The sequence below is a fragment of the Haliotis rufescens genome, unplaced genomic scaffold (genome assembly GCF_023055435.1).
Source record: "Haliotis rufescens isolate VD_foot unplaced genomic scaffold, xgHalRufe1.0.p SCAF_58, whole genome shotgun sequence".
In the NCBI taxonomy this organism is placed as follows: domain Eukaryota; kingdom Metazoa; phylum Mollusca; class Gastropoda; order Lepetellida; family Haliotidae; genus Haliotis; species Haliotis rufescens.
The window spans coordinates 1,480,068-1,624,246 of NW_025964312.1; the positions used below are offsets into that span (position 1 = coordinate 1,480,068).

The 144,179-nt window shown below is 40.3% G+C and overlaps 3 protein-coding genes across 8 annotated transcripts; 2 read left to right on the forward strand and 1 right to left on the reverse strand.

Annotated features, from left to right (window-relative positions):
* The first annotated feature begins 3,142 nt into the window (after positions 1-3,142).
* Positions 3,143-104,709, forward strand: LOC124112809 (high affinity cGMP-specific 3',5'-cyclic phosphodiesterase 9A-like). 6 transcript variants are annotated; one of them, XM_046472959.2, is made up of 14 exons: positions 3,143-3,569; positions 61,740-61,889; positions 75,312-75,369; positions 87,346-87,448; positions 88,846-88,988; positions 89,505-89,646; positions 91,075-91,170; positions 91,439-91,561; positions 92,031-92,191; positions 93,201-93,303; positions 93,981-94,085; positions 97,220-97,324; positions 98,383-98,529; positions 99,984-104,709. In XM_046472959.2, the coding sequence occupies exons 1-14, from the start codon at positions 3,482-3,484 to the stop codon at positions 100,140-100,142; spliced, it is 1,683 nt and encodes a 560-aa protein (XP_046328915.1). In that variant the 5' UTR covers positions 3,143-3,481; the 3' UTR covers positions 100,143-104,709. The 6 variants fall into 6 exon arrangements, with proteins under 6 accessions (XP_046328915.1, XP_046328911.1, XP_046328913.1 ...); XM_046472955.2 differs by lacking the exon at positions 97,220-97,324 and having other exon boundaries at positions 3,144-3,569; XM_046472957.2 differs by lacking the exon at positions 93,981-94,085 and having other exon boundaries at positions 3,146-3,569; positions 75,330-75,369.
* A 5,589-nt stretch (positions 104,710-110,298) lies between these two features.
* Positions 110,299-113,899, forward strand: LOC124140276 (C-type lectin lectoxin-Lio3-like). Its single transcript, XM_046507781.2, has 3 exons — positions 110,299-110,602; positions 112,757-112,933; positions 113,217-113,899. Exons 1-3 carry the CDS (start codon positions 110,371-110,373, stop codon positions 113,471-113,473), a joined length of 666 nt encoding a protein of 221 aa, XP_046363737.2. The 5' UTR covers positions 110,299-110,370; the 3' UTR covers positions 113,474-113,899.
* A 17,557-nt stretch (positions 113,900-131,456) lies between these two features.
* Positions 131,457-132,601, reverse strand: LOC125374520. Its single transcript, XM_048385420.1, has 2 exons — positions 132,460-132,601; positions 131,457-132,217 (listed from the first exon to the last, which is right to left on the reverse strand). Exons 1-2 carry the CDS (start codon positions 132,492-132,494, stop codon positions 131,596-131,598), a joined length of 657 nt encoding a protein of 218 aa, XP_048241377.1. The 5' UTR covers positions 132,495-132,601; the 3' UTR covers positions 131,457-131,595.
* Between the last annotated feature and the right edge of the window lie 11,578 nt (positions 132,602-144,179).

Below are 144,179 nucleotides of genomic sequence, written 5' to 3' on the forward strand. Positions count from 1 at the left end.
GTAACGCAAGGCAACACCTCTTCAAATCACCCTCGCAACAGATATTCTCGAGTATGTCACATTTTATGTTTGTGAGTAAAACAATGACGGTAACCGTGATTACGTTTGTTTGTTGTTTAACGCCGGACTCGTCAATATTCCAGCTATATGCCTGGACAAGACAATCTTGTGACTGACATCATGAACATCGATCTACGCAATTGGGATTCAATGACATGCATCAACCAAGTGAGCGATCCTGACAATCCGATCCCGTTAGTCGCCTCTTACTATAAGCATAGTCGCCCTTTACGGCAAGAATGGGTTGCTGAAGACCTATTCTACCCCAACTCTCGCAACATTCTCATAATGCAAGTGCACACTTTTTGTAAATTAGGGGATGAATTAGAGTCCGGACCAGACAATCCAGTGATTGATATCAAGCAATTAGGCTACGTTGACATGCATCATCTTAGTCAGCGAGCCTGACCACACGATACCGTTAGTCGCCTCTTTCGACAAGCATGGGTTGCTGAAGACAAATTCTAACCCGGAATCTTCACGGAACTGTTCTCTCGTAGCAGTACGGTGGAAAAAAACTCAAATTAAGACAGCTTTGAATACAAAGTTCTGTCTGAACGAACAGACAGCATTACATTCGCTTTGATCTCAGTAGTGGCGTCAATATACTATGAATACGAAATGTCCTAGGATTAGTTGGAAACGAAGATGAAGGCTGTTCAGAAGAAACAAACATTTCATTTCCGAGAACATTAAAATGTTATATTACTTTCAATGATTTATGAATATAATATTATTGTAAATGCTTAAAAAAACATATAACTCCACTCTGAACCCTTTTAGAAACAGCACAGTATAAAACATTCAAAACGCCATGACGACGGCCGAGCCAACATTTTCAAAACACAGTGCTAAAACAAGGACTTGTCGGCTCGGAGTCAGTATACTGTGTCTGAGTGGGATATTCATGTTAAACTGCGGCATGGTATCTCAGTGTGCTAGCACTATAAATCGGCATCAGTCCGGACTAGTACAAGCAGCCACACACACACACACACACACACACACATACACGTGCATGCACGTCGCTATATAAGTGCAATAATCTTGGACGCGACGTTAAACCCCATTTCACCTCACCTCAAAACACAGAGCAGGCGAATTTAAGCCGTATTCCATTACGCTAAAATAAAATCACATTCAAATAGTATGAAGTAAACTACCGGGCAAAAGAAAGTATACCTCGTTTTTGATAGTGGATAAAAGTGAAACAAACAAGAAATGGGTTGTTCGATGGTGATGTCTTTGATGTTTGTTGTTTGTTTGTTGTCGCCGACCTCAACAATATTTCAGCTATATGACGGCGGTCTGTAAATAAACGAGTCTGGACCAGACAATCCAGTGATTAATATCATGAGCATCGATCCACGCAATTTGGATACGATGACATGCATCAACCAAGTCAGCGAGCCTGGCCACCCGATCCCGTTAGTCGCCTCTTACTATAAGCATAGTCGCCTTTTACGGCAAGAATGGGTTGCTGAAGAGCTATTCTAACCCGGATCTTCATGGGTCGATCGTGATGTATTTGATACAGTATCAGGTTAGTGTTTTTTTAACCTTAAGTTTCTTGTGGTGCGGTGACGGTTTTCAGGGTTGTAGCATTTTGATAATGTGTGTATTGTTTTTTTCAAATCCAATTTTCAAATGTATACGTTTTTTGCCCGGCAGTTTATATTTCTAAAGAACGGGAAATATATCTCGAAGGAAAATAACATTATAGCAATTGATTTTTGATTTTTTTTAAAGCTATATTTTAAAGGTTTAAAGAAGTGAAGATCTGGATGCACAATCCTTGGGCAGTTTCTATTTAAACGGATAAACAGCTGGTTCATTGACGGTTACTAGTTTATCGCAATTATCGAGATTTCGGGGTAGAATAGGTCTTCAGCAACCTTTTCTTGCCGTAAAAGGCGACTATGCTTGTCGTAAAAGGCGACTAACGGGATCGGGTGGTCAGGCTCGCTGACTTGGTTGATACATGTCATCGATCCCAAATGCGTGGATCGATGCTCATGATGTCAATTACTGGATTGTCTGGTCCAGACTCGATTATTTACAGACCGCCGTCATATTGCTTGAATATGGCGGAGTGCGGCGTTAAACAACAAACCAACCAACTAACGCAATTATCGAAGGCCCAGACCCCATAGAATTCGTTCGTTTCTTGTGTTAAGCCGTATAGTCCAAATTATTCAGCCGTATAACGGTGGCCTGTAAATAATCGAGGCTGGGCCAGACAAACCAGTGATTCGGGGATAATGAGCAACGCTTCACGGCGTCGGAGTACGATAACACGCTGTCAACCAATTCACTAAACCTGACCGCCCTATCCAATTATAGGTTCTTAAGGACATATTCCATCCCAAAGTGACGGAAACTTGGAAGGACCCGTGAAGATCCGGGGTAGAATGGGTCTTCAGCAGCCCATGTTTGTCGTAAAAGGCGACTATGCTTGTGTAAGAGGCGTCTAACGGGATCGGGTGGTCAGGATCGCTGACTTGGTTGATGAATGTCATCGATGTCAATTGCGTGGATCGATGCTCATGAAGTCAATCACTGGATTGTCTGGTCCAGAGTCGATTATTTACAGACCGCCGTCATATAGGTGGAATATTGGTGAATGCGGCGTTAAAAAACAAACAAACAAAATAAAACAGTTTTTTACAACGGCACAATCGTTTACTTTTTGTGTAAGTATACAGTTTATATAATTATTTTGACTTTTACATGTCGTAGTACATCACTTCAGGCTCTTGATGTGTTTAATTCAGATTTATTGTTATAAATATTGTTTATAGTTCCATAAAGTTCGAACGCAGGAAGAGAAAATTAATTGTTCTAACAGTTACTGAAGATGAAAGCAACTTTCACCGATCACGATACCTTCGTTGCTAAGCGATGCTAAACTGTTAGGCGCTGTTTTAACGTACGTTGACTTATGAATCTCGACTATGAACTAACAATTTCATAATGTTTGCGAGCGGCTCGCGCCTTCGCTATTTGACGCGGAAACTAGGGTAAGTGTGTGGCTTACTGCACGAGATACGTTGAACGCTCGTGGGGTTTCATGCGTGAAGCGAAATACGGCATATCACGTGATACCAGTCGCTCGACCAGGGCAAAAATTCCCTGCTAGCGATAGAATGCTTTAGCGGTCTGTCAGGGCGATTCGCAGTTCACCGCGGACACGTGAATGTTGCTATCAAGCCTGGGTTTCTATACCAATGTGTGGTGGATAGCAGTTCGACGCTGGATATGAAAAGAAGGATATACATCTAAATTATGTCGGTATACTAGCACAAAGGAGACTGACAGAACGCGGAAATCTAGTCCAGCATACACCATGTGCTAGCGATCGGCAGTGGTCTTGTGTCATGTGTGTAACAACATAGGCCGATAAGAGGATTCTGGCTGAAGTATGACGACCAAAATTGTTTATTTTGTGGTTGACGGACGAAATGAACAAACAGAATTCCGCGGGAACGATGACACCGAAGATATGCGAGGTAAGTTGCTGCTGACCACGAAGCTCTCTAACAGTTCCGTCGTTCTCAACCGGCCTGTGAGCGCTGTATGTAACCCACTTACAGACGATGTACACGGCCTGCGTTGCGCTCTCGGTGCTAAAGAAATTTGGCATCCTCCTTCTTTATGACGAACCTTATAGAAACATAACCTGTCAAAATGTCATGTAGCTCTAGAAGGATACACTTGAGAACATGTTTTAACCGAGCAATAGAATGGACCGGTAAAATCCCTATTCGCTTTAAGAAAAGACATTTAAAAAGTTTACTTACTTGTTGTAAGGGGTTTAATAATTGACAGTAGGTAAGTCCCTTTCATTTAGAGCTATGTCATTGCTTATATAGTAGCGTGAATATGAAATAGGTGTTATTTATACCGACAATGTATTTTATTTATTAAACCACGCATATGTTCTATTCGATCGGTTAAACATTGCCATGTGTTGGCGTTATCAAATTGCAAATATAGCTGGTATTATTTTCCATGTATTAACGTCCCTTGAACAAGACTCTGAACTTCATTCCATATGAATACTTCAAAGGGTTATTTTGATGGAATGGCGAGAAATATACGCCCATTTTCGACGCCCTAAACTTGACAGGTCGGTTTCAATGTCGGCATCCCTCTGTCGGTATAGTTGTCAGTTTCACTTGAATGACATGTTATGTAACCAGTTGTCGATTGCATTTGTGAGCCACATTAGTATTAGTGGCGTGGAATGAATGACAGTCGAGTCGCATACACTGTTGTCTGTAGTTTGCGTCAAGGTAGTATCTATGCGAGCTTAAATTGACTGCAGCATTTGGTATTGACACAAAAATGCATAGCGTTGCTCAGAACTTTTTAGGTGCTTCGAAGTTTGAAGCTTTCATGATCAATGTAAAGGATGTGCTGTCCATCTTCTTGTGATTTTTGGCTTTGCTGGAATATATACCATTTGATAGGTAGGTGTGTGGGGGTGGGGGTGGGGGGGTTACTTAACATGGAAAATCAATGCTGATCTCAAACAAAAATCCTCACTCAGGCATACACACCAATAAACAATATACAATATCAATAATTTGAGGAAGTGAATTCTTCAGAAATCTATAATAAATTATCTAGAAGATTTGTCATTTGACTGACGTAATTTCAAATCAAAATTGTTTTCAGGGTGGAGTTTTTAATATATTAAAGATGACAGAATATGTCTCCTGGTATAATCTTTTCTACCATTAGATCTAATTTTGTGTTTTTCCTTGCTTTGACTTGTCCAGCCTCGATTATTTTTTTATTATAAATTATTAAACTATTAAAGTGATTATTTATTTGGGTTATGCATCTTACATTAAACGATTTTATTATTATTATTATTATTATTATGATTATGATTATGTGTTCTGTCATTATTATTTTTATTATTATTATTATTATTATCATTATCATTACTGTGGCATTAATAGCATATATATTATCCTGAACTAAGACAAATGAGTATGGTATTAGTGACATGAGACGTCGACTTAATACTTGTAAGGAATTTGAGTGGGTTTGTGATTGATCAAATTGTACGAGACCAGTCCTCTACTTAAGTTTTTCTTGATAATCTGACAAGAATTTTCATAAATGATGACATAAAAAAAAAGAGACAAGACTTTTATTGAAGTGCATTGCCTGTATCTTCCATCAAGTCATAACACAGTCAGAGCATCAGAGAGGATCTATCATCACCAGATGAGGGAGTCTGACATCGATTGGCCGTCATGACTCACAGAGACAAAGTCTACACTACACATCTTTGTCATGTCACACACTTTGTCTACTTGATCAAGAAAGTACACAATCCCTTATGAAAAAAATTATTTATAGCTCGACCCTAACAAAATGGTAATGGGTTAAAAAGAGAAAATCTTTAATAACCTTTTTTAAACTCGGCGAAAAAAATTATTTATAGCTCGACCCTAACAAAATGGTAATGGGTGAAAAAGAGAAAATCTTTAATAACCTTTTTTAAACTCGGCGAAAAAAATTATTTATAGCTCGACCCTAACAAAATGGTAATGGGTAAAAAAGAGAAAATCTTAAGTAACCTTTTTTTAACTCGGCCAAAAGCAAACTCATGTGTGTGTGTGTTCCCCTTAAACAAATCGTATAACATGTACAGTGCTTTATACTGCCAGACAAACTGGACAGGCTTAACCAACATATAACTCATGGCTAAAATATTTTTTTTGATGAACAAAGAAAAAATGTGATGTGGCTTTTTTCTTCTTTCTTCCCTACCAGGACTTTTCTGATAATAAACCTGTAAATAAAACTCAGGCGTATACCCTTATAAAGTACTGACTTCTTTACGAAATGTCTTTATGCCTGTGCTCGTCATTGTGGGTTTAACGGAAATTGGATGGACAAAATGGCTGATGTGGGTGGACAGAGTTTAAAGCAGGGACGAAATGAACTCTCCGCTGTTGGCAGTCAGATCTTGTGCTCTATCATAGTTTAGTGGTGATTTTATTGGGACAAGTTTGCCATTTTCTTCCTTGTATTTTACAGGCAGATATGGTGTCAGTATGGTACTGCTTACATAACTGAAAGGATTAAGAGGGGCGGTCGGGTAGCCTAGTGGTTAAAGTTTTCGCTCGTCACGCCGAAGACCCGGGTTCGATTCCCGACAGGGGCACAATGTGTGAAGCCCATTTCTGGTGTTCCCCGCCGTGATATTGCTGGAATATTGCTAAAAGCGGCGTAAAACCATACTCACTCACTAAAGGATTAAGTATTTAATACTGTTGTGTCGTGGTTCACTTTGTGTTTTCTACAATACACAGTGGTCTTTAAGCACTATGATACTCAGTGTCAACAGAGCAGGAACTGGGTTGGCGTATTGCCACATAAATCGTATTGCAATATAGCACAATACTGAGAGCTGAATTTCAAAACATATTGCAATACTTATTTGGGCTCAAATTATATATATTTGTTCTTTCAAATGGTACTTCTTCATTCAATAATGCAGACTTCTGATTGCGTGATGGGTAGTATGGATAAACAAGACTTCCTATTATGTCTTCAATATGGAATGGTAATGTAAACAGTCTGAAGCGTGTGCTGTTTACCTGGTATCGATAGAAACCCAGTCAATCCAGATGCCTTAAGATAGTAGAGAAAATTTATATAATTATATATTAATTCTTTTATGACTGTATCGAAAAATATTGGTACACAAGGGTTGTATTGCTGATTGTGTCTCAGATACACAATACATTGCTCACTTGTGCAGTGGTAACTGTCTGCAACCCATGCAGAGTTGTGTCCCTTAGGCATGTCAGAATCCTATGATCATGTGTTTGAATCCCAGATCGGCCAAGATGGTTTGTTAGGACTCTGTGCTTGTGGGTTTCATCAATGTGTATCACTTCCAGCTTTCCTCCAAACATTTGACTTGTGGTTTTTTTGCTGGTACATTTTCACATGGGTTCATAAGGGGCGATCCAGGTAGCCTACTTGTTAATGTCTTCGCTTGTCACGCCGAAGACCCGGGTTCGATTCCCGACATGGGTACAATGTGTGAAGCCCATTTCTGGTGTCCATGCCGTGATATTGCTGGAATATTGCTAAAAGCAGCGTAAAACCATACTCACTCACTCACTCATTGGTTTATACTTTTATATACAGTAAACTACGGTTATTACGAAGTCAAAGGGACCACTAATTCTAGTTCGTAAGAACCGTAGTTCGTTATAAGCATATATACACCATACATACAACAAATGGCCGGGACTAAAAAATAAATTTCTCATATCGGTCAGTTTGTTATAACCATGTTCATTATAAACGTAGTTTACGGTACACCAATTCACAAAATGACATCTTGTTGTTGATAACAACGGGACGATCATTAGGAGGCTAAAAGACAACAGAAACAACTTCCGAATTTGCACTCAGCAATATTACAGCGATATGATGGCGGTCTGTAAATACTCGAGTCTGGGCCAGACAATAGAGTGATTGACACCATGAGCCTCGATCCACGCAATTGAGATCGATGACATGCATCAACCAAGTCAGCAAGTCTGACCACCCGATCCCCTTAGTCGCCTCTTACAACAAGCATAGTCGCCTCTTACAACAAGCATAGTCACCTCTTACAGCAAGCATGGGTTGCTGAAGACCTATTCTATCCCGGATCTTCACGGGTGGTATTCACAAGAAGCAATGCATAATATCAGTTCTGACAAGTCCTCCCCAGATCCCATGTCAAAACATAAAATACTGAAGTCATTTTACGAACCCAAATCTTTAGACCACACTCTTATCATCACTTACACCATCGAATTACAATTTACAATCGAAGAAAGATGAAAATGTCGTCTGCTCGTATATCCATTTTACTTGCAAGTGCAATATAGCCTCAAACCAGATGGTCCTAGGACTAAAACAGCCTGAGTGTATATTAGCCAATAACAACAACCTCTTAATTCAGTGCGGGATGACTATCAGTTTTAAAAAAACATAGAGGAAGTTACTCTCACAGTTTGTAAGGAAAAGATAACAAACATTAAATTTGTGCCTGTGTTGCTATTTCATCACAAGTCATAAAGGAAGTATGCACCTGAAAATTGAATTTGACGAAGACCTTACAAACATTATCAATACGTTAGTAGGCTGAAAAGAGTCGCTGAAACACTGCATACTTAAGGTTTGGTTTGTTTTTGTTTGTTTGTTATTTAACGCTGCACTCAGCAATATTCCAGCTATATGACGGCGGTCTGTAAATAATCGAGTTTGGACCAGACAATCCAGTGATTAATATCATGAGCATCGATCCACGCAATTGAGATCGATGACATGCATGAACCAAGTCAAGCCTTCATACTTAATGTTAAAAACACAGCTATGATACCCTTATCAAAAACATCACCATCAAAGAACCATTTTTTGTTTGTTTCACTTTTGACCACCATCAAACAGGGGTGTGTAAATTATTTAATGTAATCATACATGTATTAAAAAATATTTATGCTGGTCCTAGGGATAAGCAGTGTTTGAAATTAAAGGTCCACGTTGCATATTTATTGGTAAAAAACTGGTCATTACAGCTTGTTTGATAGGCATTACTTAGAAGTTGGCGGATGACAAGATAGACACAATCTTATGGATAACAACTTCTTTAATACTGTAAAAAGCTTTTAACAGTATTAAAGAAGTTGTTATCCATAAAATTGTGTCTATCTTGTCATTACAGGTAAACACAAACACGCAATATGCATTTATTGGAGAAAATATGGTATGATCACTTACAGATTTGGAGTGGTGAGCACTGGATATTAATTGTTACTTCAAGCCATGTCAATGTCCAGGCAAGTCCTCGCCTCCAGCTGGGAGATGTTATCCAGTTGTGACACTTCTGTGGTCATTATAATGGCCATTAGCTGACCATTAACTGACCACTGGCTGTCTTGGCTGGGCTTAATGGCTTGCAGGTTAGAGGAAAGTTGTGAACAGGTGAAGTAACATCTTTTTTGTTTTATCAACAGATAATGTTTATGGTTTAAATACATTTTTTGCCTATTAGCTTGGGTAGATTAAAATGAAAATTTGTGTAGCTCCAAATGTTGGGTTTTTTTCAATTAACTTTTATGGGTTGATTGATTTTAATGTATATTCTTTTCTAGTTTGGTTCGTTTGTTTGTTTGTTGTTTAAGGCCACACTCAGCAATATTCCAGCTATATGACGGCGGTCTGTAAATAGTCGAGTCTGGACCAGACAATCCAGTAATTGACATCATGAGCATCGATCTATGCAATTGGGATACAATGCCTGACCACCCGACCCCGTTAGTCGCCTCTTACGACAAGCAAAGCCGCCTTTTTCGACAAGCATGGGTTGGTGAAGACTTATTTTACCCTGGATCTTCATGGGTCTTATTCTTTTCTAAATGCAGGATGTTGTAGTTTTGTATTTAATTTTTATTATTCATCTAAACATACAAGAAAATGGTTTCAATAGGAAAATTTCGAATTGAATAATTATATTTTAATGTTTTACACAAATTGTCAATCTAGAAGCCCTTACGTCTCTTTCTTTGTAGTGTCATTTTTTAGGAAGAAACCTTTTTGTCTCAATTACCCTGTGATGTATTTAAGACAAGGGAAAACCATTCTCTGAAGTAAAGGAAGGACATGACTTAGTTGGTTAACTCTGATGTCATGTAAGAAGGAAGAGAGCAAAGGGGTCTTGAACTGTCTGTAGAGTTGCCTCCCTTAGCGATGCCAGGCTGTGCTTGCAGTGGGTTGAATCCCAGAGTGGCCATGATTGGGATCCTTGATATGTCAGCATTATTGTATATTAAATTGTCCACCTGTTGGTCTCTACGGATTTTGTCACTTCATTGCCGCTAGGGATTCCAGGTGAGAGTTAGTGAGGCCCCCAGCAGCCTATTCTAGTCGTAGGAGGCCACCAAGTGGATCGGGTGGTCAGGTTTAGTGACTTGGTAGATTGCGTGCCGTTGTACCCTGACGGAGTGAATTGTTGAACACTATAGCAATCACTGGATTTTCTGGTCCAGATTCAATTATTTACAGGATGCCATCATATAGCTGGAATATTGCCAAAAGAGGCGTTAAACAACGTGCAAACAGTCAACACTCCTGGCTTAGCTTCCATGAAAAGCTGCTGCATAATATTACTAAAAAATTATTTTTTTTAAAGTTTTCAAGGTTTTTCAACAAAAAATATTTTGTTACTATTAATACAAAACTTTCCCAAATTTGACCCCCTTCCACTGCCCACCTCCCTTCCAAGTAATTTCTTTTAATTAGAAAAAAAACCTGTCTAAAATGAAACATGATGGCTTACATTGGATTTCTTAACTGAATCAAAAGTCGTAAAATATCTGTTGACAACTCACCTCAATAGGTGTGACTAACATGTACGAGTCTCTGACGTTTTTGTGTCATCACCAGGGTATTCAATGGTACCAGACTTGAAATGTGTTTAATCTGCTACAAACTGAAGAAGCGTCACCTTGTATAATTGATCCTTGACGTCACGTTGCCATGCCAAATGGTATATAAGAATGAATAATTGACTGACAGTTTGTCCACCAGTTGAAATCTTTCATTGACTGGGTAATTGCTTCAGGAACTGTGTCAAACTCTTGAAGCCAAGGAAGCTATAGAAAAATCAAGGATTTTAGGTAAAAACATATTTAGCCTTGTTTAATAGTGAAGTAATCAAACATTTATTTGGCTGTTGCCTGGGCCTAATTACAAAGCGATCTGAACGCTTTGACTGTTGTATTTCCTGGGTGCTGTTGTACTAAGCGATCTGAACGCTTTGACTTGTATTTCCTGGGTGCCGTTGTACAAAGTGATATGAACGGTTTGACTGTCGTATTTCCTGGGTACCGTTGTTCAAAGAGATCCGAAAGCTTTGACTGTCGTATTTCCTGGGTACCGTTGTACAAAGAGATCTGAAAGCTTTGACTGTTGTATTTCCTGGGTACCGTTGTTCAAAGAGATCCGAAAGCTTTGACTGTCGTATTTCCTGGGTGCTGTTGTACAAAGCGATCTGAACGCTTTGACTGTCGGATTCCCTTGGTGCCGTTGTACAAAGAGATCTGAACATTTTGACTGTCATATTTCCTGGGTGCCGTTGTACAAAGAGATCTGAACGCTTTGACTGTCGTATTTCCTGGGTGCTGTTGTACAAAGAGATCTGAACGCTTTGACTGTCATATTTCCTGGGTGCTGTTGTAAAAAGAGATCTGAACGCTTTGACTGTCATATTTCCTGGGTGCCGTTGTACAAAGAGATCTGAACGCTTTGACTGTCGTATTTCCTGGGTGCCGTTGTACAAAGAGATCTGAACGCTTTACTGACATATTTCCTGGGTGCCGTTGTACAAAGCGATCTGAACGCTTTGACTGACATGTTTCCTGGGTGCCGTTGTACAAAGAGATCTGAACGCTTTGACTGACATATTTCCTGGGTGTCGTTGTACAAAGAGATCTGAACGCTTTGACTGACATGTTTCCTGGGTGTCGTTGTACAAAGAGATCTGAACGCTTTGACTGACATATTTCCTGGGTGTCGTTGTAAAAAGGGATCTTAACACCATGACTGTACTTTTTCCTGGGTGTCGTTGTACAAAGAGATCTCAACACTGTGAGTGACTCGTATTTCCTGGGTGCTGTTGTACAAGGCCGTCTTAATGCTTTGACTGTTATTTTTGTGCTCAAACATTGACGGTAGTCTCAGCAGTAAGATCAAGTTGTGGAACGAGGTCTAGATGTGTAGGTTTCTTATTGTTTAGTTCTTATTGTTTGCTTCTCTCAAGAGGATGAGATTTTTGTTTGTGATAAAACAGTTGTTTCATTTCTTCCATACCTTCATCTTCATCAATATGATACAGACAGCTATATATCCAATATTGGGGATTAATCAAGCTGTGAATCAGATGGAAAGTTTACGAGATTTGACCTTCACATTTGTGGCCTAGAATTCTAGACTTCTCTTGAGTTTAATTAAATTTTTATATTCTACATTTCAACCTTTTAATTTAAACAATATTAATAGTATTCCCTAGGTTTATCAAGGTTTCCTTCACAGCCAACTGGGAAAAACTATATTTTATTCAAAATTTGGATTATGGATTAAATTTGGAGCATAAGACCACTATTAGAGGAGGAGGGGGAGACTTTTAGCATCAGTTTCTTCAGTGCAATGTCAAAATACCTTGGAAGTTAAGAAAATACAAATTGTTCATATTTTCTTAATTTCCGAGGTATTTTGACATTGCATTGAATTAATAATGTAAAACTGATGCTAAAAGTCTCTTCCTCTACAGTGGTCTTATCAGTGGAATACAACTCGCCTCTACAGGGACATAACATTAGTAATATCTCGGATCATATGAATTGTATTTTTGTTTTGTTTTTCAATTTGAGGCATTTTCTGACATTCCTGACATTCCATGGGATTGAAAATTGGCCTCAGAGAAGATCTAGATGCACCACTGAATGTAAGAGCATCGCCAATATTTCACACACCGTACACTATACTTCTTGTACACACTTTTTCTCCATCATGAGGGCAGTCAGGTAGCCTAGTGGTTAAAGCGTTCGCTTGTCAAGCCGAAGACCCGGGTTTGATTCCCAACATGGGTACAATGTGTGAAGCCCATTTCTGGTGTCCCCCGCCGTGATATTGCTGGAATAATGCTAAAAGCGGCGTAAAACCATACTCACTCACTCACTCACTCCTCGATCATGTCGATGATATCAGATGCATGATGAGTCAAACTTTGAAATCATTTCATACAAAGATCTTATGTTTAGCCTGTTTATAGGGCTGGCATTAAGTGCTTTAAGTTAAACTCTTTTTAATGTTTATGAGGCTAATAAAATCTGATTTGTATGGCTTAGAATCACAATGACTTAATGTGTAATGGGTTTATGTGTGCACCAGTTAGCAGACTGAAGTCTATTTCAAACTTTGAAATCTCCATTGTTGTATGAGGTCACATGGTCATTGGAGAGTTTTGATGTGTGCGATTCATTGGGTGTGTTATTCAATCTAGGAGATCCGTTCAGCAACAGCCCAAAGAATGTAGGAAGTAGTGTGGATCTCGGCTACAGTGGTGGCCTGGTAAGTCGCCAAGTGCTTTAAGTATCGTACAATGCAAATAGTTACTTCTACTGCGTCTCAGTCATTTTTGTGGCCATTTTAAAAGAACCTTTCATACAGTGAACATGTGAAGTGTAGCGATCATCTCTAAATACCTATCTATTTTGCATGGCGTCTTAGAATGCAAATTGACAATGGTGGCATTTGTATATTTTGTAAGCTAGACATGAACACCTATTTGAATTTATTTTTCATGTATATCAGGTTTTGTTGTTTTATCATCGTCATTGCGTCTGAACCACAAGTACACGATGACCTGTGAAGATCAGGGGTAGAATAGGTCTTCAGCAACCCATGCTTGCCGCAAAGGGCGACTATGCTTGTGGTAAGAGGCGACAGATGGGATCGGGTGGTCAGGCTCACTGACTTGGTTGATGATGTCATCGTATCCCAATTGTGTGGATCGATGCTCATGATGTCAATCACTGGATTGTCTGTCCAGACTCGATTATTTACCGACCGCCGTCATATAGCTGGAATATTGCTGAGTGCGGCGTTAAACAACTAACAAACAAACACAAGTACACGATGTACACACACGAGACTTGTCTGTCATTCAGACCCTGAAACAAATATATCTAATATAGCCCAGGCAAGTCTATAATAGTGGGCAAATCAAGATTACTGTGCTTTCTAAAAGTGAAGAGTCTGGGCTCCTTTTTATTATATTTTATTAAGATAATTTTACAAGTTTCACTTATCTATGGTTTAGATGTCTTCAAAAATTGTAGTGCATATTTTCAGATCAGTAAGATTTTAGAGCATTAAACATTTCTTTTGAAGCTGTGCTGTGGTTAAGATGAATACGGTAGGTGTATGTGTTGTACAAAACCAACACCACTGTTATACATGTCTATAAGCTGCATATTTGTTGAAGTACTTTGAACACTGAACACATTTAAAAACGTTTTTTATGAGAATGAATACGGTAAGTGTCTGTGTTGTACAAAACCAACACCACTGTTATACAATGCTCCTACCAAGTGGGGAAATACTTGAGGCTTCTCCCAAGGCACATAGGCCGTTACTGAGAGCACCCAGCAGGACATCTAGGTTGTATGAAGGCTAGCCACTCAGCTGTGAAGGTTCCCCTGTCATTCATTCATGTTACATTTCAGGGGTTTTATTCTGTATCAATAGGTCATAAAATACGGGATTACGGCCTTAGCAATATTTACACAGCACATGACCAGTGTCATTGAGTTTGTTGAAATAATCTGTCCACATTTGATAAACATCGCACAAGTATGAATAGGTCTTATATGTTGCTGTGTAGCCATGTAAGGCCTACAATCTGTTTAGATGCCCATGAAACGCCATCAATTTGGTTACCATGGTTGACTCTGCTAAAATAAATCTATTACAATTATTTTGCTCAAATAATTCATGAAATCCAAAGATAAGTGTGTAACTTAATGGAGAAATAACTTGATACTGTGGTAGATATATAATATTGAAACACTGGTGTCCGGACTTGAATAGTTTAATAATGCAATTGGATGTGAATTGAGACAATGAAATAAAGGAAGAATGTCTTTTTAATGACACTACACTTGGGTATTACTGAAAGGTATGATCCCTGCCCTATAAAGGCCTAAAAAAGTGTCTCAAGTTTTATGTAAAAACTGTTTTGTTTTGTATGCTATGAATGAAATATTCCTGTTTTATGACAATCATCATGGATAACATGGGATAAGGAAGGTTATTTATATTTTTTAAGAAGCTGACATATTTCATTGCGTATAAAACATTTGTCTTGATTGAAGTGATTTTTTGTGACCCTTCCTTATTGTTTCCACAATCCAGGGGTATTCCTGGGTCTATCCTGGGTATCTATTCCTGGGTATTTTCTTCACTCCCAGGGGGCACGGGTGGCCCAGTCATCTAAGCGCTGCGATTCGCTGTGCAGAGTTGCGTCCCTTGGGCATGCCAGAAACCTATGATTGTGGGTTCGAATCCCGGTTCGCCCCAATTATGTTTCTAGGTTTGTCAGCACCATACCCGTGCTCGTGGGTTTCACCGAAGTGGTAAACGTCTTAGACCTGCATCACTTCGGGCTTTCCTCCCACATTAAGCTGACACGCCGTGATATAACTGGAATACTGTTAAAAGCGGCGTTAAACCCAACTCACTCACTCTTCACTCCCAGGGACTTTGGGGGTCTCAGTCCTGCACATGGTGGAGGTTTGAGGCTAGTGACATCAGGCTTGTTTCACTTGATTTCCAAGATTTGTACTGATGTCATATCATTGCGCATGTTCTTAAGTCTATTATAGATGGGAACTTCTGTGTTAGGTAATGGAGAAATCATGAAAATCTGTTGATTCTACTTATGAAATCAAGAGATTTGAGTGATTTCATAAACTTAAACCATGTTATGGTTGATGTGTAATTTTTCTAACATTTTGCATTATGACCTGTAGTTGCATATGTTTTACTTCTTTAAAATGTACGTTTAGAATGGTCAATGAATTCCTGTGAAAATGCACGTTCAGAATGGTCTGTGAATTCCTGTGAAAATGCACGTTCAGAATGGTCAGTGTATTCCTGTGAAAATGCACGTTCAGAATGGTCAGTGAATTCCTGTGAAAATGCACGTTCAGAATGGTCAGTGAATTCCTGTGAAAATGCACGTTCAGAATGGTCTGTGAATTCCTGTGAAAATGCACGTTCAGAATGGTCAGTGAATTCCTGGCTCAGAATCAGCTGCAAGGACAATGTACATTATCATAATGGTCTAAAGTGAAGAGAATTAACGATTAACTCTCTGATGTATATTTCTGATTGTTTCTTAACAGAAAAGAAATGTCAAAACATTTATCATGTTTATTGCAACCTATCAATCAGAAGAATAATGTGTTCCTGTGATCACCTGTATTCAAACGGGGAAAAAAGTATTCACTTGAAAATTGGATACACACATTACAAAACGTTACAAGCCTTAGAACAGTCACCGCACCACAAGAAACTTTAGGTTCAAAACATTAACCTGATACTGTATCAAATACATCACGACCCGTGAAGATCCGGGTTAGAATAGCTCTCGGCAACCCATTCTTGCCGTAAAAGGTGACTATGCTTATAAGAGGCGACTAACGGGATCGGGTGGTCAGGCTCGCTGACTTGGTTGATGCACGGTCATCTATCCCAATTGCATGGGTTGATGCACATGATAGTAATCACTGGATTTTCTGGTCCAGACTCGATTATTTACAGACCGCCGTCATATGGCTGGAATATTGCTGTGTGCGGCGTTAAACAACAAACCAACCAACTATAGTAAGAGGCGACTAACAGGATCGGATAGCCAGGCTCGCTGACTTGGTTGATGCATGTCATCGTATCCCAACTGGATAGGTTGCTGCTCATGATGTCAATCACTGGATTGTCTGGTCCTGCCTTGATTATTTACAGTCCGCTGTCATATAGCTGGAATTGTGCTGAGTGTGGCGTTAAACAACAAACAAATGAAACAGAACTTAGAGTCTTTGCGATAACGAGAGTTTCAACATGGTGGAGACTGTGTGTCAAGGTCATTGACCAGTGGATCAAGGTCATTGACCAGGGGAGGGTGATAAAACAAGATACAATCAACATGATTTATAGTGTGAAGTTTATGGGAAAAAGGGTAAGCAAAATGATATAGAAACTGGTGTGTGTTTCTTGCCTGAAGGGTATACGTTTGTTTATGGACAAGTTATGATTTTTGTAGTTTGATCATGTTGATAGGACAATTTATGTGTCAAAATAGCTTCTGTTTAGTTTTATAGTCCTGTTTGAGCTTTAACCCACTTTTGACAAATGGTAGTGTGCCAAAACATTTGAGGCTACTATGCTTGTCGTAAGAGGCAACTAACATGATCGGGTGGTCAGACTCGCTGACTTGGCTGATGCATGTCATTGTATCCCAATTGCATGGATAGGTGCTCATGATAGTAATCACTGGATTGTCTGGTCAAAACTTGATTATAAACAGACCGCTGTCATATAGCTGGAATATTGCTGAGTGCAGCATTAAACAACAAACCAACCAAATCAAATTACCCGCCCTTAATTTTGATTAACCAATTTGACTTGCTACGCTACGGACCAATCAGAATGCAAGTTATAAACCAACCTCAATGTTGGGTTGGTGATATCAACAACATGGCGGCCAGTACCATTGATTATGATCACGTTTTGCGAAAAATTCAACATTGAAAAAATGTTTAAGCGAAAGAAAGCCCTCAAAAATGTTTTGATGGAAAGGATGTTGTCATGTTTTCTTATCTCGAAGTTTGATTGGTTGGTAAAATATTAATAAAAATCAAGGGCGGGTAATTTATGATCGCGAGTTCCATGGGAATGGATCGAGGGGTGAGTGTAGGTTTACCATAATGCACGCCCTAGGCCCACTTGCACAAAGCAATATTAGCACTATGACTATCTTAATTCTATCATAGCGCGAAGATAGTTTTGTGCAAGTGGGCCCAGCGATAGAGAGGATGCCTATAGCATCCTCATCCTGGACTAACACCTACCCACACAGCTACTGTTAGCGTGGTGCTATTAATTAATCACTTCAACACAAATCTCTGAAAAATCCATTTATAACCCAAGACTAATGATTGAGTTGCGGAAGGGAGACAACTGCCTACAGTCTGAATCTGATGTCGATGACACCTTTGATAACCAAGTCCACATGTTTAAATGTCACTGTTATTTTTGCTTCAGTAAACGGATTTCTGCTCAGGTAGATTGTCGTGCCATTCTTCGTTTACTAGTGCTGTTGTATGCTGTCAGGAATCAGTTGTTCATTGGTTTGGAAATGTTTTCAGAATGGTCTTAACACCTTTTGGAAATCTTCAGAAAACTTTATTTATAGAATTGTAGAACTTGGTTGAAAAAAAATTTCCGTGGAAAGTTCAGTGTTATGTAATATGTCTATACTCTAAGTTTGAAGTTAAAAATTGATGAAATATTGTTGTTTTCTTGTATTTGTTTATACTCATGTGCAAGGTCAGGACATCTTTTTGGGCGTCTTTATGATTTAGTAGAGAGTTAGCAGTTTGATTGTAAAGAATAAAACTTTTGTCTAAATTTGTTCTTAATAAAGATAAAAAAGATGCATTCATGCACACATGCACACATGCACACGCACACGCACACGCACACACGCACACACACACGTTAAATTCTTGGTTAAATTCAAAACCATCATGAGACCAGTGATAAGAAATTATTTTATTTTTTTAGATGTTTGAATGGTGTAAAGAAGGTCGCCTCAAGACTTATTTCTGAAAGTTTGTCTTCAGCCAGTGGACAGATTTACAGTGCTTGGGAAGTAGAGTAAACATGGTGTGTTTGTATATTTGCAGTCATACCCTTTTAATCCTATCCAAGTTCATTGTGAAGAGCTGTCACTTGTGTTAATACTCTCAAGCCTGTATATCGGGTAGTATATCATGGTGTATATCACTGTGTATATCACGGTGTATATCATGGTGTAAAATCATGGTGTATATCACGTGTATATCATGTGTATATCATGTGTATATCATGGTGTGTATCACAGTGTATATCATGGTGTATATCACGGTGTAGATCATGGTGTATATCATGGTGTAGATCATGGTGTAGATCACGGTGTATCTCACGTGTATATCATGTGTGTATCACAGTGTATATCATGGTGTATATCACGGTGTATATCATGGTGTAGATCACGGTGTATCTCACGTGTATATCATGGTGTATATCACGTTTATATCATGTGTATATGATGGTGTATATCACGTGTATATCATGGTGTATGTCACATGTAGATCATGGTGTAGATCACGGTGTATATCACGTGTAGATCATGGTGTATATCACGGTGTATATCACGTGTATATCATGGTGTATATCACGTGTATATGATGGTGTATATCACGGTGTAGATCATAGTGTATATCACGGTGTATATCACAGTGTATATCACGTGTATATCATGTGTATATGATGGTGTATATCACGTGTAGATCATGGTGTATATCACAGTGTATATCATGGTGTATATCACGGTGTATATCATGTGTAGATCATTGTGTATATCATGGTGTATATCACGGTGTATGTCACGTGTATATCATGGTGTATATAACGTGTATATGATGGTGTATATAACGTGTATATAATGGTGTATATCATGGTGTATATCACGTGTAGATCATGGTGTATATCACATGTATATCATGTGTATATGATGGTGTATATCACAGTGTATAACACGGTGTATATCACGTGTAGATCATGGTGTATATCACGTGAATATCACGGTGTATATCACGTGCAGATCATGGTGTATATCACTGTGTATATCATGGTGTATATCACGGTGTATATCACGTGTATTTCATTGTGTATATCACAGTGTATATCATGTGTATATCACGTGTATATCATGTGTATATCATGGTGTATATCACAGTATATCACGGTGTATGTCATGGTGTACATCACGGTGTATATCACAGTGTATATCACATGTATATCATGGTGTATATCACGGTGTATATCATGGTGTATATCAAGGTGTATATCATGGTATATATCATGGTGTATATCATGTAGATTGGGATATATTGGGAGATGGAGACTGCCAGGGAGGCCATGAATTAAGCATGATAATGAGGATTATGGTTGACAAATATTGATCAATTAGGAATGTGCAAGCATGTTCTGGCATGACAGTCAGTAAGTTTCTTGAGTATAATATTTCTTAAAGGCCGACAGTATCCTGGCCTTGACCTTCATGGATGCTGGTAGTATTTTGCATGCTGTCCATCCATTTCCGAAACACCTGTGTAAGCGGGAAGCTGTAGAGCTTAAACCACCTTGTTGCCGAACCATGCAGATATAACTGAAACACTATGATATATGTAACAATATATATACATGTATATGTTATATTTGGTATACCATGATATAACTGAAACACTATAATACAACTGAAACACCATGATATAACTGAAACACCATGATATAACTGAAACACCATGATATAACTGAAACACTAGGATATAACTGAAACACTGTGATATAACTCAAACACCATGCTATAACTGAAACACCATGATATAACTGAAACACTGATAGATCTGAAATTGTTATATAACTGAAACACCATGATATAACTGAAACACTATGTTATACTGAAACACCATGATATAACTGAAACACTATGTTATACTGAAATACCATGATATAACTGAAACACGATAATATAACTGAAATTATTATATAATTGAAACACCATGATATAACTGAGGTGATCGAGGGAGGGGGGATAAAACTCTCTCACTCAAAGGTGTACTTGCTTGACAGTAAATTCATGGAAGGAGCTTTTAAACACATGACAGTGAACACATTCATTTCCTCTGGGTCTGTTACCCATCTATCTACGTATTTACGTGTTTATCGACAGCTAGCCAAACAATGTGTAACTATGTCGACAAGGATGTTATTTCCCTTGACTTTTGTGTAAACATTAAAAAGTTTTCAATCATTTTTGTATCTCACATGCATGACAAAGCAAACAGTTTTATTGTTGAACTAATCAGTTGTGTCAGCGACCTGAGCGGGACTTGAGAGATCGGATCTCCGATTTAATGGTGGAGGAGTTGCTTGGCTGGTGGGTAGTCTTCATTTGGGCTGTGTAAATATTTCTGTCTGTTGAGGGGTGTCAGTGTGGATTAGGCACAGACAGGGGTACACATGGCACTGGTTTCTGGGAACCTACACAAACACAGATTCCCAATAGAGAGATAAGCTAAAGTTCTTGGAGACCTATTCTAACTCAGAATCCCCCTGGGTAAGGTGAAATGGGATTTTACATCATGTCTAAGACTATTGTTCTTTTAAGCTGTTTTAGTTTGACTTCAAACTGCCGGTTTTATAGTGCTAGCCCACTGAGATACCATGCCTCAATTTGACATTGAGACCAGGGCCCACTTGCACAAAACGATCTTAGCGCTACAACTATTGTAAGCCTATGTTAAAGTATGGGAGTTACGATCATCTTAGCGCTAAGATCGCTTTGTGCAAGTGGGCCCTGGTGACTCAGACACCTAATACTGTGTCTGAGTTAGCTAGTTCTTGTTTTATCTGAATGCCAGGCTGGGTAACAACAAGTGACATTTTTTTAACATCTTTTGGTATGAAGCAGCCAGGGGATCGAACACCAACCTTCCGCTCTCTGGGCAGACACTCTATCCACTGGACCAGGGAGGTGATGGGGAGACAAGCATGGTTTCTGGTCTGGGTACCAATTCTAACCCAGAATTGCCATGGGAGACAACAATGGTAGAGGGATTGTTGTTGTATTTGACATAGCGCATAGTTAATCATTATTCCCAGTGTTGACAAAAATAACACATAGAACACTCCCACATCCCAACCTCCGAACCGTAAGAGGCGACAAACAGGATCAGGTGGTCAGGCTTGCTGACTTGGTTGATGCATGTCATCATATTGCAATTGCGTTTATTGATGCTCATGATGTTAATCACAGGATTTTCTGGTCCGTACTTGATTATACCGCCTCCGTGGTCAAGTGGTAGAGCGGAAGGTCGAGGGTAAGATCCCCTGCCATGTCACCCCAAAACAAGGACTGTTCGGCTTGGAGTATACTGTGTCTGAGTGGGGTATTCATGTTAAACTGTGGCATGGTGTTTCAGGTTGGCTAGCACTACAAATCAGCATCAGTCTTGACTAACAGACACACTAGACTCTGCAGTCTGTCGCAATTAAGTCCTATTCCTGACATAGCACAAACGTCCTTTCAGCCTTCAATTCCATGCATTTCTGATGCCTCTAGCACCTTATCCCTGCCTGAGTTTCACCAAAGTGGTTGGCATCTCTCTCTCTCTCTCTCTCTCTCTCTCTCTCTCTCTCTCCCTCACACTCACCCTCACACTCACCCTCACACTCACACACACACACACACACACACACACACACACACACACACACACACACACCATATAAGTGTGACGTTAAATGCCACCTGACCTCTCCAGATTATTTACAGACCACCTTCATATAGCTGCAATATTGCTGAGAGAGGCATTAAACATCACACAAACAAACAAAACAAACAAAAACCTCCTAACCACCACTAGAGATGAGCACCACTTTCAATGACCTGAAATAATTATGAATGTATATATTGTGGTATCCAAAATCATGCTAGTTCATCTTGTTGGCAAAGTCACAAGTCAAAAGGAAATTATGAATTTCAGAAATTGATTCCTGTGATTGAAAAAGCGAAACTATTCACGCCAAGCTTCCTGTATATAAAGTGTGTATTACACATGCGTTGTGACCATAGAAACACAAAACAAAATGGTGGACAACTATGAATTTGTAAACAGTGTGGGTTGTTTGTATTTAGGTCCGTAACAAATAACGGATGAAAGAGAGCTTGCAACATAGTGCGGTACGTATTGCATTACATGCAGAATTAGGGCAATCAGTTGCAATACAAAGAAAAGTCAATGCACATTATTAACCATGACAATTGGATGGTCGGGTAGCCTAGTGGTTAAAGCATTCGCTCGTCATACTGAAGACCCAGGTTCAATTCCCAACATGGGTACAATGTGTGAAACCAATTTCTGGTGTCCGCTGCCGTGATATTGCCGGAATGTTGCTAAAAGTGGTGTTAAACCATTCTCACTCACTCACTCACTCACTCACTCACTCACTCACTCACTCCTTAATTCTTCTGAAAGAAGGAAAAGAAAAAATGGGATTTGAAGGATAGAGAGATGGAAAGAAAAGAATAATTCTAAAAAAGAACATTTTATGTTAAGATTTTAATGATGCATACACACAGCAGATAAAATCTTAGATGGTGAAATAAGCAAGGTGGTGCAGACTCTCTGCTGTGTGGAACTTGGTGTTCAGTTTCCTTGTAGGCTATTGACTCATTATAACACCTCAAGGTTGCCGGGCGTTACCAGATGTGGGTGGTTCTTCAAGTTCTGTATTACAGGCAGATGTTAAATTAGGTCAGTTATGAGCTAAAAACTCTGAGTTTCAAAACGGGCTTTGTTTTTGTGCCATGACCAGCAACTATATTACCAGCGTGTTGGAGTTTGTTGGCCAGAATGAATGGTTTGTTTGTTTGTTGTTTACCGCCCCACTCAGCAATATTCCAGCTATATGACAATGGACTGTAAATATTCGAGTCTGGACCAGACAATCCAGTGATTGACATCATGAGCATCGATCCACACAAATGGGATACGATGACATGCATCATCACCCAAATCAGATAGCCTTTCCACCCGATCCTGTTAGTTGCCTCTTACGACAAGCATCATCGCCCCTTACAGCAAGCGTAGTCGCCCCTTACGGCAAGCATGGGTTGCTGAAGACTTATTCTACCCCGGGTCTTCACGGGTTCAGAATGAATTGAAATATGTCTCAAAAAGGAGTAAATAATCTCAAACCAGTGAGTGAGTGAGTGAGTTGTTTAACACCACTGGACAGTATTTCAGTTCCACAGTGTGTCAGCTTGATGTGATGCTGGTGTTAGGTATTTACCACCTTGGTTAAACCAATGCTGGCATCATGTTCGAGTCAGAACACTTATTCAGACAGTTCTTCATTGTTTGTACCTAATATGAGGAACCTCAAATATTTTTTACCTATTTAATTATATCAGATAAATCCACTTCATTTATGCTTTTTTCAAGCATATTTGGAAACAATTTTTGTTTTTGTAAAATACACCCACCCCTACTCTCCCCCCACCCCTACTCTACTCCACCCTTATGCTACCCCACCCTACTTTACCCCACCCCTAATCTACCCCACCCCTCCTCTATCTCACCCCTACTCTACCCCAAGCCTACTCTACCCCCACCCATACTCAACCCCAGCCCCTATGCTACCCCAGGCCCTACTCTACCCCACCCCTATGCCACCCAACCCCTACTCTACCCCACCCCTATTCTACCCCAGCCCCTACTCTACCCCTAGTCTACTCTACCCCAGGCCCTACTCTACCCCACCCCTATGCCACCCAACCCCTACTCTACCCCAAGCCTACTCTACCCCCACCCTACTCTACCCCCCCTACTCTACCCCACCCCTATGCCACCCAACCCCTACTCTACCCCAAGCCTACTCTACCCCCACCCTACTCTACCCCCCCTACTCTACCCCATTGTCTAGCGCATCAGTAACGTAAACTTAGACATACTCTTGCTGTAGTCAGTCCCACAGCAACAGAAGAAACATTGCAACAGTTGTATTCGTTACCTGTCGGATGCCAGGCCTGAGTGTAAATTTCAGCTGATCATGGCCCCTGGTCTTCCAGGCTTATTTACGACCATACAGCCATCAGTGCCTCCTGCCATCAACACTCGTCCATTTCACTTCCTTGCATACCCTTGTATATTTACAAAAGCAAGCAAGAAGCTTTGCTATGACGTCAGAGGAGCTTCACATGATAGCATACAGCGTATACACTTATTTATGTAGCTCAAAAAGCTTTCCTTGGCCAGTGACAGGAATTCACTGTGATCCAAATGTGAAGGGTATGATTTGTTTCAAAGTTTGAGGAATTTTGGATGAAGAATAATTTCTATTATCTGAATATGAAGAATTCAATTACACACACACAAATACTAAAAAAATGTCATCTTCTATCAAAATCAGTAAAATTATCTTATTAAAAATATTAAAAGTTATTATTAAAAACATAATTTAGGAAGAAATTGTCATAACAACAAGTAATCGTCTGGCCTAAGAAACATGTTAATCTACACACATGTTGTTAATAACGTGGGTTCAATTCCCGACATGGGTACAATGTGTGAAGCCCATTTCTGGTGTCCCCTGCCGTGATATTGCTTGAATATTGCTAAAAGCGGCGTAAAACCATACTCGCTCACTCACTGATGCATGTCACCCAATCCCAGTGGCGTAGATTGATGCTCATGATATCAATCACTGGATTGTCTGGTCAAGATTTGATTTATTATTGATTGATTACCATATGATGAGGAGAATATTGCTGAGTGTGGAATGAAACAACAAAAAACAAACAACATGACACATGGCATATATAGTTGTCTAATTACGCCTGTCATTAAACAATCTAATGTTGTATTTTAACAGTGTCCTCTGTCTGACCCCAACCCTACCATCAAGTTGACACAAGCTCTCATGGTCTGCTTCATTAGCATATGCAAATCTTGTTTCCGCTTCATTAGCATATGCAAATGTAGTTTCCAAGCAACAGTATAAACATGACACTTTCCAGTGAATGATATCAGACGACCGTCTGGAACTGATCGCATAGGAGGTCATATCGAATAACGCTAACGGAATATACCCAATAGATTGAGTTTATGTCAAGGTTAAGTTACTGAACGATCTGTTCAATATCATTAGAAGTTCCAGAAACCTGTTAACTATCATGTGCCATGCTGTGAGAATCTAATTAGGATGGTGTACAGGTGTACAGGTAATTGGATGCAGATGGACAGTACAGCAGCCAACAGGTTACGTTGTTTGCTGTTCTGGCCTTAGATTTGTTTGTTTGTTTGTTTCTTGTTTAACGCCACACTCAGCAATACTCCAGCTATATGATGGCAGTCTGTAAATAATCAGGTCTGGACCAGACAATCCAGTGATTGACATCACGAGCATCGATCCATGCAATTGGGATACGATGACATGCATCAACCAAGTCAGCGAGCCTGACCCGATCCCGTTAGTCGCCTCTTGCAACAAGCATAGTCGTCTTTTACGTCAAGTATGGATTCGTGAAAACCTATTTTACCCCGGATCTTCACAGGTCTCTCATCTTAGACCTGGTTTTGATTACCATTTGTTCTTACTTGCACGATCCGTCCCTCCCCTTGCTTGCTCTGTGGTTCACTCACTCACTCACTCACTCACTCACTCACTCACTCACCCACCCACCCACCCATGTTTGCCGTAAAAGGTGACTACCGTATTCAACGTAATAAGCGCCCCGCTCTAATAAGCGCCCACGGCGACTAAGATATTGGCTAGTGAACAATCCCAATTAGCACCCCTTCCGATTGATCAATGTACACAAGACTTATTTATTCGCGTATAATACGCACTCGTGTGTTATATGCACCCTTAATTATGGGCATTTAATTCTGGAAAAATATATCTGTCGTACATAAACATTTCAGGCTGTCAGCATAAACCACGAAATTTATCTTTCAACTCTGTTTTTTTCACCAAAATAACATTCTAATAAGAGCCCCCTAATTCTAATTTTGAGAGCGCCCTGGGTGCTTATTACGTTGAATACGGTAATTGGATCGGTTGGTTGATGCATGTCATCGTATCCCAACTGTGGATCGATGCTTATGATGTCAATCACTGGATTGTCTGTTCCAGACTCCATTATTTCCAGACCACTGTCATATAGCTGGAATATTGCTGAGTGGGGCATTAAACAAACAAACAAACAAACAAAACAACCACCTATCCCAACCCAGCATGATTCTTCTTAAAAGAAGCTAACTAAAAAATATCCACTTACCTGTATGTAAGTTGTTCAGGTGTTTTACAAATGAAATAACAGCATTATTTCGTGGGGCCTTAGAATCGAGTTGGAGCTGTGCCAAGAGGGTATTATGTTCCAATCTATGTGGAGTGCAGTGGTCCCACTGGACATTGTGGACAAGTCAGTCTGCATGGTCAAGGGTTGATTCCCCAGTGAGGTGTGGAGGGTCATGATAGGGGGGGCACGATGTTAGAAATGTGTAATTTCATCAATATTATAGCCCCGTGGGGATTGTGGATTATGCTAAAGGAGACTTAGTAAAATGGATTGGATGGGGGGTGTCAATGGATTCATAAGTGGTGTGGGCAGTAGTTTATGACATTGTTCAATCTTTGAAAGCACCAAACTAAAAATAGCTCTTTTAGTCTTTGAGCACACAATTTAAAAAAATATCCCCCAAAAGTATTCATGATCCCTAACTTTTTTTGGTCAGTATATGTGACCATTATTTTTCACTAATTTCTGACATCAGCTACCCATCAGTGTCTTTAGACTTGTTTACTTGATAGAGCTCTCAGCATGACTGAATCTTTGAGTTTAGGAACTTACAGTATTTGCCACAATAAGCACCCCAGGTGTTTGGCATTGACAATTGGAGGTGCTTATTAAAATCATCCATGAGTTACATTTGTTTTCAGAGATGGAGCTCAAACTTTGATGTAACTAAAACGTTTTTGATAACAGTTCCTGGGCAATTATATTCCCTTTCTCAGCTGCTGTTTTCTGTAAAAGTCTGTAATGTATACAAGAACATCTGGGTAGTCATGGCAAGTTTTGGTTTTAATTAGGGGTGGTTATGAAGAATACTTACAGCCTGGTCGAGAAGTTGGTGAGGGGTGTTTAGAGGAGCAGTGTGTTTAGAGGAGCAGGGTGTTTAGAGGAGCAGTGTGTTTAGAGGAGCAGGGTGTTTAGAGGAGCAGGGTGTTTAGAGGAGCAGTGTGTTTAGAGGAGCAGTGTGTTTAGAGGAGCAGGGTGTTTAGAGGAGCAGTGTGTTTAGAGGAGCAATGTGTTTAGAGGAGCAGTGTGTTTAGAGGAGCAGTGTGTTTAGAGGAGCAGGGTGTTTAGAGGAGCAATGTGTTTAGAGGAGCAGGGTGTTTAGAGGAGCAGGGTGTTTAGAGGAGCAGGGTGTTTAATATGGCGATTCTTGTAGTACTTTGTCAGGTAGCATGACTTGTTTCAGAGTTTGTACCATCTTTGAGAAACAGGTTTTAGTTAGGGGTGGTTATGAACAATACTTACAGTCTGGTCGAGAAGTTAGTGAGGGGTGTTTAGAGGAGCAGGGTGTTTAATATGGCGATTCTTGTAGTACTTTGTCAGGTAGCATGACTTGTTTCAGAGTTTGTACCATCTTTGAGAAACAGGTTTTAGTTAGGGGTGGTTATGAACAATACTTACAGTCTGGTCGAGAAGTTAGTGAGGGGTGTTTAGAGGAGCAGGGTGTTTAATATGGTGATTCTTGTAGTACTTTGCCAGGTAGCATGACTTGGTCCAGAGTTTGTACCATCTTTGAGAAACAGGTTTTTGTGAACAATGCTTTTCCAATACATAGTTACATCCCCTTCTAGTTTATTGGGGGGCACGGGTGGCCCAGTCGTCTAAGGTGCCGCGATTCGCTGTGCAGAGTTGCGTCCCTTGGGCACGTCAGAAACCTATGATTGTGGGTTCAAATCCCTGTTCGCCCCGATTATGTTTCTAGGTTTGTCAGCACCATACCCGTGCTCGTGGGTTTCACCGAAGTGGTAAACATCTGAGACCTGCATCACTTTGGGCTTTCCTCCCACAGTAAGCTGACATGCCGCGATATAACTGGAATACTGTTAAAAGCGGCGTTAAACCCAACTCACTCATTCACACTAGTTTATTGAAACAGGTTCTTATTAATGAAACAGCAGATCCATCAAGGAAGCCACAAGTTGCTCAAATTGAAGACATTCACAAGGCATCTAAGAATCAATTTTAGGTGAAAACTTTTTGTAGCTAGTTCAGTTTGAAAAAAACTCTCAAGACCTAAGAAAAACTGTCTCTATCATGGATACTTATTTTTTTTTTTAATTTCTTATTTTGATTCAATCATCCCATATATTCTTGATTGGTTCAATTTATTGTTGGCATCAATAGTTGACAAATTTCATAGTATTAATTCAAAAAGATGCATAAAAGTTTGGGAAAATATAGACGGGGTCGTGTGGAACCAACTTCCAAGTATATTGTCCCTAAAAAAAGGAAGCACCACTATTTCTTGGTCAGTGTCATGGCCATGAACCCATATAATCCCTACCCAGCTGTGAGGAATATAGCTTCTTTTCTGATAGTGATTACCTTGCAACTAATTTGTATAAGGCCAGACGGAGTTTGTCAAGCCTGATTAATGCTCGCTGTTGTCGTACTGGTGCCCTATATGAGTGCCCTGAATTGATGTAGCAGTTTTTGTAATCATAACGATAGTATCATTCAAATCCTTGTTCTTTATGCAACTGGTTGACTTGTTCGCACAGTAGGATTAGTGGTGTGTTAAATAGTATTATGTGTCTGGAATGTTTATTTATTCCGCAGCTATCATAGACCTATTGTGTGCTTGTTATTCTATCTTTATTATGTAAGTGTCTTTGTTGTAATTTGGGTTTATCGTTTCTGAGGTCAAATATCTTATGACCAGTGACATTGAGAATTGGCAAGGTTAGACGACTTCTGAATGATTACATTTTCCGAGTCTTAAATGTACCTGTTTTAGAAAAACACATGATGTGTTGAGTGACTTGACTTTTGTTTCAAGGTCTGGTTGAGACTTTTGTTACAAGATCTATTTCTGACTTTTGTTATAAGAACTTCTTGAGACTTTTCCAATCTACAAACACGGGTTGGTTCTGACAAACCTACAAACACAGGTTGGTTCTGACAAACCTACAAACACGGGTTGGTTCTGACAAACCTACAAACACGGGTTGGTTCTGACAAACCTACAAACACGGGTTGGTTCTGACAAACCTACAAACACGGGTTGGTTCTGACAAACCTACAAACACAGGCTACAAAACCATGAGGGGCGGTCGGGTAGCCTAGTGGTTAAAGCGTTCGCTCGTCACGCCGAAGACCCGGGTGCGATTCCCGACATGGGTACAATGTGTGAGGCCAATTTCTGGTGTCCCCCGCCGTGATATTGCTGGAATATTACTAAAGCGGCGTAAAACCATACTCACTCAATCACTACAAAACCATTTTTTTTTTGGTTAAAGTAATGAAAACCTTGCAACAATGTAAGTTTTGTGCAGGCAATTGTTTTTTTCAGCTGTCTGAAACATAGCTATTGTTTTCAAGAATTCTAAGGGACAATACATTTTTCGATAAAATCTCCCCCCCCCGCCCCCCCCCACCCCCTTCCCTCTCATTCGTCACCACTCGCCCCTTTCCGTAACCTGCAAGAAGACTCGTCCCCCTATCGATGAATGTTATGTGTGAAAATACGACAAACCAATCAGAATGCGCGTATGGTTTCAAGTACTTTGTCAAAGAATCCCTCAGAAATAATTTTTGATTTTACATATGTCTTGCATCTAAAAATATACCCAAGACACAGTAAAATGTGTTCAATCATACTGTATAATTCCGCCCCTCCCGATGTGCTTTAAATTGCATCTGAAATATAAATAATATATTGGGAAATATATGTGAACCATTACGCAACGAATTGACAATTGTTTTAGGTATGCCCGTTTGCGCTAAGACGGAACCCGGTCGCAAAAATGTCCACGAGAGGGGCACGAGTCGCTATTCGGCTTGTCCCGGAATAACACGAGTTGGTCACGAAAGCTTCCCTCTGTGCTCCTTAGGGGGCATTGTAAGTAAGAGAAATGTCGTGGAGCCTAGAATACAATCAACTGTGTGGGTTGTCTGTTGAAACATGTTGATTGCAGTATGTCAAAAACATTTTAAGGATTCCTGTCAACAGCCACTTTGCACATAATTGTCACTGCACAGACTGCCCTACTACCAGCTGTCAATATGCAGTGATAACGATGTCGGCCACTTATATCCTACAGGTTGTGGTCTGGACACAGGCTGTGTGTGGCAGTGTAGTCCCAGCAGGACACGGCTGGGGCTTCCTGCTGTTCTGGTGTGGTTAGCCACAAAGTTTGTAGGATTTCTTCACATGTCATTCATTAAAGATGGCAAATTTGTAGCTTCAGTTAGTGTGTCATGTACATCATATTTTTTTTTTTTAAACCTGTGAAGATCCGGGTTTGAATAGGTCTTCAGCAACCCATGCTTGCTGCAGCAGGAGACTATGCTTGACACTCCCACATCCCAACATCCTAACCATAAGAGGCAACTAACAAGATCGGGTGGTCAAGCTTCCTGACTTGGTTGATGCATGCATCATATCCAAATTACATAGATCCATGCTCATGATGTCAATAACTGGATTGTCTGTTCCAGAGTCGAATAATTACAGACTGCTGTCATATAGCTGGAATATTGCTGAGTGGGGCGTTAAACTACAAACAAACAAACATATTTTTAAGGCTTTTTTTATGTTATGTACATTTACGAGAGGGGCTGATCTGTATGACTTGATTATGAATGCCAAACTTTCCAGATTGTGATCCTTGGTCTGTCAGCGTCATAAACGTGCTTGTGTTTTTCGGTAAATAATAACCATCTAAATACTTTGTTACTTTTGGCTTATCAAGCATACGCTGACTGACCTTGATCAATCTTTGGCAATCAACATGATCAATAACAATGTCTGTTCCAGACAATGCGACCCATTTATATTAAGCTGTTAAGGTTGGGATTTTTTTTGATTATTTTTTTTTTTCACATATAATCCATTAAATGAATACAGACAGACATGCATATGTGCTGATTTTTTTTGATTTTTTATCTTTTGGGGGGTGGGGTGGGGGTGGGTAAGTTGTCAGAAACAATGTCTTTGACCTTCAATACCACTGTTCAGTGTGTAATTCGGGGCGGTCGGGTAGCCTAGTGGTTAAAGCGTTCACTCGTCACGCAGAAGACATGGGTTCGATTCCCGACATGGGTACAATGTGTGAAGCCAATTTCTGGTTCCCCCCTGCGTGATATTGCTGGAATAAACCATACTCACTCACTCACTCACTCACTCACTCACTCACTCACTCAGTGTGTAATTCAACTCATGTCACTGAATTTCAAATAATTTGATAATTAACCCCCCATCTTTTATTGTTATCCTCATTGATGCAGTCTGGACTGGAGGGAGCTAATGAGGGATGTTTCGGGTCAAACTATATATGTAAATGACATGTCATACTTCAAATATTTGGTTATGACATGTTATAATTCATACAGTAATAATTATAATAATACAAATTGTAAGAAAAAAATATTTTTCAAGACTTGGACTTTTAAGCAACTGATAATATTAATTAATATGTTTATTTTAGATGTGCATTTTTTTTACTCTTTGGCTCAAATTTAATTCTGCAACCAAACCTTGCATTTATGTGTATTGGATGCAAAGGGCTGAGTAACACAAAAAACTGTGATAATACGACAAGCTTGGCAAGTGGCATACGGCACCAGATATCCTTGATCAAAACCATAAGTTTCTTCCCAGAGACAATAAACACTGATACATTCATGGACTTGTCGAACCAGGCTACTCGTTATTAGATTGTGTTATTACTTTATCATTCGCCATGTGTTATGGACGACAGTAATCAGTTTTGGTCTTGAAGGACTGTTTATGTCCATAAGAACACCACACACAGGTTTAACTTTCCTTGATCATATACACTGCTTCATTATGACATCAAAGCCTCTGTAATGGCATGGATATAAATATGTAATTGACGACTTTGTCGTTAATATCAAAATTGTGTGACGGGCCCTTTGATGATGTTGATGGTGCGATACATCAGTTCGGCATTACGTAAAGACAATCCGTAAGTATATGTCTTGGCCTTAAGGGATAGAGCCTCCAATTAACTGCTATCAGGCTGGTCGTCTGAAATGAACATGATATTGACGAAATTTGGAAATTAATGGTTGGTGTGGCTGTGAAGGAATTATCTGCCTGAGGCGATGCACATATGCCACTTCCTCGTCCATTCGATTAATTGACCCAAGGTCAGTTACATACCGGTTGCAAATGAGGCTGTTCGCAATATCATGTTCAGACGATTTGGTCATAACGTGTCGCCTTGGGCTTACTTTATGTAATAAATGTACATATTTGTATATAATTACATTATTACGTGTTTAAAACCTGCTTGCTGATATTAATGACTGGGATTTGGAGTATGATGTACATTTTTGCATTAATCATGTCGGTGTTAATGTGTGTTTGGTTTGTCATATATACTGAAGAAAAATGGGTAGTATGTAATTGTGTCACTGAATGAGTGAAATTCTTCGGAAATGATGTGGTAAACTAGGCTAGGCAGACGAGAACATTTTCAACTTTTTAATTGATAAGGCTGAGGCTGAGGCTTTTGTAGCAGAGATTAATATGCACATTCCAGAAATTTATGGACAAGATTTTCTTCTACGTATCTTTAGAGTTCTTAGAGGTGAGGTGAAATTAGGTTTAATGTCACGTCAAAGATTATTGCAGTTAAATGGCGACGTGTGTGTGTGTGTGTGTGCGTGTGCGTGTGCATGTATACGTGTGTGTACGTGTGTGTGTGTTGCTGCTTGTACTTGTCCGGACTGATGCCAATTTATAGTGCTAGCTCACTGAGATACCATGCCGCAGTTTAACATGAATACCCCACTCAGACACAGTATACTGACTCCGAGCCGACCAGTACTTGTTTCAGCCCCTTTATGCCGAACACCAGACAGGGTAACAACAAGTACCCTAACATTTTTTGGAATGACGCTGCTGGGGATTGAACCCCGGACCTTCTGCTCTCCGGGCGGACACTCTACCGCTAGACCACAGAGGCGGTCAAAGGTTCCTAGAAGTCACAGGGGGAACAGTTGGCCCAGGTGTATTAGGCACCACTACTTTGGGGGATTTGCTCAACATTAAGCTGACATGCTGCCATATAACTGGAATACTGTTCAAAGTGGCGTTAAGCCCAACTCACTCACTCACTCACTCACTCACTCTGAAATTCTGTTCAAGGCAGGTGATTCACCAACAACCCAAGGTACATGAGACAGAAGCATACAGAAAGAATTTCTGTTCACTGAAGCATATGTTATTTTATCCCATAATAGTCCGGTCATGTGCACTGAAGTTGTTTTGCAAATTGGCAAACCCTGTCCGATATTTTATGTGCCAAGTTCTAATAATTCAATGGTTAATTTCTTTTATTGCCAGTCTTGAAGACCAATTTTCTAAATTCGTTCATCATGTTTATTGAGAAGAAAGCATACAAGTTAAACCTGCCAAATTGCCATTTTGTAAATGAGAGGTTTGAAATCATTTTCTGGGAATCGTCTACAATCACAGGTCCTTGTCTGGAATTCTGCCACTTAATGGTTCCACTCCCGGCATAGCGGCAAGAAACTCCGTGACACCCACCAGTGGAACCATCCTAAAATTGACGACTGAATCAATGAGCCTCTGTCGTGAACTTTCCCATTTCACATAACAAGACTTCATTCGGTTAAGTACACGAGAAAGAATCGACTTTCCCCCTGTAACAATATCAAACAATTTGTGCACTTGTTGAGAGGGGAAAAGAGCTATTTCTAAGCTTGTACAAATTCTGAGGAAATTCTAAGTAAAAGGGGATCATGTTAATGAATTATTTGTCGAAAGTTTTCAATTCATGCTTGATTTGCTGAACAAACTTTTGGAACTAAGTGAGTGAGTGAGTGAGTGAGTATGGTTTTACGCCGCTTTTAGCAATATTCCAGCCATATCACGGCGGGGGACACCAGAAATGGGCTTCACACATTGTACCCATGTCGAGAATCGAACCCGGGTCTTCGGCGTGACGAGCGAACGCTTTAACCACTAGTCTACCCCACCGCCCCTTTGGAACTAAATATTTTATTGAGATGAGTCAATGTATGTATTTTCAAAATATCCCTTTGTGTTTTTGAAAAATATAGGAAAGAATTGTTACCAATCCTGTGCTAATGCAACCTCACCCAACCTCGTCCAATGCAACCACACCCAACTTCATCCAATGTTTGTTTCTTTGTTGTTTAACGCCACACTCAGCAATATTCCAGTTATATGACGGCGGTCTGTAAATAATCGAGTCTGGACCAGGCAATCCAGTGATTGACATCATGAACATCGATCCATGCAATTGGAATCGGTGACATGCATCAACCAAGTCAGCCAGCCTGACCACTCGATCCCGTTAGTCGCCTTTTACGACAAGCATAGTCAACTTTCACGACAAGCATAGTCGCCTTTTACCGCAAGCATGACGTCAACCACAGCCGAGACTGCTGCTCATTCAAATAAGCGCTTGCCCGTAGGCCCAGGGGAAGTAGATCTTGAGTCTGGCCAGTAGTTTCAAATTTGTTTCAGTCTTTATGACCTGCAGTACTTGTGTATGTGTCGTTGTATTTGACACAATCAGCTGCAGTTTGTTAGATGAAGGCCTGAAGAATTTGGTCAGCACTAACAGGGCGGTCGGGTAGCCTAGTGGTTAAAGCGTTCGCTCGTCACGCTGAAGACCCGGGTTCGATTCCTGACATGGGTACAGTGTGTGAAGACCATTTCTGGTGTCCCCCCGCCGTGATATTAGTGGAATATTGCTAAAAGCGGCGTAAAACCAAACTCACTCACTCACTTGTTGGTACTAAGATGATTTCAGGAATCAGGTGACCAGACATGGCGACTTTTTGGATGTACCGGGACCGTCATTTAAAATAGCAACCAAAGTTCGTCTGGTTCAACATGATCCTTCACAGGCCGTTCTGCCGAGTCATGTTGCTGTCAACAATATTCCCACTTTATCACGATGTAATGACCTCACTGAGTAATCAAGTCTTGACCCACTGAATGGGCAACTTGATCATTCAACTCGCTGGTCACACTGTCAAGGTCACACGTCGCATGCACCTGTAACCCCCTATCAATGCCAAACATTCCTATTTTTGCCAGGCGAAGCAGAAGACATCCACAAATGCATACAGCTTAGATTACCAGATATTGTGAGTCTCTGCATATTCAATCTCTACAACAGGGACCTTGTTTTGAAACAAGCCAATCAATTTTTTACCCGTGTGACACACATGAATCTTTGGAGTTAAATGAGTGGAAAACTGTTGCCTTGTATACAATGGACACTTTTTCATCTTCATGGCGCCGTGATTTTGCTGGATTATTGCTAAAAGCGGCGTAAAACCATACTCACTCACTCATTCATCTACACAGCTGTTTGGGGGTACATAATGAAGATAAAGGGGGACATTGATACAGGTCCATTTCGAGACAGTGAAATGATTCCCCATGGACAACCTGAGACACTGCCACTGTTTAGTTGAGGGTGATCATGTATTGAAGTATTTTACATCACATAAATTGAGTGAGCAGCCAAAGTGATGGTTGAATCACTTAAGTCCTAGTAAACTTGAGGCTAAGGACTGGCAATTTGCCCAGGTCTAGTTCCCATTTGAGACAACGGTTAGCAATATTCCTGATAATAAAGTCATTTTTATTGCGCTATTATTATCGAGTTACACATCTGGTGATTGTGGTTTACTCTGAAAAATATACTTCGGAAGGCATAGTTTTAGGCCCTGACTTGAAAGACATTGGCGTTGATTTTAGTGTAACGGGTAAGAATTCAACCGAGATGCTGCTCTGATGTCTGGAGCCAATATCTGACAGTATTCCAGCTGTGTCACTGTTTCTGGATCTGACAAACCAGTGGCAGTCCTGCAACTTGGGCGCAATGAAACGCAGTCAGCTGCGGATCCTGAAATATTGCATCATCCTCAGATTAGTCGACTCTTATGTGACAAGCATGAGGTGCTGACACTGTTTCTGAGAGACTGGCATACCCTCAGCGGTGATACATGCATAAATATGGTACGAAGAATTTAGGGTTTTGACTAGTCCGAATTTCCTCCCTGGGTACCCGACCCCTGTTATCCGACCCTACCCCAGTACCCGTTCTAGGTCTCAGGAGTTTGGTGCAAAATGTCCACTTAAGAATTGTTTTACCGGAGCTCTGACAAAAACTGTACCAGATACATGTATGAAACAATCTGATCATGCATACACTGAAGTTGAATGAAGCTTTATCTTTACTCAAACATAAAAAGTCAGAAGGAATGTATGCACAGCCTTCTGTAACCATTGAGTTTTATCGTTTGTGTCATTAAACAATACATCATCTGACTAACCACAGTCCTGGGTAGTCCTGTGGGTACTCGGGTCAGAATCAGGATCCACCCGACCTGAGTACCGAGTTATCGAGTACCCGAGTACCCGAGTTACCGAGTTACCAGACCTAGAAGAACTGGAGCAGTACTATCTATCTGCAAGCTGGAATCCCCCCACATGACTGGTCTTTTATTTGGGACTGGATACATTACATGCCCTTGCTATAAATAGCCTGGTATCTGCATTCAAGTTATAAAGGGAACAAAGACTTTGCAGAGGTAAATACGTTTGTGCTACAGTTAAAATACCAAACATCCTTTTCGTGAAGATCTGGGTTAGAATTGGTCTTCAGCAACCTATGCTTGACATATGAGCCGACTAACGGGATCGGGTGGTCAGGCTGGCTGACTTGGTTGATGCATGTCATCGTATCCCAATTTCGTAGATTGATGGTCATGGTGTCAATCACTGGATTGTCTGGTCCAGATTTAATTATTTACAGACCGCCGTCATACAGCTGGAATATTGCTGAGTTAAACAACAACAAACAAACTAAATATCCAGGCACTTGTTCCACAAAGTGATCTTTAAGCACTACGACTATCCTAAGTATTGGAATTTGCAATCATCTAAGATTGCTTTGTGGAACCTGGCCCTGCACTTGAAACAGCTTTTCCTACTAAACCAAACGATCCAAACAACTCCATGCCAGATCATACAAATATATTGAGCTTTTCAGATTTTTTATTTTGACTGGCCAAAACTTATTGGTGAGCATTAATCAGACCATAAATACAGAGAAGTGCCTCTACAATGCATCCAATGCAAGTCCTATTGGAGCAATAACCCATTCTTGTCTTGAAAGATGTGCAATATTTGTCAAATGTAAGACTCATTTGCAATATCCGACAAGGATGAACTTCTTTCAGCAAGCTTTAAGACAAGCTGCAACAGCAATTTGAGGTTGTCAAGGAGCTATTTTGTCAAGTAATAGCTTCTTTTGTAATCAGTAAGGGATGCATCGTGGTGGTGTTGCAACAGGTGCAGATGTCGTTGGAGCAGTTCACGCAGCCTCTGCTGATGCTGTCAACAAAGTGCTTCAAGTCCAAATGTTGGACACCTGATTTTTAGCATTTAACATTGTTTCAGAATCTTAATTAGTAGTGTAACGAGTCACCAAAGTCACTGCTGAAGAATACTTTGTACTCAGTATGAAAGGGATGGTCTTTTGTGAGGCCCCATCGTGGTGAGATATTTAGTCATATGAACATTATTGGGTATTACTTATCATGCTTATACCACTTGATACCTTGTACCTTGATATACTTCCAAGTGTATTGGTGCAAACCTTCCGTTTGGAAACTAAGTTGAGTAATCTCCCTTGGCTGTCAGGATCTGCTGGTCAATACCAAATAATGCAGGTCTTAGTCGTGTACACGTTTGTGACACTTACAAGCATGGGAATGGTGCTGACGAACCTAGACACATAATCGGAGAACTGGAATTCCCACAATCCTAGGTTACTGGTATGCGACTGAATGCGGTGCCTCAGACGACATGGCCGCCATTGCCCCCCTTGTTGGTATGTACCAGTGTTCTGGTATTCAAAGTGGTATTTTTCTACAACTGTGGAGTAACATCTAGTCTCTGAAATGAACTTATTTTACTGAAAAAAACAATTGTTAAATTATCTTAATAAAATATAATAAAAATTAGCCCAGAGACTCTTCATTTTCAGATGAACTTTCTGATATTGTAGTAATCTAGACTTGCCCACTACATAGACTTAGGCTAACAAGCACCTCCTGTACAGTGTATTGACGTAGGCATGGATGTCCTAGATAGGTACACCTCTGCCAATAAGACGGTGGTTCAATGTCCAGGCTAAAGCTGCCAGTGTGTGTATACGTGTATAGGACGGTAGATGGCAGCAATTACGGTGATCCTTAGGCTTACAAGCACCTCCTGTACAGTGTATTGATGTTGGATGTGCTGTGTGGAGTTGCGTCCCTTGGGCGCACCAGAAACCTATGATTGTGGGTTCGAATCCCGGTTTGCCCTGATTATGTTTCTCTGTTTGTCAGCACAATCCCCTTACTCGTAGGTTTCACCAAAGTGATAAACGTCGGGCTTTCTTCTCACATTAAGCTGACACGCCTTGATATATCTTTTAAGAACTTCAACCACAAAGTCACCTTTACATTGTAAGAAATATTTATTTTTTAAAACATTTCTCTCAAAGAAACAATATAGCCTTGTTTACAGATGTTTGTCATAAATTATTCCAGTTTACAGGGTGCAAATTTTTTGTATTTTTTTTAAACTGTCAGCGTTGTTTTCCTAAAAAATATATAAAAATGTTACAAATACAAACACAGATAAGTTCTTACTGAGAATATTTTCAAACCAAAACAGCATTTGAACTGTTTAAAAAAAAACATTTTTCAAAACTGCCTCCGTAAAATAAGAAAAAAATGGTATGGCCTTTATGATAAGCTTTGTAGATTATTGATGTGTTCTAAAACCTCGGACAAATGTCTGTTCTGTACGAGGGTAACAGTCCAGTACCTCATTATCTTTCATCATAAATCTCCCCACGAGTTCAATCAGGGTGTTAAGATCCCCATGTTTACCCCAGCCTTTGTCCCTCACTGTATGGTGGGGCATGCAGATAGCTGTAGCATTGCCACTCTGTTGGCCAAGCAATATGTCACAGGCAGTGTATGTGCTATACGTCTTATATCACACACGGTGAAATGAGATAGCGTTTGATGGGACCGAGTCTGGATGATATATAGTATTTTCTTTATTATAGTGGGTCGTGATTTAATGATGATTGATGAGTCCCGGCGGTATGAGCATAGCTCATGGCAAAGGAAATTAATTCCTTTAGGTTTGAGGGAAAACTGATGTTGATAATTAAGTATTTGTTGATGAGGGGTATGCTGATTATTTTGATGTTTAATTTCAAATTGAATGTTTTTCAAACAGTATTCATTTCATCATTTATATTTGTTACTGAACACAAGAACCAGTTAGCTTTTATCCTACTTTGGCGGGATCAGCTGTGTGTGTGCATTATTTTGTGTGTTTCTGTGTGTCATCAGTGGACCCGTGAAGATCTGGGGTAGAATAGGTCTTCAGCAACCCATGTTTGCCGTTGAGGCGACTATGTTTGTCGTAAGAGGATACTAGCTGTTAAGGACTGGGTGGCTAGGCTCGCAGACTTGGTTGATGCATGTGATTGTATCCCATTTGCGTAGTTCGATGCTCATGATGACAATCTCTGGGTTCTCTAGTCCAGATTTGCAATACCAAGGGGCACTTACAATACCAGGGGACACTTACAATACCATGGGGCGCTTACAATACCAAGGGGCACTTACAATACCTCGGGGCACTTACAATACCATGGGACACTTACAATACCATGGGACACTTACAATACCATGGGATACTTACAATACCAGGGGACACTTACAATACCACGGGACACTTACAATACCACAGGGCACTTCCAATACCACGGGGCACTTACAATACCATTGGGGCACTTACAATACCATGGGATACTTACAATACCTCGGGACACTTACAATACCACGGGACACTTACAATACCACGGGACACTTACAATACCATGGGGCACTTCCAATACCATGGGATACTTACAATACCACGGGGCACTTACAATACCACGGGACACTTACAATACCACGGGGCACTTCCAATACCACGGGGCACTTACAATACCACGGGGCACTTACAATACCATGAGGCACTTACAATACCACGGGGCACTTACAATACCACAGGACACTTACAATACCACAGAATACTTACAATACCATGGGATACTTACAATACCATGGGATACTTACAATACCATGGGACACTTGCAATACCACAGGACACTTACAATACCTCAGGGCACGTACAATACCATAGAACATAAGTCTCTCAGTAAAGGTATCTGTTTCAGATTTTTTTTCTGCTTTGATAGAAAAAATAACATAGACTTCAATAACATCGTAATGCTGAAATGAGGTTTTATCCGTTTCAGCGCTCACCTTTCCTTTCTCCTTATTCACAACTCAAAAAGTATTGACCTCAAATGGATTTTAGATGCTATTACGTCATTGAAACACATTGCATGGCAGTATGTTATTCCTGCAGGAAGACAAATGATAATCTTGGTTCCACACTTCTTAACACTGAAATGAATATCTGCCAACCCACACTAAATGTTTAAAAGTTTAGTCACCTCAACCAGTTTGCATTTATCATTCTTAGCCAGATCATGTGTGTCTGTGCATCTGTCTCTGTGTGCATGTGTGCGCGTGTGTGTAAGAAAACACGATTTTTTTTAAAAATCTGGCCTATCATATTAAATTGGTTTAAAGCTTTAGAAGTGTGGCGGTAGGGTAGCCCACTGGGTGGAATTTGCTTGTCATCCAAATTCACTCAAGAGATGGCTCATCCTTGGAACAAGAAAATAAATGAAACTAGCCTAATGTTCACAAGCCATAGCTATCATATCTGTTCCTTGAGATCTGTGAGTGAACTAAGGACTTGGGGGTATTTAATGAGATAGTCGCAGCAAGAAGGATGAGACATGGCCTCCAGCCATCTGTCATTAATGGACGCCCCAGATGAAAGGGAAGTGTGTTTGATAACACCGATCGCAGTTACATGTATACTGGTGTCATTAAGTGCATTGTTCTATTAAGGACACAGCAACACAATTTGAGGAGTTTCCTGATGAGGTTTTTAATTCGACCTTTTTGTAATTTGAAGTGCAGTTAAATGATTTCGTCATGAGAGCATCTGATTTTGAAGAGGAAGTGTTGTCAGATATTTACTGAATATTTATTTTGTGAGATGAGTTAAAGTATCTTCGGACGTGTCACAAAGACTGGAGTTTGTTCCTTGGGTAGGGTATTCTGTGGGAGAAAAGGTCACAGTAGTTTGTTGAGGAACTTTGGTGGCGGTTGGGTAGCCTAGTGGTTAAAGCGTTCGCTTGTCACGCTGAAGATCCGGGTTCGAATCCCGACATGGGTACAATGTGTGAAGCCCATTTCTGGTGTCCCCCGCCGTGATATTGCTGGAATATTGCTAAAAGCGGCGTAAAACCAAACTCACTCACTCACTCGAGGAACTTACTCCCTCTCATACAGACACTGAAACAGAAATATCAAAAACTCTCAAGAACGTTGTCAATTCTACAATTGATGTAGACATTTATAAAACCTGGGATTCTGTTTGTTTTATACTCAACATCAAAAGAAACATGAATACCATACATGTTGGTTAATATATGAAGACTTATTCATATTCAAGAGACGTAAGTTTGGTTCGATGCACAAATGAACGTACTGGTATGTTGTGTCAACAGATGCTCATGAAGGCATCACATGTGACGTCACAGATCCATGACTCGAGACGCACCATTTGTCTCGTGCAGGATTAGCGGGTAAAGTTTGGAAATCACGTGCAGCATATCGTGATAAGAGTAAAGACACTGTGTGGTAACACTTGACTGATTGTTAGTGTTGTCATGACGTGGTACACATTGGAAACATCTCTTCTTAATGTACGTACTTCTCCATATGTTTCACGTTTCTTTTCGCGGTGAGAATATATGAAAAGACAATTGGAAAAGAACATCATAATTAATTTTTTTAAATTTCAGATACGGAATGTATTTTTTTTTTTTTTAAATAATGCTTGTATTTTCTATTTAACTTTTCCTCAAGATTTGTTTCATTTTTTTTCAGGTTTTTAAAATTTTATTTAGGAGAATGTTACAGTTCAGCATGATTAGACATATTCTATCCCAAACATTTCAGCGCAAGTATGTGACTGTGATGCAGTCAAGCAAAGTAGGTATAATTATGTATTACACAAAATAAAATCATATTTCTTGATATTTGACAAGGCATGTATACATATACGGTAATTGCCTTAGAGATGGAATATATGTCTAACAAAAGTGGGAAACTGTCTTCAGTGATGTAAGTATCCTTCAAATGGTGATTGACAGCATTCAGTTTCACACATGGTTCAGACATAGTAAAAAAACAATCCCAACCACTGATGGAACACGAGAGCATTTAGTGTAGTTGAATGACCAGACCAGTCTATAAATACAGGTTTTTGTCTGGAGAAAATCAGTTTTCCATTAATACAGGGGTAGTACATCAAGCATGGCTTATCTGCCTGATAGCCAAGTGGCCAATGCTCACCGACCTATCACGTCAATATCTGCCATGAGGACACAGAGGGCTATAAATCACAGGGATCTGTGTGGACATTTTGTTACTAATCTAGGTAATACGTCTGTGGGTGATTATAGTCTAAATTAGCCTGCTTAGGCCGCTCAATTTGTATTTTTGGTTCACGGACATCATCATTTTTTTGGTATCCTATAAACAAAAAAAGTTTAATTTTTTACTTGTCTGGCTGTTCCAGAAAAATCATATGTAATATTATAAACTTTTATCTGTTTGGTTGATATAGGATTATTGAGACTGGTGATTATTTGGCGTTGTTATAGTTTGGTTGATATAGGATTATTGAGACTGGTGATTATTTGGCGTTGTTATAGTTTATCTGTCATGTCCTGGACAGGAAACAATACGAAAGTTTAGTTTTTCTACTGAACTGACCATCCCTAACAATGCCAAATACAAGAAAGAATTGACTTTCACTTTGTGTGAATTCATTGGACGAGAAAGGTATGTTAGGAAGTTATTAACCAAAAATACAGATCTGCAGATGTTCTGAAAAATGGTGTGTTGTGGGACAAAAACAGTTGTTTGATTCCTGCTTTCAGTGAAAAAAAATTATGTTTTGAAGCACTGGCATTTAAAAATCTGTCTGAAGCAAAAATCCCAGTAAATGAAATGGTCTGTCTGTAAATATAATGGTTGCATAGTCTGTAAATGAAATGGTTGGTCTGTCTGTAAATGAAATGGTAGGCCCGTAGATGAAATGGTCTGTCTGTAAATGAAATGGTCTGTCTGTAAATGAAATGGTCTGTCTGTAAATGAAATGGTAGGCCCGTAGATGAAATGGTCTGTCTGTAAATGAAATGGTTGGTCTGTAAATGAAATGGTCTCTCCGTAAATGAAATGGTCTGTCTGTAAATGAAATGGTCGGTCTGTAAATGAAATGGTTGGTCCGTAAATGAAATGGTCGGTCCGTAAATGAAATGGTCGGTCCGTAAATGAAATGGTAGGCCTGTAAATGAAATGGTGGAAGAGGAGTACACGCCAGTGGGCAGATTGACTGCCTTTCTTGGCTGCTGTAGTCCAAGTCTTCCCACTCATATTTGTCATTCAACACCAGGCCCCGAGCCATTCACCAGTTATTACAGAGACCGTTTGCCATTGATAATATAACACCCACCTCCCCAGGCTAGTGATGACCAGAGCGTAACTGAACCTTCAGGTTACTTGGCAAACTCCGGGCAATAATGTGGTCAGATTTATGACTTGATTAGGTGTATGTCCCGTGTACTGGGGGCCTATTTGTCCTGTCTTGGGAGCATGGAATGGTGGTGTGTGTTATAGTCTAGGCTGTTGGCCTGGTGGCAGTCGTGATGTCCCGTGTACTGTCATGTCATGGGACCAGGGAATGGGACCAGGGAATGGTGGTGCGTGTTATGGTCTAGGCTGTTGGCCTGGTACAGTCGTGATGTCCCGTGTACTGGGGGCCTATTTGTCCTGTCTTGGGACCAGGGAATGGGTGTGTGTGTTATAGTCTAGGCTGTTGGCCTGGTACAGTCGTGATGTCCCGTGTACTGGGGGCCTATTTGTCCTGTCTTGGGAGCATGGAATGGTGGTGTGTGTTATAGTCTAGGCTGTTGGCCTGGTGGCAGTCGTGATGTCCCTAGTACTGGGGGCCTATTTGTACTGTCTTGGGACCAGGGAATGGTGGTGTGTGTTATAGTCTAGGCTGTTGGCCTGGTGGCAGTCGTGATGTCCCGTGTACTGGGGGCCTATTTGTCCTGTCTTGGGACCCTGGAATGGTGGTGTGTGTTATAGTCTAGGCTGTTGGCCTGGTACAGTCGTGATGTCCCGTGTACTGGGGGCCTATTTGTACTGTCTTGGGACCAGGGAATGGTGGTGTGTGTTATAGTCTAGGCTGTTGGCCTGGTGGCAGTCGTGATGTCCCGTGTACTGGGGGCCTATTTGTACTGTCTTGGGACCAGGGAATGGGTGTGTGTGTTATAGTCTAGGCTGTTGGCCTGGTACAGTCGTGATGTCCCGTGTACTGGGGGCCTATTTGTACTGTCTTGGGACCAGGGAATGGGTGTGTGTGTTATAGTCTAGGCTGTTGGCCTGGTGGCAGTCGTGATGTCCCGTGTACTGGGGGCCTATTTGTACTGTCTTGGGACCAGGGAATGGGTGTGTGTGTTATAGTCTAGGCTGTTGGCCTGGTACAGTCGTGATGTCCCGTGTACTGGGGGCCTATTTGTACTGTCTTGGGACCAGGGAATGGGTGTGTGTGTTATAGTCTAGGCTGTTGGCCTGGTGGCAGTCGTGATGTCCCGTGTACTGGGGGCCTATTTGTACTGTCTTGGGACAATGGAATGGGTGTGTGTGTTATAGTCTAGGCTGTTGGCCTGGTACAGTCGTGATGTCCCGTGTACTGGGGGCCTATTTGTACTGTCTTGGGACCAGGGAATGGGTGTGTGTGTTATAGTCTAGGCTGTTGGCCTGGTACAGTCGTGATGTCCCGTGTACTGGGGGCCTATTTGTACTGTCTTGGGACCATGGAATGGGTGTGTGTGTTATAGTCTAGGCTGTTGGCCTGGTACAGTCGTGATGTCCCGTGTACTGGGGGCCTATTTGTACTGTCTTGGGACCATGGAATGGGTGTGTGTGTTATAGTCTAGGCTGTTGGCCTGGTACAGTCGTGATGTCCCGTGTACTGGGGGCCTATTTGTACTGTCTTGGGACCAGGGAATGGGTGTGTGTGTTATAGTCTAGGCTGTTGGCCTGGTACAGTCGTGATGTCCCGTGTACTGGGGGCCTATTTGTACTGTCTTGGGACCAGGGAATGGGTGTGTGTGTTATAGTCTAGGCTGTTGGCCTGGTGGCAGTCGTGATGTCCCGTGTACTGGGGGCCTATTTGTCCTGTCTTGGGACCAGGGAATGGGTGTGTGTGTTATAGTCTAGGCTGTTGGCCTGGTACAGTCGTGATGTCCCGTGTACTGGGGGCCTATTTGTACTGTCTTGGGACCAGGGAATGGGTGTGTGTGTTATAGTCTAGGCTGTTGGCCTGGTACAGTCGTGATGTCCCGTGTACTGGGGGCCTATTTGTACTGTCTTGGGACCAGGGAATGGGTGTGTGTGTTATAGTCTAGGCTGTTGGCCTGGTACAGTCGTGATGTCCCGTGTACTGGGGGCCTATTTGTACTGTCTTGGGACAATGGAATGGGTGTGTGTGTTATAGTCTAGGCTGTTGGCCTGGTACAGTCGTGATGTCCCGTGTACTGGGGGCCTATTTGTACTGTCTTGGGACCAGGGAATGGTGGTGTGTGTTATAGTCTAGGCTGTTGGCCTGGTACAGTCATGATGTCCCGTGTACTGGGGGCCTATTTGTACTGTCTTGGGACCAGGGAATGGTGGTGTGTGTTATAGTCTAGGCTGTTGGCCTGGTACAGTCGTGATGTCCCTAGTACTGGGGCCCTATTTGTCCTGTCTTGGGACCAGGGAATGGGTGTGTATGTTATAGTCTAGGCCGTTCACCTGGTGGCAGTCGTGATGTACCGTGCTGAATGGGTGATTCTGAAATATTTTTAGATTTAAGAACCAAAAAACATCATTACCAGAATTTGTTATACCTCTGTTAAGAATCTTTTGATGTCATTACTTGATCCATATCATGTGACGAAACAATATATTTCACTGTTGACCCAACAATAGGAAACTCACCCGAAAATGTTTGATCAAATCATGTGACAGGAACTGACCTTGAAATTGACTCATCACATGATCACTATTGACATGTCACATGATTACTGTTGACATGTCACATGATGAATATTGACTAGAAAACATGGTCTGTGAGTGGTAATGAAATTGTTTCGCTGGTCTGGTTGTCTAATGTGCTTAAGTAAGCTGTACAGAGTTGTGTCCCTTAGCCACAATGATCATCTGGTTTAAATCCCAGAGTTATCTTGATTAGAATGTTTCATCTGACAACAGCTTGTAGATATACCACTCAACTGGTGATAGGGATAATCAGATATGTCCTTCTATTTAAAATATTCACTTCACCTTTTCCTTTGGGTAGGTGGGTTTGTAGGAAGCATTAGAGATGCATATTGTTTTCATGAAGGTTGTTGTCATGCTGCATTAACTTGCTTGTCGGGTGGGGCGGTTGGGTAGCCTAGTGGTTAAAGCGTTTGCTCGTCACCCCGAAGACCCGGGTTCGATTCCCGACATGGGTAAAATGTGTGAAGCCCATTTCTGGTGTCCCCTGCCGTGATATTGCTGGAATATTGCTAAAAGCGGCGTAAAACCAAACTCACTCACTCACTGCTTGTCAGGTGTTCAGGCTCACTGACTTGGTTGATGCATGTCATTGTATCCCAATTGCCTAGATTGATGCTCATGATGTCAATCACTGGATAGACTGTCATCCAGACTCAATTATTTACAGACCGCCGTCATATAGCTGGAATAGTGCTGAGTGCAGCGTTAAACAACAAACAAACAATCATAACCAGTTAACAAAGACATGAACATAACAAAACTATCACAGTTTGACATTTACACAGACATAATATGTTTAGGTAGATGGCAGAGTCCATGAATATTTGACCCTAATGTAACTTCAGATGTCATAATGTAGAGAGATGTTGTGCGAAGCATGTCCTGTGAGTGTTAAGTGGTGTTGCCTTACCTCATGGCCTGTGTTGGAGAGGCCGCGAGCCTAGTTCTAATGTAAAGTCACCTGCAAATGTCCCGGCTGTGAATGTACAGGGGATATTTGGTATCTCCACAAAATGTCAAGAAGAGTCTCTACTGCAGTTATCATTTTACAAAGGTCAAAACACAATCACATGTAGGCTATCCTATACCGTATGTGGAGTATTGTCTTTCTGTTATTGCCCTTTGTGTATTGATACTGGCGCTGGTATTTTTTAGTGTGAAAGTAGTGAGGGGAGAAAATAATATTCAAGGCCACTTCCTTCAATTTACCCCCTTTGTGTTGAGCAATATTCCAGCAGCTCCGGGGCGGTCGGGTAGCCTAGTGGTTAAAGCGTTTGCTCGTCATGTCGAAGAGCCGGGTTCAAGTCCCGACATGGGTACAATGTGTGAAGCCCATTTCTGGTGTCCTCCGCCGTGATATTGCTGGAATATTGCTAAAAGCGGCGTAAAACCATACTCACTCACTCACTCACTCACTCACTCACTCACTCACTCACTCACTCAACCCAGCAGCTTCAGCCCTTGGTGTCTACCTTTCTCAACGTTTGAGGTACCATCATGCATGCTCTTTCTAACCAGATTTCAAAGAGAATCATAGGACTCTAAAAGTTGTTGGATTAGGGTTTCAACAGTCGAAAGGGCGGACCGGTAGCCTAGTGGTTAAAGCGTTTGCTCGTCAAGCCAAAGACCTGGGTTCGATTCCCGACATGGGTACAACGTGTGAAGCCCATTTCTGGTGTCCTCCGCCGTGATATTGCTGGAATGTTGCTAAAAGCGCATAAAACCATACTCACTCACTACAACATTCAAAGCCAAAGTAAGGCTTTCAAAATGTTTTATGGTAGACATGTAGAGGATATTTTTAAGTTTGACGCAATTTGCTGTGAAGAGTTCAGTCCCTTAGGCTTGGCAGGATCCTATGACTGAGATTCAAACCTGGTTGCCCTGATTATGTTTGTCACTACTGTACGGATTGTCTTGGGTTTCACCAAAATAGTAACCATCTAAGACCTGCATCACTTCAGGCTTTCCTCCCACATGAAGCTGACAAGCCGTGATATAAATGGAATACTGTTCTAAGTGACGTTAACCCAACTCGCTCATTCCTGGATTTCTGAATCAAATAACCCCAGCTGCTTATTGCATTAGTTAGGTATACAAGTTGTCAGTAGTCGTAATGAAAGCATCCTGTTTGTAATTACTGGAAGTAGTTTTAAGGGCAATAGTACACATAATAACTACTAGACAGATGATACAGTCATATATTGGTCGACAACATGTTATGATTAATCAGAGCTGTAACTACCGAACATTAGCAGAATTATTTCCATTTCCAATGTTGAGATCAGGGATAGTTCATGTGAGTAATATTCTGCTCAGCCATATGATACACTGTGCATTATGAATGAACTGAAGATTGCATACCATTGAATTGTTAGACTTGGCATTGTCTTCCAATAACATATTGATTTGAACATACCTCTCTTCATCAGTTAGCATGAAGAACCCATTACATACTTTCAGGACCAGTGAAGATCGGGGTAGAATAAGTCTTCAGCAACCCATGCTTGCCGTAAAAGGTGACTATGCTTGTCGTAAAAGGCGACTAACGGGATTGGGTGGTCAGGCTCGCTGACTTGGTTGATACATGTCATCGATCCCAATTGCGTGGATCGATGCTCATGATGTCAATCACTGGATTGTCTGGTCCAGACGCAATTATTTTACAGACCGCCGTCATATAGCTTGAATATTGCTGAGTGAGGCGTTAAACAACAAACAAACAAACAAACAAACATACTTTCAGGGTTAGACATGTGTGGTTTTAGTGTGTGCCACAGGAACCTCATGTAGATGTCGGGGTGCCCACTTTGGAATTGAAGTGTGTAAACAGGATACTTTCACCAAGGCTTGCTAACATTTTAGCATGGAGTTGTACCTTCTTTAAAATTAAGTAAAGATTACTACCTCCCTTATTGAGATGGATAATGTCCATTTTAATTTCTGGATTCCAGATGTAGTTTGTGAATAATAGAGTGTCAATCTCTGTGTTTACCATGTTTATTTGAGTAAAAGTCTGTTTATCGCTGGCCTTCGGTCATATAAGCATTGTCACAAGGTATTGAAAAAAAAGCATTTTGAAGTGTACAATTCAGGCACTGGGTGAACTTTTGTCACTGTGATGTGAAAAGTGGAATTGGCACTAAATTACCAGGAACTTGTGATCCTAACTTTATATTATTGGGTGTGTCAGTCCATGCTCATGGGTTTGACCAAAGTGGTAAGTTTCAAGGAACTGCATCGGTTTTGGCCTGTCATGATATAACTGAAACACTGTTCAATGTGATGTTAAGGGATTAAGGGATGCGGAGTGCTGTGGATAGTGTCTGCTTGTCTTGCAGATCATGGCACAGGTTCAATTTCTTGTTTACGTTGCGACGCGTCTATTTTTGAATCTGAGATGGACTGAAAATAGCTCATGTACTTCATTAATTTTGTTACATTACCATTTACAGGGAAGGTTAACACAAGATGAGTACAGTTTTATGCCAATAATTGTGGACAGTGATTGATAACAAAATATGTTGTGTTGAACAAAAATTCAAGGACGCCCCTCTGAGCCTTATGCAACACAACCACACAACCACACAACCACAACCACATACACATACACATACACATACAGACACAGACACAGACAGATAGGCAGACAGACACTGAGATAGACAGACAGACACACACACACACACACACACATATACAGACAAAGATAGACAGACACACACACACAGACAGACACACACACATATATACAGACACAGAGATAGACAGAGACACACACAGAGATAGACACACTCACACACACACACACACACACACACACACACACACACACACACACACACAATAATCTTGAACGTGCTGTTAATTCCTATTCCATCTCCCCTCACCTTAGGATATCAACTGTCAGTTGAGGCATGTTAGAGTCATCTGATTTTGTCTCAGCACCTGTGGCGTGGATTAATAGCTGCCCACATCATGGATCAGCATTCGTCTGGTCTAATTAGCACAACTCTGCAGTCTGTCGCAATTAATTCCTATTCCTGACACAGCACAAACGTCCGTTCAGCCTTCAATTCCATGCATTTCGGATGCCTCTAGCACCTTATCATAGCCTGGGTTTCACCAAAGTGGTTGGCATCGCCTCTGTGGGCTAGCGGATAGAGCATCTGCCCAGCTAGACTAACATCTAGTCTCTGAAATGAACATATCGTACAGAAAAAACAGTTGTTCAGTTATCTTAATAAAAATATAATAGGTGAGGTGAGGTGAAATTGGGTTTAACGTCGCGTCCAAGATTATTGCACTTATATAGCGACGTGCATGCACGTGTATGTGTGTGTGTGGCTGCTTGTACTAGTCCGGACAGATGCCGATTTATAGTGCTAGCTCACTGAGATACCATGCCGCAGTTTAACATGAATACCCCACTCAGACACAGTATACTGACTCCGAGCCGACCAGTCCTTGTTTTAGCCCCTTAATGCCGAGCGCCAGACATGGTAACAACAAGTACAATCTTTAAACGTCTTTTTGTATGACGCGGCCCGGGATCGAACCCTGGACCTTCCGCTCTCCGGGCGGACGCTCTACCACAAGACCACGGAGGCGGTAAAAAATAAAAGGGAGCCCAGTGACTCTCTTCATTTTCAGCCTGATACTGCAGTAATCTAGAATTGCCAAACATTATAGACTTGCATGGGCTGTGTTTGATCTATATTTGTATCAGGGTCTGTACGACAGACTACTGCCCAGCCAGCGGAACATGAGTTTTTTTGTCGCCTGCTTCATCATGCCAAACAAGTTGTTGTTTCCCTGCCTGGTGCTCGCACATTAAGGGGATTATACAAGGATTGGGATGGGATATAAATACTGTGGCAGAGTGTCTCAGGAACTGGAGGATGAACCAGTTCTTGGTTCATGTTTAATCATGTTATGTTAGGTCGGTGGGGTAGACTTGATTATCTTCAGAATGTTGTAGGGCGTAGGGGTAGCCTAGTGGTTAAAGCTTTCGCTTGTCACGCTGAAGACAAGGTGGCGGTTCGATTCCTCATATGGGTACAATGTGTAAATTAAGCCCATTTCCTGGGGTGCCCCGCCGTGATATTGCTGGAATATTGGTAAAAGCGCACTGCAAAAAAAATCCATATATACAAGCTTGTATATCCTTTGGAAAGATGATATTTCCAAAGGATATACAAGATTGGAAAGATGATATATACAAAATATACAAGTTTGTATATATGACATATACAAAATATACAAATTTGTATATATGGTGTATCCAAATTTGTTTTGTTTGTATATATTGGTAAAGGGAGATAATTATTATGTATTTGTGTATAATTATGATATATGTGCAAATTGAAGTGTTTTAAGTTGAGCACTGTGTTTCTTTGTATATGTTGGTAAAGGAGGATAATTGCTATGTATTGCTCTATAAATGTTTTGTATGTGCAAAATAGTATCAGCAAGTTACAAAAAACTGATTTAGTGGCGGGTAACATTACTGGAAGGTTTAATTAGTACTCCACACTGTTAGCGGGAGTACATACTGTCCTTGCAATGATATTGACGGGTGGGCGGTTGAGGCGTCTGGTACTTTTCCTGGCGCGGTGCTTGGTATGTGAGTAGACTTTATGGTCAAATGCACAGAGGGGATTAGCTGTCGGGAGCGATTGCTTTGGCGGTAACTTCTGTATTGAAAGTGTTTGAGCTTGGATTTGTTTTACGGGGAGGCCGCGATGTGTTTTGTAACATGCTCTCGTGCACATGTGCCAACAGAGTGGATTGCACAGAGGATGAAAACTATTTTATCACTACTTAAAAGTGTTGAATTTGGTTTGTTCTGAGCTGTCGGTTTCATTGTAGATATACATTGTTATAATGTGAAATCTCGGCGGAAACGCGGAAAATCGCGTTTTGTAAAACGGTAGTCCTTGGGGAAAATTGTATTATGAGCAAACGGATGCGTAAATAACGTGTGTAATATATTCCCGTATTATATTTTATAATACTTGTTCTTTAAATATTGTTATCAATGCGAGAACGAAGATTACCTTGAAAAAACACAACAGCATGCATATGTTCTAGCAAAAGGAAACTTGATATATATTCATTTGGCTTAATTTCTACTTTGGAAAACTTAGTTGGCGCTCTAAAAGCTTGACGCTGTATAATTTGGCACGCGCATGGTTGGGTGCAAACCATATGTACATCAATAATAATAGTAAAAATAATAATAATAATAATAATAATACATCATGATGGCAGTTTCAATGTAAAGATTAAGTATTTTTAAAGATATGGAAAATAAATCTTGATAACTGCTTTAATCTTTGAGCTTTGGGAAAATAATAATGGAATTGGTTGAGTGACTAACGTATTCTACTTTAAAAGTGACAGGAACGTGATTTACATAATTAAAATATAGAATAATATACAAATTATAAGAGAGGGTTTGTGATTTATTTTGGGATGAAGTCAGTATTTAACTTGCGCTTTCCGACATTATGCGTATTTCGCACACGGTTAAGAAAAAAAATGCAATTCATTTATTTATAAAAAGTACGAATGCATCAATCCTACATCACAGGACCATGTACATAATTTGTTGAATGTTATTTCGTGAATACACAAATTGCATAACACATTCCCTGAGGACAAACCCAAATTGCCCGTCCCTTTGTGACAGGTGTTAATTAGAGAATGTATTGCCACCATATTATGTCCCGGCACTTTTATGACATGTAATGAACCTAGTCAACCCCTGGGTCTGTAACAACAACATGGGTCTAATAAAATCAAAGTAACATAAATGTTACGTCATTCGAATTAAAAAAGAGACTGAAAAAATGTAACATGAATATAATTGCCCTTTTGAGGGTAATATAATTTTGGGAAAATATACGTTTTCTTGTATTTATGGACGACTTCACACAAGCTGAAAAATTAAACATATGATTATATAGCTACATTTACATGCATGGCATTAACATGTAATAATAATATTGATCATGTTTGTTAATTTGTACATTTCGTTGTTATTGGTATCCTGAGTATGTTGTAATAATGCATGTGTTCTGATCTTATTTGACGTAGATTACATGAACTAGTAGAGTGACTTTCTTTCATCAGCGTGGAAGGATTACCCACACATATACCCTTAATCCTTTGTCAAACAGAAAGAAGTCATATAGATATCATATCTAACTGGTACTAAAAGTTCACTATCAATCTCCTCTGATAACAAACTTACATTTAATATCCCCAAGCTACAATACCAAGCATGCTCATGGAGTAATTATGAGAAACCCGAATGATATCCTGTCTACGTGGTCACACCCGGTGATTGTTAAGACATTCAGACAATATGGCAGTCTGTATTCATTTCTTATATCCCAAAAGTCCCCACCAAGCTTCCTTTTATTAACATTGGGATGAGGGGAGATATACATATTGTATTAAATAATACATCAATACATCAAAACAGAACAAAAAAGATAGGTCAACAGTGCGGTTGATGGAAAGGGGTTTCCTAAGAAAAGTTATTTAACTCTTTAATACTTAATACGTGTCTCAAAGTATGTATTAAGTCTTACTACTAGTTATTATATATGTGCAAATCCACCCGAACGTCGGATGTACATGGCCGATTTCAAAATAGCTAAATTAGGCACTGTTCAAATTGTTTCCAATAAACCACTGATTAGAAACTCACTTAACCTTTAGAATAGAATCGTTTCTAAATATATTGTAGTTGGGGCATGTGTAAAAATTAATGCAGTGTACCATTGTGACAGCCACAAGAGCATGCATGATGTGTTATCTGAGATGTGTTTTTTAAGCCGATGGAAGTTAAAAGTGACAAAATCTGGTATCATGGCTTAACTGAATATAACATTGTCTAAGTTTAATAATCCTCTTTTTCCGGTGACTATTCCAATTATTTATGGTATCAGGTAGGAATGACTTGCATTCAGTTCTACAACGTATAGCCTGTGAATTGGTTAGATTTCTTTATATGTAATCACTAACAGCAAAGATGTTTTCCATCTTGTAAAAAGGTGTAATGGCTACGTTGGTCTCACTCTACATTTTCACGTGGCTTGTACCTCTTATTGGCCCACAAATAGTCCGTAATCAGTGAGTGGGCGAGGTAAAAATTAACGTCTCATCGGCATTATTTCAGCGTCCGTAATGAATTAATGTGTAGACATTCTAGGATTAATTCTTTTTCTTTGGTACAATTATCCAAAACATGGGAGCAAAATATTGGCAATATATATATGCTTGTTCATGACTTATGTAAAAGGGGTTATTTATCTGAGTGATTGAGTATGGTTCACGGCGGTGGACACCAGAAAGGTATTTAAGACAATTAATCATAGGGCTTACCTCGTTAACTCGCCAATATCATAATCTGACTAAAATATTAATACCAAAGTCCTTTCATTTTAAGATTAGGTTTTGCACTTGGGCACACTTTGACGTGATATTGAACAGCTTCCTTTTTCCCTGGATTAAGTTTTACTTGCATTCATTCATTTGGTAATTTTCTCCAAATTGGCATTAATATTTTATGCAGTAGTATTTGGAACTGTCCATTTTGGGAATAGGGTTGACCCCACCGCAAGCACAGTAAACTGAAATTCCAAGGTGAATAATATGTACTATAGTTTGTTGGCTCGACATGCAAGACTCCATAATTTTAGCTATAAATTCATAGTAATATTAAATTAATTTTTTTAATAAAGAATTCATTGATGTATTTGACATGAGACGTAGCGACACTCATGTATTTTATAATAATGTACAATTTCAATGCCTTAAATCTGTTGCATTAATCAAATTCTTTGATTTGATGTTGTCATATTGTGACTCAATTTGTGTCTAGTCTTCCAAATGTTCTATTGCGAATACATATAGTGTCAGCGCTCATGATCGCCATATCTATGAATGGATGAAAATATCATCATTAATAAACTTACCTGAGCTCAATATGTGTTCTGAAGACAAATCGCTGTAAAGCATCTTGCACGGCTTCGTTCACGTTCACCCTCAAATGTACGAAAGGAAAATCTGCAACTGTGCGTGTTCAATGTTCGTTTGCATTTTTGTGACAGGCGGTCGTTATTTTCATTAAGATTCCACAAATTCATAAATCACAACTGATGTAGCTGCCTTGGTTAACTTGAGTCAGGATATAACTAATTACAAACTCTGTTCTAATTATGCTAATCGAGGAAGTGCATTATACTGGATGACAAACTTAGTAATCCTTTCACACTAATCCTTGTTTACAATGAACGCATGTCAAATGACTAAATAAACATCCTTTTTTATTTTCTTAAGTAGAAGTATCACAATGGGCGGTGAACACAACTGTTTGTAGAATGATAGTTTCAGAAAGGAATACAAATACAAATATACAGAAAGGGGTTTAAAATGGTTTCTTTCTTTGCATCCACGCATTGTTGTTGTGGATGCGGTTATTTGCTGTCGGAATTGTTTTTGCAATTCAATTAGTTAATTACATGTCACATGACAACTGCATGTCACGGGGGCCTGGACATAAATCACGTGGTGCACTATTAGGCCTATAATAACCCCCAACCTTGATTCTGCATCAATTCAAAAACTCCTGAATCCTCATCGACTCCTGAACACTTAGATTTTGACGTTGTCATCTTGATCATCAGAACCATCAAAGGCGGCAAAATACAGTAAGCAACTTTTCTCCCACTTTTCGATTCAGATGTAGACAAGTACAACACGTTTAGTAATGATTTAAAAAATTGTACGAGTTTCTTAGTGTCAATAATTAGTAGAACAGACGTAAAACAGACATACGAATGGACACGTTATAGACAACAATCCTATATATTTTAGTAACAATGATTAGTTGGAGTGACCAGTATATATTTGCAAAAAATAGATTTATAAAAGTTCAGCTTATTAAGTACAATACCCCCATCAAATAGAGCTGCATGTGTCAGGGACCCAATCTAGATAGCGCCAACATCTAGAACCGCTGCGCCGGAAGTAGGTAACGTTTCTAGCTCTTACGTCGAGTAAAATCAGAAATGATTCGCGTGATACATATATGATGTACATATATGTGAACAGCCTCTCGTTATTAATGCCCTTTAATTGTAGTCATCTTACTATTTGATCGTTTGTGCCACACAAAGCTATAAGTTCCGTAATAAAAATACGGAAAAATGAACAGATTAATCTCATGGACATATATTCAAAAATGGTAGCATAACGAATGAAGTAATGTTTTAATTTCCGTTCCCATAATACTGTTTAGATGAAACACCGTTAGCAACTTGAATGGGAATAAACAGTGGTAGCTGTCACTAGCCAAAGGATACTAGACTATTCAAGAACATTTTTAGCATCTCACACCGTCCCGACAGGCGCCAACCTCTCAAATATTGCACAACATATATTGATGGCGTAGTATGATATTAATATTACATTGTTTCTTGAATACTGTGCGAAGAATATTTTGTACGATGGCAAGATTCAAAACAAGTATCATTATCTTCTTTGCGAGGAATTTAGAAGTTGGAGTATTGAGAGAGGATAAGATCTGTGGATGAACAACATCACTTGCTTGATAATGGTGTTACAACATACACCTAAGCGTCGCTCCTAACTGTAATAAAGACGTTGTTCATCAATATATCTTATCTCTACTCAGTTTTCATTATCGCTAAAATTAGACAAAACTGTAAAAATGGTTTAACATGTGTGGTAGCACAGCTAGTCCCTGTAAAATTTTCATTTAAAAAAAATAAATAAAAAATCACAGCGCACAGGGAAATTGAGCGAGGCTCAATTCGAACGGTGATCCCATGTTATGTTATGTTTTTCTGAAAATGTACATGAAGCGGATTGGTCAAGAAGTTTATATGAAGACCACTCCGGAATACAATGATTCAAAAATGCATACATGATATTGTAAATATATCTAGATTTTTAGACAGGATAATGCATAGATAATATTCCAACAGTCAGATTAACCAGATTAAACAGATTCCTCTACGCTGGGCAAACACTGGTCTATGTAGAATCATATCGTTATCTGGGACTACGGGCTGACGAGCATCTAGATATGTGAAACTGTGAAAGAGTTGTACAATTCTGCCAGCCATGCCTTGTCTTATTCTGTTGGGTGTATGTCTTATGATGTTTTTTATGAAACTGTATGAAAGTCTTGTTGAGCCGGTAATGTTCTATGGCTCTGGTATATGAGGATAAAACATTAATCTAATCCACAATAGAGCCCGTAATTATTTCTTGGTGTTAGTAACGGTACCTCCATGTATAGCCACTAATGGAGACATGGGTCTCTCCTCCCCGTTTGTTACATTACATGCTAATGTTTTTAGACTACCCCAAGATTTAATAACAGTACTTGTAACGCTTTGATGAAGAAAATGGTTACTATGTAAAAGTTCATGGAGTTGTTAAAATTGCCTGTAATCTTAATATTTATGATGTTATGAATATTATGACTGCTCCAATGTCCCGAAAGAAGAAAATTGCCCATATTAAAAACGTTCTCGTAAACAAAGATGAACTGAGCTGGAGAACAGAGCTTTGGAACGATAAACATAACGTTAAGGGCAATACATTAAGAACTTTCATGATCGTAACGTTGTTGCTCCTTATGTTTTAAATACAGGGACCACCGTCGCATTTTAGCTAGTTTTAGATCTGGATCGAAACAGGACGATTTACAACCCCCCAAACCTTTTAGAAAATAGAATTTGCCCGCACTGTTTTAAAATTGTTCATTAAAGTTTGTCGAAAATGAATTTCACTTTATTAAATGTTATGTCCTTTATGATCTTAGAAGTATTTTACTTAGATAATGGTCATCTCTTTTGAAACACGTGACGCATTCATAAAATAACTTCCTCTGTAGGGTTCACACCCAATTGTCAGACATCCCATTTGGCAGGTGACCGAATCATCAGACAGAGCTGTCAAGTGTGACCAGTGTATTCGCCTGGTCTAAACTACTAATTACTGTGCTGCTCTCGACTGATGGGCAGAGTAAGCTATTCACCACTCGTTAAGTGATACAGATTAACCAGATTCCTCTTCGCTGGGCAAACACTGGTCTATGTAGAATCATATCGTTATCTGGGACTACGGGTTGACGAGCATCTAGATATGTGAAACTGTGAAAGAGTTGTACAATTCTGCCAGCCATGCTTTGTCTTATTCTGTTGGGTGTATGTCTTATGATGTTTTTTATGAAACTGTATGAAAGTCTTGTTGAGCCGGTAACGATCTATGGCTCTGGTATATGATGATAAAACGTTAATCTAATCCACAATAGAGCCGGTAAATTATTTCTTGGTGTTAGTAACGGTACCTCCATGTATAGCCACTAATGGAGACATGGGTCTCTCCTCCCCGTTTGTTACATTACATGCTAATGTTTTTAGACTACCCCAAGATTTAATAACAGTACTTGTAACGCTTTGATGAAGAAAATGGTTACTATGTAAAAGTTCATGGAGTACTAAAGTTGTTAAAGTTGCCTGTAATCTTAATATTTATGATGTTATGAATATTATGACTGCTCCAATGACCCGAAAGAAGAAAATTGCCCATATTAAAAACGTTCTCGTAAACAAAGATGAACTGAGCTGGAGAACAGAGCTTTGGAACGATAAACATAACGTTAAGGGCAATACATTAAGAACTTTCATGATCGTAACGTTGTTGCTCCTTATGTTTTAAATACAGGGACCACCGTCGCATTTTAGCTAGTTTTAGATCTGGATCGAAACAGGACGATTTACAACCCCCCAAACCTTTTAGAAAATAGAATTTGCCCGCACTGTTTTAAAATTGTTCATAAAAGTTTGTCGAAAATGAATTTCACTTTATTAAATGTTATGTCCTTTATGATCTTAGAAGTATTTTACTTAGATAATGGTCATCTCTTTTGAAACACGTGACGCATTCATAAAATAACTTCCTCTGTAAGGTTCACACCCAATTGTCAGACATCCCATTTGGCAGGTGACCGAATCATCAGACAGACCAGTCAAGTGTGACCAGTGTATTCGCCTGGTCTAAACTACTAATTACTGTGCTGCTCTCGACTGTGGGCAGAGTAAGCTATTCACCACTCGTTAAGTGATACAGATTAACCAGATTCCTCTACGCTGGGCAAACACTGGTCTATGTAGAATCATATCGTTATCTGGGACTACGGGTTGACGAGCATCTAGATATGTGAAACTGTGAAAGAGTTGTACAATTCTGCCAGCCATGCTTTGTCTTATTCTGTTGGGTGTATGTCTTATGATGTTTTTTATGAAACTGTATGAAAGTCTTGTTGAGCCGGTAATGTTCTATGGCTCTGGTATATGAGGATAAAACGTTAATCTAATCCAAAATAGAGCCGGTAAATTATTTCTTGGTGTTAGTAACGGTACCTCCATGTATAGCCACTAATGGAGACATGGGTCTCTCCTCCCCGTTTGTTACATTACATGCTTATGTTTTTAGACTACCCCAAGATTTAATAACAGTACTTGTAACGCTTTGATGAAGAAAATGGTTACTATGTAAAATTTCATGGAGTACTAAAGTTGTTAAAATTGCCTGTAATCTTAATATTTATGATGTTATGAATATTATGACTGCTCCAATGTCCCGACAGAAGAAAATTGCCCATATTAAAAACGTTCTCGTAAACAAAGACGAACTGAGCTGGAGAACAGAGCTTTGGAACGATAAACTTCAATGTTTAAAACTACTTTCAACTACTTGTTGCTGGCGTACGCATTTTATATTGATCAAACTGTTATTAAGATCTGTAAAACATAACGAAATACAAATTATTTCATAACATCATATAGTTGTCATAATGAAAATAGTATTAAAGCATTATTGTCACATGCAATAATTATACTGTTCGGTATCATTAGTAAACTTTGCAACCACATATTATGTGAAACATTCTATAAGAGGTGAGGAAATTGAATGAAGCAGTGGTAAAATCTAACCATATATACAAAATTGTATATTTTGGAAATACCAACTATACAAAATTGTATATTTTGGAAATATCAAATATACAAAATTGTATATTTTGTATATATGGGTATTTTTTCTTGTGGCGGCGTAAAACCATACTCACTCACTCACTCACTCATGTCGTGGGAGTTGTTCCTATTCCTCTCTCTGACATTCATGTACCTGGTGAGCTACAGTGCCATGGTGCTATTTCCGGTAGAAGTGGTTTTTTTAGCTCACCTGACTGATAGTCAAGTAAGCTTCTGCCATGGCCTCCTGGTCCACCTGTCTTTGTTCTCTGTTCTTGTTCTCTGTCCTATGTTCTTGTTGTCTGATCACCACTGTCACATGGCTGGAATATTGCTGAGTGAAGGTTTATTGTTGTTAGTTTTGATGCAGTAAAAATCGCAGCAAAAGCAGAAACAAGGAATAGGGGAAATTAACATGATCGTTACCAGTAAGGTTGATCCCAAATTTTCTTCAAGAGATTCTTGTCCAATTTTCTTGACCAAAGTCCCAGTACTATCTAATTTCTATCTATCTGTTACAGAAACCTTCCGAGCAGCAGCAGAAGCAGGGCCTAACGACATCCTGAAGTTATATAACACACGTGGAAACCTTATCAACATTTCACCAGGGCTGGCTGAAAATACGTCGGACACGCGATACAAGCTGGAAGTCGTTGCAGCTCATTGTACGGGTAAATGGACTTCTCCTTGTTACACTCCGTTCTTCCTGTACCACAGCATCCGATTCATCTCGTGCATCTTGAACATTTTGAAAAAACTTTTAATTTCCTCATTTAGATGGTCTCTGTTACTGAGGATGCATTGTGAGATATTTAATTAGGTGTTGGGTGTTTGGAGGTGGCTCAAGTTTATTGATGCTGAAGTATTTGCTGTTGTATTTTTTGTTAATCGGTTTAAGGATCTTCCTGCCCTTTAAGTCAGGGATCTGGAAAGAATAGGTTACAAGTTAAATTGTTTTTATAACTGTGAGTGGGATAATCCTGCTGTTATTAAAACCTCACAAATTGTTACCCTGCTTTACCCAAGTTAGTGATGTATACTTAATGATGAGTACATCGTCACTCAAGGCATGAGATGTATACTTAATGATGAGTACATCGTCACTCAAGTTAGTGATGTATACTTAAAGATGAGTACATCGTCACTGAAACCGTGAGATGTATACTTGATGATGAGTACATCGTCACTCAGGGGATGAGATGTATACTTGATGATGAGTACATCGTCACTCAAGGCATGACATGTATACTTAATGATGAGTACATCGTCACTGAGGGCATGAGATGTATACTTAATGATGAGTACATCGTCACTCAGGGGATGAGATGTATACTTGATGATGAGTACATCGTCACTCAGGGCGTGAGATGTATACTTAATGATGAGTACATCGTCACTCAAGGCATGAGATGTACACTTGATGATGAGTACATCGTCACTAGGGGATGAGATGTATACTTGATGATGAGTACATCGTCACTCAAGGCTTGAGATGTATACTTAATGATGAGTACATCGTCACTCAAGGCGTGAGATGTATACTTAATGATGAGTACATCGTCACTAGGGGATGAGATGTATACTTAATGATGAGTACATCGTCACTCAAGGCGTGAGATGTATACTTGATGAAGGGTACATAGTCACTCAGGCCATGACATGTAAACTTAATGATGAGTACATCATCACTCAAGGCATGAGATGTATACTTAATGATGAGTACATCGTCTCTCAAGGCGTAAGATGTATACTTAATGATGAGTACATCGTCACTCAAGGTGTGAGATGTATACTTAATGATGAGTACATCGTCACTCAAGGCGTGAGAAATATACTTGATGATGAGTACATCGTCACTCAAGGCATGAGATGTATACTTAATGATGAGTACATCGTCACTCAAGGCGTAAGATGTATACTTGATGATGAGTACATCGTCACTCAAGGCATGAGATGTATACTTAATGATGAGTACATCGCCACTCAGGGCATTAGATGTATGCTTGATGATGAGTACATCGTCACTCAGGGGATGAGATGTATACTTGATGATGAGTACATCGTCACTCAAGGCATGAGATGTATACTTATTGATGAGTACATCGTCACTCAAGGCTTGAGATGTATACTTAATGATGAGTACATCGTCACTCAAGGCGTGAGATGTATACTTAATGATGAGTACATCGTCACTCATGCTCTGTGCACTATGCTCTTCATAGCTTCCCCTGAACTTCAAGCAGTGTTGCTATTTCATTGTAAATGCCATTAAGATTCACAACATTCCTGACACATTTCACAACAATGCCGACCGCCTCCGTGGTGTTATTGATAGGGCATTCTGACTGGAGAGGGGCGGTTGGGTAGCCTAGTGGTTAAAGCGTTCACTCGTTATGCCAAAGACTCAGGTTTGATTCCCCACATGGGTACAATGTGTGAAGCCCATTTCTGGTGTCCTCCATCATGATATTGCTGGAATATTGCTAAAAGCGGCGTAAAACAATCCTCACTCACTCACTCTGACTGGAGAATGGAAGGTGGTGGTTTGATCCTGGGCTGGTCGCGTCATACCAAGATGATGTTACAAGAAGGTATCTGTTGAGAATGACTGGTCGCCTCAGAGTCAGTATGCTATGTCGGAATAGGGTAGCCATGGTAAACTGCAGTGGTATCTCAGTCGGCTTGCACTATAAGTCTGGACTAGCACAAGCAGCCACAAACAGACATGCATGCATGTTGCTATATGGGTGAAATTATCTGGAACTTAACCCAATTCTATCTCACCTCACCATGCTCACGAAAATACCAAATGTAAAATAGAGAACTTGAAGTACAGGATGTCAAGTATGCATTTATTTCCTGTGTATATGTTTACTTCTGACATGCTTTGTATTCTGCCGTGTGGGGATTCTGAGTTAGAATGACATGCTTTGTATTCTGCCATGTGGGGATTCGGGGTTAGAATGACATGCTTTGTATTCTGCCATGTGGGGATTCTGGGTTAGAATGACATGCTTTGTTTTCTGCCATGTGGGGATTCGGGGTTAGAATGACATGCTTTGTATTCTGCCATGTGGGGATTCTGGGTTAGAATGACATGCTTTGTTTTCCGCCATGTGGGGATTCGGGGTTAGAATGACATGCTTTGTATTCTGCCATGTGGGGATTCTGAGTTAGAATAACATGCTTTGTATTCTGCCGTGTGGCGATTCTGGGTTAGAATGACATGCTTTGTATTCTGCCGTGTGGGGATTCTGGGTTAGAATGACATGCTTTGTATTCTGCCATGTGGGGATTCTTGGTTAGAATGACATGCTTTGTATTCTGCCGTGTGGCGATTCTGGGTTAGAATGGCATGCTTTGTTTTTAGCCGTGTGGGGATTCTGGGTTAGAATGACATGCTTTGTATTCTGCCGTGTGGGGATCCTGGGTTAGAATGACATGCTTTGTAGTCTGCCGTGTGGCGATTCTGGGTTAGAATGGCATGCTTTGTTTTTAGCCGTGTGGGGATTCTGGGTTAGAATGACATGCTTTGTACACTGCCATGTGGGGATTCTGGGTTAGAATGGCATGCTTTGTTTTTAGCCGTGTTGGGATTCTGGGTTAGAATGACATGCTTTGTACTCTGCCGTGTGGCAATTCTGGGTTAGAATGACATGCTTTGTACTCTGCCATGTGGGGATTCGGGGTTAGAATGACATGCTTTGTATTCTGCCATGTGGGGATTCTTGGTTAGAATGACATGCTTTGTACTCTGCCGTGTGGGGATTCTGGGTTAGAATGACATGCTTTGTATTCTGCCATGTGGGGATTCTTGGTTAGAATGACATGCTTTGTATTCTGCTATGTGGGGATCCTGGGTTAGAATGACATGCTTTGTATTCTGCCATGTGGGGATTCTGGGTTAGAATGACATGCTTTGTATTCTGCCTTGTGGGGATCCTGGGTTAGAATAACATGCTTTGTATTCAGCGGTGTGGGGATTCTGGGTTAGAATGACATGCTTTGTATTCAGCGGTGTGGGGATTCTGGGTTAGAATGACATGCTTTGTACTCTGCCGTGTGGGGATTCTGGGTTAGAATGACATGCTTTGTACTCTGCCGTGTGGGGATTCTGGGTTAGAATGACATGCTTTGTATTCTGCCATGTGGGGATTCTGGGTTAGAATGACATGCTTTGTATTCTGCCGTGTGGGGATTCGGGGTTAGAATGACATGCTTTGTATTCTGCCATGTGGGGATTCTGGGTTAGAATGACATGCTTTGTACTCTGCCATGTGGGGATTCTGGGTTAGAATGACATGCTTTGTATTCAGCGGTGTGGGGATTCTGGGTTAGAATGACATGCTTTGTATTCTGCCATGTGGGGATCCTGGGTTAGAATGACATGCTTTGTACTCTGCCGTGTGGGGATTCTTGGTTAGAATGACATGCTTTGTATTCTGCCGTGTGGGGATTCGGGGTTAGAATGACATGCTTTGTACTCTGCCATGTGGGGATTCTGGGTTAGAATGACATGCTTTGTATTCTGCCGTGTGGGGATCCTGGGTTAGAATGACATGCTTTGTATTCAGCGGTGTGGGGATTCTGGGTTAGAATGACATGCTTTGTATTCTGCCGTGTGGGGATTCTGGTTTATAATGACATGCTTTGTATTCTGCCATGTGGGGATTCTGGGTTAGAATGACATGCTTTGTATTCTGCTGTGTGGCGATTCTGGGTTAGAATGACATGCTTTGTTTTTAGCCGTGTGGGGATTCTGGGTTAGAATGACATGCTTTGTACTCTGCCGTGTGGTGATTCTGGGTTAGAAATGCTCCTCATTAACAAAAGAAGCAATGTAATGGATTGGGTGGTCAGGTTTGGTGACTTGGTTGACTCTGTGTCTTGAAGTTGTACCCCAACAGCATGGATCATTGTTGCTCACAATATCGATCACTGGGTTATCTGGTCCAGGGTTGATCATTTACAGGCCACTGTCATATAGCTACATATTGCTCTGGATGAGAGGCATGCATTGGCCAGAATCTACGAGATACGCATTTGAATATTTTTTGTTTGAAAAGTTGAATTAAATGTCCCTTAAATGTTATATGATTTTAAAAATTGTATCTCTCTTTTTTCATCGTTTAAGAATTTTTTGTTACACTGTTATCTTTTAGGTTATGATTGTTGCTTTTCGCTCCAGTCGGTTGAATCTATTGACGAAAATATAAAAAATGTTGCCTTAAGCAGCAATAGTCACACTGAATACTTGTGTTTGAATAAGGCGATGGACACAGTAATTGAGCCCCATATTGGTGCCCACTGTAATGATATTCTGCAACTTATCTTCAAGTAGTGTAAAACCATTCACTCATCTACAACCAGCTGTGAACTGTTGGCGTGAAACCTTGCTTGATCATGTTGATTGTCCAAGTGGTGTCAGTAGTCGAATCTGACTTTCAATATGGCAACCAACACAGCCATCTTGAAATGTCTTTGGGAACAATTTTAACACTGGTGTAATATTACAGCTACACATATAGCTATTGCTGGAATGTTGCTAAAATCGGCGTAAAACCTACTCACTCACTCACTCACTCACTCACTCACTCACTCACTCACTCACTCACTTACTCTAATATTACAGCTACACATACAATATTGCTTGTCATGGTGACCGTATTGAAAGAGGGAACATGTCCCTTTAATATTCCAAAGTTCACTGGACCGCCTCCGTGGTCTAGTGGTAGAGCGTCCACCCGTAGAGCGGAAGGTCCGGTGTTCGATTCCCGGCCACGTCATACCAAAAGACGTTAAAAGATGGTACTTGTTGTTACCCTGTCTGGTGTTCGGCATTAAAGGGCTAAAACAAGGACTGGTCGGCTCGGAGTCAATATACTGTGTCTGAGTGGGGTATTCATGTTAAACTGCGGCATGGTATCTCAGTGTGCTAGCACTATAAATGGGCATCAGTCCGGACTAGTACAAGCAGCCACACACGCACGTGCATGAACGTCGCTATATAAGTGCAATGATCTTGGACGCGACGTTAAACCCAATTTCACCTCACCTCACCTCACCTCACCTCACCTCACCTCACCTCACCTCCAAAGTTCACCAGCCCCTGGTGTCCACATTTCACAACTTTTGAGGTGCCATCGAGCATGCTCTTTCTACCAAGATTTCAAAGCGTCATACGACTTGTTGGATCAAGGTTACAACATTCAAGGCCTCTGAGTAAAACTGTCGAAAGGTTTTATGGTAGACATGTGGAGGACATTTCAAAATTTGGCCCATCAGTGATAAAAATGATGTCCGACTTGTGCCATATGTTCCCTTGTTTTTACAGGTGAACAATTGATTTGCCTTTGCATGTGTTTGTGATGGGTGCCACCGGTTAGGCAGGTACGCTGACCTTTTCGCTAACACCTGTTATCAATATTTGATAGTGATTCATAAACACATGCTCATGATATAGTCGGAATCGTACAGTCGACTCTGTTTTTGGCAGAGATTTCTTATAAATATGGAAAGGGTGTTGCTTGTATTTCTTCTGAATTGGCATTTTTCCCAGGTCAGTGTGCTTTTGAGTTCGAAATTTAAAAAATATTTTTTGGGATCTAAGTTAAAATACAGTTTGTCGAATGATGAGAAACATGTACACAAAAACAGTGCTTTTATCAGCCATCGTGTGCTTTATCATTTTGCACACTTTCAAGCTGCCAAGGCGATGTTGAGGGATGGCTGAAGCTAAGCATTATGGGGCCATTTATCTGCATTTATTTTTCACTAGTTTCTCTGGCTTTTACAAAACGTCATTCAGATGTTTTCATTCAGGATTGGGATCTGGATTTCAAATTCCAAAATTTCCATACTGAGCAGTGGAATAAATCAAGGCTACCATATTGTGACCCAGATAATAGACAGTTATTTTTGTAAGTCGACGTCATAATGAATAAAACATTTTAAAGAGGTATTCCATTTCACTGACATTTAAAAGACTGCTGATCAACGTATTTACATCATCCATCACAGATACAAAATATGTATTTTTAAAAAATAATGAAAGCTTTCGGTCAGAGGGCGCATAGAATAATACAGACTCATCTTCTTCGCTGATGGTCCGTTCAGACATGAAAGGTTATGATGAGTGAGATTATCTGAAACAACAAGATATGTTAAAATACATGTGGCATTTTACAATTTATCGATTGCACCAAAATATTTAAATTTGATGGTAAGGCTATACCAATATAATTACTTTTACCAAAACTTTGCAGAAATAGAAAAATATATTACAATTGCCCAATCAATAATCATATTTTTTTCCTGGGTAAAAAACCCACAACATTCATTTCTCTTTTTAATTGCTATTTTAATTAACCTCAAATCAGTCCAGTGTTCAGGTGGAAAATGAATGTGACTTGTTGTGTGGAAAATAGTACATAGTATTGACTTGGCCGTGGAGCCCGCAAGGTCATCTATTGTATACAGCGCAAAAGAAGTTCAAGAACACTTGATAGGACCATCGTTAGCCCATCATATGAAAACGGGGGCACAGGTGGCCCAGTTGTCTCATGCGCCACGAATTGCTGTGCAGAGTTGTGTCCCTTGGGCATGCCAGGAACCTATGATTGTGGGTTCAAATCCTGGTTCGCCCTGATTATGTTTCTTGGTTTGTCAGCACCATACCCGTGCTTGTGGATTTCACCTGAGACCTGCATCACCTCGGGCTTTCCGCCCACATTAAGCTGACACACTGCGATATAACTGGAATACTGTTAAAAGCGGTGTTAAACCCAACTCATTCACTCACTCATATGAAAACATTGGGTATTCTTTAACTTCTTTTGAGTAGTATATATTAGTCTATGGATCCCCCGAATCTGCAACTTGTGACATATCAGTGTTTTAACAAGGGCCAATGGACTTCTATGATTAATGGAACAGCCTTTAAATTCAAGAGGCTAATTTGTGTATAGATATTATATTATGAAAAACGTAAAATAAAACTGGCCTGCCTAAACTAGGAACAGTAAATGTAGTGTTCAGTAGCCCTACCAAACAGTGAGTAGTATATGGTATAAAAACTGTGTAAAAAATACATCAAGTAGGACTGGCCTAATATAGTACGTGTCCATCCTAGTTTGATCTGTCCAACAAACTTCGAGTGTGAGTGGTCTGTCTACTTTTGATGAGCCCCTAGAGAAGGTGTCCCACCAGTGACGTGATGTGCCTAGATGCAAAAACACAACCTGACAGTTTGGAAATATCTCCGTTAATCCTGTCTGAGCAGGCTGCCGGCTGCAGCCATTAATCTTCCACCACCTTTCAAGGAACAATCCATAAGCAATTCGTGCTATTGAAGCCAGACTCAGGTCTGTAGACCAAGATGGATGTATGTGGTAAGACCCTGTTAAACCAGCGGTACTAATTTCATCACCACTGTCTCGACAGATGAGTTTTTTTACCAACATGGAATATCATTAATAATCATGTTAGGGTTGTAAAAAATGCAAATACCTTGAGTAAGTTTTTTATGGTACATATTTATCATGAGTAAGTACTAGTGATTTACAAATTCCAACTTTCTATTGTACTCTCAACATAACAATGGCTAGATAAAATATGTTGTTTGGTAAACATCATCCCACTGCGTGAAATATGGTTGTGCCAAGTTTTGTTGACATTGTCTACAAATATCAGACCAAATTTGTAAGTAAGACATGCAAGATTGCCTATATATTTATCTTGCATATATTTTTAACCACTATTTTTGTTCATAATTTGCTAATGGGATCAGATAGTGAACTGAATATGTGTTATCTCCAGATAATCCTTGTAGCAATTTCTGACCACATCCATGGTTTGGTGGATGGAACGTCAGCTAGGAGAGTGGAAGGTCAGTGTTCAATCCCTGTCCGAGTCAAACCACAAGACGTCAAAGGATGGTACTTGTTGTTACCCTGCCTGGCGCTCGGCATTTAGGGGCTAAAACAAGGAATGTTAGCTGGAAGTCAGCATACTGTGTCTCAGCGGGGTATTTACGTTAAACTGCGGCATGGTATCTCAATGGGCTCTCACTATAAAACTGACTCATGATATCAATCACTGGATTGTCTGGTCCAGACTATTACTTACAGACTGCCGTCATATAGCTGGAATATTGTTGAGTGCGGCGTTAATCAGCGAAGAAACAAACCTGCAAACTAAACAACATTTCCAGACATATCAAAAATGCCTAGTGGAAAACAAATAAGTTAAGGATCAATAGCGATTATTGTAAATAAAGAACGTTTCTCGTCGCTGATTCTCTTTGAAAGAAAACGTTTGCTCTCTTTAGCAACACTGGAACCTTTCAACTTGTTTCATCAAACAGAGTTGAATTAAGGAGACGATCAGTGTGTGGAAAATAGCACAGATGTAAAAACATCTTTGTGATATGACTTGTTAACGATCAAAGCCGACCTGTGAAGATCCGGGGTAGAATAGGTCTTCAGCAACCCATGCTTGCCGTAAAAGGCGACTATGCTTGTCGTAAAAGGCAACTAATGAGATCGGGTGGTCAGGCTCGCTGACTTGGTTGATGCATGTCATCGATCCCAATTGCGTGGATCGATGCTAGTGATGTCAATCACTGGATTGTCTGGTCCAGACTTTATTATTTACAGACCACTGTCATATAGCTTGAATATTGCTGAGTGCGGCGTTAAACAACAAACCAACCAACCAACCAACGATCAAAGCCTGCTTTAAATGATTAAGCTTCAGTGTGCGAAAGAGGAAGTGTGGATTTGAAAACACTTTTCCTGCTATCATTGACATTGCGTGGTTGTCCAGGTGCATATGCCCTCGAAGTCGCTTATTTCAGGTCGGTGAACATCAGCTCCAGGTGATTTGTTGACAGGTAAACGTTATTTTGCCACACGATCGGGTAGACTTTGTTGTTTTCATGGTATTGAAGTAATTAGCTGCAGTGACAATTGCCCACTTTGTGGTGTTGATGTTCTGTGTTAGTCGGGGAGTATTGCTGATTCAGGGTGAATGGGTTTTAGATTATCATAGCCCAGCTTGTATTGTTCTCATATGACTTGCCAGTGGGTATTCCGGCGCAGAATTGGTCTTCAATATCCTGCGTTGATTGTTGTGAGAGCTCAAGCAAATTGGATTGTGTGTGATAATGTGTGACCTTTAATGCATGTAATTGTACCCAGACTGGGTGGACCTTTGTTCATGCCAGTAACTGGGGGCACGGGTGGCCCAGTCGTCTAAGGCGCCGCTAGTCGCTGTGCAGAGTTGCGTCCCTTGGGCACGCCAGAAACCTATGGTTGATGGTTCGAATCCCGGTTCGCCTCGATTATGTTTCTAGGTTTGTCAGCATCATACCCGTGCTCGTGGGTTTCACCGAAGTTGTAAACGTGCATTACTTCGGGCTTTCCTCCCACATTAAGCTGACACGCCGTGATATAACTGGAACACTGTTAAAAGCGGTGTTCAAAACCCAACTCACTCATGCCAGCAACTGCTGGTTCTGGTCAGACCTTTTTGATAGGATATTTGTCTATTCTCCTCAAATAGGATGTTTATCTCATTGACTAATCTGACAAAGTTGATATTTTCCTGAGAGGCACAGCAATTTGCTTTCTTTGTAATCTGGTAGTAGATGGAGCGTCTGCCCAAAGAGCAGGAAGTTGCAGCTCGATACCTGGCTGCACAATACCAAAAGACGTTACCCAAAATGGTAATGTCTTGTTACCTGACCTGATACTCGGCATTAAGGGGCTAAAGCTCAAACAAGGACTGGTCGGCTTGGAGTCAGTATACTGTGTCTGAGTAGGGTATTTATGTAAAACTGCGGCATGGTACCTCAGTGGGCTAGCACTATAAAACCGGCTTTATTCCGGACTAGTACAAGCCCCTCCCCATACACGCTTGTGCAGATGCACTTTTAGAAGTGCAACAATCTTGTAAAGCAACATTAAACCCCATGTCATCTCCCCTCTTAGTAATTGGCATCTTACTGTAAATATTATTGTGTCATTTAGCCAGACTGAAAGTACTTCTGCATAAAGTGCTGTTTGACAGGAGTTTATTTTTTCATTTTTTTGCCAATGAATACAGTATTTCACCACTACATGATAAAGCTGTCATATTATCATTTTTCTGACTCCCTTTCCCCGAATGTTATCAGCTTGATGGTGTCGTGGATATTCCCCTGCATGTTGTTTCACCAAAGTAGTAAAAGTCTGCATTGTGTGGGCCACTTCAGGCTTACCATCCACATTAAGATGGCATGTTGTTGTGTGATTTAAATACCATTCAGTACTGCACTAAGCTTTGCTCGCTCACTGACTTGCTATCTAGCTCGTTCTCGAACGAACAAACAAACAAATAGCTCACTCACTCATGCACCAACCCACTCACTCACTCACTTAAAAATATCCCATCATGAAAGTGGCATGCCTTTTGTGGTGATGAAAGATGATGATGATTGTGGGAGTGATGATGATGATGCTTAAGTTCATGATGATAATGATGATGATGCTGATGATGAAGCTAAAGATTATGATGAAAGATGATGATGATGAAAGACGATGATGCTGATGATGATGAAAGATGATGATGCTAAAGATGATGATGCTAAAGATGATGATGCTAAAGATGATGATGAAAGATGATGATGATGAAAGACGATGATGCTAAAGATTATGATGAAAGATGATCATGAAAGATGATGATGCTAAAGATGATGTAAGATGATGAAGCTAAAGATGATGAAGCTAAAGATGATGATGAAAGATGATGATGCTAAAGATGATGATGAAAGATGATGATGCTAAAGATGATGATGAAAGATGATGATGCTAAAGATGATGATGAAAGATGATGATGAAAGATGATGATGCTAAAGATGATGATGAAAGATGATGATGCTAAAGATGATGATGAAAGATGATGATGCTAAAGATGATGATGAAAGATGATGATGAAAGATGATTATGAAAGATGATTATGAAAGATGATGATGCTAAAGATGATGATGAAAGATGATGATGAAAGATGATGATGCTAAAGATGATGATGAAAGGTGATGATGCTAAAGATGATGATGCTAAAGATGATGATGAAAGATGATGATGAAAGATGATGATGAAAGATGATGATGCTAAAGATGATGATGAAAGATGATGATGAAAGATGATGCTAAAGATGATGATGCTAAAGATGATGATGAAAGATGATGATGCTAAAGATGATGATGAAAGATGATGATGAAAGATGATGATGAAAGATGATGATGCTAAAGATGATGATGAAAGATGATGATGAAAGATGATGATGCTAAAGATGATGCTAAAGATGATGATGAAAGATGATGATGCTAAAGATGATGATGAAAGATGATGATGCTTAAGATGATGATGAAAGATGATGATGAAAGATGATGATGCTAAAGATGATGATGCTAAAGATGATGATGAAAGATGATGATGCTAAAGATGATGATGAAAGATGATGATGCTAAAGATGATGATGAAAGATGATGATGCTAAAGATGATGATGAAAGATGATGATGAAAGATGATGATGAAAGATGATGATGCTAAAGATGATGATGAAAGATGATGATGAAAGATGATGATGCTAAAGATGATGATGAAAGATGATGATGCTAAAGATGATGATGAAAGATGATGATGAAAGATGATGATGAAAGATGATGATGCTTAAGATGATGATGCTAAAGATGATGATGAAAGGTGATGATGCTAAAGATGATGATGCTAAAGATGATGATGAAAGATGATGATGAAAGATGATGATGAAAGATGATGATGCTAAAGATGATGATGAAAGATGATGATGAAAGATGATGCTAAAGATGATGATGCTAAAGATGATGATGAAAGATGATGATGCTAAAGATGATGATGAAAGATGATGATGAAAGATGATGATGAAAGATGATGATGCTAAAGATGATGATGAAAGATGATGATGAAAGATGATGATGCTAAAGATGATGCTAAAGATGATGATGAAAGATGATGATGCTAAAGATGATGATGAAAGATGATGATGCTTAAGATGATGATGAAAGATGATGATGAAAGATGATGCTAAAGATGATGATGCTAAAGATGATGATGAAAGATGATGATGCTAAAGATGATGATGAAAGATGATGATGAAAGATGATGATGAAAGATGATGATGCTAAAGATGATGATGAAAGATGATGATGAAAGATGATGATGCTAAAGATGATGCTAAAGATGATGATGAAAGATGATGATGCTAAAGATGATGATGAAAGATGATGATGCTTAAGATGATGATGAAAGATGATGATGAAAGATGATGATGCTAAAGATGATGATGCTAAAGATGATGATGAAAGATGATGATGCTAAAGATGATGATGAAAGATGATGATGCTAAAGATGATGATGAAAGATGATGATGCTAAAGATGATGATGAAAGATGATGATGAAAGATGATGATGAAAGATGATGATGCTAAAGATGATGATGAAAGATGATGATGAAAGATGATGATGCTAAAGATGATGATGAAAGATGATGATGCTAAAGATGATGATGAAAGATGATGATGAAAGATGATGATGAAAGATGATGATGCTTAAGATGATGATGAAAGATGATGATGAAAGATGATGATGAAAGATGATGCTGAAGATGATGATGAAAGATGATGATGCTAAAGATGATGATGAAAGGTGATGATGCTTAAGATGATGATGAAAGATGATGCTAAAGATGATGATGAAAGATGATGATGAAAGGTGATGATGAAAGATGATGATGCTAAAGATGATGATGATGAAAGATGATGATGCTAAAGATGATGATGATGAAAGATGATGATGATGATGGATGATGATGATGAAAGATGATGATGATGAAAGATGATGATTGTGGTGATGATGGAAGTGAACTCCTTCCCCTTTCTTCCTTTCTCCCCCTTTCTATCACTCACTCACCCCCTGACTGTCTGCAGCTTAGTTAAATTATTGTTCAGCTCTTTGATATCTTTTGTTTCTTTTTTGTGTTTATCTTGGAACATGATATTTTCATATTTACAGGTAAACCAACAACTTTAGTCTCACACCTTGGTTTTGACATGAACTCGTTAGAGCAAAGGTAAGACAATCTTAATTACTTCTGAACTGCAGGGTAGAAGAGGGTATACACATGAAAATTGGATTTGACCCAAAAATTACAAAAGTTGTTGCTAGGCAACAGGTGCCAAAACACTGTAAACTTGAGGTCCAAAACAGAACTATTATACCTGTGTAACCCATCACCATCAAACAACTATTTCTTGTTTGTTTCATTTTTAGCCACGATCAAACATGAGTGTATACGTTCTTTTGCCTGGCAGTTTATGTACATAAGCGTTCTGTCCTTATGGGCCATGTTTTAATTCTGTACTGTTCATTCCATGACGGACCGCCTCCGTGGTCTTGTGGTAGAGCGTCCGCCCGGAGAGCGGAAGGTCCGGGGTTCGATCCCGGGCCGCGTCATACAAAAAGACGTTAAAAGATTGTACTTGTTGTTACCATGTCTGGCGCTCGGCATTAAGGGGCTAAAACAAGGACTGGTCGGCTCGGAGTCAGTATACTGTGTCTGAGTGGGGTATTCATGTTAAACTGCGGCATGGTATCTCAGTGAGCTAGCACTATAAATCGGCATCAGTCCGGACTAGTACAAGCAGCCAAACACACACATACACGTGCATGCACGTCGCTATATAAGTGCAATAATCTTGGACGCGACGTTAAACCCAATTTCACCTCACCTCACCATTCCATGACGACAACATTGGTTTTAGCCCGTGCACTCATTCGAACGTATCATTGGTGGGGTAGGAATAGTTTATGTTTGTTTCACCTGAAAGCCAGCAAAGGCTTCATCATATATTTAACCAGTTCTCAAGAAACAGCATCGAAACTCCTGTTTAAATATTATACTCACTGAAGGTAAGTTGAGTTGTAGCTTCCAACGCCACCAATGTCTGCATTCATCTTCTCTTCAGAAACTTATGCTTGTCGTAAAAGGCAACTAACAGGATCGGGTGGTCAGGCTCGCTGACTTGGTTGATACATGTCATCGGTCCCAATTGCGTGGATCGATGCTCATGATATTGATCACTGGATTGTCTGGTCCAGACTCAATTATTTACAGACCGCCGTCATATAGCTGGAATATTGCTGAGTGCAGCGTAAAACAACAAACCAACCAACCAACCAACTCTTCAGAAACTGAAATTTCACATGCTTGGTCCAAAATGTTGACACCTAAATTTGCCTCAGTTTTCTTGTGGGTCCTTGCTTGTCCTCTAAAAATTGTTTTCAGGCTGTTGTATTAGAGATGTGTCGTAAAACAACATTCACGATTTCTATAGAATTGGATGAGGGTTGGGACGGGAAGTTCTGGTACTCGGGTCAGGTGGGTACTGAGTGGTACCAAGGTACCCTGTGGTTTGTCAAGTGATGTATTGCTTAATGACAAAAACTCACTATGGGTCAGTGGTTACACTACAAGTCACTGATGTTTGCATTTCTTTCTGCGATGCACACATTCCTTTTGACTTGAATATGTTTAAGAAAAGATAAAGCTTCAGTCAACTTCATTCAGTGTATTCATGATCAGATCGTTTGATAGTTTGATACATGTATCTAAATAGTTTTTGCTGCAGTAAAACAATTCCCAATCAGACATTTTGTTCCCAACTCTTGATGCCTACAGTGGGAACGCGGGTAGGGTCAGGTAATAGAGGGTCGGGTACCCGGATAGTAAATTTGGACTCGTCCCAGCCCTAATAGTATGCCTTGTGTAGTCATATCTTTGTTCATTCTTTCGATCCAGTTAACAATTTATCTCACAAGTACTCATTACAGGGAATGTCAACAACACTCGTAACATCATGGGAATCAATTTGCCGAAGGTGAAAGGCATGCATCAGCTGTCCGTGCAAAGTTCTTTTGAGTCTACTGGCCCAAACTGGTCCTAACCATCATTTTCAGTAATTTTGATACGTGTATCTTAGGAGTTATGGCCAGGGCTGCGGTAAAACAATTCCCAGTCAGACATTTTGTATCTATCTCTTGAAACCTACAATGGGTAATAAATTTGGACTCGTCCCAACCCTAAATTGGACCCCATTTTCACACACTTAACTTCAACTGAATGTCTGAAATTGCACTCAGAAACTACGATGTTGGAAATATCCACCACAATATAGAAGCATGGCTTTATTTGTATTTATTCAGAATATCTTCAGTTATTTTCATTTCGAGCTCCAGACATCAGCCATGCTTGGCTGAATGTTTTGCTCACTCTTTGAAGAAATTTACATATCTTGATGTTGATTGGCTGATTAGGAAGTTCACCTGATGCGACCTCCTATAGATGATCTCAGATCTCCGGGTGGAGCGGCAGCGTATCGGAGTAAAACATCTGATTTTCCCGAGATAATGTTTTCTTCCCCCTCAGTGACTTGCATGCACGGAGTAACCTTGCCGATCTAGTGACAATTCCCATGTTGGATGTATTTCAATAAAACAACAACATCAAAACTAAGGGTTGAGAGGAATGGTGTCATTCACGAGTCTAGTGACTTTCATCAATAGCAATTATTGGTGTAATTATGTATGTCTACTATATCAAGCGTCGTAATGAAACACTGGTATCAGTGATGTGGAGTAGATCTCCAATAATCAGTGTTTCATCCTCTCATGGGGAGCCGTGAAGTGCTGATGGAACTAATGATGGCATTGCATGCACTAAAGTAGTCCTCGTTCAATGACTCTAGAAGTTTTTTGTTAACGTGTGAAAATGTATTTTGACATTGAGATGTTTCTTATTTATCATCGGAGAGGATTTGTGATGATGTTTCAGGCTGTCCTCCAACTTTTAGCTCACATGTGTGTGTGTGTGTGTGTGTGTGTGTGTGTGTGTGTGTGTGTGTGTGTGTGTGTGTGTGTGGTGGGGGGGGGGAAGGGGGGATGTAGCCTTGTGGTTAAGGAGTTCACTCATCATGAAGGCCTGGGTTCGATTCCCCACATGGGTACAATGTGTGAAGCCCATTGAAGCCCAAGTGTGTCCCCCTGCCGTGATATAAGTGGCATAAAACCATACTCACTCACTCACTCATATTCCATGAACTGCGATAATGTGGTATTAAACTCACTAACTAGATTGTCCAGATCCTCAGCCCGTCTGAATGACGAGAACAGCAGGATGGCGGTATGGCATCCAGATCCTCAGCCCGTCTGAATGACGAGAACAGTAGGATGGCGTCCAGAGCCTCAGCCTGTCTGAATGATGAGAACAGTGGGATGGCGGTATGGCGGTATGGCATCCAGATCCTCAGCCTGTCTAAATGACGAGAACAGTAGGATGGCGGTATGGCATCCAGATCCTCAGCCCGTCTGAATGACGAGAACAGTAGGATGGCGGTATGGCGTCCAGATCTTCAGCCTGTCTGAATGATGAGAACAGTAGGATGGCGGTATGGCATCCAGATCCACAGCCCGTCTGAATGACGAGAACAGTAGGATGGCGGTATGGCATCCAGATCCACAGCCCGTCTGAATGACGAGAACAGTAGGATGGCGTCCAGATCCTCAGCCTGTCTGAATGATGAGAACAGTGGGATGGCGGTATGGCGGTATGGCGTCCAGATCCTCAGCCTGTCTGAATGATGAGAACAGTAGGATGGCGGTATGGCGTCCAGATCTTCAGCCTGTCTGAATGATGAGAACAGTAGGATGGCGGTTTGCCTCAAGATCCTCAGCCTGTCTGAATGACGAGAACAGTAGGATGGCGGTATGGCGTCCAGATCCACAGCCCTTCTTAATGACGAGAACAGTAGGATGGCGTCCAGATCCTCAGCCTGTCTGAATGATGAGAACAGTAGGATGGCGGTATGGCGTCCAGATCTTCAGCCTGTTTGAATGATGAGAACAGTAGGATGGCAGCATGGCTGACATAGACAGAAAAGCCTCATGTTGAGGTACAAGATAAATGTAATTTGTTACCCGAAATTAATCAGTGAGGTGATTGATGGTCGTCTTTATCCAATTATTAACGATAGTGGCTGCTTTTCATCAGATAGGGTTACTGTTGTTAGATGACTGGCTTTTGCAGCATGTTCATAAAAGCGATGAATGAAAGGATGGGTGTGAAATGGAAATGATGAGATTATCGTCAGGTTCTGAAAATCCAATATATGCCAGAAATATCATACATAGTTATAAAGACTTTGTAAATTGGATGTGATTATATCATTAAGTCATAACTCGCACGTGTGGTTACGAGATAATTTGCTTCTGGTGTCTAAGGTATTCAATGCCAAAGAAAGTAACTTTTGTCACAGTAGTTTGACTTTTGACATAAGGATTTAGTGTAAATCTAATGATATGTAATTATGGGGAGAAGAAAATATTTTGGGTGTTTATTTATTCCATAATTGAAATAATTTGTGCTCTGGGTGTTGACCCTTGGAGAGGATGAAGATATTTTTTTAGATATTTTTGGTACTGTTGAGGATGGAAACACTTAAGTAAGGAGATTTACATTTTCTTGCAAGTTTTATATTCACTCAAGTTGTCTGATGATTTGTCATGGTGGCTTCAAACAGGTCCTGTACCCAATGCTTGTCTCCCCTTGGAGATTCTATGTGGAATAGACACCTTGTACCCCATGTGTGTCTTCTGTTGGTGGTTTTGATGCTTGTCATGATAGCCAAACAATGTTGAAAAGTTGGATACCATGTCCTCTGTTTCCCCTTGCATAATATTTATGTTGTAAGCTGGTGAAAAGCCATTTTCATGAAGAGAATCCCTAACTAAGTCACGGTTTAATTAACTGCTGCGATATTTTCCACAGAAAAACTATTTTGAGTATTGTGACAGTTCAGCAAAAAGCAACGGCACGGCACAACAACAGGATTTTAATTTTAAGAGGTTATGTTTTAAAATGTCATTACCTTGAACTCCATACATTATATAACGTTTGTTGTTGGCAACTGAGGACTGACCCCTGGGACAGAGTAGGACCCCAGGGACAGAGTAAGACCCCAGGGACAGAGTAGGACCCCAGGGACAGAGTAAGACCCCAGGGACAGATTAGGACCCCAGGGACAGAGTAAGACCTCAGGGACAGAGTAAGACCCCAGGAACAGAGTAGGACCCCAGGGACAGAGTAAGACCCCAGGGACAGAGTAAGACCCCAGGGACAGAGTAGGACCCCAGGGACAGAGTAGGACCCCAGGGACAGAGTAAGACCCCTGGGACAGAGTTGGACCCCAGGCATGCTGATTAAGATGAGGAATGGCTGGTAGCAATGTGTGGCCTAGCACACACATCATACCTGGATAGAATTGATCGATCTTACATCAGCCAGTCTGGCCATGACTTGATTACTTACAGCCATGTGAGGATATGCTGACTGCTGTAAAATAACATTCACTCAGGCAGACCTGCTGTTGAAGAATGTGGTGGTTAGTCTGGGGTTAGATCGAAGTATGTATGAATGGGGTGGGTTAGGGGAGGGAGGGGGTGATCGATTGCTGCGTGAAGAGGTGGGTTATTGCTTATGAAGGTTTATCATTTCTCAGGGCGGTTCACTGTTTCCTGTGGAAGTTGACCTGGTAGACTTTTATTATTGCTTGCAATGGCTGATTGTTGATCGTGGTGGCTGATGGTTGCTCATGGTGGCTGATGGTTGCTCTGAGTGGCCGATGGTTGCTCTCAGTGGCTGATGGTTGCTCGTGGTGGCTGATAGTTGCTCTTGGTGGACGTTGGTTGCTCGTGGTGGCTGATAGTTGCTCTCGGTGGCTGATGGTTGCTCTCGGTGGCTGATGGTTGCTTGTGTTGGTTCATCACTGCTTATGAAAGGTCATCACTTCCCATGGACTTAGAGGTTGGATATTACTTACTGAGGTCAACCATTGCATTACAAAATTGCAGATGGAAGTTTATCATTGAACATGGGGGTTTATCATTGAACTTGAAGTTTATAATTGCACATGGATGATGATCATAGGTCGTGTGGAGTTTCAAGTCTTTATTTGTCAGCAGGGTGGTTGATACTTTTACATTTGTCAAATCTTTCCCAATAGCCATTGAAGGTACCCCTTTGACCTTTGTCTCTGTCAATCACAAACATCAAGTTTTTCACATATTCACAAGACATGTTCCTCTGGTCACTGGCAGCAAACAGCTCCACGTCTCTCTTGGACAACGTGGTGACATCCACACCAGCTTTCAGTGTCAGTATCCCAGTCACAAACACATCGTCTGTATTTATGAATTTTGCATCCCTTGATGTTTCTAAAATTTGAGTAACGATGTCCTGCGTAACAAAATACCCAAACCCCAAACATGACTTCGGCCACCTGTAGAAGGGATACACATGTTCAGGAACATACACTCGTGCATTGGGGCGGCGAAACGGAATTGATAACGACTCTAGTCGATAACAATGAAATAGGTTTTTTGTTGACTTCCCTTTCAGGTAGTCAACTATTTTATAAATATTCACCATCGTGTCATCGTCAATTTTCATAATGAAGTCAACATGTCGGCAGTTTGTATTGATCCAGTGGTAAGCCATTATGTGTTTGTAGGTGAGATTTCTGTACGAGTCAATGAAGTTTCCTTGCACGATGTCCTGAAAATGTTTTGATTCGTTGGCTATTGATTCCTGTTTTGTAGAATTTAGTGACTGTCCTAGCATGAAGACAGTCCTTATTGATTTAGTGTCAATTCTTTTTATGGATCCAAAGGTTTTTCGGATTTCCTGTCTTTGTTCAAAGTGATCTGGAGCTGAATGCACAAAACCAACAAGAAACGGACTTTGTTCACAGATCCGAGAATCCAGACTCCATGAAAATTCATGTAAATTCAAAAATACATCTTTGGCTGAATTTGGCGGAAGGGAAATAAATGTTTTTATTTTTTCATTAAGTTCGTCAGAATCCTCTTCTTTGTTCATGAAATGACTTAAGGTCTTCAGGATCAATTTTGACTCTTCAGTGCTGCTGAGATCTGTGAATTCACTTCGGTTGGAACCAAGAACTTGTACACACTCTTCCTTCACAAATGCTTCTATTTCATCCTTAAATTCAATTTGAGTTTTTCCAGTTGATGCGATTATGTTCATTCTTGATAAACGGTTTATCATTTTCTCAAGCTTGCTCGTAGCTGTAGCCTGGGATGTGTGCGATTTTTTCCAAGGACCAACTGGCCCTGCAAGGGCTATATGTGATTGGTTCCAAGGACCAACTGGCCCTGCATTAACTCTTGCAAGGGTTGTGTTTGATCTTGAAATTGTTGTTTGGTGTGATGTTTCTTTGAAGAGAATCCGGGCATTTCTGTGGTTGGCCAGATTTGGAAGTTTTATCATATAAACTTGAATAAGAATTACACCGAGGCCACTCCCTATGATTAGAAATGCCCGCAGAGTTCCTAGTATTCCAAATCTTGGTAACTTGTTTTTTCTTTTGTTTTTCATTTTTCTTTTGGTTTGAGATCTGAAATAAAGATGTACAACAGAATTATTTAGTGGTTCTTAGTTATTGTGAGTGGGGGCGGTCGGGTAGCCTAGTGGTTGAAGCGTTCGCTCGTCACGCCGAAGACCCGGGTTTGATTCCTGACATGGGTACAATGTGTGAAGCCCATTTCTGGTGTTCCCCGCTGTGATATTGCTGGAATAGTGCTAAAAGCGTCGTGAAACCATACTCAATCAATAAATCAATATTGTGAGTGAGTGTATTTTTTCCACTTTTTAGCAATATTTGAGCCATATGCTGGGGCAAAGCAAAAATGGACTTGACACATTATACCCATGTGGGGAATCAAACCGGGCCGAGGGAAAAATTTGACCATTTTTAACATTTTTAAAAGCCTATATCTAAAAGCCTGTTTTCTAATGAAGCTCCAGATGTTATAACTAGTATTTCAAACATTATTTCACCCACAACACTGATTTTGGATAGAACCACAAGCACATGCAATAGATTCAGAGCTTACATGCCACAAGATTTTCTTCCAACACATTTCTGACCACCGCATAACATGTATCCAGTTTATCTCGGTGTAGTTTCCATATTCAACATCTGTTTAAGCTTTAGCTGTGGTCTACACCTCGTCAATATTAGATACAATAACAAGCTCCATGAATACAGCACTTGTGAGGGAGTGTATCACCAGCATGTGATACGGACTGATAGTTCCCTGTCTGCCCTGTAATATAAATGAAATGTAGCCAACAACATATGTGTGGAGTCTTGTTGCTCGTGTTATTCCAGGACTTTTCCATGTCAGCAGAGCATGTCACGATTTCAGATTTCGGAATGTGTTTTGGTAATCATGTCTGAAGGCATGTTTCATGAAACGTTTCATGAATTTAATTTCATTTTGGACCACCCAGTATCATTTCAGTTTGTCGAAAAAACTAAAGTAGGTTTAAATTAAATTAAATTGTCTGGGTTTTTTATTCATGCATTTATAAAGAAGTTCACCCTGGTATTGGAGGCTTTATTTTGATTGGTCAGTCTGATGGGTTTTTTACATGTATCACCACATACTTCTTTTCTAACATTGCTGGTAATGAATGATTGGACTCAAATGTTTTAAAAGTACTGTGTTGTAGTTTCTTTGGTTATTTAAAAAAAGTGACACTTTTTTAACAGAAAGCCTGACAAACATTGAGTAAAAGAGTGCCTGTAAATTTAAAAAATAGTTGAGATCTGACACACTTACAAATATTTTGTTTTATGTTTATAAGTATGCTGAGAATGTGGTAATTCTTACCATAAAAAAGTTGTGTATTAAGTTGAATTCAATAACTAATAATTGTACAACGTCCTACCTCCTGCCCTTGGCCTGTCTTTCAGTCAATGGATAATTCTTAACTTCAAAAATATTATTTAATTTATGTTCAATAGCTTTTTATTGTACAGCGTCCTACCTCCTGCCCTTGGCCTGTCTTTCGGTCAATGGATAATTCTTAACTTCAAAAACATTATTAAAGTTAGGTTCAATAACTAATAATTGTACAGCGTCCTACCTCCTGCCCTTGGCCTGTCTTTCAGTCAATGTTAATCTACATCTGGTGACGGCTGATTCGGCAGCAGCTGTCTCCTAGCAGTCCCTATCACTCTGATGCAATCTACAGTCTATTAAATTTCATGTGGCATTGACAACTGTGTGCTTGTATTCCTTCATGAAGAGGTGAACTTCAGGTTAACTTTATTAACTCCAGTTTGCTTTTGGACTTGACCCACAAACCTGTTGTTACGATGCGGACAGGGATGGAATCAAATATTGTCAGGTAAACGATCTTGATACGATGTGGACAGGGATGGAATCAAATATTGTCAGGTAAACAATCATGATACGATGCGGACAGGGGTGGAAAAAAATATTGACAGGTTAAACGATCATGATACGATGCGGACAGGGATGGAATCAAATATTGTCAGGTTAAACGATCATGATACGATGGGGACAGGGATGGAATCAAATATTGTCAGGTAAACGATCTTGATATGATGCGGACAGGGATGGAATCAAATTTTGTCAGGTAAACGATCTTGATACGATGCGGACAGGGATGGAATCAAATATGGACAGGTAAACGATCTTGATACGATGCGGACAGGGATGGAATCAAATATGGACAGGTAAACGATCTTGATACGATGCTGACAGGGATGGAATCAAATATGGACAGGTAAACGATCTTGATACAATGGGGACAGGGATGGAATCATATTGTCAGGTTAAACGATCTTGATACAATGCAATATGTGAAACATGGTATGCAAATTGTACAGTTATAAATTTCTTTTAATGATCCAGATGGTGCTGGTCTATTGTAGTTGTATTTTAGGAAGTCAATTGTTCAGTCTGATACCTGCACTTTGGGCTTTTCTCACTCACTCACTCACTCACTCACTCACTCACTCACTCACTCACTCACTCACTCACTCACTCACTGTTTAATAATGTTTTGTTTAGGTTTGAAATACTATGATTTTTTACCTTTTTGATGAGGTCCCATGTTACTAATTCTACATCACAAGGGTGTGTGGGTAGACGGTGGTCCACAAGCGACTACAGCTTGATCACTGTACAGAGTTGTGTCCCTTAGGTGTGCTCGATACCTGTACAGGGTTGTGTCCCTTAGGTGTGCTCGATACCTGTACAGAGTTGTGACCCTTAGGTGTGCTCGATACCTGTACAGAGTTGTGTCCCTTAGGTGTGCTCGATACCTGTACAGAGTTTTGTCCCTTAGGTGTGCTCGATACCTGTACAGGGTTGTGTCCCTTAGGTGTGCTCGATACCTGTACAGAGTTGTGACCCTTAGGTGTGCTCGATACCTGTACAGAGTTGTGTCCCTTAGGTGTGCTCGATACCTGTACAGGGTTGTGTCCCTTAGGTGTGCTAGATACCAAGCTCCTCACAGTGATAGTCCGTTCGAGGAGCTCTCTATACTATCGCTGCCACCAGTCAAACTCCCCACTGTGATAGGTGGCCCCCACCATGCTTGGAGTTGAACTCGCAACCAAATGACCGTTATGTCACAAACATGTCATGTTTGGTAGTGAGGTGGGTGTTTGGTAGTGAGGTGGGGTGTTTGGTAGTGAGGTGGGGTGTTTGGTAGTGAGATGGATGTTTGGTAGTGAGAATGATGTTTGGTAGTGAGGTGGGTGTTTGGTAGTGAGGTGGGTGTTTGGTAGTGAGGTGGATGTTTGGTAGTGAGATGGATGTTTGTTAGTGAGGTGGGTGTTTGGTAGTGAGGTGGAAGTTTGGTAGTGAGAAGGATGTTTGGTAGTGAGGTGGGTGTTTGTTAGTGAGATGGATGTTTGGTAGTGAGGTGTGTGTTTGGTAGTGAAGTGGGGTGTTTGGTAGTGAGGTGGGTGTTTGGTAGTGAGATGGATGTTTGGTAGTGAGGTGGGTGTTTGGTAGTGAGGTGGGTGTTTGGTAGTGAGGTGGATGTTTGGTAGTGAGGTGGGTGTTTGGTAGTGAGGTGGGTGTTTGGTAGTGAGGTGGATGTTTGGTAGTGAGGTGGGTCTTTGATAACAATCATTTACACCAATATTGGCAGTGATAAAGAATTGGGCTTTTTCCTCCTGTCATGCTTCAGGTATGCAGCAGGAATCAAATATCTCCCTACTCTGAACATTACTGAGTAGCCCTAAAGTTCCTCCATAATCTGCCATTCCGGGGTAGAATAGGTCTTCAGCAACCCATGCTTGCCGTAAAAGGCAACTATACTTGTGTAAGAGGCAACAAACGGGATCGGGTGGTCAGGCTCACTGACTTGGTTGATCCATGTCATCGATCCCAATTGCGTGGATCGATGCTCATGATATTAATCACTGGATTGTCTGGTCCAGACTCGATTATTTACAGACCGCCGTCATATAGCTGGAATATTGCTGAGTGCGGCGTAAAACAACAAACCAACCAACTATAATCTGCCCAGGCTGTTGCTCTCAGAACCTCTCCATTGTCAAGGCAGGCTTTTCAAGGTCCCGCCTTCTTGCCTTCCGGACATGATGAGAGGGGGGACTTAGCCAAGTAAACTCTATGGTATTTTAATGTAATAGGGAGAAATGCTGATGTAGTGTCTGTTGCTTTGTAGAGTTGGTTGATAAGACAAACTGATTGTGTGAAGTATTGGTGATTGACATTGGTGATGGACATTGACAGCTCAATACAATGATTTTACAGTCTCTTCAAACACTTTGTTGAATCCTACCCAAACCAAAGAGGATGTGAATGAAACACTTGGGCAAATTGAACAAACAAGAGCAACAAGTTTGAATAAGGTTTGCTGGATCTATCTAAATTTGGTTCTGCAGATTTATACTAGGATGCAGTTGAATGGATGAAAAGGGGGTCGCTGGGGAGTGCAGGGAGAAGAATTATAACAAGCTTCATGTCTTTTAATAATAATTTGATATCTTAACTTTTCAGGGTATTTGTTTGTTTCTGGTTAGTCCCTCATGTGAGGTTGTGTTTGTTTCTGGTTAGTCGCTCAAGTGCAGATGTGTTTGTTTCTAGTTAGTCCCTCAAGTGCAGATGTGTTTGTTTCCAGGTTACAGAAGCTGGAGAAGCGGGTGTTTGTGGACAACGGCGACATCCCCTCCATCGTCCACGACATGAAGGAGAAGGTGGAAGACTTTAAGGAAAAGCTAGAGGTATGTCCAGATCAGAAGTGCCACCAACAGTCAAGGTTGTGTGGTGGCCCTTTGATCGATGTGTTTGCCTCTCAGGGTTAAGGCCAGGTTTAATCCCAACATGGCTGTGAATCACTCTCCCAAGATGTGTTTCTCATGTGACATTGCTGGATGAAATATAACCTTCATTTCTATATGGCAGAAGTGGCCCAGTGGTCAGGCACTACAACTCCATGTGCAGAGTTGTGACCCTTAGCTGCAGATGTCCGCTGGGCATGGGTTCGAATCCCACATTCACTGTGATTATGATCCTTGGTTCATCAGCATCTTACCCGTGGAAGGCCAAGGGTGTCGCAGTCATCTGATATGCTGCAAATCGATGAGTAGAGTTGCATCCCTTACATTTGCCTGGAAATTGTAATTGTGAATCCCGGTTCGCCCCGATTATGTTTCCAGGTTTGTCAGCACCGTACCCGTGCTCATGGATTTCATCAAAGTTATAAACGTTTGAGATCTGCAAAACTTCGGGCTTTCCTCCCACATTAAGCTGACACGTCGCGATATAACTGGAATACTGTTAAAAGCGGCGTTAAACCCAACTCACTCACTATAATATCGGCATTTGTCCACTTAGAGTTACTAAGCAGCCATACACACACACACACACACACACACACACACACACACACACACACACACACACACACACACACACACACATACACACACACACACACACACACATATGTGCATGTACATAGCTATTTAAGTTCAATAATCTTAAATGAAATACTGTTCAAAGCGGCGTTAAACCCAACTGAACTGTGGTCATCATTTTGACCCAAGTAGTCGATATCTACCAACTATGTCCATATGGACCTCACTCCACTGTGATAAACAGCAGAAATACCAAATTCATGCAAAGGATGCAAAGCTAAATAACAAATATAAAAAAGGTAACATTTACATTGACGTTTAAGATTGCGTTGTGGGGCGGGCCCTAGGGATCTTATTACAGTGTATACGGTACAAAGTGATCAGAGGACTGGACAGGGGAAGGCCTGACTTGGTCCTGTGTGGCTTAACATGATTTGGGGGCACAGGTGGCCCAGTCGTCTAAGGCGCCACGATTCACTGTGCAGAGTTGCGTCCCTTGGCCACGCCAGAAACCTATGATTGTGGGTTCGAATCCCGGTTCGCCCCAATTATGTTTCTAGGTTTGTCAGCACCATACCCCTGCTCGTGGGTTTCACCGAATTGGTAAACATCTAAGACCTGCATCACTTCGGGCTTTCCTCCCACATTAAGCTGACATGCCGCGATATAACTGGAATACTGTTAAAAGCGGCGTTAAACCAAACTCACTCACTCACTCACTCACTCACTCACTCACTTAACATGATTTCTCTTTGTTTCAGGGTGTTGAACATTTAAGCTGGTTAGGTCTGTTCAAGGATATCTCAAGTGGGACGTCATTACAGCCATTTTGGGACAAACAGAAATCTCTCAAAAAGAGTGAGCAGCATAACCAACGGGTTTTTGAAAAGTTTATGAAAATGAGGTGAGACTGTTTCTTGAAACCATCATATTAATCATAAATATGTGCTGTGCTTACCTTGGCTGTGGCCAATGATAAAGTTAGGGACCTTGGCGTGATGAGAGAACGATGTACTTTATCGTACTTTCTTGTCAGAATGATGATTTGTTTCCAATGTTATTTGTTCTTCAAAAACAAAGTCATTTTTGTGAATTATTTACATGTGAAATGCACTCAAGATGTAGGCGCAGGGATTCTATAAGGAGATATACATAGTATATTTAAGTGTTGAGCTACTTAACCTGTTGGTTTGATGGTACTTGATTGAATATAGGACCAAATGTAGAGCTGAGACGCAATGGGAATTTGGGAATTTAACTTTTTCAAAGACTTAATGCTAGCTCTTGAAATTCCTGGATAAATGAATGGGAAAATAATATGTTTTTGAAGACTGTTAATTCTGTCGGCTGCAAGATGATGACAAACGATAGCTAAGATGTTAGAAAATCACTAAAACATCTGACTGTGTGTTGTTGGCAGTCAAGTCCAGATGACAGATGAAGTGCGGGACTATTTACGGAAGCCTACGTTCGACAACTGGCAGTGGGACGACTCTGAAATGCTCATTCTTCTCCGGCAAATGTACATAGATCTCGGCTTTGTCACAAAGTTCAATATCGAAGTAAGTCACTGCTATTGCTTCCGACTTCCGTATTAAACCACATTCAGCCAACTGATCAGTGTATGTTACACAATGTAAAGGTATGTTACACAATGTAAAGGTATGTTACACAATGTAAAGGTATGTTACACAATGTAAAGGTATGTTACACAATGTGAAGGTATGTTACACAATGCAATGGTATGTTACACAATGTAAAGGTATGTTACACAATGTAAAGGTATGTCACACAGTGGAGGTATGTTACACAATGTAAAGGTATGTTACACAATGTAAAGGTATGTCACACAGTGGAGGTATGTTACACAATGTAAAGGTATGTTACACAATGCAATGGTATGTTACACAATGTAAAGGTATGTTACACAATGTAAAGGTATGTTACACAATGTAAAGGTATGTTACACAATGTAAAGGTATGTTACACAATGTAAAGGTATGTTACACAATGTAAAGGTATGTTACACAATGTAAAGGTATGTCACACAGTGGAGGTATGTTACACAATGTAAAGGTATGTTACACAATGTAAAGGTATGTTACACAATGTAAAGGTATGTTACACAATGTAAAGGTATGTTACACAATGTAAAGGTATGTTACACAATGTAAAGGTATGTTGTAATTGTATCATGATGTTACATATTGTAGGTTCCTGCATGTTACATGATGTGATGTTACAGGTGCATGTTACATGATGTGATGCTACAGGTGCATGTGACATGATGTGATGCTACAGGTGCATGTGACATGATGTGATGCTACAGGTGCATGTTACATGATGTGATGCTACAGGTGCATGTTACATGATGTGATGTTACAGGTGCATGTTACATGATGTGATGCTACAGGTGCATGTGACATGATGTGATGCTACAGGTGCATGTTACATGATGTGATGCTACAGGTGCATGTTACATGATGTGATGCTACAGGTGCATGTTACATGATGTGATGTTACAGGTGCATGTTACATGATGTGATGTTACAGGTGCATGTTACATGATGTGATGCTACAGGTGCATGTTACATGATGTGATGCTACAGGTGCATGTTACATGATGTGATGTTACAGGTGCATGTTACATGATGTGATGTTACAGGTGCATGTTACATGATGTGATGCTACAGGTGCATGTTACATGATGTGATGCTACAGGTGCATGTAACATGATGTGATGCTACAGGTGCATGTGACATGATGTGATGTTACAGGTGCATGTTACATGATGTGATGCTACAGGTGCATGTAACATGATGTGATGCTACAGGTGCATGTTACATGATGTGATGTTACAGGTGCATGTAACATATGATGTTACATGATGTGATGCTACAGGTGCATGTTACATGATGTGATGCTACAGGTGCATGTTACATGATGTGATGCTACAGGTGCATGTTTCATGGCACTGTTGTCTGTTACAGATGCCGGTGTTACATCAGTGGTTGTATGAGATCTACAAGAACTACAATCAAGTGCCTTTCCATAACTTCAAACATTGTTTCATGGTTGCACAAATGGTAAGTCCATGCTGATAGGGGGTGGTGGGGTAGCCTAGTGGTAAAAGCGGTTGCTTGTCTGAAGACCTGGGTTCAATTCCCCACATGGGTAAATTGTGTGAAGGCATTTCTGGTGTCCCCCTGCCACGATGTTGCTGGAATATTGCTGAAAGTGGCGTAATGGTACTCACTTATTCCCATACTGGCAGCTGCACAGTTTTAGGTGTATCAACTGACATGTTCTGAATTTCAGACGAGTGTATGGCTGACGCACGGTCCTATGTTTCAGATGTATGGCCTCACGTGGCTCATCGATTTGCCGTCCATGTTAGACGATGTCGACATACTCACACTCATCACATCCGCCATCTGTCACGACCTTGACCACCCGGGCTATAACAATGCATATCAGGTAGGTGAAAAACTGCCTTGCATATTTAGCTGGAGCAATGAGATATAGTAGCATCGCATGAAATATGCCCTGCATCTGGTAATTCCAACTAAGTACCTGCCATGAGTCAGTCATATACACTAAAGTTCATCAACCTGATTATTTGTTTGGTTGGAGATTTATAACGGATGAACCATTGTTGGAACACCAAGAAAATGTTCATTATATTCAATCGCAAAATCTGACAAAATCACTTCACATGGAGTTGTAGGGTGTGTTTTTTCCTGTAGGGATCAAATTTTGAAATTGTGTTTTCTTATGTATCTATATTACCTTAAGGATTTTAGTTTCAAATAACATGCTTTACATTCAGGGGAGTAAAGAGCTCTGTTTGAAGGTGTTGAGCTGTAAATATGGCCACATAAAAGTGTATTGGATAGATTTAGCAACAAATCATGCTCTTTCATGATCGGTGATGTTTTGTTTGCAGATAAATGCTCGCACGGAGCTGGCGCTGCGGTATAATGACATCTCTCCCCTAGAGAACCACCATTGTGCAGAAGCATTTAAAATACTGGAGAAGAAGCAGTGTAACATCCTACGTAATCTTCCCCGGGATGAGTACCGCCGGGTTCGGGAGGGCATGATCAAGTACGTATAGCCACAGTTGTCTCCGGGGGCACGGGTGGCCCAGTCGTCTAAGGCGCCGCAATTCACTGTGCAGAGTTGCAGCCCTTGGGCACGCCAGAAACCTATGATTGTGGGTTCCAATCCCGGTTCGCCCTGATTATGTTTCTAGGTTTGTCAGCACCATACCCGTGCTCGTGGGTTTCACCGAAGTTGTAAAGGTCTGAGACCTGCATCACTTCGGGCTTTCCTCCCACATTAAGCTGACACGCCATGATATTACTGCAATATTGTTCAAAGCGGCGTTAAACCCAACTCACTCACAGTTGTCTCCCTTGTCATGCACCTCGTAAAGACAGAAGATTTTGTTATTTGTCTAGGACTGGTACTGAAGGACTGATGCATGGTCGGAATAAAATCCGAACCTCATAGACTTGTAGCGTGACCATGAACTTCTAGATCATTCTTGTCATTAGACAATATATCACGTGACTCATTGAACCATGGGTCCGGGTAGTCCTGTGGGTGCCCGAGTCCTACTCAGTCGCCAACCTACCCAAGTATCTGACTTTCCCACCCCAGCCCTAATGTACGTATGTAACAAACTCTAAACTGCAAACTAATGTATACAGTAAACTGATGATTGATCGACAACCCAAATACTTCTAATTAGTAAGTGTTGAGCAAATTGAGAAATGTCACTCAATGTAATTCGTGTCACTGACAATTTGTTTAACTCAGTCAGTGATGAATCAACACAATACGCGGAGACGATTGAACCTTGTTAAACTTGCATTATGTTTATCTTCCCTGTCCTTGGACTAAGCTTGTTTGGTAATCATATGAATGCTGCAATTATTGTGTTTTCTTTCATCCATGTTTCCGAGAGAAAACCTACAGAATGTCATGTTTTTGACAATTCAGATTTAAACAAGATAGTGAAATACATTTTTAAATAATCTTTTTTTTTCTTTTTTTTTTAATTATGTGGATGAAGGATGTTTCCGGCTCAAATGAACATTTCATGTTTCAGGTGTATATTAGCAACAGACATGGCAAAGCACAATGAGATTCTACACTCATTCAAATCGATCGTATCTACGTTTGACTTTACCGACAAAGAACATAGATCTGTGGTATGTATGAAGCAAAAATATAATATTTTTACATAAATCAAAAATATAAGAACACAATGTGTAAACATTTTTAGTTGGATTTTTTTAGTTTTTGTATTAATCATCTTTATTTGAAACGCCATGTTTTTCTAGTTTTCTTAAAAATAGGTTAATTGAAACTAAAAGAGGTAAGGTTCTCTCGATATTTGTTTTTGGAATGTACACAATGCTTTGTGATCAGTGCAGTACCAGATTTTAAGAATTATTCAATCTCTTCTAAGACTTTCTTGAAAGAATGTTTTGTGACTTAATAAATTACATGCTGTTGCCATGGTTACACTGACCTTGTATTCTCAGGCTATGTTGATGGAGAAGATGCCCTGATTATTTATCTGCAGAACAACAATATATCTTCACATATATCTTCACCACAGCAGCTATTATTGCTGTGGCTAAAAAACTGGCTCCTCAGACAGGGGTCCATATACACAAAAAATCTGAAGAAAACATTTTTTTCTGTATATGAATTTAAAAATATTTTACATTTCCCTCAACACTTCATTTCCAACTTTGCCAAATACAAAAAGAAATTTCCCACTGAAGTTATTACCTGCCTGAGTGTCATTGTTTTTTACCCTCATCAAATGAATTTTAAGACCAATAATGTTTTGTATACTTTTCCCAAATGCTACTCTCAGCTGATGATGATACTGATGAAAGTATCGGATATTTCTAACGAAGCTCGGCCGCTAGATGTCGCTGCACCATGGGTGGATTGTTTACTGCAAGAATTCTTTAATCAGGTTTGCAGACCGTGATGGACCCAATGTTTCTGTTTTGTCAACTTTCAGCTTCCACCGTGGTGCCTGCTGGTTTCTGATTATTTCCATGCATGACTTTTGTATCCATCTGCATAGGGGCTTGTGATAGCAGAAATAATTGTCAAGTGGAACCTTTTGACATAAGAATATTATTTTGTGGTATTTATTTTAGTGATAACTGAGCACATAATTTCATAAAATATCTCAAAAATTTTCATGATCCCTAACTTCATTGTTCAGCATAGCTGGAATAATGCTGATTGTGGTGAAAAAAAATCACCCACTCTAAGACTTTTTCCAAATTCTTTTTCCTGAAATGAAATTTGTGGAAAAGTAAGCTGTCAAGCATCCTGTGCAGAATTTTGATGGTGTCTTTTTCTGTCATCAGTATTCACTATTCACGATGTGGTTACATGTATTCAGATGTGAAATATTGTTTTGTCATTTAGTACATCTAACATTTCCTGGAAGGGATTTGACCTTTTTTTTATGTAAAACAGGTTAAGGGAGCGTTGCCTCCTATACCATAAGTTCCCAATTATTGATGACCCGTGAAGCTCCGGGATAGAATAGATCTTCAGCAACCCATGCTTGCCGTAAAAGGCGACTATGCTTGTCGTAAAAGGCGACTAACGGGATCAGGTGGTCAGGCTCGCTGACTTGGTTGATGCATGACATCGGTCCCAATTGTATGGATCGATGCTCATGATATCAATCACTGGATTGTCTGGTCCAGTCTCGATTATTTACAGACCACCGTCATATAGCTGGAATATTGCTGAGTGCAGTGTTAAACAACAAACCAACTAACCAACAAACCAACAAACCAATCATTGACAGATTCTGACTGTCTTCCTCACAGGTCTTTTAAGAGATTCTGAATTTATTTCAAGAATTGAGGTTACATTGGTTTGTTTGTTTGTTGTTTAACTTCGCATACAGCAATTTTACAGCTATTTGACAGCAGTCTGAAAATAATTAAATATGGACCAAACAATCCAGTGACTGACATCATGAGCATCAATCTATGCAATTGAGATACAATGACATGCATCCACCAAGTCAGAGTCTGACCACCTGATCCCATTAGTCACCTCTTACGACAGACATGGGTTGCTGAAGATGAATTCTAATCTCCATCTTCACAGGGGGGCTAGAGTTAGAGGTCATGATAGTTGTGAAGATTAAAACAGCCCCAAAACACTATTGTAATTGTAAATAGGGTTTAGATTTTCTTTCAGAAGTTTAACATCATAAAACGATCTTAAAATATTGCCGGGTGTAAAATAGACGTTAACTGTTTATCATTAAAGTTGAGAAAAATCAATCAACCGACTAATCCTAGTCCAAATTTCCAAATTAAATATTTCAACATTATGACAAAATAACGAACCTCATTCAAAAAACATTTACATTTGTAAATATTCATTTTTCACTTTGGAAATTTAATAATTTTTTCTGGAATACATATAGAAATATTCATGTTCTGTTTCAAATTACATTAAGTTAATCATTAAGGTTGACATGTGGTTAAAAATTTAAAAGACGAAGACAGAAATAAGTAATAAATGTGTTTAGGCCAAGTGCTTCCCTTTTTCTGTGGAATGTTCAGGGACCGTGACAGACAATTAAAGGCCAGGGGAGAGGTGGACTGGTATTACAATTGAAGGTCTATCAGTGAGTGAGTGAGTGTGGTTTTACGCCGCTTTTAGCAATATTCAAGCAATATCACGGCGGGGGACACCAGAAATGGGCTTCACACATTGTACCCATGTCGGGAATCGAACCCGGGTAATCGGCGTGACGAGCGAACGCTTTAACCACTAGGCTACCCGACTGCCCCTAAAGGTCTATCAGACAAAACTGATTACTTGTTATAAGACACAATTATTCAAAGGAACATTATTTATTAAGTGTTTATTCGTAGTGAGAACATAATACAGGATTTCCTCACATGACTTCTTTGTTAGTGCCGACCAATTTAATTTCTTGTTTTATGAACTTTCTTTGTCAGTATGCTGAAAATTAAAAACTTTTTTCATTAAAGTATATTTTCTGAAACAGCATTTAAACTTTTTTTTACTTTCAAATTTAAGAGTAGGTTTGTGAGTAAAATAAGAATTTAGATTTGTCTGGCCTTGTTTTTCTTTTTCAATTCTATTTTACAGTACAGCATGCTTGTTATTCCCATGTGTTCAAAAGTGTTCTCTCATTTCTATTTTATGCTTGCACTGAATGTATTTCTACATCTGTTGTATTACATTTGCCAAAAGGGCCATTAAATTTTGAGTTCAAGAACATTTTTGAGGTCGTATAAGAGTAGGTTTTGGCCTATTTTGCAGAATTGCAGGAATATGACTGGGAGTCTGGGACACAAAGAATTGGCTTCACAAATTGTGCCAGTCCAATTTTGCAGGTTCTACCGGGTACCCATCTGCAGCTTAGTAAACTGACATTGTTTACCTGTTAAAGGTCTTCACATGATAGTTGAATCAAACCCAGGTCCTTCCTATTCTAGACCGCCTCCGTGGTCTAGTGGTAGAGTGTCCGCCCGGAGAGCGGAAGGTCCGGGGTTTCGATCCCCGACCGCGTCATACCAAACGACGTTAAAAGATGGTACTTGTTGTTACCCTGTCTGGCACTCGGCATAAAGGGGCTAAAACAAGGACTGGTCGGCTCGGAGTCAGTATACTGTGTCTGAGTGGGGTATTCATGTTAAACTGTGGCATGGTATCTCAGTGAGCTAGCACTATAAATCGGCATCAGTCTGGATTAGTACAAGCAGCCACATAAACACACACACGTACATGCACGTCGCTATATAAGTGCAATAATCTTGGACGCGACGTTACCTCACCTTCCCATTCTACAGCATTGTAGATTGACATACTTAAGTATTGTCGACTATGAAAATTCCACTCTCTTGCTCCTCAATTAACAGGAAAAAAAGTACAGACATACAGAAGTGTTTTTCATACTTGAGTAAAGAGAACTTTGAACTCAAGAATTAATGGCTCTTTGGGCAATATTGGTGTCCGTATGTTTCCATTCTTTGTGTGTTCTGTTTTCACTTTTGAGTTTTATTTATTTTTCTGTTTTTTGTCCTTACCTCTCAGCTGTTGATGATTTTAATAAAAGTGGCTGACATTTCCAATGAAGTAAGACCCATGGAAGTTGCTGAACCATGGTTGGATTGTTTGTTACAAGAATTTTTCAATCAGGTAAATTCAGTAATCTTAAGAATATAAAATGATTTTTATTATGCTCTATTAATTATCAATGTCATAGAGAAGATAGATTTGTGTACAAAAATATATGATTCAGAATATATAAATTGATTCTTTTTCTTCATTCCCTCAGCAAATGTTAAGGACGCGGTTCAAAAGTGTGGTGTCGGATAAGGAACCTGTTAATTCTTAGTGTATTTAGACCCCCCGCCTAAAAGAATTTTGTTATTCATTTTTGAAAATCTAGCACAACAAAAGTTGTGAATCAACAAAGGTGTTTGATCTGGCACAAGCTTACTTGTATTTCTTATTGTTTCACCTGTGATGGTGATGCTGTTAGTTCCCAGACCGCCTCCGTGGTCTAGTGGTGGAGCATCCACCCGGAGAGCGGAAGGTCCGAAGGTCTGCGGCATGCTATCTCAGCAGGCTAACTCTATAATTTTGAGGGGCATGGATGGCCTAGTCATCTAGAAACCTATGATTGTGGGTTCAAATCCTGGTTCGCCCCGATTATGTTTCTAGGTTTGTCAGCACCATACCATTCATCGAAGTGGTAAACGTCTGAGATCTGCAAAACTTAAGGCTTTCCTCCCACATTAAGCTGACACGCCGCGATATAACTGGAATACTGTTAAAAGCGGCATTAAACCCAACTCACTCACTATAATATTGGCATTTGTCCGAACTAGTACAAGCAGCCACACACATACACGCACACGCACACGCACACACACACACACACACACACACACACACACACATACGTAGCTATTAAAGTGCAATAATCTTAGATGCGACATCAAACCCCATTTCACATAATCTAACCCGTTATTTCCCGAGTAAATATGTAATTGGAGCTGTCATTTATTGACTTGAACAGTAAAAAAAACAGGAATCTCTGACAGAATTTACAATTGAATCTGACATCCAACTTTTGAGATGCTCTCTTGTGGTCCTGAAAGTGAGGTGAGTTTTATTCCGATTGGTGAAACCTATGATAATTAGTCAATATTCTTGTTCTTATTTTCATGGTTGAAATGGATTCTTTTCAGAGTGACCTCGAGAAGTTAGAGGGCTTACCTGTTGCACCGTTCATGGACCGTGACAAGGTCACAAAGCCATCGTCTCAAGTTGGTTTTATCAAGTTTGTGTTGCTGCCGTTGTTTGAAGCTCTTGGGAGCCTCTTCCCCAAAGTGGAGGTAACAGTTTTTTTATTTACAAAAAGTTTAGGGTCAGTTTTTGTTCATGGTAAATATTTGACAAGGAAGGAAAATAGTGATTTTGTTTTTCTCAACACATAGCCTATGCAATTTATGATCATTTGGCTATGATACCAACTATTTAATATTTCAATTATTTTTGTGGCTGCGGTTGGGGAGGGAAGGAAGGAGAAAGGATGTTTGTTTTTCGGTCACTGCTTGGAGATTTACAAGTTTTTATTTGAAAGGTTGAGCGAAACATTTTTTTTATTGGGATGTCGCGCAAACAACAAACCTGAGGCTTCAATTCTTATTCCCAGTCTTTTCTGCAATAAGTTTATTTTTCCAAGAAATCCCAGCCAACCTTCCATAGTTCCACCATGACTTTGGAAGGTCCTTGATTCTGATTGGTCAGTCAGAGGTTTGAAATCAACATATCCACCTCTGATTGAAACAGTTCAAAGTACTTCTGTCTGTATCATTATCAGTAGGCATTTTGAAATAATGATATGTCTCATTGTTGCTTACAAAGAGTTGTAGTTCCAACAAAATTCAAAGGATGTGTGGCAATATGTATTTGTACAGAAAATACGATAGAATTGTCCAGGAGACTGTAGGTCAAATCTTAAGGAAAATTTTGAACATTAATTCAATTTAACATTGTCAGATGTGATAGCTCTTCATTGAAAACACAGTATGCTTTTCTTCTAAGTCACTCCTTGCGGCTTTCCTCCTACATCAAGGTGACACACCGTGATATAACTGGAATAGTGTTTAAAGTGGTGTTGAATCCATCTCACTCACTCCAAACTAACTGGTTTAAATTAAAGCCAGTTCTTGATCCTGCCTGGTACTGGTTCAATCTCATTAAAATCAGACCTTAGTTCTCGCTCCCGCTAAACAAAGATCTGAAGACATCCCATTAGGGCTCATGTCAGAACGACCTTTCATCTGACCAATGAGAGCGTCGCTTACCAGATCATGAAAGTGACAGTCGGAATGTGATTTCTAATCATACAACCTCGAAAACTTTAACACAGGGTATTCCGAACGATAGTTACAGGTTTAACGACTGAATCCATACAATCTAGACCATCTATTAGCCATTCCAGAATGTTCTTTTGTTTAGGTTTCAAATTTGTAATCGAGAATTTGTCAAAATATGTTTCGAAGCGTAGACGCTAACTTGAAATTAGTGCCGTAAAGCACGAGAAAGCTGCCTTCTGATTGGTCATTCTATTGGTCGGTCAAAGTTTGCGCAAGGTCGGTCTGACGTGACCCGTAATGGGATGTCCTCAGATCTTTGTTTAGCCATAGCGAGAACCAATGTCTGATTTTAATGAGATTGGGTACTGGTTTCAAAATACAGCTTAAGGTGACAACCAACCTCACTCTATGATTATCACTTTGCTTAGGTTTCATCCCTTTGAAAATTGTTGTCAATACACTTGCAGCCCGAAATCATCGAGCCAGTACGGAAAGCCCTGGAGTACTACACAGACATGCAGAAAGCCTTGGAAGAAGAAAAGAAGAAAAAGGAAGGCACACATGGACTCACAAAACAAAATGGCATCACACCTGCTCAAGTCAGTAAAGGGAAGCTGCAAACATAGTACAAGCTGGAAATAGGACTAACCACTCAAGACCGGAAGCAGATGGTAGAGGAAGGGAGGTAACTCCCATTTCAATAATTCAAGGGACATAACTCCACACTTCTGAGGTGCTGCATATATTGGACCCAGTGTTGAAATGGAAATGATTCCAGGCATTGAAGAATTGCAATGGGAGGAACCAGACTGTTTCCTTCCTTCGAGGTTTCTAAGATTGCCAATTGGCCATTTTAGTGATCCGACTTTAAGAAAAGATTGTGCTGGCTGCAATTCTCAGATTTCGACCATATCAAGACTTCCAACGAAAAACATATTCTGAGGATGAAAAATAGCTCCTTTGTTGATTAGGTTAAAGTTCAAATGAGTTATTTTTGACACTTGAGTTAAGGTCCCTGACAGACCAAGGTATATATATATATATGTTTTACAGATCCTAAAGATCTATCTTGTTATGAATATCAAAACTGGTGCAAACTGTTGAAAGTGATTTGAGATCAGTTTGATGATGTCTCTGTGCTGAAAACAGAAAATTCTTCTGTAGGATTTTGACAGCAACTTCTGGACGATTCTGACTGCAAACCTGCCTACTTCTGTTGAAATGTGGAGTCAATATCAAGAAGTACAACAGGGTTATGTTCTAATCTGTGTTCACAGGGGACTAAAGCTGCCATGAGTTGATTCAGTGTGTCCACCTTCATCGTCACACGTCGGCGTGTGATAGTGACAAGTTTGTGATAGAAATTGTCATACATATATATGTGCATGTTTCCTGGAAACAAGTTCTGATTCATCGTTAATGATAATTGCTTCGGTGAAGCAAAGTTAGTGTTATCATTCAACAAAGATTCAGAGTGACACTCTGGCATTTTAAAGTTTCTTCTTCTCCATATTCAGGGATTTTGGTTACTGTGACAATGAATTTTGTATATTTTATCATTTGGAAAGGTACCTCATAGTCTCATGTTATTTTTCTTTACAATAAACTATGATATTAGCGTGGAAATAAAAGTGGAGTTAATCGTAATGCATGTCGAACAAACCAAGAAGCAGCCCTTGAAGTAATCAGTCTAAATAAATACCTTGCAAATGTTGAATAGCAGTCCTCATGAACATGAAGCACTCCGGCAGATTGACTGCCACGAAAATTATTGGTTGATTTTTAGAATTTAGTTTGAGAAAATTACAAAATGATTATAAAATTTTGTTTCGCATCAATTAGTTTGTGTTTTGTTCAGAACTATATTTTGGTGCTTTTACAGAAAATTAACATCAATCCAAACATTTTCTTAAATTATGTTACCTTCTGTTGTTTGACTCCAGAAAAGAAATGAATGTGATGTAGCCTTATAAGATGAAATTGGCAAGATGTTTCTTTTTGCACTTAGTTTTCAAAATTTGCTTAACAAATCGTAAGGACGAAATACAAATTAAAATTTCATTTTTTTCGGATTGGGCATTTAAAAAAATATTTATAAAAGAAATGAAAAGCGGTATAATAATTATTCGAGAGGTTACTTTCCTGTCTGGTTTGACCAACTTTATTGGATTATTTTTTCATATTCCAAAACAAATTTACACACTAGGTGAAAAGGCACATTTCATTTTTTAGATATTTGAGGCTGTGGATCCGTAGATTAGGTATTTGAAAACAATCTGCCCAAGTAATAACCACATCCAGGATAATAGTATTTGCAAAGCATTCTGCAATACTTGGTGTAAAAATATTAAGTATTGGTATTTTAAACATCATTTTCTGCAATATTTTTTACCTGTCAACACTAGGATACATCGGTTTCATCAACTATGATATTAGAACGTACCTTCTCACATTGAGCAATTTTGTTTTGTTCCTTTTCTTTTTTCTATGTTACATTTCTATTATTATTTTATTGTTAGTTTAGTTTAGTTTACAATCAGTTTGAGGAATTGACATCAGCTTCCTTTTATTTAGGAGTTGAAACAAGACTGCCAATACATTTTTTTACCATCAAAGTAACATTAGATTTGTGTTTATGTAAATGTTTCATTGCCCTGATCTGTTCAGTGGCATCTGTTCCCAACCAGAAATTATCATGTGATTGTTTCATTATTTTATTTCTTTTGATCTTTATAGTTAATATTCCATGCTTAATTTCTGCAGTATCGGTAATATAAATCAAGAATCATTTTATGCAATTTTACTACTCATGTAATTTTACTATTAGAATTAAGTGTCGAAAGTCTCTTCAATTTTACTTTTAGAAGCATCAAAAATTGTTTTACTCTATCTTAGAAATGTTTATAAGTGACACATTTTAATGGCAATGTTTATAATTTATTTCTTTTCTTGGAAGTACATTTTTACTCTTTAGTTTATATTCTTTTAATTTAAATGTTATTGTAAAAATTCCAAACGTGCTGGTGTCTATTGAGCTACATGACAAATATTTACTTTCAAAAACTGCATCATGGCTCACATGTCAAATTTGTTCAAGAATTATTTTATTGGCTGATTTAGTTAAGAATTCAATACTTTTATTCACATGAACAATTCATCTCCTTTGACCAAATAATTGATTTAAGAAAATCATATTAAAATCAGATCCTTTACTCGGGTGTGATAGTCTCCAGAGGAGGTCATGTCAGGTGAACCTTCTGATCAGCCAGACAGCATCCAGGCTTCTGAGTTCTTGGTACGAGGGAAAGAAGCATCCAGCCTCCTAAGTTCTTGGAGGTGCGGTCGGGTAGCCTAGTGGTAAAGCGTTCGCTCGTCACGCTGAAGACCCGGGTTCGATTCCCGACATAGGTACAATGTGTGAAGCCAATTTCTGGTGCCCCCCGCCGTGATATTGCTGGAATATTGCTAATAGCGGCGTAAAACTCACTCACTCACTCTAAGTTCTTGGTACGAGGGAGAGAAGCATTCAGGCCAGAATATCTGAGTTCTGTATCTTAAAAACTAAAACGATAAAATTGGATGGTAGTTAAAAAAGGCAGTGCCATATTATTGCTGTGGACATTGTATTCACCCGGCCATTTCTAAGTGCCATGGCATCTACCCTTACAAGGGAGTACCATCGCAGGGATATTTGTCTTCTCTTTGAGTTTTTGTTTGTACAAATCAAAATTTCCAAAAGTGCATGCAGGCCGCTATGTTAGTGCAACAATATTGAACGCGACGTTAAACCCCATTTCACTTCACCTCATTTAGGTTGGGTGATCAAAGTTCAATAAAGGTTCATCTGACGCAACCTCTTATGGAGGCGTATTCAGATCTTTAAGCAGAGGAATTGTGTCCGAGTAAAATATCTGATTTTAATAGCATTGGATTTTATTAGGATACAGTCTGTTCTGTAAGTGCCATAAATGTTTTATGTGACAATGTCCAGACCTACTGGCACCAGTGGAACGCAAGTCTCTCGTTTGATGGCTATGTTATTTTGAACTTGGGAGTCTATCTCTAAGAACATAGATTTATGTATTTGTACAAACAAGAAGAAATAGAATTAAAAACTAGATGGTCCTGGTTATGAAAGAAGTTGGTGCATTGGACTAAGTATTTCAAGTGTATATGTGTGGAAGTGCGAACATGTGTAAAGTTTCTGTGACAACGGGTAAGTGTGATCCCACAGTTTGTCTGCCCAAACATTATGTATTATATAGTTCAGTGTGTACACGGGCACTGAGCCATTGTAAATTTTAATATCCTAAATATACATATCCATCTTTCAGCTGCTCTGAGGTTTCAAATTGTATAAATACCTTTTCTAGATTTGCTTTCAGTACGAGAACATATAATTTGTAGGATTGTGGAGAGGTTCTGATTAAAGATAGATAGAAAATTTTATATTGAACAAAAATAATTGGGATGCACCTCCATTAAAAAATTAAGGCAGGTGAACCAAAATGTATCACAACTATATGGAGGGGTGTAAAATATGATGCAGTCCAAAGACCAATCTCTGACCCCCATGTCCCTTTTAATATTAAAAATGACCATTTCCTAAACATGATATGAAGTAAAAAAAATAATACAAAATTGTAAAGTCCTGGGAAGAAAAATATGTTGTGTTCTCAAAATTAGGCTCCTCTCTGAAAAGGTACTGAAAGGTTTGAGAGAAAAAAATTAAATTGGTCTCAGAACAAAAATGCTGGCAACACTTCACCTCCCCAGAACAAAATGCCAGCAACCCTCCACCCCCAGAAAGAAATGGTCAATCTCAAAGTGAACAATCCCTACACAATGTTTTAATTTTCTTATTGAGATTTTTGTTATATCATCATTGTTCTTTCATATTGTTAAATATATATTTATTAGTTTCATCTGAAACATTTTCCATCATTTGAAGCGCAGAACTAGACATCATTATTGAAAAGGACAAAAATGTAATACCTTTTTATATTTACAGACAGATTTTTGTACCGCTGATCTGATATATGTCAATAGAAGAGAACCTGGTTTATGATAGATTTTATCATCTACAAACTTCATTAACAAGAAAGAAATACAGACATGCTGACTGATCAGTCTTGTAAGGTCAGGGTGACCTGATTGGTGCATAGTGAAATAAATGGGAACTGTCAATAAGTATGTTTTTTTATGTTTTTGTGTGTGTGCCAGTTGTGTGCTCACCTGCTCCTAGATGACCTGATTTTCACAAAAATTCAACATTTCTTGGTCCAGTTATTATTGCATCACACTTCCATGCTGTTGTTCCTACACTGACACCAGACCACACATAACAGTGAAGGATGCAGGACACTTCCATGCTGTTGTTCCTACACTAACACCAGAACACACATAACAGTGAAGGATGCAGGACACTTCCATGCTGTTGTTCATACACCGACACCAGACCACACATAACAGTGAAGGATGCAGGACACTTCCATGGTGTTGTTCCTACACCGACACCAGACCACACATAACAGTGAAGGATGCAGGACACTTCCATGCTGTTGTTCCCTTACTGACAGGGGTTACGGGTGGCCCAGTCGTCTAAGGTGCGGCTATTCGCTGTGCAGAATTGCCTACCTTGGGCACGCCAGAAACCTATGATTGTGGGTTCGCCCCGATTATGTTTCTATGTTTGTCAGCACCATACCCGTGCTCATAGGTTTCAGCATAAACGTCTGAGACCTGCATCACTTCGGGCTTCCTCCCACATTAAGCTGACAAGCCGCGATATAACTGGAATACTGTTAAGAGCGGTGTTAAACCCAACTCGCTCACTTTATACAATTACATCTCCACTGTCAATTTATCACGTCAAACATGAGTAACAGATAATTTCAGCGCTGACAGACCCATGGCATCAGCTGTTTGAGAATATCAAAGAAGTAAGGCGATCGGGGCATCGGGCACTTTAAATCCTGCGTACAGTCATTTGCATTGACAATAAAAATATGTTTCAAATTTCCAGTGTCTAGTGAAGCAGACTTATCCCTGCTTGACAGCTGACATTGTATTAAGGATTAAGTACCAAGGCCAGAGTGTATCTGGCTGTGTTGCTGGTGTGCTTGGTGGGGACAAAATACAAAATGTTACTCCCTCATCACTTATGTTTTCTATAACAAATAAAAGTTTACTTGCCCTTGCATGTGTTCTTGATGGACTCCACCGGTGGGCAGGGCACACTCACCTTTCCGCGAACACCTGGTTTCATAACTTTTGATAGTGATATATATGGGGAGGTGGGGTAGCCTAGTGGTTAAAACGTTCGCTCGTCACGCTGAACGGGTTCGATTCCTCACATGGGTACAATGTGTGAAGCCCATTTCTGGTGTCCCCTGCCGTGATATTGCTGGAATATTGCTAAAAGAGACGTAAAACCTTACCCACTCACTCACTCACTCATAAAAACTTGCTCGTGATATAGTCGGAATCGTACATTCGAGTGAATATGTAAAGGGTTTTGTCCCATTTTAAAAATTATTATTCTTATTTACAGATTAAAATATAAAATGCAGCAAAGAGGGTTTGGGTTATTCTGACACAGTCAGGCAGGTTAGGCTCATCATCAGCTCAGGCCCTTGCCCTCAAACCCTCCGAGAACTTTTCCGAGAATGTGAAGACTCCCAAACACTGCTTCCTTCTGCATTACACAGATTGTCAGAAGGGCTGTATTCCTGGTAGCAAACACGGGTACTCTCCCGATGTCAGTCAACAGATTGGGAGGTACCAAACCTATGGCACCGAGAACAACGGGGAGTCGGACAACTTGCTACTTGGGATGCAAGCGTGACATTTCGAAAGTGTGGTCATCATGTTTGCCATGATTTTCCTGCATCTAGTCAGTCAATCACATTAGTGTCAAAAGGGACAGAATATTCAATAATATAAATGATTTCATTGGATTTATCAAAAGGGACTTGATCGGGTTTGTTTGCCTGCATAGGTCCTAGGCTGTATACGGGCCTATTCCAAAGAACATTGTATTTATCATTTTCCCTGACGCTCTCTTCATATTCTGAGTCATACTATGGATGGACCTCTGTGCCAACCCCACAAACATGGCGAAGACGGTAATAAAAGGATCGAGCCTCTCCATCATGTCGCTTAAGATACTGTGTTTGTGCCAAAGCTGGCACGAATACAAGGATAACACTCATCATATCGTCTTGTCCATGCAAGTAACACTCTCAAACCCTGAGACCCGTGAAGATCCGGGGTAGAATAGGTCTTCAGCAACACACGCTTGCCGTAAAAGGCGACTATGCATGTCGTGAAAGGCGACTAACGGGATCGAAACTCAAACCCCCAAGGAGCGTCTATGTCTGATTCACAGAGTGCGCCAAGAAAATTAACGCGAGGGAACGCAATAGCATTATGAACATTATGGCGAGGAACGCGATAGCACACGAGACATCGCTATACATACTTTCACCATGGCAGAAAGAAAGGTTCCATACAAAAGGGAGTAATGAGGTTGCGCCTGTGTTCTGTGACGGTTTCTTTTGTTCAAATCGAAACTTCCGAATTGAGGTGGTAAAGAATGAAGCTGAATCGTTTCAGAGACCTCACATCTGATTGGCTATTAAGTACCCATGCATCCTTGGAGATGGCGAGAGTGGTGGTGTATCGGATTTCAACTAATATTTTCTCTTTATGTGACGTTTGTGTACATGTGTTGGTACCTTTATAAAACAGGTTTGACAACCTCAAGGTACCAGCACATGCCCCCAACCGTCGCCTTGACAAAAAAGAAGTTGAAATCCATAGATTAACTCTGCCTTATTGATTAAACAGTTTCAGTAACGCCACTTATAGGGTTTGCCTTTAAACCGAATAACCCACTCACAAACAGCATTTCAATTAGTATAAATACGTTATCAAGCTCTGTTGACTTGGTTTGTGTTTCATTTTTTGTGTTTCATAGGCATCAACGCATCTTCGGGTTTAACGTCGCATGGCCCTGAGTGATCAAATTGTATCGGTGTTTCGAGAGAATGATCTCTTGGAGTGGGGAGGGACGAAGGACAAGCTTCATTCCTTGATTCATGGGGTGAAGTTCAACGTTCCAAATATCAGCTTTATCTTTAGGCCGAGCATTATTCCAACAGCTCCAGATCCTCGAAGACCCGGGGTAGAAAAAGTCTTCAGCAACCCATGCTTGCCGTAAAAGGCGACTAACGGAATTCGGTGGCCAGGTTCGCTGACTTGGTTGATGCATGTCATCGATCCCAATTGCGTGGATCGATGTTCATGATGTAAATCACTGGAATGTGTGGCCCAGACTCGATTATTTACAGACCGCCGTCATCATATAGTTGGAATATTGCTGAGTGCGGCGTAAAACAACAAACCAAACCAAAAACACCAACAGCTCCATCCATGTTTGCAGTTTACAACTCTTCTGGAACTACCGAGCATGTGTTTTCTGTGAAGATTTCAAAGACGGTCAAACGATTTAAAGGTTGTTTGATCAGGGTTACAACATTCAAGGCCTTAGTAACATTATATATTAGACACGTGGAGGACATTTCCAAATATCGGTGACAAAAATTGTGTCCCGATGACATTCCCTACTTTCACTTGTACCATATGTTCCCGTGCTTTTTAGTTGAACTGACTTGACTTTGCATGTGTTTGTGATGGGTCCACCTATGATACGCCTAACCTTTCCCGAACACCCGATATCATCACTATGTGATAATAGATTCATAAACACATGCATACTATATAGTCGGATTCGGACAGTGATAAACACACACACGAGAGACAGTGAGAAGTGTGCATGCGAAGTGTTTGTGTGTTTGTTTGTTTGTTCTTTAACGCCACACTCAGCAATATTCCAGCTATATGATGGCGGTCTGTAAAATAACCGAGTCTGGACCAGACAATCCAGTGATAGACATCATGAGCATCGATCCACGCAATAGGGATCGATGACATGTATCAACCAAGTCAGCGAGCCTGACCACCCGATCCCGTTAGACGCCTTTTACGACAAGCAAAGTCGCCTTTTACGGCAAGCATGGGTTGCTTAAGACCTATTCTACCCCGGAATCTTCACGGGTCACATGCGAAGTGACCCAAATGAATGTCAATTAGTGATCTGGTCCAAATGGACACCCCTGTTGATATGTTGGCTGGTTTGTTTGTTGTTTAACGCCGCACTCACCAGTATTACAGCTATATGACGTCGGTCTGTAAATAGTCGAGTCTGGACCAGACAATCCAGTGATATGTAATAACCTGAAGTTGTGGAAGATAAACAACTGAATCAATACAGTTAATATAATTATCTTTAACGTCTATTGGTATGACGCGGCAGGGGATCGAACAACCTACCTTCTGCTCTCTGGGCAGACGCACTATCCACGACACCACAGAGGCGGTACATCCAGGTTAGGGAAAGATGAAAGTAGTAACAATGGACCAATGGACCCTGTTCTGCTTATTACAAACGTCACTGCATAATTCACTGTCAAACGATGTCAGATGATGGGAACATCAAAGAGGGCATTTTTCTTCCAGTTTGTTGAACATAGAGCTATATATCTCTATTCATCTATTTCATGGCGCAAATACTGATGGAAGTAATGATGAAAGGAACAGAATTCAAATGCCTTCATTGAAACTTTTAAAAAGATGCTCTTTGTTCTTCTCGTCCTTAAACCACTTTTTAACGTTTAAATATTCGCCTAATTATATATGCGTGTGTTGTTGTAGCAACAACAAAACCATAGCACCTTGTTCAAAGAACTATGACAGTGAATATTATCGTTGGGTTAGGCATATGGCAGCCCGATGTTTTGTGATAACACCAGTCCTCCATCTGGTGTAGTCGACTTTATAGAATGTCAGTCAATACACAGAATTACATCAATATATAATTGCTGACAACCGGTTTGTATGTAAAGGAAACATTGTGCAATACGGAGGGAAAATAAAAAATCTAGTTTCAACATGAGATTAATTCTGCCTACTGCAGACCAAACTGTTCTCCCCATTTGTCAGGTTGCAATGGGGATTCAAACCTCATCGGTAGATATGGCTCTTTGAACGAAATCAGAACTGTTTCACCGAACAAATTTCAATCTGCAAATTTATGAATTGATGAACACTTGCGCACACACGCAAACAAAAGCGACACATCCCTTTCCATAATCATATTACTCTTCCTCAATAGTTGTTTGAATCGGGATACAACATTCAAGGCCTTAGAAAAGCTTTCAAATTGTTTTATGGTAGACATCTGGAGGACATTTCCAAATATACATCAGTGACCATAATGATATCTACTGCAATTCACTAGTTTGACCTGTGCTATATGTTTCTGTGTTTTTTCAGGTGACGATGAACTTGCCTCTACAAGTTCTTATGACGGGTGCCACAAGTGGAGCAGGATACGCCCACCTGATCTGTTCATAATATGATAGTGATTCACAAACACCTGCTTATGATGTTGTATGCATCTGCAATGGTTATGTCGCCTTTGATTACTATACACCTCTGGCATCGGTGAAGCATTTATTTTGATACCATTGACTGTGATCGAACAGTATCCATTGATGCATACTTGTTCTGTGCGTCAGAATGAAAGAACATATTTTTTCCGCAAACGTCTCTCATTTGCTTTTACAAAAAGAAAATCATCCTAATTGGTATCAATAATTCCTTTTCATTTATACAAACCGTCTGTGTGAGTCGCTGAGTTGTTTTGCTACACGAGAATGCTTAAAATACGACGACTGAAGTCGCTGAGACTCCATACCGCTTTCAGCCTTGAAGAGAAACACTTTGAAAATGGGGTTAGCAATAGTCGTTGTGCTCCATGGGATGTTTCTGGCCTCCCTACCACCCGGCGTCCCCGTCTCGTCAAGAGGGGAATGTGTGTACAGATGTTACTATCAGAAGGACTGTTCCTCCCTCTTCTACGATGTTAGCACCAACCTGTGCCAGCTGTCTACTGAAGTGTACCTTGAACGCGACTTGACGAACACACCAACCAACATGCAGTACCTTGTATGGAGAAGAGGTATGTTCACGACTTTCTTAGTTCTTATTTTGGAAGCCTGCTTCTATTAGGACATGTTCACAAGTTAAGGTTTCAAATTAAGAGAGGGGGGTTCAAATATGGGTGGGTCAACTGCAGCTAATGATTTCTGCCAATACATAATATTATATTACTCATTTAGTAAATACTCAATTCTGATTGGTAGCCCAGCAGTTTCAAATATCAAAAAACGTATCTCTGACTAAATATTTCTATGGTTACCGAATTGCAAGTTTCATTTTTGTTTCATTCCAAAACCCTTTCCATACGCCAAAGAATACCTTCCAAACGCAGAGTCAATTGTACGATCCCGACTCAATATGTGTTTATGAATTACTATTCGCGAATAGTCGAGAGTGTCTTGCCCCACCGGGAATTGCCTCGGACATAATTTTTGTCACTGATGCGTCAAATTAGGAAATGTCCTCCACATCTCCACCATGAATCTTTTATAAAGCTTTACTGAGACCTTGAATGTTGTTGCCTTGATCAAACAACTTCTGAGCAGGAGCCTTGTGACATTCACCATAACAAACCACACCATAGAAGCTGAAGTGGTTGTTTTGTTCCTTTCTTCTACGGGCGTTAATATTTCAAAGCATTAAGAACTCACACTGTGAGTGTACATGTGCAGCGGGCCGTTGCAATGAAGTCGTCGTCATGGTTATATCAGCACAAGTCTTTTTGTGATCTCCGGTTCCAGCGGGCCGTTGCAATGATGCGTCGTCATGGTTATATCAGCACAAGTCTTTTTGTGATCTCCGGTTCCAGCGGGCCGTTGCAATGATGCGTCGTCATGGTTATATCAGCACAAATCTTTTGTGATCTCCGGTTCTTATAACATTCTGTGTAAGAGAAGATAATGAACAGTCGATCAGCTGTATCGAGGTACGCTGACAAATTGTAGTTTAATTAATGCAGGCAAACTCGCGACTTCCTTGCTGAAACTAAGCTGTATTTCATCAACAAATCTCTGAAATACAAAGGCGTTAAACCCTTGCAGAAGAAAAGATGTATGTGATATATTCATTACAGCGAGAGGGCATGGGTGGCCCAGTCGTCTAAGGCGCCGCGACTCGCTGTGCAGAGTTGCGTCCCTTGGGCACGCCAGAAACCTATGATTGTGGGTTCGAATCCCTGTTCGCCCCGATTATGTTTCCAGGTTTGTCAGCACCATACCCATGCTCGTGGGTCACACCAAAGTGGTAAACGTCTGGGACCTGCATCACTTCGGGCTTTCCTCCCACATTAAGCTGATACGCCGCGATATAACTGGAATACTGTTAAAAGCGGCGTTAAACCCAACTCACTCACTCACTCACTCATGACAGCGAACATGTATCGGAAACGTGTACGTCATAGTGTTTCTATTTAACTGATTTCGTCTGTTGTTTATTCTCCGCAAGAAAAGTTAAGAGCCCCTGTTTGATGTTTTTTCATAAAGGGAAAATGATAGCATATGTTAAACTATCTGTTATATTATATTTATTGCAGACATTTACATGCATTTGCAACCTTTGATAGAGAATAGCACAATTCTCGTGCATGTTTGTGTATTTTTGTGAAAGCTGACTACAGTAAGCAGGCACAACCTTGTCGTCTCTCAAGATATATTTGGAGCCGAGTCACTTTTGGTTTAAGGAGGAATAGGATTGAGGAGAATGGAACTTTGGTTGGCGTTACATATTGTGATATGATCCTTCATCCCACGTTTTCCAACAGAGTTTTGCTGATCCACTGTAGGTCGGCTGCTCGAGCCATGTTGCATGCCTAATCAGGAAAATTATATTCATTGGGATTCAGTGTGTTATCTGGTTGTAGTATTGTTATCGACAGTAGATTTCATTATAAGTGACAGCCATTTGACTGAAGTGCTCGTACAATATCGAGTTGTGATGTTGTCCTTGACAGGTATTGATTCAGAGTGGTCGCGCTCAGTTGGGATTGTTTTAGTGAAATATGATACCTTCGTTACCTTTCCGGTGTAGAGAGTCCCCCTCCCCTCGTGACATAACTGGAATACTGTTCAAAGCGGCGTTAAGCAAAACCTAATTTCTAATCAACGCAAGTCTCGTTACCTCTTCTCTATGTAGGAATTCATTTTTGTAATCATGACAGTACATTATTCTCCTTTAGATGACTGTGGCAATGACTACACGTGGTACCGTACTCTTGGCCTCTGCTACAAGATCTACACCTCCATAAAAACCTGGTTCAAAGTCAACACTACATGTCATCAAGACGGCGGATACCCTGTCAAAGTGGACAGTGCTGGCATCAACGCACTTGTGAACAAGATATCTGATTCTTATTGTAAGTTGTAATGGGCCAAGCGCTCACCATCTTAACACATCATTCAAACACATATATCTCAAGTTCGTAAAGAAAATGAAGAAACTGTAGATCAATTGGTTTGACCATTGGTTACAAAAGCAAATTTTCTTTAAAATTTGAAACAAAAAATAATTCATTTTGATATATTCAACTATATTTATGATATGAATATAAAACAGCGAGTGTAAATGTATTTTGTACTTGTCTTTTCTCCTTTAGTTTCAAGCTGTACATACAAATGTATCTACGTTTGTGTTTACAGCTGCCAGAATATGGCTGGGTGGTTTTCAAGTTGAAAAGCTCAGTGGAATTTGGACATGGCCTGATGGAAGTGTAATCACTCCCGCCTTCTGGGACGAAACCAGTAACCAGCCAGACCGAGGTATATCAGATCAGTGTATTCTGGTACAATCAGGTTCTGGGACATCCAGGAGGTGGCATGATGCCCCATGTACATGGGCCGCTCTGATGTTCGTGTGTCAGCGTCCTCTGAAGGAAGAGCTTTACTGCTGGCAATAGGTGAAAAGAAGACTCATATGAAACAGATATGAACAAACTACAGTTACATGCACGAGTGAAACCGGTTTGAATTTGTAAAATGTGTTTGCAATGATGAGTGTCTATTGTTTTGCAAGTAATGTTACTGTATATTCCTGTTTGGGTGTCAGTCAGTGCACAAGTTACACTGAATGCAACAAGGATATGTACATGTACATATGAACATTTAATACACGATTTCTAAATTCTCTTAACATGGAGATTTGAATTTTTTTCATTCTATAATCTTGTGTGGAATGTGTCGTGCAGCTCCAAGACGTTTACTGCTTTGTTCAATTCAAATCAATTCTTTATTGTATGAAAGGCCACAGGCCAATATACAACAGAGTTACTTAACATATTTTATAAAATACAAAGTCAAGGTAACCATTCACTTCGTAACAAAAAAAGCATTATGTATGTACAAAGCCAGTTGATATTGTGTTATTGTGTTGTTGTGCTTTGTTGGAACAAAAATAAAGTTTGAAATAAATTGATGTTTGAGACTTTTACTTTTCTCTCATATTTTGCAAAGATTGCGTCTGGATTTGAGCTAAACCAATTTAGTCTTCATTATCTATATCCACATCAACGAAGCATAGCAACAGTCTTCTTAAGCTGATGTGCCCATCAGCCGCACACGCCAAACAAATTATCATTTAACTGTTAGGAGCGTGGGGTATTTTCCGAAATAGTGGCTTTATACAGATAAAGATCATTCTGTGAAGAGTGAGTTGACTAAGCATAATCTATAAAAACTGCTGAGGTTATGAAGAAACTTCAGCCCACCAGCAGAAACACCGACCCAGTAAATATAAAACGTCAAGGCCAGAGAATTAAAAAAAAAGTGGTGAAAAATAAATGAATGGATTGCTGAAAATCTGTGGTGACACCAGAGTAGGTATGTCAGACATCAGACACCATTTTGGGCACTGAGAACTGTCCTCCGCGTGTCTACCATAAAACATTTGGAAAGCTTTAAAAGGACCTTGAATGTTGTAACCCTGATCGAAGAACTTTTGAGCAAGAGCGACAAGATCAAAAGTTGTGAAATGTAGTCACCAAAGGATGTACGAAATCTTAATGTTTGGTACTCGCCATCCACCTTCATAGTGATAATAATAGGTTATCCACTTCATCGGGGTGAGTGAGTTGGGTTTTACGACGCTTTTAACAGTATTCTAGTTATAGCACGGCGTGTCAGCTTAATGTGGGAGGAAAGCCCGAAGTGATGCAGGTCTCAGACCTTTACCACTTCGGTGAAAGCCACGAGCACGGGTATGGTGCTGACAAACCTGGAAACATAATCGGGGCAAACTGGATGGGATGGATTCCGTCCACGTGAATCATGGTCGGCGTCATCAACCTCTTCTGGAAATGTATTCCGTCCATGGAAGTCATGGTCAGCGTCATCAACCTCTTCTCCATCTATGACAGAAATATCGTCTCCCAAGTCTGGTGCCTGTTCTGTCTCATCTTCAGCTGGCCTGTCAGCTGCATCGTCAGCAGACACTGAAGTACGTCGTGAAGGATATTCATAGATGACCGACTCATCTCAATTTTCATCCTCATCAGATGTAACAGGATCCGGTTCAAGTTTAGGTGAAGTTTTCCTCTGTTTAATAGGCTTTGGAACTGGTATAGGTTTTTCAGTGGCTGGCCCTGGTTCAGGTGAAGTTATCCTAGGTTTTCTATGCTTTGGAACAGGTATTTCTTGAAGTGGAAGGGACCCAACTGGCAGCAGGAGATTCCGATGTAGTGTCTTCTTCTTCCCCTCCCCATTCTCCTTACCAACAACATACACTGGTATGGAAGGGGTAGGTGGATCGAAAACGACATAGACATCTTCTTCCCATTTATCCGCCAGTTTGTGTCTTCCATCGAAAGCAACGATCTTCACCAGAACTCTGTCCCCAGGCTCTACTGTTGCAGCTCTGGATCTATGATCATAATAGGTCTTCTGTTTAGACTGTGCCTTTCTTGCTGATGATGAAGCTACGTCGTAGGCGCGTTTTAGACGTTCCTTTTGAGATCTGGTATAATCCAACCTTGTTCCAGGATCGATATCAAGTCCGAATGCGAGGTCAACTGGCAACTGAGGAGGTCTCCCAAACATCAAGAAGAATGGAGATAGTGATGTTGTCTCACGGCGGGTACAGTTGTACGCATGGACTAATGGACCTACATATGCCTTCCAATTCTTCTTGCTGTCTGGATCCAAAGTACCAAGCATGTTGCAAAGTGTGCGATTAAACCGTTCACACATTCCGTTGCCCATAGGATGGTAAGGGGTGGTACATGACTTGTCGATTTTTAACATTTGGCATCACTCTGACATCAGCTTCCCAACAAAGTTGGCACCTTGGTCTGAATGAATCCTCCTTGGTAATCTGTAGTGCACAACAAAATTGTTGAAGAAAGCTTCAGCTGTGGTCTTTGCTGTCATATTCTTGGTTGGATATGCCTGAGCGTAGCGTGTGAAATGATCAGTGATTACCAGAACATATTGTTGTCCACCTTTGGAAGGTTCCAAACTAAGATAATCCATACACACTAACTCGAGTGGCTGTGATGTCTGAACGTTTACTAGTGGAGCACGGCTTGTAGTAGCTGTCTTTCGTCACAGACATCGTGCACACTTCTGCAAATGGAGTTCGACGTCCTTGGTCATTCCTGGCCAGGAGAACCTATGCCGTAATAGGTAAATTGTTCTGTCTCTGCCAGGTTGGCCAATGTTGTCATGTAGACTATGCAGAGCTGCTGCCCGACATCTAGACGGAAGAATCAGTGGCTCCTGCTCAGCCCCATCCACACTGATCACTCTGTATAGCACTCCTCTCTTCAGCCTGAAATGATTGAAATTCTTCAGTAATGCAATCATCTCCTTGAAGCGAGATTGATCTGGTCTAGTTCTGTTTGTGAGATGTTGAATGATTTCAACTAGGGCAGAGTCCTTGGCTTGATATTTCCTCCAGTCCCTTGCGTTCATATCACATCTGTCCTCTGTCTCCTCTTCATCTCCAACTATAGAAGCTGCGAGACACAAACTCTCCACTAAGCTGGTAGTATGAATGGCTCTACAAATGGCATTAACAGAGTCGGAAGGAATATGTTTCATCTGTTTTGATCCATTCCAACCGGGTAAACGAGACAGCGTTTCTGCATCAGTATTGGCTGAACCTGGTCTATACCTTATGCTGAAGTTGTAACTTGCAAGGGCTGCAAGCCATCAATGTCCTGTTGCATCTAGACGAGCAGTAGTCAGGACATAGGTGAGAGGATTGTTATCTGTCACTACTTCAAAGTGATGTCCGTACAGGTAGTAATGGATTTCTCAGAGACTGACCATTTGAGACATAGAAACTCAAGTTTATGCGCCAAATAGTTTCTTTCAGAAGGAGTTAAACTCCGGCTTGCATACACAATGACACGCAGATGGTCCTCTTGTCGTTGATATAAAACAGCTCCTTAACCCTGTGTGGAAGCATCAGTGTGCAATTCAAAAGGCTTTGAATAATAGGCATAACCAAGCACCGGTGGTGTAGTAAGTCTTGTCTTCAGGGTCTTAAAAGAATCCTCTTGGACAGGTCCACAATTCCAATCAACCTTCTTAGTTTGTTGACGTGACTTCTTGGATCCAGTCCATAAGCTCTGACAATGGTCTTGCAATTTTTTAGAAATCTTTGACAAACTTTCTGTAGTAGCCAGCGAATCCCAAGAAGCGTCGGACATCCTCTGGAGTTGTTGGTGTTGGCCAGTCTTTAATCTTTTCTACTCTCTCTGGGTCAGCCTCAATACCATCCTCAGAGACAATATATCCAACATATCGGACTTTGCGCTTAAAGAACTTGCACTTCTTCGGAGCAAGTTTAAGTCCACACTGCTCAAGTCTCCGGAAGACCAATTCCAACCGTTCTACATGCTATTCATATGTCCTTGAGAATATGATGAGGTCGTCCACGTAAATTAAACAGATCTTGAGATGTAGGCCTTCTAGACACTGTTCCTTTAATCTTTGATTGGCTGGTGCATCCGGTTATATTCGAAAAATCCGAGTGGACCGACGGTAAATGTTGTCCTCTGTTTGTGTGCCTCCTCAAGTTCAACCTGATGATATCCACTTTTCATACCCAGCACAGAGAAGTATTTCATCCCACCCAAACAGTCTAACAGTTCTTCAATGCGTGGTAAAGCATAGGAATCCTTAATTGTCCGATTATTAAGCTGGCGAAAATCGATGCACATCCTCAGGCGGCCATCCGTCCTCCTTGCTAAAACAACATTAGATGCCCAAGGACTATGCGAAGGTCTGATGACTCCTGCTGATAGAAGTTCCTGTCGATGTGTTCTGACTTCCTCGTACATGCCTCTGCTTGAAAGGAGTGGAATTCTCAAGATCTATTCGATGATGAACTAAGTCAGAGTGTCCAAGATCTTCATCATGCTTAGATCCTATCAATCCTCCAGGTACCCGCTTATCCTTAGGGCTCCTAAGTAAACCTATAGGTGGCCCTTCCCCATAGGCCTGGGCAAGTTTAAAGGGTGTCGTAGGTGATCTAGTCTTACTCGACATCACGTGTGATATAGCCAAGATATCCACACCTGTAGCAACTAGGTGGACCTTGCACTTGTGTGCATCTGCTTGGATATGAACCAGGTTCATAAGTGACATCTCGTCTTGGCTGCTGTTGATCACCTTCAACCTGTGTAAAAGGTCCAAAAGCAGACTGAGGTGGAAAGTACCTGTCCTGTGGTGAAGGGCTATAACTTGGATGGGCATCTTTCCGCTGTGGCTTGGTCATGTTTCCTTGATGTCTATCTGGCTGACTATGAAGTCTCTGAGGTATGGAAGGGTTGTTGTAAACTTGTTGGTTTACTTGTGCTTGAGCCTGACTCTGCTCCTTCAACTCGGATATCTCTTTCCGGATCTCCTCCATCATGACTTTGAGATCTGTGACTTCCTCCCTAGTTGCTGCAGCACCAGATGAGTTCGAAGTGTTAACCATCTTAATAATCTGTGGCTGACTGCTTCTTTGTTGGTATTCCAGACTTGTCTCTCTTTAAGTCAAACTCTATCTCTCTCAAACAAAGTCGTAGGGCATCGAAGTTGTTGATGGCATCAAACCTATGAGCAGCAACACCCTTCAGTCCAGACTTCAGTCCATCCCACATACGAGTCCTCAACATCTCACCCTGTTCTTCCTCTGGAATAGGGTTGTGCTCCGTTATCTGGTATAACATATTCTCAAGCCTACAACCCCATGTGGTGACATCTTCATCCTCTCTTTGAACACAACTATAAAAGTCAGACATGAGAGTAGCTCTCCTCCGTAATGTTCCAAAGGCACTCTTCATCATGGATAACAGGTTGTCAACTGTAGCATTCCTTCCAAGTTTCATGGCAATAAGAGCTGCTTCACCTTTTAAAGATTTCCTAATAGCCTGCAAAATGACATCATGGGAGTGGGTCTTAGACTGGAGTAGACAGTCAACTTCAAATCGCCATAAGTCACAGGGAGTATCTGTGCCTGCTTCTCCACTGAAGAAGGGTATCCTGGGAAAATAATGAAATGAAGCAGTGGGATTTTGTCCTTCCTTGACTAATGCTGATGGAAGAGGTGGCTTGACATCTGGTCCAATGAGTAAACCTTCCTGTTTGGACGTATCCTTGAGCCAAGTCTTGAATTCTTCAGTGTTGTCAATCTTTGGTGCCATTCCCATCTTCTCAAAGATGATTAGCATACTCTTAAGTTCCTCCTGATTGAGTTCCATCGTGCAGGTTGGTAGGCAAGGTTAATATAATAGTTGGAAGCAAATGCTCACGGAAAGCACACAATTACTCCAAAGTAACTCACTGTTACCAAAACCCAAAGCTTGAAATGGCAAGCAAAATGATGCTATGTACTGGTCCATTCAATGATGAACTGTAGCCACAGGGCTACGTGCCCTTTGGTAATGTGACAACACCCACATACAGGTACGAAGGTTTCAGGTAAGGTTAGGTAAGTGTATTGCTAACTACCAGTAAACACGTAAAACAACTAGTGACACTATGGTAACAGCAAGACAGAAGCTGAAAGAAAACAAGTAGCATTAATGTTGCCCATCGGAGTCACACCTGGAATGAAAAAAAATAATAAATTCATCAGTTGCCAACCTTGATGCAGGAAGGAAGGAAGCAGACTGGACCCAGCGAAATCAAAACCCCAAAACTTGACTGTAGCAGACTAAGTGAACACCTAGCTCATGGCAATAATCAACTGATGTATATTATCTCGCCAAGACAAACAAAGTTAAACAGAACTAAATATCACAGCATATACTACACCAATGTTGAGCCTAAATGAATCCCCAACCAATACACACAACCCAAAGCGGCAATATATGAATAGGGTAAGTATGGGTATACCAGTGCAAAGTCAAGTGCTGTGTTATAGGAGTGTTATTTGCTTATATAATATGGTGGCTATATAAATCTTTCCTAAAAATAGTTTACTATGGTTTAATGTTTATTTATTTGCTATATTTGATAGATATATAGATATAGATATATAAATATATGTTGTTATAGTTGTTGTTGTTGTTGTTGTTGTTGTTGTTTTTATTATTATTTTAAGTGGGCAAGGTATAAGGTGTAAAGAAGAATCAAGTTAAATCACTTACTCACAATCAACCACACAAAGAAATAAACTATGATGGATGTAGATGACCTATGTCTAAATTAAACATATGATGTGAAGTAAACAACTAAATAACAGATATAATTACATCTTTATTGCTTGGCTTGGGTAGGTAGTTAGAAATAAACTTAAGTCCAAAATCTATTCTAATATGGTGAAAGCTATCTAATATCTAATAACTAAGTGTTGGTACCAACATAAACATGACTTGTTAAGCCGGCAATGCAAACTTACAATACAAACAAAAGCTGCAGCAATGAATTATTTCAACAAAGGTATACCCAGGGTACAAAAGCATAATGGCAGTGTTACATAGCTAGCATGTCCTTGTCTCTTGAATGTCAACAACACAATTAACATGCACCAGTCACATGGTGTCAAGAATATTCCTCACAGTACCGATTATCTCTGTGGATGAACAATCACTCGACTGGAATCAATACTGGCTTGGCTGGCTGTACTGGCTGTGCTTTTCTATAGAATGCTGGTCCTCACTTGGGGCTCCATTTTGTAACCCATTTTAGTGTGGAGGCAACATCAAAGGTCCAAGACACTGGTTAAGGGGTGAGAACGTTTTATTCCGGTCAATTAACACACCCTGAAACAATATATCATTCAATATATACAGCGTCATACAATATACTTGAGGTTTAAAAACAGTCCATTACACAAATTAGGTGAAACGTGAATGACAGATCGTATGACAATACAACAAGGGGAGAGAAAACTCCTTGATTTACTCATATCTTCAAATTAAATATACATGACAGACGTCTTAATGCAATAAGAATGGAATAGATGTGATACTCAGTATCACATAAACATACGAGAATGCAAAATAACATAGTTCCTACCCAGTGTATGGCCCCAGGGTGCACACGACGTTCACTGAGCTCCACCAAGCCAGATATGCCAAACGTACCTAAAATCCGTGTAAACAATATACAACATTAATTCTACAGTTACTACAAATCAACATATCTATTATCATTACAAGCGCATGGAACACATCAAAACAACTTAGGCTAAAATCACATTTGTACTTGCATTCACATATACACTATTCTTCCTCTCATGTATGAAATCAGTCAATCAAACACTCAAACATGCAACAATTCACTCATAGGGAAAATATAATTACCTGAATGAATTATATGAGTTATTTGATAGTTTTTGTATTAATTCTATACTCCGAAATGCACTAAACCCTGACTAAAGTGTTATTTACATTAAGGTTAGATTTACCATTGTTAAGGTTGAATTTACTGGTTTTTATATACCCACACAATACAAATATAACATATAAAGTGTACACACTCATAAACCAATGTAAAAGATTAAACTAACCTGTGAGGTATTTGTATCTGTTTATGACTCCATTACAATCCTGATGGTGCAAAGGGTGAATGTGAAGTGCAGATTTGAATTAAAAAAGAGGGCAAGAGTTTGAATGATCTAATTGGTGTTCATTAAATCAGGCCACGTAATAATGTGGTAGCCCTACCTTTCTACCCTTAATCATATTAGAATGAAACTAGCTATAGAGCTAATAATAGACCCAACCTTCTGTGTCCTTATTATTATAGTCTGTATCAAAAATGACCAAACCTGTTGATGGAAAAAATACATTCATTGGTTAGAATCGGAAATAATATACCTGCAATTCTTAAAGCAATTGTCATTATACAAATATCAATGCAACGCTTAAATGACTTAAAACTAAAATTTACATAACTATATAATACAATAATATGTATCTGCCACAATGATATGAAGTAAAAAAAAAATAATACAAAATTGTAAAGTCCTGGACAGACAAATATGCTGTGTTCCCAAACTTGGGCTCCTCTCTGAGAAGGTACTGAAAGAATTGAGAGAATTTATTTCTAAGTGGTCTCGAACCAAAACACTTCACCTCCCCCAAACAAAATGCCAGCAACCCTCCAACCCCCGAAAGAAATGGTCAATCTCAAAGTGAACAATACCTACAACATCTTTTAATTTTCTTATTGAGATTTTTGTTATATCATCATTGTTCTTTCATATTGTTAAATATCTATTTATTAGCTTCATCTGAAACATTTTCCATCATTTGAACCGCAGAACTAGACATCATTATTGAAAAGAAGAAAAATATTATACCTTTTTATATTGACAGACAGATTTTGTACCGCTGATCTGATATATGTCAATAGAAGAGAACCTGGTTTATGATAGACCTACAAACTTTATTACCAAGAAACAAATGCGGACATGCTAACTGATCAGTCCATGCTGTTGTTCCTAAACTGATACCAGAACACACATAACAGTGAAGGATGCAGGAAACTTCCATGCTGTTGTTACTACACTGACACCAGACCACACATAACAGTGAAATATGCATCAATCGTCCATGCTGTTGTTCCTACACTGACACCAGAACACACATAACAGTGAAGGATGCATCAATCGTCCATGCTGTTGTTCCACCACTGACATCAGAACACACATAACAGTGAAGGATGCATCAGTCGTCCATGCTGTTGTTCCTAAACTGATACCAGAACAGTGAAGGATGCAGGAAACTTCCATGCTGTTGTTACTACACTGACACCAGACCACACATAACAGTGAAATATGCATCAATCGTCCATGCTGTTGTTCCTACACTGACACCAGAACACACATAACAGTGAAGGATGCAAGACACTTCCATGCTGTTGTTGCGGGTGGCCCAGTCGTCTAAGGCGCGGCTATTCGCTGTGCAGAATTGCCTACCTTGGGCACGCCAGAAACCTATGATTGTGGGTTCGCCCCGATTATGTTTCTAGGTTTGTCAGCAACATACCCGTGCTCATAGGTTTCATCATAAACGTCTGAGACCTGCAACACTTTGGGCTTTCCTCCCACATTAAGCTGACACGCAGCGATATAACTGGAATACCAAAAGACTTTAAAAGATGGTACTTGTTGTTACCCTGTCTGGCGCTCAGCATTAAGGGGCTAAAACAAGGACTGGTCGGCTCGGAGTCAGTATACTGTGTCTGAGTCGGGTATTCATGTTAAACTGCGGCATGGTATATCTCAGTGAGCTAGCACTATAAATCGGCATCATTCCCGACTAGTACAAGCCGACACATACACACGTGCATGCACGTCGCTATATAAGTGCAATATTCTAGGACGCGACGTTAAACCCCTTTTCACCTCACCTCAAACATGAGTAACAGATAATTTCAGAGCTGACGGACCCGTGACATCAGCTGTTTGAGAATATCAAAGAAGTAAGGCGATAAACAGGATGTTTCAGAGGCATCGCGCACTTTAAATCCAGCGCATCAGTCATTTGCATTGCCAATATAAATATGTTTCAAATTTCCAGTGTCTAGTGAAGCAGACTGTTATCCCTGCTTGACAGCTGACATTGTATTAAGGATTAAGGAATGAGGCCAGAGTGTATCTGGCTGTGTTGCTGGTGTGCTTGGTGGGGACAAAATACAAAATGTTACTCCCTCATCACGTATGTTTTCAAAAACAAATAATAGTTTACTTGCCTTTGCATGTTATTGTTATGGATGCCACAGGTGGGGCAGGGCACACTCACCTTTGCGCGAACACCTGGTTTCAACACTTTTTGATAGTGATATATAAACACATGGGGAGGTGGGGTAGCCTAGTGGTTAAAAAGTTCGTTTACGCTGAATACCGGTTCGATTCCTCTCATGGGTACAATGTGTGAAGCCCATTTCTGGTGTCCCCTGCCGTGATATTCCTGGAATATTGCTAAAGCGGCGTAAAACCTTACTCACTCACTCACTCACTCACTCACTCTTAAACACTTGCTCGGGTTGTAGTCGGAATCGTACATTCGATTGAATATGTAAAGGGTAGTAGAGGAAAAGTTAGTAGTTCATGACAACAATAGCGTTTGCCTCCCAATTTCAAAGGAAAGCGATGAAGCGCGAGCGAGTGGACAATGGAGGGGGGTACTTGAATGTGCGTTAGACCGTTGAATCCTCCCTAAAGATGTGGTAACAATGGGGACAAAGGATGGTATTGATACAAGCGGAGTGAAGGTGTTGACACAGGTGCTCGTCGTCTGCTAGCGGTCCCCCCCGTCTTCAACGGGGTAGATGCGAATAAGAAAAAAGTTCGTCTGCTTTAATAGTCGTCTGCTGGTTTGTTAGTGACAGTTGTACGCAACGAACATGTCTTAATTAGTCTATGATATCATTTTCCAAAATTAGATGGTATATAAAACGTTAGTCCTCGCATAACTAATCATTCGTAGCACAGACCGTCTTCAGCGTCGCATCCATCTACATCAGGCATCGTGAGAAAGTAACATTGTGTAAAAATGACGAGTGAAAAAACGGTTTTTTACTCCTGGAAGTACGTGCACCGCAAACCCGAACAGCTACAGGAAAACACAATAATTCAATCACCGGACTGGTTTCAAAATCGGAAAGAGTGTGTGAAAGATGCTGACAATATGTTTCAGCCAGACAATGATGATACAGCCAAAAGAATAATCATCAAGAAGATCAGAACATTCCCCTTATGTGTCGACGAACTAGATGCGCACCACACGCGCAAGCACGCTGAGGAACTGCTGTCGCTCTGTTACTGCTTGGAAGTGACTAAGCTCATATGTCAACTATCCCGAGAATTGTGTTTTGGCTGTATGTTTGAAGCAGATGGTCATCAATCCCATACCTGTCGCTTGACGGAAGAGGAACAGGTGGACAAATACTTTACAATGTCAATGAATGATCTCAAGGATGTACGTGTGTTAGATCGATGGATGAGCATTTTAGCTGATGACTCATCATTGAAAGATTCCTTTAATTTTGTACCTTATCAGTGTAAAGATTATCGCAACACGTATTTCAAAACCCCAGAATGGTTTGAACAATTGAAGCGACGTGCTGTAAAAATGTTAATATTTGAAAAAAATTACTCCTCGTAGTTGAAAATCCTTGACTTGTGTTAATAGCTATTCGTATGGTAGTTGAATTCACATGACTTATTCTATACAATAAAGCATGATAGTATTGAACAATGCATGTGTTTGTTAACATTGCTGTGTATATAAAGAGAGTGTGCGCAGATGGGCGGTCGCAGTTGAGTTTACCTCACGAGACAGAAACATGTCTAGTAAGTCACATGTAACACCGTCGTCGTCTCGTCAGAAAGAGTTAGAGAGCTATTACTTTAATCCCAAGTCCCCGGGTGCGTATTACGGTGCCTCCAAATTTCAACAAAGTTTAAAAAGACGTGGTAAAACGTTGGGTGTGTCTAAGGTAAAAGCCGAATTGAGCAAGCACGATGCTTACACGCTTCATAAGTCGGTGAATCGCAAATTTCAACGTCTCAAAGTACTCGTCAACCGAGTAGATGAACAGTGGGATGTAGACCTGATGGACATGAGTCGCTATGCTAAAGCGAACGGTGGTGTACGTTACGTCGGTGAGAATCGTCGTTTCTTACAGCCTCATCCCCACAACCATTATTTGAGAATGTTGCGACGTATCGCTCGTCCCGACACGACGAATAGAAGCATTAAGCGAACCCTGTTAAACCATACTCCCTTGATACAGTTTATATTCGAGTACGAACACGTCAGACAGGTCAGAGACGAAGCCCAAAGAGCTCTCCAAAGACTGGCTAGACGTCAACAACGGCCACTCGTACCGAGGGCTGCATAAATAAGCCCGCACCGGTGACAGAATGTATCAGTTCGCACAGATACTCCGTGAAATATGTCCACGAAATGTTTGCTCCCTTTCATCACACCTACCACCTTGTCCGTGATCGGGGGCACGTGTAGCGGCAAGACCTATTGGACGAAACGCCTGTTAGAGAATGCCAGTACAGTGTTTGATAAGCCACCCGACCTCATCGTGTACTGTTACGGGGTGTGGCAGGATCTGTACGCCGACGTGCAGCAATCTATTGCTAACATTCAGTTTCACGAATCTTTACCCAGCGAAAGCCAACTGCGTTTGTGGTCCGAACAGTCGAGCAAAAACATGATTCTCGTGTTAGACGATCTCATGATGGACATATGTACCAGTAAACTCATGTTAAACGTATACACCACCTTGTCGCATCATCTGGGCATTACCGTGATCAATCTGCTACAGTCCGTCTACCCTAAAGGTCCCTGTTCACGGACGGTCAGCGTGAATACGCATATGTTCGTCTTGATGAGCAATCCCCGTTCCGCTCACGAATACAAGATTTTGGCCTCGCAAATATTTCCAGGTCAAAGCAAGTATTTTTCGGAATCTTACAAGGATGCCGTGGAAGGGAGGAAATACGGCTATTTAGTCGTGGACGCCTCGCCGTACAGTGACCCGGAATACGGACGCTTACGCACCGGCATCTTACCCAGCGAACTTTGCACCCTCTATTTTCCCAAATAAAAAGCGATAAACACGCTTCAATCGAGTCAGTCTTACAGCAGCCGCGCTATGAGCAAGGTCTACTTTTGGATGATCGTGTGTAACCCGCCACCCTCTACCTTGTCCGTAAGAGCTACCCCGGACCAGACCGAAGAGATCACCTTAAAAGAGAGCCCTATGTGGTTTTCATCGAAGGAAGCGTGCATCACATCTCTTAAAGAAGCTTGGCGGATTGGAGTGGACCAACCCGATTCATACGGCGGGCCTGTAGGTTATACGTACAAAAAGGTTCGCTTCACACCATGAGCGAGTGTATTCGAGTTAACGTGGATTTTCTCCACGTACTGAGTCGGTCTAAGCCTGTACAGCGTAAAACATTACTGTCTCATCTGTCCAAAAACCAGTTTAAGGCCATCATCACGTTGTTACATAACATTATCATCGGACACATTACCGTGACGGATCGCGAGAAAAAGACCTTGTACCGGTACAGAAAGATCATTCGGTTACTAGCCAGCAAACGGGAAGGATACAGAGCTAAAAGGGAGTTGCTGGTTTCTTTTCACTTTATATTACCACCTTGTGTGAGAGCGCTCGACAGGTATTTCGCACCCGAACATGACGAAACCCATGATCCTGTTATCTCGCGAGACGTACCATCGCCTGATCCAACCTCCTCCGAAGATGGAAGCCAACCCCCCTCCAGTCCTGAAACCCCCACCAGCCCCTATGCCGCAACAGCAGCAGACTCCAGACAACACTACAACTGATGAACCACCGGCTGAGCGGGATACGTCCATCCACGATAATATCACCTCGCCACACAACAAACTAACAGGAGGGTGTACATCAACGATGACAGCAGTGGACACGCCTGCACACCCACCTAGTGTTTTAAATCAACTGTTACAAGATGTTCGGTCGGATAAGCTTAAGGGGAAATTGGTGTCCCTGTGGCAATATCTCAACCAACAAAAAGCTCTCGGTCGCATCAATTGGAATACTAATCTCGAATTGATAAACAAACATGGACATACTATCAACCATTCCAATGTCATCGAGTTCATTCGACAGTTAGTGTTACAGAAAACTCATTACAATCTTGATGATGAATTTCAAACTTTCCTTCGACTACTAAAACTACTGCCTGCATCACAGACCTTTTTCACACAAGTAGGAAAAGGTCAGCAAAAGCGAAAATTAGCTACTATGAACAAAACAAAAAACATGTTTGTTCAAAGCAAAGTGAAATATGGTGTTCCTGGAACGAGGAAAGCAAAGCTTTTGGAAACCTTTTAGTAACAATGTTACTGAAGTTGTTGGAATGTAAATATATGTAATATTGGTTAGGTATTATGAGATGTTACTGTAAAGCAACAACTTTCTGAATAAAAGTTAAGGAATTATTCATTTGTATGTTATATATGTATGTATGTTATATGTATGTATGTTATATGTATGTATGTATGTATGTATGTATGTATGTATGTATGTATGTATGTATGTATGTATGTATGTATGTATGTATGTATGTATGTATGTATGTCGGATGATCTTGTACGAGTCGTTGTATTATCATTTACGAATTATCTCCCTTGGACCATACCTTCAAGATGATGTTCAGTACAAACTAGGAAAATTCAAGTCATTTTCCTGCAAGTTCAGTTTTTACACCTGTCCAAGCTGAACAACATCATGATGATATGAAACATCAGAAATTTAAACATTTAGAAAAAATAGGACATAATACTGACAGAACATTAAAGAATTTTTATTCGAATCACAGTTCCTTTTATACAAAAGTATTTCTTAAAAATCACCTTTGAGGAAAACAAAAACAAATTATCACATCCCTGATGAGTTCAAAAACTTGTTCATATCACATAATATATATGGAAAAAAAAAGAGAAGGTTTTCAATCGTAGCTCTAGGACTTGAACGGTCAGCAGCATCTCGATTGTACATAAATATAAAATCACATCCATGATCATGAAAAAAACCAACAACAAATTATCACATCCCTGATGAGTTCAAAAACTTGTTCATATCACATAATATATATATATATATATATATATATATATATATATATATATATGGAAAAAAAAAAGAAGGTTTTCAATCGTAGCTCTAGGACTTGAACGGTCAGCAGCATCTCGATTGTACATAAATATAAAATCACATCCATGATCATGAAAAAAAACAACAACAAATTATCACATCCCTGATGAGTTCAAAAACTTGTTCATATCACATGATATATATATATGGAAAAAAAAAGAAGGTTTTCAACCGTAGCTCTAGGACTTGAACGGTCAGCAGCATCTCGATTGTACATAAATATAAAATCACATCCATGATCATGAAAAAAAAACAACAACAAATTATCACATCCCTGATGAGTTCAAAAACTTGTTCATATCACATGATATATATATATATATGGAAAAAAAAGAAGGTTTTCAACAGTAGCTCTAGGACTTGAATGGTCAGCAGCATCTCGATTGTACATAAATATAAAATCACATCCATGATCATGAAAAAAACAAAACAACAAATTATCACATCCCTGATGAGTTCAAAAACTTGTTCATATCACATGATATATATATGGAAAAAACAAAAAGGTTTTCAATCGTAGCACCACAACATCAATGGTCAGCACCATCTCCATTATACTAGTAAGTAGTATCAATAAAGTTCTTTTAGTTATCAAGTGAACTTGTTCATATCACATGATATATATGGAAAAACAAAAAGGTTTTCAATCGTAGCACCACAACATCAATGGTCAGCACCATCTCAATTATACTAGTAGTATCAATAAAGTTCTTTTAGTTATCAAGTGAAATTCTCCTTGTCTGATATCTTGTCAGATATCTCAGTGGGGTACGTACTGGGAGAGTTGTGGTTTCCTTGATTGGAGTTGCGGGTTCGTTCATTGGAGTTGTTGTCAAGCATTGTGCTGTAGGGACTGGAGAAGCAGTTGCAGGTAACTGGGTAACAGGTGTCCGCTGAGGTGATGAGGGAGGTGATGGTGATGGTGATGGTGGTGTTGGTGGTGGTGGCATATGCGGAGATAGTGGTGGTGATGGGATTTCGAAAGGTGATGGGGGTGCAGATCATCATCAACATCATCATCATCATCATCAACAACAGTAGTGTTAAGCGAAGGTGTGCGGGATCCGTTTACACATCTCAACAGTCGTGTACTACAGTGTCGTATTATCAGTTTAAGCACTTGCAGCAGGAAAACTAATGTCATCATGATCAACACACCAACTAATTCCTGTTGAATGACTGAAAAACCAACAGACAAAACAAAAATCTTACTTTAAGGAATGTGCTAAAGGCTTATGATGATTAATGATAAATAATACATTACATATCTGTCAGTGGTATAGAACAATCTTTATATATTTTATTTTCAAATTGACTATGAAAGTTTCTATGATTAGTAACACAAATGTTACCTTTTCTTGATTTGAAGAAACAAAATAGAGCAAACAATATGGAAATTATGATTACAAAGATGAAAATAGGGAGTAGGACTTTTAGTAACATACTGGAATTGGAAGATGAGATAAGATCATCCTTTGCAGTAGCTGCTGGTGTCACAGTAGTCCGTGGCATTGACGATGTCATGATGGTGGTGGTGGTGGTGGTGAGTGTCTCGGTACTAGACCACAATGTCATTGATGATGTGAGCTCAGCATCCGTGGCGGTAGTGGCGTCAGCAGTGGTGGGGGTTGTCATTGACGATGTTAGCGCAGCATCCGTGATGGAAGTGGTGACAGCAGTGGTGGGGGTTGTCATTGTCGTCGTCCTCAATGATGGCGATGGAGTGATGTCTGTTCAATAAGATAAACAATTCTAAGTATACCTTTTGTTTTCATTGTTGTATCGCAAGAACACACACACACACACACACACACACACACACACACACACACACACACAGAGAGAGAGAGTTACCTACACGGTACTACCTTTAGATTAGTTTGAGAAAATCGTTTCAATCTTCAAGTGAGAAGGCTTTCATTAATAAAATTATTATAATCATGTGTTGCACATCCATTTATAATATAAAATTTAGTTCGATCGTGAAAAATTGGTTACTTACCGCATCTGACTCCGTTCACGTCGATGACATTCATGGGACATATGATGTCGGAACATTCGACATCGCCCCCTCTGATTGTCATCAGATCCGGGAACAGGTTTCCTCGAATCGCCAGTTCATCGCCCCTCCCCAGCTCAATGCGGACGATACCTACGAAAGGCTTTCCGTTCATGTGTATGTACTTGACATTTGTCCTCTTGCATGATACGATCAATCCGGCACCGTTTGTTTTACATGTACGTATATCCAATTCGGGTTTCTCTGTAAGTACAGAGCCGAGGGAGAACCAAACTATTAACAAACACTTAAGCATCATGACCATCTCCCTGTCGCATCCCGCGCTCGCTCACATGTGACTGATCGGCTTAAGATAAGCATGCGCAGAAGAGGCTTGCAGAACTCCGCATACAACTTTTTCATGATATTTACCCTAAGCGAACCCTATGCGGAGATGCTGACAATTAGTTTTCAACTGCTAATATGAGACAATTTTCATCTGTTCCGTTCGAATGTGATGACATTGTCTGGAAATATGTAATGAAATCGATGATTGATGATTTTTACATGAATATGATTCGCTTCAGTTCGATGCAATAATTACTACAAGGTTAAGAAATTCAAAACAATTTTTATTACACATCTAACTATGAAATATCACATGCGTTTCATTACAGAAGATACTATGTACAACTGCATAATAATATATTATATATCTATCCACCTCAGAAGAATCTATGTACAACTGTATAATAATATATTATATATCTCTCCATCATAGAAATCTAATCATTCATGTCTATCAAGGTTACCATAATTATGTGAATGATATGATAAATATAGCCACTGACCCTATCCAATTTCTTCCGTGATAATACATTGATCAATTATCTTTGCTTTGAGGATAATGTGATATCAGTCCATTATTATTTGTAAAGTGACAGTCCATTTCTTTTGTCTCTCGTCAGTTAAATAATTTTGACGAACCCACGTTTCGTCCTCGTGGAAAGGTGACGGATCATAGCCGGCATGAACGATTCCATATTCAACCATATGTTGCTTTGCTTTTCGAAAAAGATCCTCGTGTGTCAGAGTTTTCATGACCTCATCGAAGTACCACGTGACCTCGGAGCTGTAGCTCTTAGGATATAGACACGTGTGTTGTCGCTGCGAGGGATGGCTGATTTCACATCCGGGACATGGACAGTTAGTTTCTTTAATTCTTATCTCTATACCATCGCGCAGTGCCGCGACATAGTAACCATCGAGGATATGTTCAAACTCCAGCCTCTGTTTCTCAATCTTCATTTGCTTGGGGAGCGGCGACACAAAGTTGTAACTCCCGAGCTGTATGCGATACGGTCCCTCTGAGACCTGGAACTGCGTCGATTTAACTAACTCCAAAGCAATTGACAGAGCCAACATTTCATCGCTATAATATCGCTCATCCTCATGGACTGTGCGTCCTCGTCGATCCGTGATGATGAAATGATATTTCATCGATGACATCGTTGAGCTGTTGCAGTTCATGGCGGTGCTGTTGATAATAACCAAAAACAAAAAACAAACAAAAATATATAAAAATAAATAAATAAAAATAACAAAACAATACGCATTACATATTCATTCCTATATGTGTTTAAAATGTACTGTTATAAACGACATTTGCCTTTATTTCAATTCACTGTTTCCATAGCGATATGTTATTCTATTAATTCATTCATTACTTTCCTTTATCTATCAGTTGTTTTGTTAACGAAACGAGTATAATCGGTTAACCTGATATAGGTAAGATGTGCATCCATCGAATACATGTATACACGTGTCTTCGTGTAGGCATGCTTCTTGCAGTTCTTGACTAGTAGTCATCCGCCTGTCTGCGACTCTTCATACAGGGGATAGTGTGCGTGCTTTAAACACGATAAACCATTGACAAGGAGAGATTTGGATCGTCTCTACTCGGGAGCAATGTAACCATAGGGCAAGGATGTTACCCTGTCATCGAGTATGTACCTTTTATTGTCTAAAGGAGACAACGCCACTTTCCTAACCTTCACTGTGTACAATGTGTTGTGAAAAGACCTGATTTGTTGAAAAGTAGCCCAAAACTGTTTTCTATCAAACACACATTGTTTTAACATCTCATGACGTAGGTGTTTTTTCACCCAGGTACGCTGTACACCCTTAGCACGTTTCTCCTCTAACAGTACAGTACTCTTTTCTCCTTCCTCGCTCTCGACCCTCTGCTTTACTACAAAACTGTAGCATTTACTTTTCAATCCTACAAATTCGATGATAATATTATGTGCGGTTTCTGATTTCATAAGACCCGGCTCTTTATGTCTTTCTTTACTGTACAGCGGATGAGTCTTTGGAAAATTGGATGTGTCAAACAATTCCATGTGATAGCTCATAAACAGATAAGGGTCAAGGAGGGGTTTTTCGGGCGGAGCGCTCACGGCGAATAAGAGCGAATCTGTATCAGACATACACAGTTTCACCCGACTACCGTACTGTCTAACCAAAACGTCATACCAGAAAGAATAGATTCTTCTCTTGGCATGTTCCAGTATACAGAAACCCACGGCGATGGGTTTGTTTAATGCGACTGAGGTGCGTTCCATTTCTACCGAAGTCAACTGTTCGGAGAAAATATTGAGACGTTTGAAATTGCACTTGGCAGTACATTTCGCCAGTATGTTAGCATCGGTCACCAAACGAATGTCCTTATACTTTCTACAGTTTTCAATCTGTTTTCCATAACACGCATTGCTCAAAAGTTTGTAAAAATCTTTCGATGCGCTGTCGCTAGCCATTTTACGTTTGTGCGTGTTGATATCGATATAAGGTTTCATCCATGCATACTGAGCGAATCTGACTACGGCGTGAATATGTTTCACTCGCATTCCCAGTCTCAAGTAACACTTCAACGTTTCGAAATGAACAATGTAGTTGTTTTTGTCGTAAAGCGTGCAAAACAATTTCTTCCCGCTCGATTTAGTTTTAGATAGACCTAATTCTTTTAAAATCTCTTCACAGTACGGTGAAAATTCGTTCGATGGTATGTCTCTATGCATTGGCGCAGGAGGGAATGAAGCGAAGAAGTCGTGTAAATGCGGAGGAATTGTCAGATCGCATTCTATCGCATAGCCATAGTCTCCGTCATAAGGGACAGACATCCAGTCAATGCTGTCAAACACGTCACGCTCTAAGAACTCAAACTTCCCCACGGGCAAGGGCTCTGTCATACAAGTAGCGTACAGGCTATTGACGTCGTAGTACAACAAATAACCCGTCTCTTTTGTAGGGTCGTACTCGTCCCCCATGTATACATTGTTACTTTTGAAATAACGATGGCTGATGAAACTACATCCACCCCTGATACCCCTCTCAAAATACCCGTACAAATCGGGGTGTGTTAAGAGACGTAACTGAACACCAGTGAGCTTGAGGCAGCTCATGTTCGAGAAACCGGGCAGACTCACAAAATGAAACGGCTCGAGACCGTAGTCCTTCATACACATAGATCGAAACATTTGCATGACGTCGCATAACAACAAGGTGTCTACCGTCACGTACAATTTCACAAAATCATTCATCGATTTCATGTCAAACGTATGCCAAAGTTGTTGTACAAAGTCATAATCTGGATCCGAAATTCCTTCCTCGCTCAGCGAAGAATAAAACTCATCTTTGGACGGTAAACATGTCTCACCCAATACCTCAAAACTGCTCAGATATTCATAACAGAACGGTAATTTTCTCGTCAAGAGGTGTACATGGTGAGGATACTGTTCATTTAAATGTTGAAAGTGCTCAATGCCTTTGTCTTTCAAGTTTTTAGTTAACTTGTCTAGGGAAGCATTCAAAAATTTATAAGAATCCAAGAACACGAGGTTGTCGACGCTGAAACTTAAAAAAATTTCAGTATTGTGACCAATACAATTTAATTCTCTGTCCGAAAAGGCTTCAACAGCCTGTAACAACAGATGTGTGTCGTACTTTTCTGCATTGTGTAGCACACAAACGACCCTCTTTCGTTGTCGATAATTGAGATTACAGTCAAAATGCGCTAACCCTCTGACCCGACCTGTTAAATGATCGTGGTCCACGACCGGCGATGACAATTCGAACCCCTCTCCGCATAACCAACAGACATCATCTATGTTTATCTCTATGGCATCATCGCGAGAGATGATGGGGTCAACTGGATTTGCATAAATTTCGTCTTGGATCCAATCGTAAGCCTCTAAAATACTCGTCATAAAATGAATACCGGCATCGGGACCGGTATACACTTGCAAGGGTTGACAATAGTCTTGTACACGACTAATCAGTTTGTAAGCATAGGCACAGGGAACGTGAGTTTGGAGACGATTAGAATCCGGATCGTCTTGCGGTTCGAGTACAGATTCAAAATCGGCATAAAAAATGAAATCGCATTCTTGTTCGTAGGATTTCTGTCTCAAACCGTATTCGAGCAGATCGCCATCATCATCTTCACTCGGCATTGTAATTCTCTGCGTTTTTTGATTACAATAGGAAGCATGTTTTTCGAAGGCCGACTGTTTTGTAAAAGACCAAAGACATCGTCGACACACTTGACTGTTTCTTTGCGTAATAGATGATTTCACCAAACTCGCCAAGTTGGTAATTAAACAGAAATGACTCTTTCCTATATCCGTTAGTAGCAAGAGATCGATACACCGTTCGCGAGGAACATCATCCTGTTGTTTACTAATGAGAACAGGATAAATGTAACCTGGAGTAACGTTACCGCGTTTGTCAACCACCGGTTCTTCATACCCATATACATTAATGGATACATTGTTTTGACTTTCAAATTTAGAAACCTTTTTTAAGGTCATGGGAAAGGAGATACCGTTTATATTAAACTTATCGATGTGGGGCAAGTAATGGATTTCACGTTCGCGATGAGACTCTGGGGGAGCGGGGAAAAAGTGAGCTATCACCGAATACAGAAAACACAGATCATCGCTGTTGTCTATGTTCAGTATTGATTTCTTATGTCGTTTCAATTCCGTGGGTAGATTGATGAACGATGAGCCGCGAAAGGGTCTGAACCGAGTTACGGTTAGTTTGACGTTGAGAACTCTTTCAAAGTTTAGATTTGAACTCTCTCCCTCATAGTTATCTATACGTCGTAATAATGTATTGACGTGCTGGTGATATTGTTCGATCAAACTGTCAACCTCCGTACCAACCACCATCGGCGAATGAAAAAAAGGTTCCGTGTGATTCACTTGTCCATCGTCTGCTAGTTTTGAAAACTGAACGTGTAGACACAGCCCCCATTTAACAGATTTTCTTTCGTCCATTTCCCTTCTTACCACATCAATAACTCTCTCTTGTGTGGACGCTAAATACAATAAAGGGTCACTACCCTCATTAATACCGTTTGGTGTGAAGTTAAATACCCTAGCCTCACCATCAAATGCTTGACGCGCGCACCCGTGAGGTATGCTATTTTGTCTCGTGTTAGATTGTGTAACTGGTGTCTTCGTTTGCCTGCGTCCTTTAGCACGACCGCTGCCCAAAATTCCACCCCTTACCGACCTACTGTTCCTGGCGGGGCCTTTCCCTTTGCCGGAGAATGAACCGTGCTGCCGACGTTTGTGATAAGCTAGTTTGTACTTACTGCTACAGGAGAAATTGCATTGTTGACAGAAAAAAAGAGATGGGTGATGACGTCGCACATGCCATTTTAAGTAATTTAGATTGGTGTATTGTTTTCCACACTTTTCACAACTGAACAGTTGATGAACTTGACAATCTTTTAGGTGTTTTCGCAAAGCCAAGAAAGTGTTACTTTGCATTCCACACTTGCGACATTTTAACGTTTCTCTATGACATCTAAGAATGTGTTTTTGTAAATTGTCTTTTCTGGTACACACAACGTCGCAGTGATTGCAAGGAAATTGCTCGGGTTCTTGTTCAAAACAACTCTTTTGATGACGATATAAGTTTACTTTAGATGCGTATGATTTCTGACATAATACACAAACATAGACCGGACACGTTGTGTAGGATGACATACTATCTATTCTCTCCTTGTACAATGTCTATGTGTTACCCGTTACGCTATCCATATAAATATATCTGTAAGAGTAAACATAAGGTTGTTAAACATACATATGCACTCGCTCAGTATCGCATAGCTATAGAATAATATATATATATATACCGCACTTACGTATTTTAAAATGAAATCTTAACTCACTTACCAATTCGTTCAAAGTCGGCGAAGAAGTTTCAAACAAGGTAGATCTGTGCGTGTGAGGACCAAAGTCAGAGGTTGTATTCAACTATAAGCAGCGGGCTCAAAGTGTCCTTCCAAATTTCCGTTGCTGACTTTTATACTTAACCGTATAATACGAGTGATTGGTTAACTTAATGAATACGTTTACGACTACAAACATTGTGAGACATCATCGACGAATCACTGGTTCCCGATGTCATCCTAGGTAACACCTACTTTTTTATGATTGATAGATGATGTGAAAACATACATCGTCAATTCATTTTTGTTTTGTTTGTGTTTTTTTGTTGTTTGTTTATTTCGGTTTGATTCAGTTAACTGTACGCCACACTATCTATACACTATAATGTACTAGTGTTTATGTTACAACTCTATTGATTTTAATATTGATATCGACACGATATGACTGAACTAATGCCTGTGCACTAATAATACTCCCATTCACTCACTGTTGAAGTATGAATGGATTTGATATCTTTATATTAACCTGATGAAAGTATTCGAATGAACGAAACAAAAAAAAAGTTACTTACGGTAAAAGTGTATTTCTTATTTTATTTTTTAATATGGCCTCTGTTTTAAAATTCATTCATAACCTTTTTATGATGAGCAATGCATTTTTTACCATGGCAGTATTGTTTTCATATACGTAAATGTGTAGAGTGAGAATACAATTTTCTCTGTCACTATCCGGACGATTTTCGAGTGTAAGTTAAACGTCCATAAGTAACCTAAAGGTCTAGATAAAAAACAGGGTTCGACTGTCACGAAATCTTTTACGTTTCATAACTTCATCTGACAAACAGGATAAATTTGCCAGGTGGTGGGACGAGACTGTCACAATGTTCTTCAACTTTGACTAGAATACCATAAAATACAATAGGAACGTACTAGTGGAACCCCATCTTGAGTATTTTAAAAAGATAAGCACTGTTATATTTGAAACTTTACACACAATGCGAGCAATCGCGTACTAACTCGAACCCACTTCTCGGTTGTTGTAGACAATAAGAAGACATATATATCCACAAAACATTTAGTATATCCAAACTTTTACCACCTGCAACTGAACAAAAAAACTATGAAATGAAAAGAAAATGTTAAATCATCTTGCGTGGGAACGTGAGGATTTTCTGCTGGAACTTTCCTGCATGGGTTGTAAAGATTTCTGCTAGAACTTTCCAAAACTATCGTGGATTGGTTACTTCCGAGTATCCAATGAAATGTGTTACCTTTATTTCATGACTTAATTTCAATTATTTTATATGCACAAGGTATTATACACGAAAACTGTCAATCACTACTCGGTATAAGGTAGATAAAAAGGAACAGACATCGGTGACGGACGTCAGTTTTTTTAGCTGACAACCACTCTGCCTTCCAACCAGCTCTTCAGCAAACACCAAGCCAGCCAGCCAGCCAGCCAGCCAGCCCAGAGACCACCAGCAAGATACAAGTCGACCAAACACCAAGACAGCTAGTCATCCAGACACAACCCGGTCTTCAACTGCTGCCTGCCTACCTACCTGCCTGCCTACCTGCCTGCCTGCCTGCCTGCCTACCTACCTACCTACCTACCTACCTACCTACCTACTTACCAGCATCAACAACTTGACTACCGAACATGGCCACGAAAAAGGTTAGCAAACGTATAAGCTACTGGTATAACAATACCGTCGATGTCAGTTTGGATCCAGCATCGTCTAAACCCTTCATACACATTAAAAAAAGAAATTTTAAAGGAGAGAAGAGTATAAGCTTATCAACGGACGCGTTTAAGGCACTTGTGAATAAACAGGAGCAGATTCTAGAAGCTGCTGAAGATGTAGAGATGACTGCCCGTTGCGACTCGGAGGTGGATCACAGCAGCCGTTTCCATACTTATCAAAGACCCGGTAAGGCTGGAATTATTTACTTGTTTTCATCTATCTGTGTATGATTTACGTTTGTATTATGTGAAGCACAAGTTAAACTAATTAGTTGATCAAACATATGTTCTAGTATGATTTAAAATGTTTGTATTAATACTGTTACATTAACAAGGAATTTGATCTTGTATATATTCACTTATTCCCGTTATCCAACAGAACTGGTGTATACATATTTCATTTAAAACTTCTTAATGTTGTTCTACATTCCATTTTTTTAGATACGATATTCAGACCGTCATCGCCTCCAGGCCCGCCCCCTCCTCACATCTCCGAGAGCGATACCATCTTTACCAACGATGAAGGATTGCATTTACGGCCACGATATAGACCCTACACCACGCCCTACCCTGGTGTAGGATTCAACAACGACGACTTTGCCAAACGTCATCATCACCATGATCATCATCCTTTGAGACGACCCCAGCCTCTTCACTCGTACCATACAGCTGGGTACAACGACGGTGCTGGATACAACGACGGTGCTGACTACCGCAGTTCGGGCTACAACAGCTCGGGCTATAACGGTTCGGGCTACGCTTCTGGCTATACCCCGATGATCAACAACCAGCCACCTCTTCTCAAGCCTGAGCTTCAAGCCCAGTACCTGCCTCAGCCCCATCCTCAGGCCATGCCCCCAGCCCCAACCTCACCCCCAGCCTCAGCCTCAGCCCAAGCCACAGCCCCAGCCCCATCCACAACAAAGCAGCCCAAATGGTATGAAAATACCAGCTGAGCTGCATTAGGCTGAGTGCCCACTCCTCGTATAAAGTGCGTATTGTAATAAAAGTTTTTAACCAACGCTAAATCTTCTGCTATTTATTTATTATACTCAGATACGTATGATCGATAAAGGGATACTGTTCCCTTCAACCCAATCGCCGCAGTTTGGCAGTGTTTTACAAAACCGTACGTTTACTGACACTTCTACCATAGTAGAAAGGAGCATGTGTCTTGAAATTGATGCTGTACATATAATTACTCCGTTTACACAAACAACATTGATACCGTTTATATGTATCTACTAAACACATTGCCTTTTAAATGGCCTTTCAATACACCGGGGCACTAGAGCCCGGCACGCGAGCCAGACACGCACCGCGCACACATTTATACACTGCTAACCGCCTTACTGCCGACAGAGACCATATAATAGATATAATTATATGGTCTCTGCTGCCGAGAACTCGCGACAGGTACCCGTGTTTCACAAAGAATAAAAACTCATTACAGACAAATCAACATTTGTATTGACCATCAAACTATGCTTGAAATGATGAGATGCGGTATGCGGTTCATCCCCATCGTCTAACTTCTTCATTTTCAGGAAGACACTTACAACAACCATCCTTAGTCTCAAAAACCAGCAGACGACTGTCCAAAAGCAGACGAACATTTTGCTTATTCACATCTACCCCGTTGAAGTCGGGGGGACCGGTAGCAGACGACGAACGGGAAACCGCTAGCAGTCGACGAACACCTGTGTCAACACTTCACTCCGCTTGTATCAATACCATCCTTTGTCCCCATTGTTACCACATCTTTAGGGAGGATTCAACGGTCTAACGCACATTCAAGTACCCCCCTCCATTGTCCACTCGCTCGCGCTTCATCGCTTTCCTTTGAAATTGGGAGGCAAACGCTATTGTTGTCATGAACTACTAACTTTTCCTCTACTAAGGGTTTGTCGCTTTTTTAAATATGATTATTCTTATTTACAGATTAAAATATAAAATGCAGCAAAGAGTGTTTGGGTTATTCTGACACAGTCAGGCAGGTTAGGCTCATCATCAGCTAAGGGCCCTTGCCCTCAAACCCTCCGAGAACTTTTCCGAGAATGTGAAGACTCCCAAACACTGCTTCCTTCTGCATTACACAGATTGTCAGTGGGGCTGTATTCCTGGTAGCAAACCCGGGTACTCTCCAAATGTCAGTCAACAGATTGGGAGGTACCAAACCTATGGCACCAAGAACAACGGGGAGTCGGACAACTTGCTACTTGGGATGCAAGCGTGACATTTCGAAAGTGAGGTCCTCATGTTTGCCATGATTTTCCTGCATCTTGTCAGTCAATCACATTAGTGTCAAAAGGGACAGAATATTCAATAATATAAATGATTTCATAGGATTTATCAAAAGGGACTTGATCGGGTTTGTTTGCCTGCATAGGTCTGAGGCTGTATACGGGCCTATTCCAAAGAACATTGAATTTATCATTTTCCCTGACGCTCTCTTCATATTCATATGTCATACTATGGATGGACCTCTGTGCCAACCCCACAAACATGGCGAAGACGGTAATAAAAGGATGGAGCCTCTCCATCATGTCGCTTAAGATACTGTGTTTGTGCCAAAGCTGGCACGAATACAAGGATAACACTCATCATATCGTCTTGTCCATGCAAGTAACACTCTCAAACCCTGAGACCCGTGAAGATCCCGGGTAGAATAGGTCTTCAGCAACACACGCTTGCCGTAAAAGGCTACTATGCTTGTCGTGAAAGGCGACTAACGGGATCGAAACTCAAACCCCGAAGGAGCGTCTATGTCTGATTCACAGAGTGCTCCAAGAACATTAACGCGAGGGAACGCAATAGCATGGTTAGGGAACATGAACATTATGGCGAGGAACGCGATAGCACACGAGACATCGCTATACATACTTTCACCATGGCAGAAGGAAAGGTTCCATACAAAAGGGAGTAATGAGGTTGCGCCTGTGTTCTGTGACGGTCTCTTTTGCTCAAATCGAAACTTCCGAATTGAGGTGGTAAAGAATGAAGCTGAATCGTTTTAGAGACATCACATCTGATTGGCTATTAAGTACCCATGCATCCTTGGAGATGGCGAGAGTGGTGGTGTATCGGATTTCAACTAATATTTTCTCTTTATGTGACTTTTGGGTACATGTGCTAGTACCTTTATAAAAAACAACCTTAAGGTACCAGCACATGCCCCAACTGTGCCTTGACAGAAAAAAGAAGTTGAAATCCATAGATCAACTCTGTCTTTATTGATTAAACAGTTTCAGTTACGCCACTTGTGGGGTTTGTTTCATTAAAGTCGTGAATGTGTACATGACTCAATTGGCATTCAACACCAGTACCATTGAAACCTGAGACTTGTGTGCTATGAATAATTTTATTTAAACCGAATAACCCACTCAAAACTTTAAGCAGCATTTCACTTAGTATAAATACGTTATGAAGCTAGGTTGACTTGCTTCGTGTACCTATTTTTATTATATTTGATCGTTTTAGGCATCAACGCATCTTCGGGTTTAACGTCGCAAGGCCCTGAGTGATCAAATGTTATGGATGTGTTTTAGTGCAAACCATTTCAATACGTTTATTTAAAATAGTGCAAACCATTTCAATACTTATTTAACATTTCATTTATCTAAACACCTAACTGGTTCAATATGTTTCCAAGTGCACCGAAATTCTATGCCCTTTGTCTGTTTAGTATATTCAGCAAACATTCGGCGTATTCCCTCTTATCATAAGCCCCTCCGGGCAGGACCCTTAATCTCAAGCGCTATCTATAAATTTCAATTAACACCTCCTTACGTCGCCGGATCTTACGTACATACATACACGTGGGACAATGACCTTGCCTCTCGTTACGTAATACTTTGCTCTACAAAACCCGACTGACATGGTCAGTCAGGGAGACAGCCAGAACGTAAGTGACAGAGCGAGTCTCCACCCGGGAACATTGGCCACTCGGTCCCGGTGTGCGTTCTGTCACGTTATTATGAACATGTACCTTTTTGACTTATTCCAAACCATCAACAATAAACATGGCTGCTGTCGTCTTAAACGTCACCCCTGAGTTTTGTCATCCGTCTCCACCCTGATCTACCATCAGAGGGTCGAAACATACGCCCTTGGACAGGTGTTTCGAGAGAATGATCTCTTGGAGGGGGAGGGACGGAGGACAAACTTCATTCCTTGATTCATAGGGGGAAGTTCAACGTTCCAAATATCAGCTTTATCTTTAGGTCAAGCATTATTCCAACAGCTCCATCCATGTTTGCAGTTTACAACTCTTCTGGAACTACCGAGATTGTGTTTTCTATGAAGATTTCAAAGACGGTCAAACGACTTAAAGGTTGTTTGATCAGGGTTACAACATTCAAGGCCTTAGTAACATTATATATTAGACACGTGGAGGACATTTCCAAATATCGGTGACAAAAATTGTGTCCGATGACATTCCCTACTTTCACTTGTACCATATGTTCCTGTGTTTTTTAGTTGAACTGACTTGACTTTGCATGTGTTTGTGATGGGTCCACCTATGATACGCCTACCTTTTCCCGAACACCCGATATCATCACTATGTGATAATAGTTTCATAAACACATGCATACTATACAGTCGGATTCGGACAGTGATAAACACACACACGAGAGACAGTGAGAAGTGTGCATGCGAAGTGTTTGTTTGTTGTTTAACGCCTCACTCAGCAATATTCTAGCTATATGACGGCGGTCTGTAAAATAATCGAGTCTGGACCAGACAATCCAGTGATTGATATCATGAGCATCGATCCACGCAATAGGGATCGATGACATGTATCAACCAAGTCAGCGAGCCTGACCACCTGATCCCGTTAGTCGCCTTTTACAACAAGCATAGTCGCCTTTTACGGCAAGCATGTGTTGCTGAAGACCTATTCTACCCCGGAATCTTCATGGGTCGCATGCGAAGTGACCAAAATGAATGTCAATTAGTGATCTGGTCCAAATGGACATCCCTGTTGATATGTTGGTTGGTTCGTTGTTTAACGCCGCACTCAGCAATATTCCAGCTATATGACGGCGGTCTGTAAATAATCGAATCTGGACCAGACAATCCAGTGACATGTATTAACTTGAAGTTGTGGAAGATAAACAATTGATACAATACAGTTAATATAATTATCTTTAACGTCTATTGGTATGACGCGGCAGGGGATCGAACAACCTACCTTCTGCTCTCTGGGCAGACGCACTATCCATGACACCACAGAGGCGGTACTCCAGGTTAGGGAAAGATGGAAGTAGTAACAATGGACCAATGGACCCTGTTCTGCTTATTACAAACGTGACTGCATAATTCCCTGTCAAACGGTGCCAGATGATGGGAACATCAAAGAGGACATTTTTCTTCCAGTTTGTTAAACATAGAGCTCTATATCTCTATTCATCTATTTCATGGCGCAAATACTGATGGAAGTAATGATGAACAGAATTCAAATGCCTTCATTGAAACTTGAAGAAAAGATGCTCTTTGTTCTTCTCGTCC

Excerpts from the sequence above, each read along its gene's own strand:
- LOC124140276 (XM_046507781.2), top strand. The coding sequence starts at position 110,371 with ATGGGGTTAGCAATAGTCGTTGTGCTCCATGGGATGTTTCTGGCCTCC. Across the intron at positions 110,603-112,756 it reads GTACCTTGTATGGAGAAGAG|ATGACTGTGGCAATGACTAC; the intron begins GTATGTTCACGA and ends ATTCTCCTTTAG. Across the intron at positions 112,934-113,216 it reads CAAGATATCTGATTCTTATT|CTGCCAGAATATGGCTGGGT; the intron begins GTAAGTTGTAAT and ends TTGTGTTTACAG.
- LOC124112809 (XM_046472959.2), top strand. The coding sequence starts at position 3,482 with ATGACGACCAAAATTGTTTATTTTGTGGTTGACGGACGAAATGAACAA. Across the intron at positions 75,370-87,345 it reads ATGAACTCGTTAGAGCAAAG|GTTACAGAAGCTGGAGAAGC; the intron begins GTAAGACAATCT and ends GTTTGTTTCCAG. Across the intron at positions 87,449-88,845 it reads ACTTTAAGGAAAAGCTAGAG|GGTGTTGAACATTTAAGCTG; the intron begins GTATGTCCAGAT and ends TCTTTGTTTCAG.
- LOC125374520 (XM_048385420.1), bottom strand. The coding sequence starts at position 132,494 with ATGTATTCGATGGATGCACATCTTACCTATATCAG. Across the intron at positions 132,218-132,459 it reads GCACATCTTACCTATATCAG|CACCGCCATGAACTGCAACA; the intron begins GTTAACCGATTA and ends TATTATCAACAG.